We start from the raw sequence: 133234 nt of genomic DNA, 5'->3' as shown, positions 1-133234 counted from the left end.
CGTTACCGAATCAAGGAGAGCGGCCCAGCCTGTGAGAAGGCCTGCAGGTGGTTTGGGGTTCCCTAGCCTTGGGGGTCCCAGGCACACAGCCCACCTGGGGGAGGGGGCCCCAGCCCGGCGCAGGCCCAGGGCGGGGGCGGGAGGGAGGGCGGCTCACCAGGCCGACGTTCAGCGAGTTGTTGTCATCCTCGGGCATTGGCAGGTACACGGCCAGGGCCACGCAGTTGGCGAAGATGGTCAGTAAGATGATGGTCTCGAAGGGTCTGGGGCCGGGGTTAAGGAGAGCCCCCGAGGGAGGCGCGGGTGTGCAGGGCGAAGGGTCAGGGGGCGCCTGGGGTCAGCCTGGAGGAGGCTGTAAGGTCCCCCCGCAGGCGGAGGGAGGCCTGGTCCCCGCTCTCCCAGGAGCAGGGACCTCACTCGAAGCTCTGAGGCCGCGAGGTCCATTCTGGCGCAGGCGCCTCAGCTTTCAGGGAGTCTTAGGGCTCCTCTCTCAGCATCTGCCCCCCAGCCCCACCTGCCCGCTCCCCGGAGCCAAGAATTTCTGAGATTCTGGCCAGACCACGGGGACGGGGCTCCCTCCGAGAAATGGGGCGGATCGGGGACAGGCCAGGTGCCTGCAGAGCCCCACCGGGAAAGGGGGTGGTGGGCAGGCGACACCCGAACCTCGGAGCCTGAGGAAGGAGGGGCTGACCAGCCCCTGGACCAGCACCCCCAGATCCCCGCATCCCCCCAGACACGCGCCCCTGAACAACGGTCTCCCAGAGGCAGCCCAGGCGGGGCCAGGGCGGGGTTGCTGAGGGAAGAGAGCGAGGGAGGGCCCGCCGGCGTGGCTCCGTGGTTGAGCGTCGACCTGTGAACCAGGGGGTCACGGCTCCATTCCCATCAGGGCCCAGGCCCGGGTTGTGGGCTCCATCCCCAGTGTGGGGCGGGCAGGGGGCAGCCGATCCGTGATTCTCTCTCATTGGTGTTTCTATTTCTCTATTCCTCTCCCTTCCTCTTTCTCTAAAAAAAAATCAATTAAAACATATTTTTAAAAAGAGAAAGAGGGAGGGAGGGGGTGGGAGGCCCACTGTGGAGCCGCCTTGGGTGGCCACCCCGTTCCCCAGGCGCTGCAGGTGCAGAGCAGGGAGAGAGCCCCCCCACCCCCAGGAGGGAGGCCCCCGAGGAGGGAGGAGATCCTGCCCCCCCAGACCTGACCAGGCCCGAGAGGCAGGGCGGTCGGCCCGGGGGACTGGATGGGGTGTGCGCAGCTGTGGGGGCAGGGCTGGCTCTGACCCCGATTCCAACCTGGACCCACATTTTCTGTGTCTGTCTCTTCGCCCTTCCTCCCGGGGACAGCTGGCTGGAGCCCGCTCCCAGACCCTCTAGAAAAATCTAAACTATTCCCGACCCTCCCTGACAGTCCCCCGCCGGCCTCCTCCCTCCCTCCCTCCCTCCCTCCCTCCCTCCCTCCCGCCTCTCCCCTCCCCCCTCCCCCAAGTAACCCAGACACTCCTCGCTCTTCCTCCCAGAGCCCATGCCACACACAAGAGGGGCCTCCAGCCCCCCGGGTCCAGGTGGGGTGCGCCCTGGGCCTGGCCGCCCGGTCCCCGCACCTCCCCCACCCCCAACAGCGGCTCCTGCTCAGCTCCTCTCTCTCTCTCTCTCTCTCTCTCTCTCTCTCTCTCTCTCTCTCACCGTTCCCATCAAGGGGAAGGTTTCCTTGCAGCCCCCCCCCCTCCCCCATCCTCGCTCAGAAAGGAGCTGCTGCTTCAGAAACCTGAGGGGAGCCCCGGGACGCTGAAGCACCCCACCTCGCCACAGACGGCCAGGGGGCATCACCAGGCCCCCCCCCATCTTCCTCCCCCACCCCCACCCCCGCCGAGGCCTTCCTTCGCGGCGGCTCCTCCTGGGCAGCCACCCTGTCTCCAAGTCGCCAGCCCCCGCGTGTGGTCCGTGGCCACCCGCCCTCGCCCGCGTTGCACACGCGTGGCCGCCCTGCGCGCGCTCGGATACTTCCACTCGACGATGCTGATGCAGGCCTTCCGCAGCGGGTTCTCCAGCGTCAGGCACAGCAGGGCCCGGGGCGGCCGGGGCAGGATCTCGGGGGCCGGCTTCCTGGCCTGCTTCTTCCTCTGGCCCTCGTCCTGGGGGGAGGCCGGCGGCTCCATGTTCCCGGCGGCCTGGCTCTCCGGCTCCCCGCCCGGCAGCCCTCTCCTCCCTGCGTCCCCGGTGCCCTCGCCCTGCCGTGGGGACTGGCCGCAGTGTGCAGGGCCAGGCCTGCCCCGGGCCAGCAGGGTGGGGCCGGAGGATTACTCTCCGCTCCCGGGAGTAAAATTAGCCCCTGAAGCCAGGCAGCTGTCACTCCTCCCCAGCCCGCAGCCAGCCGCTCCCTAGCTCCCTAGGCTGCCCTGGGGCGGCTGGGGGTGGGGTGGCCGCCGGCAGGGCCCGGGGTGGGCAGTGGGGGACGGGATGGAGGGTCAAGGCTGGCGAGACCTCAGGAAGGACGGACCCCGACACAGACACACACACACACACACACACACACACACACACACCCCTTCCTGACAGACTGGCTCCCTTGTGCCAAGATGAGCCCTGCAGGCCCAAGCCCCATGACGCTGCCCAGCAAAGGTGAGGGGGGCCCTCAGCGCCAGGAACAGCCACCTCCCACCGCAGCCCCGCCCCCTCGGGGAAGGGAACCTCTGCAGGCAGGTGGAGGCCCCCTGGACACAGCCCCTGCCACACCCCGAGGTGCCGTCTGCTTTGTGCCCCCCCCCCCCCCCACTGTGCGAGGGTTGAGGGCTTTCTCTCAGGGACTCTGCCCGCACCCCCCAGCCCTGTCCCTGGGGGGGCATGTGCTCAACTTAAAGGGTGGTGGAGAGCACCTCACGCCCCACACCCCACAGCTAGTGCCACGACGGAGTGGGAAGGAGAGAGAGACACAGGGCACACGAGGGCAGACTGTGGTCCAGGCATCAGAACTCAACACGTATTTTATTTCATCCTTCGGTGCCAACGGTGCCGATCTGCCCATTCGGTGCCACGGTCAGAGGCCCAGCTGGGAGCGAAGGCAGGCGGAGGCCACGCTGCGGGTGGAGGACTGGACGGCGCCTTCCATCAGGGAGGCCAGGGAGCGCCACTTAGGGGTGCGTGCTGTGTGTGTGTGTGTGTCTGCGTGTGTCTGTATGCGCAGAGCAGCTCCCAGAAGGCGCGGTGTTTGAGGCCACCTTGTGGCGCGCGGGGCAGGCGCATCCGAACCTGAGCGCGACTCGCCTCCTGGGGCCTCGCGGACGCAGACTGTGACCCGGAGGGCGGGGCAGGGCCCCCGCGGCCCCGTGCACACCCCGGAGCTGGACCCAGGCGTTCCACGCGCGTGGCCGAAGCGGAGGCGGAGCCAGTCCCCGGGTGACGGTCCAGGGCGCCCTCCTCCGGGCTCTGGCCAGCGCGGCTGGCGGGCTTCCCAGGGGCCGGTCGCCCCTGCTCCTCAGTCCGCGTTGGCCCCTCGCACCCGCTCAGCCGGCGAGGAGAGGCGGGCGGTGGCGGGGACGGAGGGGTCCTAGGCGCGGAGAGCGCGCACCTCCGAGGGTCTGGGCACGGCGCGCCCCTGCGCACCGCAGTCACTGCCTGGATGCCTCGGGCTCCGGGCCCGGCGAGGCGGCGAGGCGGGCGCCCGCGGGCGGCGGGGCGTCGCGCGGGGGCTCGGGCCGCGGGGGGCCGTCGGGCGCGCGCAGCAGCTCCTGCAGGTGCCGGATGTAGCGGATGGCGGCGCGCAGCGTCTCCACTTTGCTCAGCCGCCGCTCGGCCAGCGCGCGCGGCAGGTGCCCGCGGAGGCGCGCGTAGCCCTCGTTCACGCAGCGCACGCGGTGCCGCTCGCGCTCGTTGCGCTTGTGGACGAAGGCGGGTTCGAAGGCGCCGTCGTAGGCGCCCAGGGCGCCGGGTCCGGGCGCGCAGGGGAACAGGCCGGCGTAGGCGGCGGCGGCGGGGCCCGGGAGCAGCAGGAAGGGCACGGCGCCCGGGGGTTCCGCGGGCAGGGGCGCGGGCCGGGGCGGGGGCGCGGGCCCCAGCTGCAGGCCGCCGCCGGGGGGCGCCGTCGGCCCCCGCTCCATCAGCGCCCGGCAGAAGTGACCGTTCAGGGTCTGCGGTCCACGGTTCATGGCGCCGCGGGGCGCTGCGCCCAGGGCCAGACCCTCCCCGAACCGCCCCCGCTCGGGGTCTGCGCGTCCCCACCGCGGGGGCGCGTCACATCGCCAGCAGCCGCTCGGGGGTTCCAGGACTGGTTAGGGGTTCTCCGCGCTCCGTGCGAGGGCTGCCGCGGTCCCCCTAAGGGGCGCCATCGCTGCGGACCAGGGGGGCGCCTCCGGGCAGCGGCTCAGCGCGCACAGGCTAGGACCCAGCCCGGGGCCAGGCCTCGGGCCTGCACCCTCCTCCGCGGGCCATGGGCACCCGCCTCGCCGGCAGCCCCGCGCGGGAGCCTCCCGCAGGCGCGAACCCTGCGGCTCTGCGCCGGGGCCACGGCGCTGGGGCCTGGTTTCTCGCTGGTTCCTCGCGGCGCGTTGGAGACCCCAGGCCGCTTGGGGTGTCGGGGACTGACCGCTGATGCTAGGCCTGCGCCCGAGGGTCCCGGAGAACCGTCCTAAAGGAGAGGAACGGACAGACACACGGACACTCGGGTTAGGCGAGGCCCGCGATGACGGCCGGGTCACCCCACCCTCGAATGGGGTGTCGCAGGCGTTGTCAGGGGGGCGGGGCGCCTGCTGAAGGCGAGACCTCAGAGCAGGGGTCCCGGCCTTGCGGTCGCCTCCTGTGGACGCCTCTCCGAGTGCCGCCCACCGACGGAGGGAAGTACCTCCCCCCCCCCACAGGAGGGGAGGGTCCCTGAGAATCGGAGGAGAAACAACATGCCTCACACCTGCCCGGGCCTGGCGTAGGGACAGCGCCAGACGTGCCATGTCCTTGGGGAGCGCGGAGGCGTCTTACCCCTGGCACCTTCCAGGGCCTCCCACCCCGGGGGCGCATGGGCCCCTTGTCGAGTTGCCACGGAAATTCAGTGCTGCCTGGCCGTATTGCTCAGTGGTTGGCGTCAACCTATGAGCCCAGAGGTCAGGGTTCAATTCCCGGTCAGGGCACGTGCCCGGGTTGTGGGCTCCATCCCCAGTAGGGGGCGTGCAGGAGGCAGCCGATCAGTAATTCTCATTGATGTTTCTCTCCCTCTCCCTTCCTCTCTGAAATCAATAAAAAAATATTTTTAAAAATAAATAAATCCTGATTCCTGTGGGTGGGGCATCCCTCACAGGTTTGGATGCCGATGCCCGCGCTGTAGGTGAGGGTCCGCTCTGGTCGGGGAGGTGCCGGGTGCCCTTGGGGTGTCCTTAGGAGGGTGACCGTGGGAATCAGACGGAGTCCAGCGCCAGGAGCGGCGCCCCTGGGAACCTGACGAGGAGCCCCCTTGCCTCAGCTCAGAAGTGGGACCCCCTCCGCCCCGCAAAGCCTGGCAGGACCTGGTCCGTCCTCGCAGACCAATGGACTGGGCAGAACGGGTGGCCAACAGCGCCACCGTGTGTCCGTGAGGAGCAATGGCAGCAGATGGGTGGAATTCGGGGTCCAGGCCTGGGGGGCGCGGGGAGGAGGGGGGGGGCGTGGAGGTTTGAACTCCGCGTTCTAACTGCCCGTGGGGTCCCCAGGTCTTCGGGGGACACTGAGGCGGCGCCTGGGGGGAGCGGAGTTTGCCAGCGAGGCGGGGCAGCCTGGGGAAGCGCTCCCAGGGGCGCTGAGACCCTGAGATGTGGCCACCAAAGGCCCCAGACGGCCGCGCCACCCCCGCGTTGCCAGGGCGCAGCGCTGACGCCCACGCCCAGGGCTGCCCACGGTCACGCCTGTCCTGGGCGAAGTCTACAGGGAAAATTCCACACCCACGGGCTTGGTTTCCTTTCCTCGGGCCTTTAAGGCACAGGGTAAGGGAAATGGTGGAATGGATTCAGGGCGGGTCCTACTCCCGTCCATGTCCGCGTTGTGGGCTCCATCCCCAGTGGGGGCCGTGCAGGAGGCAGCCCACCGATGGTTCTCTCTCATCACGGATGCTTCTATCTCTCTCCCTCTTCCTTCCTCTCTGGAATCAATAAAATACATTTAAAAACCAAAAATACCAGGAGATGCTTGCATAGTCCCAACTGTGTGCCGGACATGCTTCTACGCTCACGTGACTCCCAGGGCAGACCCAGGGGCAGACGCTAGCGCTGAGCCTGTAGCAGCGGATGGGATGGAGCCCCAGACCAGCAGAGGGCCTTGGCCACCCAGCCGCTCAGGGACGGAGCTGGGCCCTGACCCTGGCCGCCGGCCCTGGAGGCTGTGCCCCCACCCTGGACACTGCAGCCCTCAGCCGTCTCCCTCAGCCACACGCAGCCCAGCTGCTCCAGCCTCCACCCTCTGCATGTTCGTTCCTGTCCAGGGATCCCTGGCGGGCGTCCGCCTGGAAAAGCTGCTTTAGTCTCCGGGGCCATCGGACCCACCTGTGTCCGTGGGCATGTCCACGGCCTGTGCCTGCCACCGCCCGGCTCACCCCCTCCCCAGCCTGCGGGCCGGGCTGTTCCGCTCCCTCTGGGGCCAAGCCTCCCCGGTGACTGAGCCCCAGCAAATGCGTCCCGGCCTCGCGTCCCGGCTGCCGCCTGCAAGTGGTTACCTCCCGGGCCGGCCCCTCCAGCGCTCGGCCTGCGGACTCCGGGTGGGGACGGCGGGGTCTCCGTGCGTCCGGCTGGCCCGGCTCCTCCCAGCCTCTGCCCCGCGTCCCCCGCGTCCCAGGAGCCAGGTACACTCTACCTGCGGGAGCTTCAAACGCAACGCGACACACCCAGAAGGGGAGGGCGGAGGGCAGGGGGCTCCTCTGATCTGGGACCCGCCCCGAGGGGGAGAGAGGGCCGCCCCCGGCCTCCTGATTGGCCCCCTGAGCCCCTGCAGGGGCAGGTGGGGACGCGGTGCCCCAGGGTGCTGCCCGCGGAGTGCCCAGGAGGGATGGCCCCCGGGAGGGGAAGGGTGTGGGGTGGAGCCGAGGGGGTGCCCGTGAGTGTGCGGGGCAGGAAAACGGGGGTGTCTCGTGGGGGAAGCCCCAGGTGTGGGAGCCTCTCTGAGTGGCTCTGACGACGCCAGCGTGGGTGTCGGGGCCTGGGAGGTGACCCCTGGGTGCTCCCGGCTGGACAGGGACCAGGAGGCTGCAGTGTCGGGTCCCCTTGGCGTCTGGTCTGAGCCCCATGGCCCCATGGGGAGCCCGGGACGGAGGCAGCTGACAGAGGGGGTCTCGACAGGGACCCAACCAGCACACGGTGCAGGTCCTCCCGGAGTTCCTGCCCCAGCCAATGGCACTACGCGTTCGGCTAATATTTTCTTTGAAATTCTATATATTATTGATGTCAGAGAGGAAGGGAGAGGGAGAGATGGAAACATCAATGAGGAGAGCGCATCATGGACCGGCTGCCTCCTGCTCGCCCCCCACTGGGGACCGAGCCTGCAACCCAGGCAGGCACCTTGATGGGAATCGAACCGTGGCCTCCTGGCCCACAGGTCAACACTGAGCTATTGAGCCACGCTGGCCGGCCAGGCTAATATTTCCTGTACATACACTCGGCCCCCTTTACTCATCCTTCACATGACTATCCACCAGGCCTGTAGCGGATGTGCTAACGACCCTGGTTCTTCTAATGCTCATTGAGACAGGAGCACGACCATGAGAGTTACCAGTGCTGGTCCAGGCACCTCCCGCCGCCGCCTGCAGGTGTGAGCCCCGCTGCGTCTAACCTCCTCACTCTTGGTCGGGAGAAACTGAGGCACAGGGAGGGAACCCGCTGCTCCAGGTCACTCAGTGGGCCAGGCGGGACCAGGGCTCCTAGCTCGCAGCTAGAGCCCTACCCTCAATGTCCGCCCTGATCGAGGAGCCCAGCACCTTCGGGCTCAGCCTGCCTGCAGCCTTTGCTCCAGCTCAGCTCCGCGCCTGCGGACGCCAGGGGCCAAGACGCCCTGTATCGTCACCCCCCTCACTCTCCCCTCCCCCGCACAGCGCAGGAGGTCCGCCTGGGTGAGCACCTGTGCCCAGGGGTCCACCAACCCCCCTTCAGGGCCTTGCAGGGCCCCCCTTCCCTCCTGCCAATTGGTGCTGGAGCCACAGGTCAGAGGGGCAGGAGGTCAGGGCCTCGAAGAGGAACTTGAATCTGGGAAGGCGGGGAGCCACGGGCGGTTCTGTAGGGGGGAGGGGACGTGAGCTCCGGTGGCCCCCAGACCGGCAGTGGCCCCCGGGGAAGAGTGAGGACAGGGATGGGACCGTGGGGACAGGGCGGAGCAGACAGGACAGGACGCACTGCTCGGCCACCGGGAGGGAGAGCGCTGGGCCTGTGAGGGAGGACAGGGGGTGGCAGACGAGTGCCTGCGGGTTTCAGGGGAACAGCTTGGTGGGGGACGGTGCCCCCCCCCCCGTTCAGATAAACATAGAAGCCAGGCAGGGGCGAGTCGAGTCTTGGACATGCATTGTGATGGGCTCCGTGGCACCATGGGGGGCGGGGGGCGTCCAGCCGAGGGCAGGAGACCAGGTGACCAGGCCCGGAGCGCGGGTCGGGTCTGGGCGGAGGCAGAGATTCCGGCACCGACCCGGGAACCTCGGGGCCCCATCGACTCGGGGCCCGCGCGCTGTGTCCCTCGCCGGCTGGGGGTCACCCGTCTCTGCCCCCCTTGAGCGTGTGCTCTTGGCTCTGAACTTGTCAAATCTCTGCAACTGGGACCCCCGGGTCCCCCAGGGCCCCGCCCGGGGCTGCATGTGAGGGTCTCGGGCAGACGCCCTCGGACACGCGGGGGACAGTCCCGATGGCTGGTCCCTGCCCCGCGGCCTCTGCCTGGGCCCCGGACACCCCGCTCAGCCCTTCCTGGTGGGACGGAGGTGCCGGCGCTGGGGCCTCCGCCGGCTCTGGCCCAGGGAGCGGCTCCCTCCCGGCTCCCTCACTGCCGCCCCCCCACACACACACACACCTGGCGGTTTCCGTTTGGGTTCAGTGGGAGCATACGGACTGTGAGACACAGACTGTGAGACATGGACTGTGAGCCACGGACTGTGTGAGACATGGACTGTGTGAGACATGGACTGTGAGCCACAGCCTGTGTGAGCCACGGACTGTGAGAGCCACGGACTGTGTGAGCCACGGACTGTGTGTGACACGGACTGTGTGAGACACGGACTGTGTGACACGGGCTGTGTGTGACACGGACTGTGTGTGACACGGACTGTGTGAGACACGGACTGTGAGACACAGACTGTGAGACACGGACTGTGAGACACGGGCGTCGGGCGCCACTCAGAGCCCCGGGGAACTGCCCCTCCGCTCCTGGCCGAGGACGACCTGTGAGCAGCATCTGCCCGCAGTCCCGCCCAGTGGCCTAGCCGACCCCATGGCCCTGTCTCTGCCTGGAACTGCCAAGGGCAACGCCCAGGCCCTTTCTGACCCTGGACACACTTACCGGCCACACGTGAGACACTTAGTCACAACAGAGTGAGGGAGCGAGAGGTTTAATGGCGGCTTCCTGACTGACGGGCAGCGGGGACCATCCTCCCTGTGCCCTGGGACTGTGGGGCCCGGGACGGGGGCCAAGGACAGGGCTGGTGCCCAGAGCCTCTGGTGTCCCGTGCCCCCCCCCCCACGTGGGGCAGGTGAGCGGCCGCAGCCCCAAGGGCCCAGCCCCGCCCGCTACTGGGCGAGGGTCGTAGGGCAGAGGGAGACGGGCCTCCTGGGGCTCTGCAGGCACCAAGGGGCCAGGGACGTGGGCCGTCCCGTCAGAGCCCCTGGGCCCGGCCAGGCCTGCACCGAGGTGTCGGGGGCGGGAGGTCGGGAGGAAGGAGCGCGAGCTGACGCTGCCGGACTGGCCGTCCCCACACGGAGTGGCGGTGCCTGGCTCCGCCCCCCAGAGGGCGAGGACATGCCGACTTTGGGGGCTGGAAACGTGGCCCCCGAAACACCTCTCCCTCCTTCCCCACGGGCCTGAGTCCCCTCCCCTGGACCCGAGACCCGCGTGGACGGGCTGGAGGCCGGGACCCGCCCCGCTTCCCGGGTTAAATCAGCGGGAACACGGCCGCAGCGATGAGGACGCCCCAGGTGCTCCCACAGGGACGGCCCGGGAGGGGCCCCGCCTAGCTGAGCATCTTGTGCCGGTCGAACACCGTCTTCCTCTGCTCCTGCACCTGCAGCTTCCAGCGCTGCTGCGCGCCCTCCACGCGCTCCAGCACCGTGTTGGCGCGGGGCCCCCCCAGGGAGGCCACGGCGGCGGCCACGGAGCGGGCGTCCTGCAGGGGGAGGAAGAGAGAGGCGATGAGGGGTCCCCGAAGCAATCCCGAGGTCTGGGCCCCCAGGGCAGGCCCCCCCCGAGGCCGTGGTCCCCGCAGATCCTGGAGGGACGCCCCATGTGTCGAGTCTGCAGGACGACCCCTGCCCCCCCCCCCCGAGCCTGGGGAAGGGGTGCTCAGGAGGAGTACCTTCTGGGCACCCTTATTTAAAAAAAAATATTTTTATTAATTTCAGAGAGAAAGGGAAGGGAAGAGAGAGAGAGAGGAACATCCATGATGAGAGAGAATCACCCATCGGCAGCCTCCTGCACGCCCCCCACTGGGGATCGAGCCGCAACCTGGCACGTGCCCTTGACCAGAATTGAACCCAGGACCCTTCGGTCTGCAGGCCGACGCTCTATCCACTGAGCCTCACCGGTCAGGGCTGGCCCCCTTATGACCTGGGCCCCGCACAGGAGAGGGAGACGAGTGTGGCCCAGGAGGTCACAGGGGTGGCGTGAGGCTGTGGGTGGGAGGAGGGGCGCGGAGGAGTCCGTCCGGCTGGACCCCGTGGGAGCTGCTGCATGGATGCGATGTCACGCAGGGCACGGGGCAGCGGTGGGAACCGGAGCTGGACCCGGCCCCCGTCCAGAGCCCACACCGGCCCCCTCTCCCCGTCCAGAGCCCGGCCTGGCCCCCCTCTCCTCGGACAGAGGGTGCCGGCCCGGCGCCCCCCGCCCCGCCCCGATGGACCCCGGCCCCTCTGCTCCCCGGCCACCCTCGTCCTCCGAGGCGGCATCCGCCCTAATTACCACCTCGCTGCTCCGACGCCCCTGCATTTCCTGCGGGACCCGAACCTGATCTTTGGGGGAATTAGAGCCGAGGGCCGCCCCCCCGCGGGGATTTCCTCCGGGCCTCCCGGCCTCTCATCTCCTGCCACCGGCTCTCAGGGGATTAACGCGGCGCTCCCAGCCCAGAGCCGCCCAGTCAGTGCAGCTCTGCTGCTAGCGCCCGGCTGGCACGGCTTCTGTCGCCACGCAGCTGCCAGGCGGGGAGAGGGGGTGCCCAGGGGAGCGTGGGGGGGGCCCGGGGCACGGGCAGCGGCAGTGAGGGGCCTGGCAACGGGGGAGGCCGGGAGGTGCTCCCCGCCCCGCAGAGCTGGTCACGCGTCCCGTGAGCACTGCCCACGGTGCTGTAGAGACGGGCAGCGGCCCCGGGAGGCGTGTCCAGGGCCGAGGGACAGTCCCGTGTGGAGGGGGGGGGGCAGCCGCAGGGGCACCCAGAGAGCCCTCGGCAATACCGTGCACCCAGCTCGGGCGGCCCAGGCAGGGACGGGGCGAGGGCGCCGCCCCGGGAAGACTCCGTGGGCTGGCACACCCGTCGGCTCTGTCCTTCCTGGCTCGGCTCACGGTGGGCGCTTGCTCCACGGTGCCACGGACAGGCCTCAGCGTGGCCGTCTGGGCGAGGTGGGCGCCGAGGCCGGCCTGGGACGCTGCGGGCACCAGGCCCTCGCCACCCGGGTGTGGGGCCACAGGGCCTCTGTCCCGCCCCAGGCCCAACCTCGTCCCTTCTGGGGGCAGCGAGGAGCTGGGGGAGCCCCAAGAGGGTGGGGGGAAAAGGAGGAGGCAGCCAGGGGCCTGGCAGTGCATCGGGGAGCATGCCCCCCCCCCCGCCCGCACACCCCAGCTTCAGCCCTCACCCTCTCCCTTCCTCAGTGGGGGCTGCCACGAAGGCTCAGGGCTAATGGTCCGGTGAAAGGTATTAAAGGCTCCACGTCGTGTCTGAGACGCCCAGCCCGGGCCTTGCCCTCGCGAGCAGGACCAACGCCGTGCCAGCCCTCTCCCCTCCGGGGCCGTGTCTCTGGAGCCTGAGCTGGCGGACCTCGAACCCCTGGCCTCGCCTCCCCGCAGTCCTCGCGGCCGCCCGGTGACACGGCGCCGGCCCCTCTGCCCCTGCTGCCCTCCAACCACGATGCACGGGCCAGAACCGCCTGGGTCGGAACCGCCGCCGGGATTCCAGGCTCAGGGAGTGACGCTGGGTTCAGCACCGCGGACAGCGGCCGGCGGGGCAGGGACTGGGGAGCCACAGCCGGGCCGGACCAAGGCTGGGGGCCAGGGCTGGTCTGGAGGCGCCTGTGGACGCCACCCCTGCCTGTGTGTCCTCCCAGGGGACAAGGGGCGGTCCCTCTCGGCGGGTGCCTTCTCCACGTCTCCTCGCCAGCTCCCCGGACGAGGGGCCCCTGGGAGGAGGGTGCCGTTCTCGCGGCCCCGAGTCCTCGCCACCCCCAGGCCTTTGGGTCCCCAGGGGCGGTCCCCATCTGCCCTCGATTCCCGCTCACCCCACGCAAGGCCAGCGCTGCCCCGGCGCCCGGTGGGGGACGGGGGGCCACGCCGTGAGCAGCACACCCCCTGCGCCCCACGCCAGCCGGCTCTCCCTCTTCAAAGAGGACCAAACCCCTACATCTGAGCAGCCCCATTTCTGTCCCAGCAAACACGCTGGCTTCCTCCCCTCAAAGGGCGTCTGAGCCCGGGGATTAGGCCTAATGCCGCCGGAATCCCGGGAGGCAGCGCCCAGCGCCGGGCCTGCCAGGCTTTCAAAGGGACATGCTGGCTTTCATCTCCCGGCACAGAGCTCCTCGCTGCGGGGCCAGGGGATGGAGCCAGGACCCCCAAGCCTGGGGCGGGGGCGGCCGCCAGAGCTGACCTGGGGCGGGGGACGGGCTGGGGCGCAGGGGGCCTGGACAGCTCCCTCCTCATGGTCGCCAAGTCCTAGGGGCCGAGGTGAACCTCAAAGACCCGGCGAGGCCTGTCCGGATGCTCCTCCTCTCGGGGTGAAAGCTAAGACCCCCCCAGCCCAGCAGAGGCCCCTCCTTGTTTCCTTAAGGGAAACCCTCCAGGCCACGAACAAAGCCAGGGACACAGCCTCCGCCCAGCGGTCAGCTGAGTGGCTTTGGGACCTGCTGTTCTGCCTCAACCCCACACCCCCTGACACACCCCTGTCCCCAGGTGCCCTGAGCGGGGGAGGGCTGGCCGAGGGTCCTCACTATCCAGGACCAGAGAGGACCCCTGGGCTCTACTCAGCCCTGCGGCCCCCCAGCAGCTGAGCAGTCATTGTCCTCAGAGCTGGCTTCCTCTGCCAGGAAGCCCTCCTGGATTAACACAAAGGGAGAGTAAGTCCCTGGCTGACCCTGGTCTAGGAGAGCCCCCCCACCCCCCGACGGCCTCCTCCCTAACTGTCCGTCTCCTAAACCTGGAGCAACAAATGGGGGGCATCCTGGTTTGGGGCGCCGGCAGGAGCGCAGGCCCCTCACGCTGCCCGGAAGACACCCCTCCTCCCCCGTAACCACTGTGCAGAGCTGGGTGCCCCTCAGGTCCGGTCTCAGAGCCTGAACACACGCTTGATCACCTGCCTCTCCCAGGATCCGCTGCCTTGCCTCCCGGGCACCCCGACACTGGCCACCGAGCCCCTCACTGCGGGCCATCCTCCTTCCTACTCAGCCAAAACCAGCACCCCCCCCCCCCCGTGTCCACTCTATGATTTGATTCCGGTTCTGCTCCAGGAGCCAGGCTGACCCCATCTGACCCCTCCCCACCCCTGGCCCCCCACCCAGAGGCAACTGTGAGTTCGGACTCGATGTGGGGAGCGTCCCCAGGGCCAGGGTCCGGGCTCAGACCCCAGGGCGGGGCCGCCCCTCCTCAGGCTCCGCGCGGGAAGCCGGGAGCCGCGCATTCCCGGGAAGTCACGGGGCTGTAATCACCGCGCACCTCGCAATTACCCGGGCCAGGCTGCAATTACCGCCTCGCCCTAATCGCCGAGTGTTTATTAGCGGTGCCCCCCGCCCAGAGCTGCGATTACGGCGCATTAATAACCAGGTAGGCACGGGGCTTCCTCCCGCACACGGACCACCCAGCGCCAGCGCCACCTCGCCGGGCCCGGCTCGGGCTCTGCCCACCTCTGGCCAAACACGTGAGCCGGAGGCGGGGGCGGCGGGCAGCGGGCAGGCACGAGCCCAGACCCACGTCACCCCCAGCTGTGCACTCAGATCTGAGCCCCTCAACCCTCGTGCTGAGAGCCTGCCCCTCCCACCTCCATCCTGTGCCAGAAATGCTCTGAGCTGAACCCCGAAATTCCTGGGGATGGCTTCTCACCCCTGAGGCTGCCCAAGGCCAGACATCAGGAGAGATCCAGGCCCCTCTCCCCCTGCCTCATCGGGCGCACGGGGCAGTCCCCACGAGGCAAAAACAGGAGTCTGGCCTGGCCGGCGTGGCTCAGTGGTTAAGCATCGACCTAGGAACCAGGAGGTCACGGTTCGATTCCCGGTCAGGGCACATGCCCGGGTTGCGGGCTCGATCCCCAGTGTGGGGCGTGGGCAGCCGATCCGTGATTCTCTCTCATCACGGATGTTTCTCTCTCTCTCCCTCTCCCTTCCTCTCTGAGATCAATAGTCTGGGTGATGCAGGGCACACGGAGCAGGAGGGGGAGCAGGGGCCTGGGGGAGGACAGGACCCCCCCCCCCCCCCCCGTGCACGCAGGCGCCCTCACCTCGCTCTCCTCCTCGTGCAGCCGCTCGGTGTAGGCGTCGGGCTTGCGGATCAGCGGGTCCACCAGCATCAGGAAGGCCATGTACAGCAGCAGGGCGCCCACCACCGACAGGTAGATGACGATGATCACCTGGGGGATGGCCGCCCTGTGACCAGCCGGCCTCGGCCAGAGACGCAGGGCCCCACGGACACCATCCGTCCTCCCTCCCGCAGCCAGAGAGACAAGAAACGGCGAAACGAAACGTGTGGATCGGGGCGCCCTGGGATGCCCGGGGGGCGGTGGGGAGAGGGTCCGGCTCAGGGCGGAAAGCTGCGCACGCTACGCAGGGGGAGGGGCTGGACTCGGAGGCCGAGGAGGAGGATGGACCCGGGGCTCCCCCCACCCCCCACGGCTGGGAGCAGGACGGCTGAGAGGGAAGCTTCAGATCTGGGGACGCAGCGCGCAGTGCGGGGACGGGCACCCCGCAGGGAGCGCAGGAGAGCCGGGGTCAGGATGGTGACCGTGAATCTCCTGCTGTAGGGAGAGCCTCCCAGCTGGAGTGGGGTTTGTTCTACAGAAAAGCCAGCTTCTGCCTGGCCCGCGTGGCTCAGGGGTTGAGCGTGGACCTAGGAATCAGGAGTTCAGGGTTCGATTCCCGGTCAGGGCACGTGCCCGGGGTTGTGGGCTCCATCCCCAGTGTGGGGCGTGCAGGAGGCAGCCGGTCCATGATTCTCTCTCATCATGGATGTTCCTCTCTCTCCCTCTCCCTCGGAAATCAATAAAGATATTTATCAATCAATAAAGAAATCCATCGATAAAGAAACACTGGACCAGGAAATCGGTACGCAGGGCCTGGCTCGGGACAGTCGGCGCCGGACTAGGGGGCCACGGAGGCTCTGGGGCAGGAGTCCTGCTGGTGGCAGAGGAAGGGACAGGCCCTGGTCCCACTCCCTGTGGCGAGCCCACGCCCACACTCCAGTCCTGAGTCCACCCAGGGATGTAGCAGCACGAGGGTCAGGGGCGCCCCCAGGGGACCAGCCCGGCGTTCCCTCCATCAGACGGCGAGCTCTGACCTGCCCGTGAGCAGCACCCGGCAGGGCACAACCTCAGAGGCAGGGGAGGATGCCGACTGGTGGCTGGAAGGAGAGAGAGGAAGACAAGAACTGGGGGAAACCGGGCGTCCCCCGGGCTCTCACCCCCAGTGTCAGGGGAGCCCCAGGACAGAGGTCGCAGGACGGCTGGCTCCAAGGGGCGGGAAGTGGGTCCCTGTGCCTGGGACAGGCCTGCCCAGAAGCCAGGCCCACAGCCGCCTGGAACGTTCCGGAATGAAGCCCAAGCCTGCGGGTGGGCGGGGCGCGGCGCGAGCGGTCACCTTGATGGTGGTGGTGCTGCGCTCCTCGTACTGGCACTCGCACAGCAGGCAGTAGGCCTCCACGTCGTGCCCGGGCACCGGCATGGGCTCCACCACGTGCAGGCAGTTGCTGCAACAGACACGCACGGCCGTGAGCACGGGCGCCGCGGGACCCGGCCCCGGCCTCCGCCCGGTGTGGGCTGGCGTCCATCGGCTTCTTCCCCGGTGCCCTTTGAACTGTGACCACACCCGACGAGGTCCCGGGCCCCGCCCCCAGGACTGCACGTCTCAGGCCTTCGTGAACCAAACAAAAACCTTTGGGGGATCTGATGGACAGCATGGTGACTGCATTATCAAGTGGATTGTGCACTCGAAAGGTGCTGAGCCCGGCCGGCAGGGTGAGCGTCCACCTAGGAACCAGGAGGTCAGGGTTCGATTCCCGGTCGGGGCACAGGCCTGGGTTGCGGGCTCGATCCCCAGTGTGGGGCGTGCAGGAGGCGGCCGGTCCATGATTCTCTCTCATCATGGATGTTTCTATCTCTCTCTCCCTCTCCCTTCCTCTCTAAAATAAATAAAAATATTTATATATATTTTTTTAAAAGTTGCGAGAGATTTTAAATGTTCTCACCACACACGCACACACACACACACACACACACACACACACTTGGGGGCCTGGAGGTGCTCACTAGCCCTGCATGCACGTATCAGATCGCCGCTGTGCGTGCATCTCGAGCTCACCCAAGGCTGCATGTGGCTCACACCTCAATGAAGCCGGGGGAGCAAACGACAAAACCCCAAATGCTGGGGGGCAGGAGGTGCAGGGAGCCCCCTGACCGCCCCACTCCACACCCCAGGAGAGGCAACACTGATCCGGACCCCCGTGGGGTGTGAATCCCCCCTTCTGTGCTCGGCGTCCTCCGGGACTGGGCGAGGACGGGGCGCCCCAGTTCCCGAGAACCCCGCAGTAGAAACCCCGCTCCCTCCACCCACACGGACACCCCGGGCCCCCGACCCGACCTCAGCCCACCCCGAGCGTCACTGATCCCCCGGGGCGGCCGCGCACGCAGCCTTACCAGTCCTTCTGCGACACGTTCTGCTTGTAGATGTGCCCACTGATGTTTCTGTACGGGGGGCAGATGCATTTGCACCGGATGTCCTCGGAGCTCTGCCGGAGGAGGGGAGCGGGCGTCAGGGGGGCCCTGGGCCCAGGGTCTAGCAAGACTCCAACTCTCGGCTCCCTGCTCCCTCCAGGAGGCGGCCACCGCGGGGGATGGGGTGTTCACCAACCCCACGGACCCGGATCACATCACCCCCACCCCCAAGGTCAGCAGAGAGGGACTTCCGCAGGGACAGAGAGCTGGCTAGGGCTGCCCTCCCCAGGGAGGACGCTGAAGGATCGGGGCGTCGGTAACCTGTGCCCACACCTGTGTGTGCACCTCCGTCCAGTCACCCTGGCGGCTGGCCTCTGCGCCCCTTTAGCTCCAACATCCGGGGCGAAGGCCGGGGAGAGGATCGGGGTGAGCGGGACAGAGTGGGCGGCTTCCATGGGGTTACTCGAGTTGCCCCTCCGAAGTCATAAGGGACGAGGCCACGAGTATTCTCACCCCAGTTCGGGATCCCCCAGAGGCAGGAGAAGCAACCAGAGTGGCCCCAAACCCGGGTTAAATTCCTGACGTAATTGCCGTCCGGTCTTTCCCCAAAACATCTCAACCAACCCATCAGGGGCTATCAAAGCTGCCCTGATGGTCAGGACCTCAACCTGCACAGACCTGAGGTCGGGGTCATTTACACCGAAAGAGTGGAGGAGACCTCAGGAAGCCCAGCCCGCGGGTTGGGGGACCCTCCCCATGCAGGAACTTCCACCTGGGGCCCAGGCCGGTTTGGCTCAGTGGACAGAGCGGCGGCCCACAGACCAAAGGGTCCCGGGTTCGATTCTGGTCAAGGGCACATCTGCATCGCTCGGGGGCCCCTGTGGGAGGCAACCAATCGATGTCTCTCTCTCTCTCTCTCTCTCTCTCTCTCTGTAAACAATCGAAAAATATCCTGGGGGAAGATTAAAAAAACACACAAAAACCTCCACCTGGGAGCGCCTGACACCAGAGGGCGCTGCTACAGTTACTGGAACCACCAGGTGACCCAGGAGCAAAAGGAAGGTGTGGACAAGTCAAGGGGTGCCCCCGCCAGAACCCCAGGCTGGAGCACACCGTCCCCTCACCCCAAGGCCTGAGATCTGGCCTCCCAGGGACCCCCCTCCCCCCTCCCCCGCCAAAGCAGGGCCCCTGCAGAGTGAGGGCGGGCGCCCCGCGCACAGCCGGCCCCACAGGTGCTCCAGGCTCCGCCCTCACCTTGTTGGCCCGGGCGGGGGGCGCCAGCAGACAGCCGAGCGCGGCCACGACGCACAGGAGCTTCATGCTGCGCAGCCTGGGGGAGACCCGACACCTGTGGGGGGAAGCACGGGGGTCAGCGGGCTCGGGGGGACACGGGATCGGGGGGTCACGGGGTCGGGGCCCAGGCCGCACGCACCTGGGACGGGTGGGGGCTGGGCGCCGGGTCCCAGGGCCTCCTCGACCCGGCGCCGAGTGCAGCGATCCCTCCCCCCACCAGTCTCGGGGAGCCCGGAAGAAAGAGGAGGCGTCCCGTGGTTCCCCCAACCCCCAACCCCCGCCCGAACCCGCTGATCCCCGCCCCGCGCCCCCCCCCCCCCGCCCGCCCCGCGCCTACTCGGCCCGCTCAGAGCCCACGACACCTGCACGCAGAATCCGGGAGCCCCGACCCTACGGCCAGGCCGTCGCCCTTCACACCCGCGGTTTGGGGTCACGCGGGACCCCTCCCCAGGCCGCCCCGTTCGCGCTCCCCTCCCCCACGCCCGCCTGCTCACCAGCGAACCCGGGCGGCGGGCGCGCGCGCGAGACCCGGCCGGCCCCGCCCCTCCCGGCTTCCATTGGCTGCCGCAGCAGCCCGTCAGCCCGACCGCGCTGTCGTCGCCCCGGCAACAAGGCCCGCCTCCGCCTGGGTGCAGACGCTCTGCGCCAGGGACCGGGAGGCATATGTCCGCCCCGAGCGGACGCGAGCAGGGACCGTCGGCGGCTTTGCAAACGGGCAGCGCGAGGAGGGGCCCGGGAAGCAGCGCGGGGACCCCCGGGTTCTAAAACTGGGGGTTCAGGGAAGGGCTCAGAGGAAGCGCTTTATATTAGAACGAGCCACATACAACCACAGACCACAGCAAAAAAGACGGGCTCCGGGGCTTTGTCCGCAAAAACCTTGACACGCTCTTTAGGGACGTGAGGGATTGGAGCCCGCACAGACCCGCAAAACGTGACATATTCTAGTAACTGGCTGGCGCGTGCCGTGAGATGAAAGAAAAAAAAAAAAGGTTGAAAATCGCTGCTTGAAGGGTATTGAGCAGGTCGGAACCAGGCGAATGGGTCACATTTGGGTCAATGTCATTGTCACGAGCAGCCCGCACTGCCCCCTGGTGGCCCCGGGAGACATGGCTCCGTGCTGCGCGGCTCACCCCACGCCGAGGTCTTCTTCCCAGGCTTGCGGTTAGACCAGAATCAATGCTGCAGGAGTCAGGGTTTGGGGGTGCCTTCTCAGGAGAAGTCATTGTCCCGGCCCTGGCTGGTGTGGCTCAGTGGATAGAACGTCGGCCTGCGAACTGAAGGGTCCCGGGTTCGATTCCCAGCCGGGGCCCATGCCCGGGGTTGTGGGCTCGATCCCCAGTGTGGGGCGCGCAGGAGGCAGCCGATCCATGGTTCTCTCTCATCGTTGATGTTTCTCTCTCTCCCTCTCCCTCTCCCTTCCTCTCTGACATCGATAACAATATATTTTTTAAAAAGATCCAGAAGAGGGGTCAGTCCATGCACCGGACTCCTTTGCACACCTGCCCCCCTCGGCAAGAACGGTCAGGATGCCTGGATGGTCAGGCCACGGGCAGCCCCAAGGTGAGACGGGAGGGTCCTCGCCCACCTCCAGCCGCCCCTCTCGCGCCCAGGATGGCACCGCCGCGCTCAGGGCGCCATACGTGATGAGGAACCACCCTGGATTCCTTCTCATTTATCTCTAGAGGTGAGAATCGCACCCCGCCCCCCCCCGGGGCGCGTACACTTTGACTAGTAGCACCTTGGACACTTGTCTGAAGTGCATGGTGAACATTCCAACCGGGTTGAGAACACGACTCCCCTGGAAGCCGGACAGGCGGGCGGCCGTGTGAATCAACAAACAGGCGTCAGGTGTCTACGACGTGTCAAGTCCCCGCGCGGGGCCCGGGCTCATTAAGCCGCTGCAGAAATGGAAAGGTTAGCTGTTTGCCCCGTGTCCCCACGAAGGACGAGTGGGGTGCGCCGGGGGGCCGGCCGGGGAGGGGACCCCGCGGGCTCTGAGGTGGCTCCCCGGGACCCACTCCCGGGGAAACCTCGGCCTCCAGCTGTCAGTCTCTGCCCGGGCCACCCCTCTTCCCTGGTCTGGACCCTCTGGGGGAGGTGGCGCCCCCAGATTGAGGACATGCGTCTCCCGGGCCAGCAGCTGTCACCTGAGAAACAGGGAGATTACCCCACCAGGCGACAGGCTTGTTGTAGGGAAACAGGGGCAGCTCACATTCCCTCCCGCGGTGATTAACCCGGGGAGAAATGTGGCCCGATCCCAGCGCATCCACCCTCCGCCGCTGCCCACCCGGACGGGCTGAGCCCGGAAGGCCCTGGGGGAGGAACCTGCTGGGGTGTGTGTGTGTGTGTGTGTGGCCGCCGGGGGGTCTCCTCACCTTCCCGGGGTGCGGGGTGGGGGGCTGGAGAGGGACCTCACGGGGGCGTCCTGGGCTGCAGACCCTGGCCCCCTGCCCGGGCCTGGGCGAGAAGCAAAAGGCTGCAGAAAGTGAGCCGGGCCCCAGCGGCGGCGGTGTCCTGGCCACGGGCCCGGCGCCGGCAGAGCCCTGAGGTCACCGCCGGCGTCCTCGCCAGCCGCCCCGGCCCTGCTGATCCCAGGAGACCCGGCAGCACGGAGACACTAATCCCGTTTTTACACTCGCTCGCTTCGCACTTACGTACCTCGCATTGCACTCCCAGCTGGTGGTTCCAGAGGCTTTCCGCCTGGGCCCTTGAGGAACAGAGGCTTGGGGGGGGGGGGGCGGCGGGGAGGGTGACCAGGGAGCTGCCACGCACCTGGCATCCCAGCCTCTCTCTGGGCCTCAGTTTTCCCACCCGGGCAATGGGTTGAACAACACCCGACGCCCCTCACTGCCTTGGACGGATAAACGAGGGGCCCCGAGGGAGGGTTTGCAAAGTGGTCCAGGGAGACAGGCTCCTTCCGTCTGCATCTCACACCCGTCTTGTTCGCTTATCCAGGATGCAAAGGTCATTTTTATTTTCATTTATTTAAAAAATATATATATTTTTATTGATTTCAGAGAGGAAGGGAGAAGGAGAGAAAGAGAGAGAGAGAGGGAAACATCCATGATGAGAGAGAATCATGGATTGGCCGCCTCCTGCACACCCGACACTGGGGATGGAGCCCGCCACCCGGGCCTGTGCCCCGACCGGGAATCGAACCATGACCTCCTGGTTCATAAGTCGACGCTCAAACCACTGAGCCACGCCGGCCGGGCACAACTGGCCCTTCCCAGAGGTCACCAACCCCGGCAGCTGCCGTGGGCTCGGCCTGCGACTGTTTCCAATCGAACTTCTCGGACAAAACAAACTGCGCGAGACGAGGCCCGGGGGCCCGTTGGCGGAGTCTGCGGGGTGTGTTGCTCCTTTTCGCCCGGGGCCAGCTGTCCACCCACGGGCAGTGCCAGGCGGCCTGTGACGGGGAGTGGGGCTCGCGCTGGGTTTCAGGGTTTTGTCCTTGGAGGGGATCACCTCTGAGCTGGTCCTTGGGGGCCACGACAGGAGTCTGCCGGGCGGCTCGGCCAGGCCCTGGCTGCCACGAGGTCGTGTTGATGGGGCATTAAAAATAGATTGCAAACAAATACATCATTCTCTTTGGATTCCTGGCCCTTTGCCTCTGACCTCGCCTCCTGGGGGCCCTGGAGACAGGGCTTGATGTGCTCAGATTCCCTGGGGCTCTGGCCTCCCCACCTCCCCGCCTCCCCGCCTCCCCGCCTCCCCGCCTCCCCGCCACGGGTGACTGCCTGCCCCGTGTTCCAGCATCTCCTCTCCCTCCCGGGTGGGTGTCCCTGGCGGTCAGCAGCCTGGGTGGCTCCTCAGGCATGAGAGCTGAGAGGCACTAAATCTTCTCCGTCCGCCAGGGCGCCGCCCGCCCCAAAGCCCTTCCGCAGGGAAGCTCTGTCCCTCCTCGGACATCGGCCTGGGCGGGCGAGGGGCTCGACCCCAGCGCCCGCGGTCCCGAGACAGACGCCCTCTTGCCCTCCTGCCCGCCACATGCCATGCGTTTAGCGTGCTCGGGTCGCTGCCTGGGGGAGCCCATCTCCTGGCGGAACACCCAGGGGTGAGGGAGAGAGAGAGGAAGGGGTGGGTGCCGCGAGGACGCTCAGAGTGGGGGGAGGAGGAGAAGGCCCTGTCCCCCGCGAGCTGGCGGGGCTGTGTGAGTGGCAGGAGGGACAGGGGGACAGGACCAAGGCCCAAACCTTGGCCAGCGGCCTTGCGTCTGTGGCCACGACGGATGGGGGGAGGGCAAGCGGGCAGAAGGTCGAGAGGGCCTGCCACCAGCCGTGAGCAGTGGAGCTGGGCAGGGACACGATGGCGATTCGGGCACAGGAGGCGGCCGCAGGACCAGGCTCAGGGGCAGCAAAGGAGGCCTCGGGTTCGAGGGCTGAGAGCCCAGTCCTCTGGGCACGCGGGCTCGGACGAAAGCACCACCAGAGGGACTTGCTCTCTCTCGATCAGACCCAGGCCCGGCCGGCGGGGCTCAGGGGTTGAGCGTCGACCTATGAAGCTAGAACCAGGAGGTCACGGTTTGATTCCCGGTCGGGGCACAGGCCCGGGTTGCGGGCTCCATCCCCAGCGTGGGGCGTGCAGGAAGCAGCCGATCCGTGATTCTCTCTCATCGTGGATGTTTCTCTCTCTCTCCCTCTCCCTTCCTCTCTGAAATCAATAAAAAATATATATATATTTTTTAAAATTCTCACACTACGCACGAGGTCAGAGGTCAGTTTTCTCATCCCTGTGATTTTTGTAAATGAGCCCAGGAACCCCCGCCCCCACCTGAGGTCTGAGATCACGTCGGCCCCAGCCTCCACCAGGCTGGGAGGAGCCAGTGAGCCCTGCCTCAGGGCACAGAGGAGCCATTGTGGGGGACAGAGAGGGACGCCCACTGAGAAGGTGACCACGGGGGGGGGGGGACGGGGGGTCTCGGGGCAGCACCTCCAGCCCCAGCCCCTAGAAGGCCCGGCGAGAAGGCCCCCAGGGAACCTTCCCCGGCGAGGACGGGAGACCCCAGCCACCGTCTCGGCCACGGACACGAGACGGGACCATGGACGGCCCTCGGGGCCCCGGCTCCCTGCAGCCACCAGGCCGGAGGCCCTGTCAACAGGTCCCTAATCGGGTTCCTCGGGCACCACCGGTCACCAGGCAGCAAAGCCCTTTCCGCCTCGGCCTTAATGAGGCTCAGCCGCCCCTGTCAATCTCCCCGGAGCCGCGTCCGTCTAGACCGCGGCTGACAGGTGGCCCCTGGGACCAGAGGTCTCCGTGGAGCCCGGGCGCTGCCCGCCGGGGGCTCGTCCAGAGTGAACTGCAGGCCGGGGCGGGGGGAGGGGGGAACACGGAGGGTCCGGGGAAGGGAAGTGGGGGGCCCAGGGAGGCCGGCCCCTGGGTTCGAGGTCACTCGTGGAGGCCAGCGGGGCCTCTGGGAGGTGTCATTGAGCTCACACACGTGTCCTTGCACACCTGTCCTCGCACACCTGTCCTCATGAGGGCTGGGATACACTCCCTGGCACCCTCTCCCTCCTCCTTCCTTCCTTCCTTCCTTCCTTCCTTCCTTCCTTCCTTCCTTCCTTCCTTCCTTCCTTCCTTCCGTGTCGTCTTTATCGCCCTCTCCCCCTCCCTTCTTCCTCCCTCTTCCGTGTCTCTGGCCCTCAAGGAAGAAGCCCTTAGGGGACCCTGGCCAGGGCTGCAGCCAAGGGGACCAGCTCTCTCTCGTTCTACACGTGGGAGACGCCCCGTGATTGTCCGGGTAAAGGTCTCCGTGTCCACCTGACCACTCGGCCACTGGCCGGGCTCCGGCCACGGCCCACACTCCCGGAATGTGGAATTTAATCTTCGGAGAAGCAACGGACACTCATCCGGGGCCGCGTTGGGAAATCAAACGGGCGGGAACGGGTGGCAGGGAGAACGGAGGAGGAGGAGGAGGAGGTCAAAGACGCCGTGTTTATCTGGGACCAGAAGTCCCGGCGGCGGGCGTGGCGGCCCCGGCCCCCCCTGCACCCACCTCGCACACCAGCGAGCAGACGACGCCACAAGGCGAGAGCCCTCCTCTCCCTTCACTTCTTATTGATTTTAAATATATTTTTATTGATTTCAGAGAGGAAGGGAGAGGGAAAGAGAGAGAGAGAGAGAGAGAGAGAGAGAGAGAGAGAGAGAGAGACATTAACGATGAGAGCGAATCATGGATCGGCTGCCTCCTGCACGCCCCCCACTGGGGATCGAGCCCGCAACCTGGGCCTGTGCCCTTGACGGGAATCGAACCCGCGACCTCCTGGTTCCTAGGTCGAGCCACGCCGGCTTGGCCTGCCCTGGAGTTTCTTGAGTGGGAGGCTGACAGGCACCTCTCCTCCCTGGGACCTCAGTTGCCCGATGAGCCCTGCCCAGCTCCCTGCCCAGCTTGCGGCCCAGGCCCTGCTGGGTGCCCTCCTGGGTGCCCTCCTGGGTGCCCGGCTCTGGCGCGGGGCCCGGGGCCAGGCCGCTGGGCAGGGATGGGGTTTCAGCCTGAACTTTACGGCCAGCTGTGTGGCCGGGCTGCTGGGAATCTGAGAAGCCGGTGCCAGAGGGACGACACTGACCCGGACAAGGAGACGGACGCGCTGCCCTTAAACCCCAGGCCGGGACCGCAGCGTGGGGCGTCCTCCCCGGCCCCGGCTTGCTGGCCCCCGGGAGCGTCCGCCTCGGGCAGCGAAGGTGGGGACCTGCCGCGTTCCGGGGACGCCTCCCAGGAGGGGGCTAGGGTTACGCCCGCCGCGGGGAGAGGCGTGTGAAATGTCACCAGCCACACGGCTCTGGGCAGCGGGAGGACCGCTGAGAGCACCTGTCAGCGGCTCCCGTGGTGGCCGGAGACTTCCAGAAAAGGCCGGGCCAAGGCTCGGCAGCTCCTCCCGCCCCCTCCCGCCCATCCATCCGTCTGTCCCTCTGCCCGTCGCAGGGGCAACTTGGCATCTGACCCAGGACCCGGCACGCAGCGGACAGCGGGCACCCTCGTGCCCCGGGCGCTGCGTGTCCCCGAGGGTGGACAGAGGACAGAGGCTGGCAGGGACCCCTGGACCCGGCTCAGTTCTGGGAGCCCCGAAACTCATGTCTATCCGTCTATGGCAGCGAGGGGGACCCCAGCTCCGTGCAGGGCAGGAGGCACCCCCAGTGCGGCCGGCTGGTGGTGTCTGGGCTTCAGGGGAGAAGTAACGGCTCCTGGGGCTAATGGGGCCCCTTGTACGCAGAAGGGCTCCCCCTCCCCGTCCTGGGGCTCAGGAGGTCCCCCGGAGCCCCAGGCCTCCCTGTGAGGGAGACACTGAGGGGCGACGAGACTGCCCTCCTGGGGACACCCTGTTCCACCCCGTTTCTGCCCTGGGCCAGAGTGAGCTTTTAAAGATGCAAATTCGGCCCGGCGGGCGTGGCTCAGTGGTTGAGCATCGACCTATGAACCAGGAGGTCACAGCCTGACTCCTGGTCAGGGTACATGCCTGGGTTGCGGGCTCGATCCCCAGTGTGGGGCGTGCAGGAGGCAGCCGGCCCATGATTCTCTCTCATCACTGATGTGTCTCTCGCTCCCCCTCGCCCTTCCTCTCTGACATCAATAAAAATAAATAAATAAGAATAAAATGCAAATTGGGCCCAGCTGGTGTGGCTCAGTGAGCTTCGACCTACGAACCAGGAGGTCAGGGCTTGGTCCCCAGTGTAGGGCGTGCAGGGGGCGGCCGGTCCATGATTCTCATCCTTGATGTTTCTCTCTCTCTCTCCCTCTCCCTTCCTCTCTGACATCAATAAAAATATATTTTTTAAAAAAACCATTTAAAACTGTGAATTGCGTCCTGTCCTCCCTCCAGCCGAAAGGAGGAGACCGAGTCTTCAGGGATTCCCAAAGCCTCCCTGTGCAATCGCACCTCACCGCCCCCCGTCCCGGCACCCCCAGCCCCCCACTCTCGGCCGGACCCCGGGGCCTGAGGGGCCTGGTCTGCTCACCTGTGAATTCCGGGGCCGACATGGGACAGGTGCTCGGCGTGTATTTGCTGAATAAACAAGACGCCTGCCCCTGACCCACAGGATTGGAAACACGGGGTGCGGGGGGGGCACCCAAGTCCACGCGTCCACACACACACCCTTCCCCCCGCCCCGAGAGCACACGGGCTCTTTGCTCACCAGGACGGGGGACCCTCAGTGTCCCCTCGAAGGCAGCACGGACCCCGGTTTCCTTGACGTCCTTTGAAGTCTCTCTGGAGCCTGGCAACAGCCAGCCCTCCGTCCCCACCTGGAGAGCAGGTGGCTTTGTCCCCTCGTCCCCTCGTCTCCTGCCCTCCGCTCTCAGGAAGAGGACCTGGGACCAGCCCACCACCCCCAGTTCCCACCTTCCCTCCCCTCCCCTCCAACCCGCCATCTGCCCAGCTGGCCGGCCTCCCCTTCTGTCCTGAGAAAGCTCCCCTCCCCCAGGAAGGCCTCCTGGCTGCACGACTCCCAGGGCCTCCTTCCGTGGAGGGGAGTGGACCCTCCCCCTCGGGTGGTGGTGTCTGTGGGGTCCCGCCCTCTGGCCCGTCTGGGACTGGGACTCGCTCCCCACCTGTGGGGCCTGTGTGGGGGCGCGTTGGGCTGCGATCCCCAGGGGGACCGGCGGCTTTTATGTATGTGTGTGACTTAGCGGGATCCGGGGTCCCTGGGGACCGGCTTAGCTGTAAAGCCGGGGCCTCGGACAACGAGACGCCCCCGCGGAGGGGGGTCATCCAAGTGGCACAGCCCAAAGCAAACACCCCTAAGCCGGCCCGGTGGCCTGGTGACGCGCCGAGGGCTTTGCAAGGCCAGGCGTTGGAGGAACCAGATGTCCCGGGACCCTCCTTCCATCGCTGACCTCCGGGAGGGGGGGCCCTACGCCTGGGGGGCCTTGTCCTGCCAAGCCCGGCTGGAGGAGGAGGAGGAGGAGGAGGAGGGAGGCGGGGCCAGTGGGAGGGGCCGAGGAAGCCATCTGCCCCAGCCCTGCCTGTCCACCTCAGTCCCTGCAGAGCCCCAGGCCGGCGCGGCAGCTGGACGCAGAGGAGGACACGGAGGAGGAGGAGGCGGACCGGAGGCAGGAGGCCAGCTGTGCACAGGTGAGTGGGTCCTGCCCACCTGGCTGCCCACCTGGGTGGGGGCCGGCACCGAGGGGGACACCTGAGTGCTCTCTAGCTTGTCCCCTGGCAAAGGGGCGGGCAGAGGGCAGGAGGTTCGCCCGGGGACATCCCCTGGCGGCCAGTCACGCCCCGGGGTGCGTGGCCCCCCGTCCGGGCAGCGGTCCAGTCTGGGTGCTTCCCTCGGGGCTCCCTGTGGCTTAGGGCGCAAAACGGGGAGCAGGTTAAAGGTCGGGCGAGCTGTTCAGCATGAGGAACCGGGGTCGGACTCGGGACATCTCCACGTGGCCGAGAGAGCCCCCAGCTGAGGAAGCAGAGGCCGCGGGGACCTGGGTCCGAGGGCTGAAGCCGCCGGGCGGGCGAGGGCAGGGGGCGGAGGGAGGGCCGCGGGTCCCGGTCCCAGGGCAGAAGCCTCATTGGGGGGCTGGAATGTGGACACGAGGGTTCATCCCCCCCCCCAAACCGTCCAGCGGCTCCAACCAGCCAGCCACGCTCTCGCCCTGCGGCCTTGACCTTGCACCACGTCTGGCTTCTTCCTGAAGAGCAGGGGGCTCCCCAGGGTGACCCGGCTTCACGTGGGAACCCCCCCAATCCCATGCGTAGGGCTTGGCACCTCGCTCCTTGCTGGCTGCGCCCTAGAAGCGGGGAAGGAAGGGGGGGTGGCGCGCGGCTGGGGGGGGCAGCTGGGAGCCGGGGCTGGGTTAGCACCAGCTCTTCACGGTGACTAACGGCCGGGCGGGTGGCGATGATGACAGGTGAGGGAGGTGACAGCTAGGAGACCCGGGCTCCAGGGTGGGGTCCCGGCCGGGGGCCAGGTGGCCGTCGCAGGCATGGGTGGGACGGGGCCCGGCTGCCAGCTTGGCGGCCGCCCTCCGCCCTGGCGCTCCCTCGTGACTCCCCGCCTGCCCGCGGCTCACACGGTGGCGGTGGCCCTGTGACCTGGCCAGCTCGCCCTGGCGCACCGCGGCATTCCTGCGTGTCAGGGCCGGGGCTGGGGCCGGCGAGGCAGCGGGTGGGCAGCTGTGAAGGGGAATGGGCCGCGTGTGCAGGAATGTGCCGTGTCAGGCGGGCCCACCCCCAGGACAGGGCTCCCGGCAGGAAACGGCCTCTGGGGAACGGAACGCTGTGGCCACCGAGCAGGGGCAGCCCCGTCGGGGGCAGGACGGCTGGGGAACCCTTTCAAGACGGCCCCTCCCCTCCATTCAGGGGTCTCTCCCGGCCCGGAGCCTGTGCCCTCTCCCGGGGGGCACTTCCCCGCGGCCACGATGGACCGGACCGAGCGAGAGGAAACTGGGGGGACGGGTGGTGGGAAGAGGCTGGGGTCACCTGTCCGCCTGATGTGATGACTCGCCGGCCTCAGGGGGGACCGGTGGATTCACGGGGACCAGGGCCTGGGAGCAGCCAAGTGGGGGGCCTGGCCTGCGACGGCCTGAGCCCAGACGGGCTGAGGGTGGGAGGGAGGGGCTGCCGGGCCCCCTGGGAAGCCTGTGTCCTTGAGAAAGTCACGCCCAAGGTCAAGGCCGCCAGCCCGGCCCAGGTGGCTCAGTGGTTGAGCATCGACCTCGGACCCAAGAGGTCGAGGTTCAACTCCTGGTCAGGGCACATGCCCGGGTGCGGACTCGATCCCCAGGAGGCAGCCGGCCCATGATTCTCTCTCATCATGGATGTTTCTCTCTCTCTCTCTCTCTCCCCCTCTTCCCCCTCCACCCCCACACCCGCTCCCTCTCGGAAATCAATAAAAATATATTTTAAAAAAAGTCGAGGGAACCAGGCTGTTGGAGCGGGAAAACCCTGGAAGCCGGGGGTTTGGGCTCCTGAGGCTTGAGGAGGCGGCCTCGCCCTGGGCTGCCCCCCGGGAGCCAGGCCACTGCACGGGGTGAGAGCTCAGCCCACCTGTCCCCCGTGCCTGGGCCACTGGGCAGCATAGGAGCCCCCCAGCCTCCGGGAGACGGGTGTCGCCGGGGCCAGGGGACCTGCAGGAAACCCACGTTTGCTGGGGTTGGACAAGCTCCCGGGGGCGGCAGCAACTGGACCCGTGTCCCCCAGATACGGCCGGTGCCCAGATACGGCTGTGGGGGGAGGGCGGGGGTGAGACCCGCCGACCGCCCGCCCAGAACCAATTCCTCCTCCTGTTCCCAGGACCCATCGCCCGCCACCCTCAGGAGCCCAGGAGCCAGACCATGGCAGGTGAGGGGAGGGGCGGGGCAGGCGGGGCTCAGGCCCCTGGGAGCTCACCGGTGCCCACATTCCCTCGTTTCCACTTGGGGTTTTGAGTTGTTTTCCTGAATAAAGGGGTCCCCCTGGCCAGTGCGGCTCAGTGGTGGAGCATCGGGCCATGAACAGGAGGTCATGGTTGGATTCCCGGTCAGGGCACACGCCCGCGTTGCACGCGATCGCCAGTGGGGGGCGTGCAGGAGGCAGCCGATCCATGATTCTCTCATCATGGATGTTCCTCTCTCTCCCTCTCCCTTCCTCCCAGAAATCAATATAAATATATTCTTAAACGATAAAAAATTAAAGGGTTCAGAGTCCCCCCCCGCCCCCCCACCTCCCCATGCAGGCCCTGCTTCCCGGCCAGGTGCGCCTCCCCCTCTCCTTCTCCAGCTTCTCCCAGGGACACTCCCGGGGGCTCCCCAGGGGGCCCTGCCCGCGTCCCGGGGCCTCCAATCACTGCTGGTTCCCCTAGAAAAGTCACACGTGCCTCCCACAGGCTGGAGCTGCGCGTCTGTCCCGCCCAGCACGGGGCCAGGGAGCCTGTCCGCGGTCCGTTCTCCCCTGTGGGGAGGGCCCCTCACGAAGCGGGGGGGCAGGCCCATCTCCCTGTCTCCCGTGTCCACAGGGAGGTCGGTCAAGAAGCACGGGGTGACCACGCGGCAGCTGGTGGACGAGGTCCCCGAGGGGTGCAGCCTGCCCGACTTCGAGCAGAAGCCGGTCACCATGGCGCTGGCCGAGGGTGAGGCCCAGTGGGAGGGGGGCGCTGAGGGAACCCCGCTCCCGCCTCCAGCATGCACAGCCCCCGTCCCCAAGTCCTCACCAGCCAGGCCACATCTGCCTGCACTGAGGGGGGGCGGGGCCTGCCTGGGTCCCCAGAAGGCGATGTAAGGGTCTAGGGAATGGACACTGGGTGGGGGAGAGCAGAGGGGGCCTTGAGGGGGAGCTGCCCCCAGCTTGGGGTCTCCCTGAGGCCGGGGCCCCGTGTCTCAGGACCAGAGCCTCCGGGCACCCAAGAGCTACCCCTTCCTGTGGCTGTCACTCCCGCCCAGAGAGTGACACGGACCCACAAAAAGACCCCCCCCCCCAGACTTGGGAGAGTCCTTCAGGCCAAGAAAAGGTCCTTCCCTCCCGGGCCCTGTTCACTCACCGTGGCCTTCAAGGCCCCCCGGCCCTTGCCAGGCGGGGACCGGGCACCTGGACTGGGCACGGGGACTGGGCACTGGGAGCCTGCCTCCTGCCCTTGAGTCGGGGACGTTGGCCTGGCCCCCTTCCTGACACGGGGTGCGGGGGGGGGGGCGGGATGCCTGGAGCCTTGAGGGTAGCACCCAGCGGGCAGCTGGATAAAGCGATAAAGCGACCGTCCCGTCCCCCCTCCTCCCCGCCCCCTGCCCGCTGCTCTGCCACAGGGAGAAACGCCATCCTGCGGGCCGTGGTCTGCGGGGAGCCCGCGCCCCAGGTGCGCTGGCAGAGCAGCCAGGGGGACCTCAGCAACTCCAGCAAGTACCAGCTGCTCTCCGCCCCGGGCAGCAGGGAGCACGCGCTGCAGGTGAGAACCACCCCTCCCCCCAGGTCTCCTTCGGCCCCTCCAGGGGCTCCCCGGCCTCCCCCGCACCCCCAGTCCCCAGAGGAGGCTGCGTCCAGGAGGCCGGACTGGGCTCTGAGGCTCCAGGTGGCGGGAGGCAGGTGTGGGCCTGGCAGGCGCGCAGTACCTCCTCCGACCACCTGGGGGCGCTGTGACAGACGCGTAAGGAAAGCTATGGAGTCAGGCGGCCCGGTGACAAGCCCAGGGGCGCCCCCCCCCCCCCCCCCCCGTCTTTGATTGACAAGCTACTTTCTTTTTTCTTTTTTCTTTTTTCTTTTTCTAAATATATTTTTATTGATTTCAGAGAGGAAGGGAGAGGGAGAGAGAGAGAGACAGAAACATCAATGATGAGAGAATCATGGATCGGCTGCCTCCTGCACGCCCCACACTGGGGATCAAGCCCACAACCCGGGCGTGTGCCCCAACCGGGAATCGAACCCTGACCTCCTGGTTCCTAGGTGGACGCTCAACCCCTGAGCCACGCCGGCCGGGCAATTTGGATCTTTATAACATCGTTCGCGGCCGTACGCAATGATCCGCTTAACAACCAGCCTGCCCTGTGTGGTCAAATTCTTAACCAGCTCACGTCTAATGCCTTGGCGGGGCCAGACCCAATGATTTCTTGGGCCTCATACGGCCCTCGGGCCAGCGTTTCCCACCCCTGGGGGGGCCTAGCCCACAGCCAGGCCGAGTAACAGGGGAGGGGGAGTGCCAGCCCCCCACCCCCCATCCCCGTGCTTGGCACCCCCTGCAGATCAACAAGCTGACAGGCGAGGACACGGACAAGTACTACTGCGTCGCCGTGAACCCGTACGGAGAGGCCGTGTGCTCCGCACGGCTCACCGTCATCGAAGGTGGGGTCCCCCCCCGCACCCCGCCTGCCTCATCGGTGCTCAGGCCCCTGGGGTGCCCAAGAGGAGTCAGAGGCCTGGCTGTTGGGGGGAATTGGGAAAGGGGGGGCATAAGTGATGGAGACGGGGGTGGTGAATGGCTGCAGGTCCAGCCACACAGCTGGTTGGCAAAGTGGGGCCTCACCCTGACACGGCAGCTCTCAGGGGAGGAGAGAGCAGCTGCCCCTTAGATGGGGCTCAGCTGTGGCCCCGGGGGTCACTGGCCCCTGAGGGAGGGGTCCCCCTGAGGCTCTGGGGTATCCACATGTATGACGGGCAGGCCCTCCATCCCGCTCATCCCAGCTCCTGGGCTGTCCCCACGCCTCAGGGGATGGGGGGGGGGTTCGGGACCCTGGCCGGTGCTCAGCCGTCTTGGGGAGACCACCAGTGTGTCTGGCTTCTCCCCTCCCTGCCCACATGGACTTCCCCCTCCTCCCCGACGGTGCAGTTGGCTTTCGGAAGAAGCGGAAGAGGAACACGGAACCCCAGGAGGGTAGGTCGAAGGATTGTCCTTGGGGCTTTTGGGGGGCGGGCTACCCCTTGCCTGGCGCCCCCCACTTGGCTGGGCCCCCCCCACAGAGGCCCCAGGGGTCCAGTCCACAGGAGGGTGCCTTTGGTTCTTTCAAAAATATAGATTTTTTTTATTGATATCAGAGAGGAAGGGAGAGGGAGAGAGAGAGAGAAACATCAACGAAGAAAGAGAATCATGGATCGGCTGCCTCCAGCTCGCCCCCTCCTGGGGATCGGGCCGGCACCCCGGGCATGTGTCCTGACGGGGAATCAAACCATGACCTCCTGGTTCACTGGCCATCACTCAACCACTGAGCCACACGGCCGGGCCACGTGAGGGCCCCTTTCCACAGCTCCGTGTTGTTGGCCACGGACCACACGCCCTCCGCCCATCCCCTCCTCACCCGCCCGCTCCCTGGGGGCGGGGCCTCATTGGTTCCTTTTGCAGATCTCAGTAAGGAGCTGATGGACTTGCGGAGGACGCTGAGGAAGAGGTGGGTGTGGGGGTCCGTGGAGGGGGGGCCCAGCTGCCTCCATGAGCACTTGGGGCTCAGCCCTCGCTCCGCCCTGAGCAGGGGCAGGGGGGCTGGACCGCAGGTACGGTGGGAAGAGGGATGCTCAGTGGTGGGCACACGGGGTGCCCTTCTGCCACTTCTGAGCTCCCCTCTGGGGCCTGGTTGGCTCGTTGGGGCGACGGGGCGGTCCGCCAGGAGAGTGCGTTTAAAGCAATAGGACCATTGTCCCCAAAGGCATCTCGCGGGGTCCTCCCAGGAAGCTGGAGAGGTGGTCGGTCCCGGGCCCCAGCCTGTGCGTCCCTTTCCCGGGGTGCAGGGAGGGCAGCGCCCCAGGCCCCTGGGGGTGTCCGCTCCTGAGGCTCCCCTGGCCTCTGACCCGCCGGCCCTGCTCCCCAGCGCCCCGCCTCCCAAGAAGAAGATGGACCCCGAGCAGGTGTGGCAGCTGCTGATGTCGGCGGACCGGAAGGACTATGAGCGGCTGTGCATCCAGTACGGCATCGCGGACTTCCGCGGCATGCTGCGCAAGCTGGAGAAGATGCGCCGGGAGCGCGACGACCGGATGGCGCAGGTACCCTCGCGGGGCCCCCCGGAGCTGGGCCTGCAGCCGGGCCTCCCGCCCTCACCCAGCCCTCCCTGCGGCGTCTGGCCAGGGACCCAGGTTTCCGAGCCAACGTCCTGGCTGTGGACCTGCCCCGATACTAACTCTGGGCTTTGGAGAAGTGAGGGCCGCTGTGTCTTGGTTTCCTTGCTGGTAACAGGGGTGTTAGAGTCACAGGTACCTCACAGGGCTGTGGAGAGGGGGTGCGAGAGGGTGCGCTGGACACACCTGGCTGAGTGCCTGACACATAGCAAGGGTTTCCTGGGAGCCATCACCACCATCACCATCAAAATCATCATCACCACCACCACCAATATCACCACCATCACCATCACCATCACCATCACCATCACCATTATCACTATCATCACCATCATCACCATCATCACAACCATCATCACCATCATAACTACCACCATCATCACTGTCATCACCACCATCACCATCCCCATCACCACCACCATCATCATCACCACCATCACCATCACCATCATCATCACCACCACCATCATCATCATCACCATCACCATCACCATCATCATCACCATCACCATCATCACCATCACCATCACCATCACTATCACCATCATCACTATCATCACCATCACCACCACCACCACCATCACCATCACCACCACCATCATAACCACCCCATGTCCATCACCACCATCACCACCATCACCAACATCGCCATCACCATCACCACTGTCATCACCACCATCACCACCATCACCACCATCACCACCATCACCAACATCACCATCACCATCACCACTGTCATCACCACCATCATCACCATCACCACCATCACCAACATCACCATCACCATCACCACTGTCATCACCACCATCATCACCATCACCACCATCACCAGCATCGCCATCACCATCACCACTGTCATCACCACCATTATCACCACCATCACCATCACCAATATCACCATCATCACCACCATTATCACCACCATCACCATCATCACCATCACCACCATCACCATCATCACCACCATCACTGTCATCATCACCATCACCATTTTCCCTCACCATCACAGACCTTGGGGGCCTGTCTTATTCCCAAAGGCTTCCCGTGCAGGGAATTTTAGTTCCCATCGGCACGCTCATTCCAGCATTTACAACCTGTTCAGGAAGTTCTTTCCCGAGTCAAACCGACCTGGAGTCCAAACCTAATGTTTCCTCTGGAAACACAAAACACGTAGCTTTCGTCCTCCTGAAAATGGTCTTTGATCAGACCTCCCACCTGGGGCCTCAGCTCCCTTTCCTCCACGCTTTCTCACCTGCTTCAACACCGGACCCAGCACCGGGCTTTACCCCCAGGAGGTGCTCAACTCACTTCTATTAGATGGATCCACTGATGAACACCGAGCCCTTCTGTGTCCTCAGCGCCCCGGACACCTGGGTCCCTTCTTGCTCCCCTCCCCAACCTGCTGTCTCATCTCGGAGAACTCCCTGCTCCACGGGGCTCACGCCTCCCCCCTGCGAAGCGGGAAATGCTTGTTTGCCCGGGATTTGGGGGGCCCGGGGCCTGAGGGGTTGCAGTGCCCTGAAGAGAGCTCCCCGGTGGGTCTGTCTCCCCTAGTACGTCAACGCCGTCTCCAACACGAAACAGATGAAGGTCACCAAGGAGGGGGTGGCGTTCTTTGAACTGGACCTGGACCTCAAGGACCCCGAGAGCAATGTCTACCTGTACAAGGTGTGTCTGGGGGGCCGCTGGCAGGGGCGCTGCGGGTCCTGGGGGCAGGGACTGTGGGATTCCTGCCCCCCCGCCGGGAATAACTGAGCAAGTCAACGTTTATTTTTAAATTGCCAGCGCACGTCATGTGTGCCGGCCGGCCGGTCGGACGGACGGTCGGACGGTCGGACAGTCGGTCACTTAGCCTTTTATATAGGTAGATGGTGCCTAGCCTCCGTGTCCCCCACAGAACTTCAGCTCCCTGGGAGCAGGGACCCTGGTCTGTTTTATCCCCTGATGGTCCGTCCCAAGTCCCTAAGACAGTGCCCGGCCCCCTGTGGGCACCTAAGTGTTAGGTGATTCTCCGGCAGGTAATTTGCCCTGTGGCCCGAGTCACACACCTTCGTGGACGGTTTACTTCCCTCCCGGCCTGCTCTGCACCCCCTCATCCCCCCTCCACCCCCGGTCACCCCCTGCTCCAGCCCCTTTAAGTCCCGGGAATATGTCGTCCGGGCCAGTGCCTGGGCCCGTGGGAGACAAGTGCCGGCTGCTGCCAGGGTGGGGGCGGGACAGGAGGTCGTGGGGACCCGCGGAGGCCCTGAACCCCCTCTTCCTCTCCTGCCGCAGGACGGGGAGATGGTCCCCTACAGCTCCGAGAGCCACGCCAAGCGCAGCGTGCGGCGGCTGGGCAAACACTACCACTTCCAGATCCAGGACCTGTGGCCGGAGGACGCCGGCCTCTACCAGGTCAAGGTGGAGGACGCGGAGGTCTTCTCCACGGAGCTGGAGGCCAGCGGTGAGCGGGCCCGCGGGAGCCGGGGCAGGCGGGTCGGGGGGGCCATGTTGGTGCCACGGGCGGGGGAGCTGAACGGGACGATGACCGTGGGGCGGGGACCACACATCCAAGGTCGGTATTCTCTCTCTCTCTCTCTCTCTCTCTCTCTCTCTCTCTCTTTTAAAATAAATTTTTATTGATGTCAGAGAGGAAGGGAGAGGGAGAGAGAGAGAGAGAACCATCACTGATGAGAGAGAATCATTGACAAGCTGCCTCCTGCACGCCCTACACTGGGGATCGAGCCCGCGACCTGGGCCTGTGCCCTGCCCGGGAATCGAACCTGGGACCCTCCATGTGCGCAGGCCGATGCTCTAGCCACTGACCCACACTGGCCAGGGCCCGTCTTTCTGTTCACAGGCTAATGGGAACCCCTCTGACCCACACGGGGGTGCCAGGGGACCCTCTGAGGTGACGTGTGTGTGTGTGTGTGTGTGTGTGTGTGTGTGTGTGGCTGAGCGGGCCTGAGCCGCCTGGGTTTCCGAATGCCGGCCCCAACCGGGCAGGGCGGTCACACCTGCCATATGGCGGGCGGGCGGGCGGGCGGGCAGGCGGGCTGACAGCCCCATTCCCGCTCCCCCCAGCCATCCCGCCCCGTGTGCTGGTCCCGCTGTCCGAGGCCCGCTGCGAGGAGCGGGGCGACGCCGTCTTTGCGTGCACGCTGTCCAACCCCTGCCCCCAGGCCGCCTGGCACTTCAAGCACCAGCCGCTGCAGCCCAGCGACAAGTACGAGGCGTCCGTGTCCCCCGACGGGCTGACCCACCAGCTGGTGGTGAGGGGGGCCCGGCTCTCCGACATGGGCCCCTACTCCCTGGACACCGGGCTCCACGTTTCCAGCGCCTGGCTGGTGGTTGAAAGTGAGTGGACCCTCCCCCACCTCCATCGCGGGGGGTGGGGTGGGGGGACCTCAGGCCCAGGAGGGCACCGGGGGCGGGCGGGGATGGTGCCGCCGCCCACTGCGGTGTGGGCCCTTCCCCGCCAGCCAGCCCCTCTCAGCTGCCTGTGGGCCTTGGGGTGACCCAGTGGCCCTGGGGGCCCAGGTTCGGTGGACGAGGAGCCCTGGATGAGGCCATAGAACACCTGTGACCCGCCCCCTCCCAGGGTTTGGGTTCCAGGCGGTCCCAGGAGACGGTAAAATGGTTAAGGCCCCAGCAGGGCAAGTAGGTCTTTTATTTTTTTATTATCTCTGAAAACTGGTCAAATGCCATGAAACTCTTTTTTTATTGATTTCAGAGAGGAAGGGAGAGGGAGCGAGAGAGAGAAACGTCCATGATGAGAGAGAGAGTTGCTGATCGGCTGCCTCTCTCACGCCCCCTACTGGGGATCGAGCATGAGACCTTGACCGGGAATCGAACCCGGGACCCTTCGGTCCCCAGGCCGAGGCTCTATCCACTGAGCCACGCCGGCCAGGGCCACGTAGGTCTTTTAACAAACTACGCCGCGGCTCTGCCTCCTGACGGTTTGATAAGCAAGTGACTCCGGCTCCTGCATTTCCCCCCCAAATCCTCGGGGGCCACTCGGCAGGTGGGGGTGGGTGCAGGGCTGGGGAGCGGGGGTGGCGCGTCCCCATCACTGCCTGGCCCACCGGGCTCCCTGCTCCGACGGGCAGCCGGTCCCTCTGCCAGGACCTGGGGGTCAGGACAAGCAGGGGTGTGGGGACCGCTGACCGTCGGCCCCCGTTAACAGCCCTCTCTCTCTCTCTCTCTCTCTCTCTCTCTCTCTCTCTCTCTCTCTCTCTCTCTCGGTGGCGTCGACAGCTGGGCAGGATCAAGGCCCTCTGACCACCAGTGCTGACCACCAAGCTCAGGGGCAAGGAGCCCCGGCCTCAGACGCCGAAGAGTCCAGGCGGGCCAGCGGCCAGCGGGGGGGTCTCAGAGAGCAGGGGGGCGCCCCCGGGGGGGCCGGGCGGGATCCCGGGCGCCAGCTCCCAGCCGGCCTGGACGGAGGTGGCCTTGGTGGGCACAGCTACCCCTCGATGGGGGGCGAGGGGGCAGCCGGGGCCGCCTGGGGCCCGGGGCAGGCGGGGAAGGGCTTTCCGGAAGCGGACAGATTCGGGGCCACTGTTTCCGGGGACAACCAGCTCGACGGGGAGGGGGGCTGGGACACGAGCCTCCCGGGGGGGCCCCAGTCCCAGGGAGAAGGCGCGGGGTCAGGGCTGGGCCTCACGGGAGGGCTCGAGCTCGACGGTGGCAGAGACGGCGATGGGGACAGAGGCGGCGGGCCGGTGGGGGGCTGGGGGGCGGGAGGACTGGGGGGCCGTGGGGAAGGACAGGAGGACAGTGGGGACAGCAGGGGACAGCTCTGGGGTGCTCAGCTGGGACCCGGGACAGGCAAGGGGGCCCTGCAGGGGTCGTGGTCGGGCCCTGCGGGGTCGGGGGCAGGAGGGGAAGGCATGGAGAGCTTCCTGCAGGGGGAGAGCCTGGACGGGGGCAGGGGTGAGGATGCTCTGAGCCGGGAAAGGGGGAGCGGAGCGGCCTGGGGCGCCGGGGGCAGCGGGGCCGGCCTGGGGGGGTCTGGGGACGGCAGTGTGGCCGGAGGTCCTGGGGCCCTGGGGTCCCCCGGCTCCGAGGCAGGCAGCGGCCCTGGGTCCTGGGGCTCCGGGGGACGGGGTGATGAGGACTGTGCGGACGCCAGGGGTCTCGGGGGACCAGGGCTGTCTCCAGGACAGACGCCCGCAGGCCAGGGCTCCCAGGGCCCCGCGATACCTGGGGGCCGAGACGCCCTCTGGGGGCGCGGGGGTCCTGAGGGTTCGAGGCAGGAGGGAGGCCCAGGAGGTCCCGGGGGCTGGGGAGGAGAGGGCCAGGGGCCAGGGCCTTGGGGCGACATGGGGTCCAGCCTCAGCCAGGCCGGGGCCCACCCTGGACCTGGAGGAGGGAGAGGGGGTGTGGGTGGTACCCAGGCGCCCGGGCTGATGGGGTCTGGCCAGGGGGGCGATGGTAGCAGCCACGGGCTTATGGGGGCTCCAGGCCGGGGTGCTCAGGGGCCCTGGGGCACCCAGGGAGACCCAGGGGCCACGGGGTCTGGACCGGATTTCTGGAATGGGGCTCGGAGCTCCAGAGAAGGGGGGCCCAGAGGTGAGGGGGGTGCCGAGGCTGGCTTAGTGGGGTCCCGGTACGGCGACGGCTCGGGGTATTTCAGGGGAACAGGCCCTGGAAGTGGGGCTGGTTCCGGCGATGGCTCCCGGGCGCCGGGAGAGGCGGGCTCTGCGTGGGGTGTCGGGGCGCCTGGGGGGGCAGAGGCCGAGGAGGGGGGCGCTTATAGGAGCGGCTCGCGGGGACCTGGGGCAGTGAGGCCTGGGGACCAAGACGGTCAGGGCCCTGCAGGGAGGGGGCCCGGGACGCCTGCTGGTCTCAGGGGCGGCCCTGGGGGAGGGGGAGGGGAGGAGGCCGGGATGCGTCCCGAAACCTGGGGCGCCACATCCGGAGGCCCCGGGGAGGCCGGCCCTGGGGACAGGCGACGTCCCAGCGGTGGCCTTGGGACCTCCGCTACCATGGGGGGGGCCGGAGGGGAGGGGCATGTGGGAGCAGATCCAGGGGCAAAGGAGGCTCCTGGAGGAGGCTGGGCAGATGGCTTTGGGGGTCCCGGGGCCACGGAGCCAGGCTCTCTGAGGGCGGGGGGCGGAGGGGGCAGAGAGGGCGGTTGGGAGGGGACCCGGGGCCTTGGCTGGGACGAGTCCGGGCGCCCCAAGGCCCAGGGTCCTGGCAGCGGGCCGGGTTCTGACCGGGGTCACAGGGATGGACCAGGGATTCTGGGGCCTCAGCACCATGGAGGCGGGGGGTCAGGGGGGCCTGGGGGGATGGGGCCAGGAGGTGAGGCGGGCTTTAGAGACGGCTCAGGGGGGCTTGGTGGCATGGGGTCAGGGAGCGAGGCAGGTTATAGGGATGGGATTGGGGGTGTTGGGGGCATGGGGTCAGAGGCCCAGGCAGGTCATAGGGATGGGATTGGGGGTGTTGGGGGGATGGGGTCAGGGGCCCAGGCAGGTCATAGGGATGGGATTGGGGGTGTTGGAGGGATGGGGTCAGGGGCCCAGGCAGGTTCTAAGGATGGGATTGGGGGTGTTGGGGGGATGGGGTCAGGGGCCCAGGCAGGTTCTAAGGATGGGATTGGGGGTGTTGGAGGGATGGGGTCAGGGGCCCAGGCAGGTTATAAGGACGGGATTGGGGGTGTTGGAAGGATGGGGTCAGAGAGTGAGGCAGGCCACAGGGATGGGATTGGGGGTGTTGGGGAGATGGGGTCAGGGAGTGAGGCAGGTCATAGGGATGGTTTGGGGCCTCCTGGGGGAGTGGGATCAGGGGCCCAGGCAGGTCCTAAGGATGGTTTCGGGGGGCCCGGGGGAGTGGGGTCAGGGCTTGAGGCAGGTCACAGGGGAGGCCCCGGAGGGTCTGGGGAAACCGGGCTGGAGGGTGAGTGGGGCTCCGGGGGTGGCCCCGGGCGCCGTGGGGCAGCAGGCGCTCTGGCCTCAGCGGGACAGGAGGGGGGACCCAATGGCCGAGAAGCCGGGGGGCCTGGGGCGGGGTCCAGGGCAGGGTCCGGGGCAGGGTCCGGGGCGGCCTCACAGGGGTCTTACGGTGGCCCCAGCTCCGAGGGGGCCAGGGCACCGGGGCTGGTGAACGGGGCTGGCCCTGGGGTGGGCTCGGGGTTGCCCGGGGCGGTGGGCGCCGGCAGCTCTGCCTCCTCAGGGGCCCCAGGGGCTCCCGGGGACAGAGGGGCCCCCAGTGGGAAGGGCGGGTCTGCAGGTCAGGCCAGGGGCGTGGGGGCTCCTGGCTGCTTTGATGGTCCGGGAGCCGTGGAGGGCGAGGCCTGGGCAGGGGCAGGGGCACTGGGATCCAGGCGGGAAAAGGGCTCCGGGAATGCAGGGGCAGGGGCGGGGACAGCGGACAGGGGCGGAGCCGCTGCCCAGGGGGGACCAGGGCCTCAGGGCGCGGGGGACTCCCTGCTGGGAGGTGGGGGGGTGGCGACCGCCTCGGGGACAGGCACAGGCGAGGCCCAGGACGGCGGCCGGAGACCCGGGCAGAGGGGCAAGTCCGCGTCGGCATCTGCTGATGGGCTGGAGGTTAGCCGACCTCGCGCCCCGGACCAGGGAGACCAGGGTTTTGAAGGGGGCCGTGCAGGAGCCGGGAGCCAGCCCCCCGGCTCCGGGGTGGACGATGCCGCTTTCGGGGGGACCCAGGAATCGGGGGGACCCAAGGACCGGGCAGGGGCTGCCGGCCCAGGAGAGGCCGGTGGGAGGCAGGGCCCGGGGGTGCGGGACAGCAGAGGCTCAGGGGCCGGAAGCCGCCGGCCCGCTGGCCCCCGGGACGTGGACGGAGCCTGGAGCGGCCTGGATGGCCCCCTGGGCAGCAAAGACTCTGGAGACAGACCCACGGACGTCGGGGGCCCGGGGGCCCCGCCGGGCAGAGGACGGAGAGGAGGAAGGGGGCCCCCGGGGGCCGAGGATGACAAGGCCCCGACGGAGGACGAGGCCCCGCGGGGGAGCAGGTCCCGCACGCGGGCGGGGGCCGCGGTTGGAGGCGCGGAGAGGCGGGCGCAGGAGGAGGCCGGGGGCCGGGGGCCGCGGCCCGGAGCAGAGGACGGAGCAGAGGACACGGGGAGCCCCGGGGAGACCCCGCGTGAGGACGGGAGCCGAGCGGGCAGCAGGAGAGGTGGCGCGGAGGGCAGGCCGGGCGGCGGGGGCCACGGGCAGGACGCCCCCCGGAGCCCGCGAGGCAGACACAAGATCGGCACCGGCTGCTTCTGCGAAGAAGCCCGAGGTAGGTGCCCAGCCCGGCTGGCTCCCGCGGGGACCCTGACCGCCAGGCGCCCGCTCCTCCCAGGTCCGCCTCCAGCGCCAGGCATCTGTCCCTGCCGGTGCCCCCCAACTTGGGGGCATCTCCTCCCGGGCCAGGAAGCAGCCGCCTCCTCCTTGTGCAGGTGGGATCCGGGCCAAGGGGCTTCGGGGTCCCCCCACCCCGGGCATCCGTCCGGACACACGATGTCCAAAGCCCAGGGTGGTCCGACTCACGCTGGGGGTCCCCCAGGCTGTGGGCCGCCCGTCTCTGTGACTCGGGGGCCCTCCGTCCACCGTGCACCCCAGATGCCCTGCTGAGAAGAGCGGGGGGGGTGGGCAGAGGGCAGTTGGCAGGACCCGGGGGCCCCCAGGGGCCATGCAGGCCAGGGCCTAGGAGGCTGGGCCGTGGGGGTCCCTGGGTGACGGCCCAGCCTCTGTGTGTGTCTCTCCAGCCCCCCAGGGCCACTTCTCCCGGGAGCTGGCTGACACGGTAGCGCGGCTGGGGGAGGCCGCCACCCTCTCCTGTACCCTCAGCCGGGACCTGGGACCGGGCGCCTGGTTTAAGGATGGAGTCCAGGTACTGCCCACCCCCACCCCGCCACCCCCGCCTCCACCCCCAGCCGGGGGCAGGGCCAGAGGGAGAGCAGGGAGCAGGCCAGGCCCACGCCTCCTCCTTCGTCTTCTGAATGCACCTGGGAGCTTAGCCCACCGCCCAGTGTGTTCACAACACACAGGATTGTAGACCCACTGTGCGCCCCGACCCCTGCCGCCCACGCGCCCTGCTCTCAGCCGCCCCCAGTGCTGTTTCTGTCCCAACAACGCCTGCTGAACTCGGCGTGTCCTTTCGTTTAAAATAGTTTTTAAATTGATTTCGGAGAGGAAGGGAGAGGGAGAGAGGGAGAGAGAAACATCAATGATGAGAGAGAGTCATGGATCGGCTGCCTCCTGCACGCCCCCTCGTGGGGATCGAGCCTGCAACCCGGGCCTGTGCCCTTGTCCAGAATCGAACCCGGGACCCTTCCGTCCGCAGGCTGACGCTCTATCCACTGAGCCACACCGGCCAGGGCTCAACGTGTCCTTTAAGGCCGCGTACAAAAGCCACTTTGTCCGCCTCACCAGGCAAGACCCCTTGGCCCCGGGACAACCTCTGAGCTCTGCGGAGGGAGTGTGCCCTGTGGCTTCAGAGCTCGGGCCTCCGGCTTCATCTCTCACGTGGGCTAATGACGGGACCTCCTGCGTGAGGCTGTAGGCACCATTCAGGGAGGTGGCGGCTCACGGGGCGTGAGCACGTGGCTGGCCCGGGACCACGTTCGATGCTGGCCCGCCCGTCAGGGTGGCTCCTGCGATTGCATTGGTGACAGCCCCCGGGCGGGGGGGGGCGGGGGGAGGCAGAGGAGCCTGGGGGCGGGGGGAGGGGGAGGGGGCTGACCGGCTCAGCTGCTGGCCTCTTTGCAGCTCAGCGTCCAGGATGGACTCGTCTTCAAGCAGGAGGGCCTGGTGCGCAGGCTGCTCATTGCCCACGCGCAGGGCACCCACGCCGGGAGGTACAGCTTCGTGGCCGGCGACCAGAAGAGCGAGGCCACCCTGACCGTCCGAGGTGAGGCCCGGCCCGCCCCTGCCCGCCTGGCGGTCAGCGCCGGGCGATACGCAAGCGCCCGAGGGTGAGGCTGGTCTGCAGCCGGTGTCCAGCCCACCCTCCGTCTGAGAAAATGGTTTTATTTTATTTTATTTTATTTATTTATTAATTAACATATTTTTTTAAAAAATATATTTTATTGATTTTTTACAGAGAGGAAGGGAGAGAGATAGAGAGTTAGAAACATCGACCAGCTGCCTCCTGCACATCTCCCACTGGGGATGTGCCCGCAACCCAGGTACATGCCCTTGACTGGAATCGAACCTGGGACCTTTCAGTCCGTAGGCCGACGCTCTATCCACTGAGCCAAACCGGTTTCAGCTAATTAACATATTTTTAATTGATTTCAGAGAAAAGACAGGAAAGGGAGAGAGAGATAGAAACAGGAATGATGAGGGAGAATCGTGGATTGATTGGCTGCCTCCTGCACGCCCCCTACCGAGGGCCGAGCCCACCACCTACCTGGGCATGTGCCCTTGACCGGAATCGAACCCGGGACCCTTCTGCTGCAGACAACCCCCCTCACCCCCCCATTAGCCCTCAGGTTCCTCACTCTTAGCCCAGACTTCCGTCTCTGAGCCCTGCTATGCCCTCCCCCGGCGCCTGGGGCACCGGTCTCCTTGCCCCCCTTGCCCTGTGTCACCCCTAGATCCGCCCGTCATCGCTCCGGACGTGATGGAGAGGCTGCAGGAGCCGCTGGTGGTCAAGGCGGGGAAGCCGCTGAGCGTGAAGATCGCCTTCGAGAGCCGCCTCCCGGTGCAGGCGGCCTGGACCAAGGACGGGGCCGCGGTGGACGGCACGGGGGGCCGAGGGGCGCAGGTGGCCCTGGGCGACGGCTTCGCGCGGCTGTGCCTCCCCAGCGCCAGCAGGAGGGACAGCGGCCAGTACAGCGTGACGCTGCGCAGCCAGGGCGGCTCCGTGCAGGCCGGGCTCACCCTGCACGTCATAGGTGCCCGCCCAGCCTCCCCCAGGCCCGGGGCCCCGGCGCTGACCCCCCCCCTGCCCGCTGGCTGTTTAAGATCAAAGCAGCTGCCCCCCCTTCCTTCCGCAGCCTGGGGGGGGAGGGAGCCCTAGGCATGTGCGTTCATATGTGTGAGCGTGTGCATATATGTGCGTGCACGCATGTGCATACGCATATGGCGTGTGTGCACGTGTGAGTGTGCATATATGTGTGCGCGCAGATGTATGTGACATGTGTATGCAAACATAGGTGCACATATGTGCATATGGTGTGTGCATACTTGTGTATGTGTGTGTGACTACATGCACACATGTGTGGCTGTGTGTGTGTGTGTGGCTGTGTGTGTGTGTGTGTGTACATGTGTCTGTGTTGGGGTGGAGACCAGGGACACCTCTAGATCCTACCTGGGCTTCTCTGGGGGTTCCCCCACGGCAGGCTTATTTGCTGACCTGGGTGTGGGGGGTACAGGCTCCCCCCCAGCTCCCCTGACGCCCCTTCTCTTCCTGCTCCTCCCCCGGGTCCCAGACAAGGCCCAGCCGCCCCAGGGCCCCCTGGAGGTGCAGGACTGCCGGGGGGCTGGCGTCTGCCTCCGCTGGGGGCCCCCCCGGGACGACGGGGGCCGGGCCGTGGAGCACTACGTGGTGGAGCGGCGGCAGGCCGGCCGGAGCACGTGGCTGAAGGTGGGCGAGCCCCCCGCCGACGCCACCAGCTTCACGGACGGGCAGGTGGAGCAGGGCAGGAAGTACGCCTTCCGCGTGCGGGCGGTGACCTCGGAGGGGCCCGGCGAGGCCCTGGAGTCGGAGGAGGTGCTGGTGGCCCCCGAGGGTAAGAGGACGGACGGGGGGGGCGGGGGGGCTCAGGCCAGGCTGGGGCCGTCTCGGGCTCCCCACTGTGCCCGGGGGGAGGGACTGTGCAGGGTCGTGAGTCCTCGGCGGGCACCGTGGAGGCGCCCCCGCCCCGTGTCACTCAGGATCCGGAACAAGATGTGGGGTCTCCTCCCAGCCAGGGCTCTGCGGACGCAGGGGACCCTCACGCGAGCCCGGCTGGGGGGCCTCGTCCCCCCACAGACGCCCGTCTGGCTGGACCCCTCGGCCACAAGCTCCCCTGTCCCCCTCACTCCCCGGGCAGCCGGGACGTGTCCCTGAACAACGCTCCCCTGGGAGGGACAGTGTGGCCCCCCGAGACGCCCCACTGCCCCCCGATCCTCCCTGAGCCTCCGCTGACCCTCCTCCTCCGCCCCCAGCGCGCCCCGGGCCCCCCTCGGCCCCCGCCATCCTGTCCGCCTCCAGCCAGAGCATCACCCTGAGCTGGACGGCGCCCCGAGGCCCCGGCAGCGCCCACCTCCTGGGCTACCTGGTCGACAAGCGCAAGAAGGGAAGCAACACGTGGGCGGCCGTGACCGAGCAGCCGGTGCCTGGTGAGCGGCCCCCCCTCGGCCTCCACGGTCCCCCGGGCGCCCCCTGGCTCCGAGGTCCTGGGGTGACATCGGGCCAGATGGGCCCCGAGCCGCGGGTCTCCCCGGGGGCGTCTGTCCCTGGAGACGCTGGGAGAAGGTGGGGAGGGACGTCCAGGGTGAGGGGGGCAGAGACGCGGCTCAGCACCCACGGCACCAGGACGGCCCCCCCTGCCCGCACCCCCCCCAACAAGGAATCGTGTGGCTGCAGTGTCCACAGCTCGGAGGGGAGACCCGGGCTGGGGGGCATCTTGGGGTGGAAGCCATTAGCCTGTCCACCCCTGTCCACCCTTGACCTTGGATAGCTCACTCCCTGCCCAGGTCTTAGTGTCTCATCCACAGGGGAGAGGTTTAGCCCGGCCAGCGTGGCTCAGTGGTTGAGCATCAACCTATGAACCAGGAGGTCAGGGTTCGATTCCCCGTCAGGGCACAGGCCCGGGTTGCGGGCTCTGTCCCCAGTGTAGGGCGTGCAGGAGGCGGCCGATCCATGATTCTCTCTCTCCCTCTCCCTTCCTTTCTAAGATCAATAAAAATACTAGGTGTACCGGTTAGTAATGCGGATTGGCCCTTTACCGGTTAGTAATGCGGATTGGCCCTTTACCGGTTAGTAATGCGGATTGGCCCTTTACCGGTTAGTAATGCGGATTGGCCCTTTACCGGTTAGAAATGCGGATTGGCCCTTTACCGGTTAGTAATGCGGATTGGCCCTTTACCGGTTAGTAATGCGGATTGGCCCTGTACCGGTTAGTAATGCGGATTGGCCCTTTACCGGTTAGAAATGCGGATTTTGTCATCAAAGAAAACACGATAATTTCAAGAGAAACATCAGAAGTGCTTTGTTCAAAGTCATGTCCATCGCTGGCTACACATTCCCCCCGACTTTCAGGTCCTTTGTGGAGACCGTCCCAATAGAACTTTTCTTGTTTTGAGGCAGACCATTCAGAGACCCCATTTCCCATTTCTTCGCCCGTTTTGAAGGGCTGCTCAGAAAGCGCGTGAGCCGTCGATCGGAACGAGTGGTCTCTGAGGGAGCAATACAGCCACACAGCACACACATCAAATCACATACATATCCACACGTGTGTGACCCCCTCTATTGAGAAAAGCCTGCATCATTCGCCGGTGCACCTAGTATAGTAAAACAAACAAACAAAGATAACAGGTTAAGGCGCTTGCCCATGGCCACCTGGCAAGTCAGTGCCAAGGATCCAGGGCCTGATCCCTGAGCAGCGCCCGCTGCGCCTTGGCGAGGTCTGGGCCACCCCCGCGGGCTGGAGGGCAGGGCCGTGTGGGGCCCCGGGACCCCCAGGCACTGTCCATGTCCCATCGCCTGGTCCCGCCCCCCATGGCGCCAACGTGCGGTTTCTCGCAGAGCGGAGGTGGACCGTGTCGGACCTGCGGCCCGACTGCCAGTACGAGTTCCGGGTCACGGCCGTGGCTCCCTCCGGCCCCGGGCAGCCTGGGCCCCCCTCGGACCCCGTCTTCGCTCGGGACCCCATGAGTAAGTGAGACGGCAGCCCTCATGGGAGGAGGGGGGTGGAGGGGAGCCGGGGGCAGCTCTGAAGCCGGGGGACAGGACAGGAGGCTGCGGGTCAGGGACCGTCGGAAGGGAATGGCCAGGCCCGGCCAGTGTGGCTCAGTGGTTGAGCGTCGACCTGTGAACCAGGAGGTCAGGGTTCGATTCCCGGTCAGGGCACAGGCCCGGGTTGCAGGAGGCAGCCGATCCATGATTCTCTCTCCTCATGGACGTTTCTGTCTCCCTCTCCCTTCCTCTCTGAAATCAATACAAATATATTAAATTTAAAAAGAAAAGGCCTCGCTGAGAGGCCTGGGAAATGCAGATCTAGATGCTTCCATGAGAGGCAGTGGTGGCGAGCAGCTCAGAGCTCAGGACAAAGACATACAGGATTCTCGTCTCTGGGATCCTGGGGATGGAGAAGTCACCCACGGAAGTCCCAGGTGGCAGGAATCATGGGGATGGTGCGGGGCGGGGGGGGGGGGGCAGGTTGCTGAGTGAGTGGAGTAATCAGGGGAGGCTCCCTGGAGGAGGTGCCACACCTCACGCCCCCCCCGGTGCTCGGCCAGGACCCCCCGGGCCCGTGAGGGACCTGCAGGTCACGGACACGTCGCACACCAGCATCAGCCTGCGCTGGGCCCCGCCGGACACGCAGGACGCGGACGAGGCGCAGGGATACGTGGTGGAGCTGTGCCCCTCGGACAGCCTGGAGTGGGCCCCGTGCCACGCGGGCACCGTGCCCGGCACCTCCTACACGGCCAAGGGGCTGCGGCCGCGGGAGGGCTACTACGTGCGGGTCGTCGCCGTGAACGACGGGGGCCGCGGCCAGCCCGCCGCCCTGGACGTGGTGGTGCAGGCCACGCCCGCCCAAGGTGAGCGCCCCTCCCTCCGCGCCCCCCCACCCGCCGCTCCCCTGCCCGCCTGGCTGGTGACCGTGACCGGAGAGCAGAGGGGGTGACGGGCCGTCACGTGTGTTGCAGTCAGTCCCAGGTTCCTCGTGGACTCCGGCGCCACGGACACCCTGGTGGTCCGAGTGGGGGACACCATCCGTGTGCCCGTTCGCTTCGAGGTCAGTGCCTTTGCCGAACGGGGTGGGGAGGGGCCATTGCCAGCGACCGAGGGAGCCAGGCTCGGCGCTCGGTGCCCTTCTGACCGGGGCTGGCGCTGGGCCTCAGGCCACAGGGAGGGAGGGAGGCCTTAGCCAGTTTGGCTCAGTAGATAGAGCCTCGGCCTGCGGACCAAAGGGTCCCGGGTTCGATTCCAGTCAAGGGCACGGACCTCGGTGGCAGGCTCCTCCCCAGCGCGGGCCCTGGTCAGGGCGCGTGCAGGAGGCCACCCATCGATGTATTTCTCTCACATCGATGTTTCTCTCTGTCTCTCCCTCTCTCTTCCCCTCTCCCTAAAATTCCATGGAATAATATCCTCTGGGGAGGATGAACAAAACAACCAAAAAAAGGGAGTTAGGGGTCTCCTCGAGGGCCCTGCCCCGCCCACACCCCTCCCAGCACCCTCTCTGCCCCAGGTCCCCGCAGGCCCCACCCACAGCCCGTGGACACCCCGGAACGATCCCTTCCCACGCTCCCCTCTCGTCCCCCAGGCGGCCCCGCTGCCCGAGGTGACCTGGCTGAAGGACGGCCTGCCGCTGTCGCCACGGAGCGTGACGTCCACCAAGGACGGCCTCACCCAGCTCCTGGTGCCCGTGGCCGGCCTCTCGGACAGCGGCCTCTACTGCGTGGTGCTGAGGGGCCCACAGGGGCAGGAGGCCACCCACACCTTCGCCCTCCGGGTGGCAGGTGAGGCGCCCGGGCCCCAGGCCCCAGCTGTGCGCCCCCCCACATAACCCTGGCTGTGCAGGGACCGCACCCCAGCCCTCCCCACCGGCTCTTTCTTTATTTTTCTATGAAAACAGCGAGGCCGCAGGCGCCGGGGCCCGTCCACCTGCAGGAGAACGTGCCGGGGACGGTGACGGCCGAGTGGGAGCCGTCGCCGGACGAGGCCCGGGGCGTCCCGCTGCACTACGCGGTGCTGATGCGCTCCGCCGCCCACGGGCCCTGGCGCGAGGTGGCCGACCGCGTGCACACCACCCGCTTCACCTTCCTGGGCGTCGTCCCCGGCCACGAGTACCACTTCCGCGTGGTGGCCAAGAACGAGCTGGGCGCCAGCGAGCCCTCGGACGCCGGCCAGCCCTGGTGCCTCCCTCGGTTGCGAGGTGAGCCCTGTGAGCACGCGGCACCTCCGGGCACCTGGGCACCCGGGCAGCTGGGGGTGGGGTGCCGAGGCCGCGTCTCCATGTGTCGCCGGACCCGGAGTCCAGCGGGCGGCCTGGAGCTGTGGCCGCCCCTCTCCTGGCCGATCCCCCCTACCCCCCCCCGCCCCCCGGCACCGGGTCCTCTGAGTCCCTGGCTCGGGTGGGGGTCCCACCTCCGTGGGGAGAATGGAGGGGCTGTGGGTGCCTGGGAAGCCAGATGCCCTCGGGGGGCAGGCAGTGAGGTGAGCGGCTCTCGGAAAACCCAGCCAAACAGAGAAGACCTTCGACGCGGCCCCCTGGTGTCAAAAGCAGTGATGAAATCAGGCGGATTTTCTACAGTTGAGACATGCCTGGAAGGTTCCACCCCAAAAAGCGAGGCTATGCTGGCTTGCCACTCCTTCTCCTTCTGACTCTCTCTGTGTCCCCAGTGGACCCGTGTTAGCTCGTGGTTAAAAAAATAAAAAATCCCTCCCCCGCAGCCGGCGTGGCTCAGGGGTCGAGCGTCCACCTATGAGCCAGGAGGTCAGGGTTTGATTCCCGGTCGGGGCACAGGCCCGGGTTGCAGGCTCCATCCCCAGTGTGGGGCGTGCAGGAGGCAGCCGATCCATGATCCTCTCTCATCATTGATGTTTCTCTCTCTCCCTCTCCCTTCCTCCCTGAAATCAATTAAAATATTGGGGTTTTTTTAAAATTAAAAAAAAATAATAAAAGCGTGAGGCAAGCCTGGGGCCTGCTTTGCAGGAAGGACACGCCTGTCCCCCGCCGCCTGCCCCCCTCTGAGCCCCCCGTCTGTCCCCGCTGCTTCCCTTCCAGACAAGGTCCCGGCAAAGCCGGCCAGCTACCGGGAGCCGGACCGCAGCCAGAAGCCCTGGTTCCTGGTGGGCCTGCGCTCGCACCTGCTCCCCGCGGGCTGCGAGTGCTGCATGAGCTGCGCCGTGCGGGGCTGCCCGCCGCCCCGCGTCACCTGGTTCAGGAACGGCGAGAGCCTGGAGGGCCGCCGCGGCGCGTACAGCACCGACACGCTGGGCGTGTGCTCCCTGGTCATCCCGGGCGTGGGCCCTGAGGACAGCGGCCTGTACAAGGCGGTGGCCGAGAACGCGCTGGGCCAGGCCGTCAGCACGGCCACCCTCCTCGTCACAGGTACCCGCCGGCCTGGCCGAGGCCGGGTTCGGGGAGGGGAGGGAGGCCGGGGGGTGGCCAGCTGCCTGCAGGGGTGCCCAGGGGTGACTGGGCACCGTGGACTCGGCCTGGGACCCGGCCCTCGCTGGCCCTCCACGGCCCCCGGTCGGCGGGTCTGTAAGGTGGTATTTGGGCCGTGTCGTGGATGAGCGATGCTTGGCGTCGGCAGAGAGAGAGAGAGAGGCTTTGCATGGTGTGCGCCCCCCAAACGTGCCCACATTCGGCGTCGGTGCCCGAAGCCATGGCGGGTCTCTCGTTGGTAAACCTCTTCACGGTGACGCAGATCACCTAGGTTACAAAGAAAACATTTCTCGCCCCGGCCGGTGTGGCCCAGTGGGTAGAGCGTCGGCCCGCGGACTGGAGGGTCCCGGGTTCGATTCCGGTCAAGGGCACGGACCTGGGTGGCAGGTTCCCCGGCCCTGGTCTGGGCGCGTGCAGGAGGCAACCGATTGATGTCTCTCTCACATCGATGTTTCTCTCTGTCTCTCCCTCTCTCTTCCACTCTCTCTAAAAATCAACGGAAAAAATATCCTCGGGTGAGGGTTAACAAAACACACACACACACACACAATTTCTCCCCAATAATCTCGTAGTTTGAACATCTCATAGTTTGAACAGCCAAATCAATAACCCTAAACACTTCTAATTATTCAGAATTTTCCTTGGTACAAAAATGGTCCCTTCAGCTCCGGCCCAGGCACCCCCTCCCCCCTGCACCCTCTGTGCCAGGCACTCGGGGGGCCCCTCAGCAGCCCCACTGGCAGAGGTGCCTCCTGTCTGGGTGCTGAGGGCGGCCCGGGGCCCGGGAAGGCCTGGCCTGAGCTCAGAGAGCACCTTGTGGTTCTGGATTCGAACCCACGACCCCCGTGGCAGAGCCCAGGCCTAACCCCTTTGCTGTAGGAGCGTCCCACTTAGCAGGTGGGGGCGGGGGTGCTGCCCCTCGGGGACCAGCCGGATGCCCTGGTGTCCGTGTCTTGCAGATCCCAGCTCCTAGCCCGCCTCGCCCTCGATGGCCCTGCCCGGCCACCCAGCCACGGAGGAGGACAGAGGCCTGCCCGCCACGCCGGCCGGGGAGCCAGTCCTGAGGGTCGGACGGAGGAGGATGGCACCGGAGCCCAGGGGGGCTTCTGGGAGGCTCCCCCAGGAAAGAGGAGGAACGGGGACACCCAGCCTCCAGCCCCACCCACAGGCTGACCGACAGGCTGACCACGAACTCCCCCTTCCCCCTGCTGCTTCCTTCTCCCCCTGAGGGCACCCCAGGGGAGCCGCCTGCAGGGGGGAGGCCGGGCCCTGGGAGGGAAGAGCTGGGCCGCTGCGACCCCAGGGAGGGGACAGGAAGGAGGTCCCAGGTCCTGGGTGGGCACAGGGCCCGGAGGACACGTGGGGGGCTGGGGGGGCTGCTGTCTGTGCTTTAACTCATTAAAACATTGGGCGACCAGCTGCTGATGGCCTGGAGGTGTGTTTGGAGGGAGGCTCCCAGCAGAGCCTGGAGACGGAGCTACGGGGAGGGGGGAATGGGGGGGGTTCTGGGTTGTGGAAAGAAAGGGGTCACGAGGCCAGCACAGTCCAGGGGGGAGGGGGGCCCCCATCCCGACCGTGTCTCCTGTGGGTCAGTGTCTCCAGGGCACTCGGGCCGTGCTGGGCCGGGGTCCACCCACCTGCATGCGAGGACGCACCCCAGCTGTGAGCTCTCCTGTCCCAGCGAGACTCCTGTCCTCAGAGGGGCAGAGGGCCAGGGTCCAGGGGGCCCAGGGGGCCAGGGGGCCAGGGGTCCGGGGGCGGGGGGGGGGCGGCAGGGGACAGAGCCTTTGAGTCCCATCCCCCCCAGTCAACCAGCCTGCCATTCCAGACCTGACCACCAGGTGGCGCCGCAGGCCCTGCAGTGGCTGGGAAGGTGGCAGAGGTGAACTCTGGGCCCAGCCGGCCCCCCTGTCTCCCCTAGGTCTCTCGGGGGGACCTGTCTGCTGGGCAGAGGAGCCCTGGACGGGCCTGGAGGAGGGACCTGTGTGGCCGCCTCCCTCCCACCCTCGGGGGCCTCAGCCTGGCCAGACTGTCAGCCTGGGGGCTCCTGGAGGTGGGGCCTGGAGCTCGGGGTGTCACTGAGAGAGCCCTCGGGGGGTGAGGTCCGGAGGCAGGACCTTTGGGGCCTGGGGGGCCTGGACCGCCTTGGTGTTTGGGGCCTGGGTGGGGGCAGGGGGCGGGGCCACCAGGCCCTGACTGACAGGTCCGTCCTGCTGGACACGGAGGCCAGCCCCCCCTCCCCCAGCAGCTCTCCCCTCTCCTTCCTGAGACAAAGCTGGGGTCCCTGAGGTCAAGCAGTGGTGTGGGGGTGCAGCCGAAGTGACCCCCTCAAGGATGGCCCCGCGGTGGCCACGGAGGGGTGAACTGGCCGGTGCAAGAGACGCCGAGGCCGGACGGGGCCAGGGGCTCAGACCCGGCCGGGTGTCGCCGCTGGACAGCGGACGGGCCTCTCTCCCGCCCCCTCCTCCCCCCGTGCCCACCTCCCGGGCGCGGGCAGGCCGGCCGGGCGGGACGACCGACCGCAGGGCGCGGCCGGGCTGCTGACAGCCTGGGTGTCCCGGGACGCGGTGTCCTGGGTGAGGTGCTGGGATTGGGGCGCAGGCTGGGGAGGGTGGGGCCTCCAGGGGCCGGGGACAAGCTGACATTTGGCTGCTGCTGATGCAGGAGCAGGGATGGGTGCGCCCTGGGCCCTCCTGCCGGCCCCCCGCCTCCCCCCGAGGGTAGCCTGCCCCCCCAAACCCACAAAGCCCCTGCCTGCAGCCCACCCCGACCGTCCCCTGTGGAGCCCTCCTCCCTTGGGGTCGCCCTGGAACTCAGCCTGTCCCTCCGTCCCCGTCCCCTCCCCAACAGTTCCCATAACAGTTCCCACCCCCAGCGGCCTGTTCTCCAGGCTGGGGGTCTCCAGGGTGCCCTCCGGGGCCTTGAGGGGGAAGCACAGTGTCCCTAAGGCAGGACCCCACCCCACCCGCCTGCCTGGGGCTGTCCCTCCTCAGGGGACCCCCTGGGACCAGGGCCGAGGGAGGAGCAGGTCTGACGCCCTCAGGGCAGGGGACTGGGTGCCCCCTCCACCCTGCTGTCCCGTCCAGCTCGGCCACAGCCCCGGCCAGGACGGACCCTCCCGGCCCAAACGCTGGGGTGACGCGGGGGCTGGACCGGGTGCCGTGGGGGCAGCAGGCCTGGCCTTCGCTCCGGGAGGGGGAGCGGGGGGTGGGGGCAGCGAAGGGGGGGGAGGGGAGCCTGCAGGCTCAGGCGTGCCCTCCCTCAGCCTCGCCTCCGAGCCTCCTGGGGAGGGCAGGTCCCCGTTCTGCTGAGCTGCCAGTTTCGCTCTCCTGGGAGCCTGTGCATGTGCGTGTGCTCGCGTGCATGTGTATGTGTGTGCACGCGTGTGTACGTGCATGTGCATTGTGTGTGCGTATGTGTGTACATGTGCGCGTGCGTGTGTGTGCATGCATGTGTGTGCGTGTGCATTGTGTGTGTGTGTGTGTGTGTGCGCGTGTGTGTTGACGAGGCTGTTGGCATCACCTGCCCCTGAGGCTGAGCTGCCTGGGACCCCGCTTCCGCTCCGGTGGGGAGATGCGGGCCTCCCCCCGGGTCTGGGGGTGCTGGGCTCGTCCGTTCCTGGTTGGCGGCCCGTCGTCGGCCCATCCCGGCGGTTGCAGGGGGCTAGAAAGGGCAGGGAGGACTCAGGCCGGGGTGGGGGCCCCTCCTCTGGTGCAGGTGAGCCCGGTGTGGCTTTGCTGTCCCCCGGGGCCTCAGCTGGGGGACCCCCTCTGCCCGCCAGGCCTGTGCCTCCATTAGGGGCCAGGCCCCGGGTGGGGCGGGGGCTGCGGGGGCTGAGGCCTGAGGAGAGTGCTGGGTTCGTGCAGTGCTCACGGGGGCTTCCCCCACCCCAGGGCCTGGAAGCCGCGGGTTAGGGTGGCGGCTGGCCCAGCCTGGAGAGCCTGCTGTTGCCCTGGCAGCCGCGCCGCCCCCCCCCACTGCCCTCCCGCCCCCCGCCCCCCGCCTGCGTCAGGGGAGCTGTCCGCGCTTGCACTGGCTTCCCAAGCGATGAGGCAGCACCCCGCCCGCCCCACGCCGCCCGGGCTCACGCCCTGTCATCCGGCGGCCCAGCCCCTGCCGGGCTCCCGAGACCCCTCCTCAGGTCCCGTGGCCCCCCCCCATGTCCCCAGCAGGCAGTGCCCTCGGAGGAGGGGGCCGGGGGGCAGAGGGACTGGCCGGAGGGAAGTGGAGCTGCAGGTGGACGAACCCTCCGTGGGTCTGTGCTCAGCTCACGCCAGGCCCCGAGGGTGGGGCTGAGGACAGGGACCGGGAGGCAGCGAGCCTTGGGGGGTGGGGCGGGGGCTGGTGTGGCCTCTGACGGGCCGATTCTGGTAAAAATGTGCACACGGCGGGGGGGGGGGGGGGCGGCAGCCTGATCACTCCCCGGGCCGCTGCTGGGACAGGAGCCACCCCCGCCCGCCCCCCACACCTGTCCCTATGGCTGCCCGCTCTCCCAATTCCCGCCCTCCGCTCTCTCCCTGGTCGACGTGCGGCCACTGAGGCACGTTTTATTTCCATTTTTTAAAAATATATGTTTGTTGATTTCAGAGCGGCAGGGAGAAGGAGAGAGAGATGGGAACGTCAAAGATGAGAGTAGTGGATCGGCTGCCTCCTGCTGGGGGGGTGAGCCCGCCACCCGGGCACGTGCCCCGACCGGAATCGAACCCGGGACCCTTCAGTCCGCAGGCCCACGCTCTATCCACTGAGCCACACCGGCCAGGGCTGTTTGCCGCCCTCCAAGCCCCTCTTCCCTCCAGTCCCTCCCGCCTCTGTGTCTTTTCCTCGCGTCGGATGCGGCGGTTTCGAGGGTTCCTGCCATTCTATTTTTAGCCTCAGGTGTTGTTGTTTCTCAACGTTTTATTAGACGAAGCGACTGCATCTCATGCTCCCTTTGTTTCCCTGAGCCGCCTCCTCCCTCCGTCTCGTGCGGTTCTGTTATGATCCGGCCCGGACTCCCACGGCGGGAACTCGCTCTCGGAGACACGGGAGGCGGGCGAGGGGCCGGCTTCCGCATCCTCGCGCTTCGGTCTTCCTCCCGGCCGGGCCCTGCCCGCCTCCCGGCCCCGGGGCCCCGCGGGCGTCTTCCTAGCTGCTGCGCTGTTGCTTTTTCGTGTGACTGATGCCGACACCAGCAGCTCTGTCCGCGCCCTCTGTGCGCGCCGGTCCCAGGCCGGTGAGTCACCTGCTCGCCATTGTTCCCGGGATTGCCTCACGCATGGCGAGCCTGCCCTCCGCCCGGGGCGTCCCAGGGACAGGGCCCTGCTCATCCCCGGGCCCCTGTGCGCGGCTGGGCCCAGCCCTGCGTCCGTCCACCCTACAGCCCCCAAGCGGCCCCCAAGCGGCCGCCGAGGGTGGGGCTGGGCTTGGAAGAGGTTAGAAAGGGCAGGGTTAGAAGTGAGAGAAGGGACCGGGATGACCCAAAAGGGTTGAAATCGGGGCCCCAGCTGGTGCGGCTCAGTGGTTGAGCGTCGGCCTGCGGACTGCAGGGTCTCGGGTTCGATTCCCGGTCAGGGCACGTGCCTGGGTTGCGGGCTCACCCTCCAGCAGGGGGCGTGCAGGAGGCAGCCGATCCATGATTCTCTCTCATCATGGATGTTTCTCTCTCTCCCCCTCTCCCTTCCTCTCTGAAATCAATACAAATATATTTTTTTAAAAAGAATTGAAAACAGGGACTCGGACAGGGACCCCCATGTTGCCAGCAGGGTTGTTGACGGGAATCTAAAGGTGGGAGCCACCCGGGCGGCCCTCCATGGGTCAGGGGGCAGACACTGAGCTCTGTGCGAACAACAGCATGTCACCCAGCCATGGAGCGGAAGGTGCGTGGACACGGCCACGGTCCACGGGATCCTGGGAGGCACTGTGCTCCGTGGAATGGGCCAGCCCCCAAAGGACGCGTGTGGTTCCACGTATGGGACCCGGAACAGCCCAATTCCGAGGGACGGGGTGCGGGGGGGGGGGAGCCCGTGGTGGGGAGGACACCCCCTGGGGTCTGTAATGGGGTGGAGTGTCTGTCTGGGAAGATGCCAGCGTTCTGGGGATGATGATGGTGGCGATGGTTGCGCGACCGTGGGAAGGCGCTTAATGCCTTATTTTTCTTTTTTCGCTAATCCTCACCCGAGGATATTTTTCCATTGAATTTTTTTAGCGAGAGTGGAAGGGAGGGGGAGAGACAGAGAGAAAGAAACATCGACTGGGGTTGCCTCCCGCACGAGCACCCGGCCAGGGATGGAGCCTGCAACCCAGGTACGTGCCCTTGGCCGGAATCGAACCCAGGACCCTTCAGTCCGCAGGTTGATGCTCTATCCACGGAGCCACACCGGCCAGGGCTGCTTAATGCCTTGCAACTGGACACTTGAAAGTGGTGAAAATGGCCCATGTTTGCCCCGGCCTGGTGGCTCAGGTGGTTGGAGCGTCGTCCAGTGCAGCAGGAAAGTTTGGGGTTTGATTCCCGGTCAGGGCACATGCCTAGGTTTCAGGGGGCAACTGGTCAATGTTCCTCTCTCTCTCTCTCTCTCTCTCTCTCTCTCTTTCTCTCTCTCATCAATAAACATACCCACAGGTGAGGATTTTTTTAAAAAGACAAATGTTATGCCCTGGCCAGTTTGGCTCAGTGGATAGAGCGGCGGCCTGCAGACGGAAGGGTCCCGGGTTTGATTCCGGTCAGGGCCACACACCCGGGTTGCGGGCTCGATCCCCAGTGGGGGGCGTGCAGGAGGCAGCCGGTCCGTGCTTCTCTCTCATCATGGATGTTTCTGTCTCTCTCTCTCTCTCTCTCTCTCCCTCTCCTTTCCTCTCTGAAATCAATAAAAATATATTGTAAATGAAATAAAATAAAAACAAAGAGGCCCGTGGGTGTGTGTTTTATAAACATGACGCGTCCACCAAGCTAACCCTTCAGACCCGGAAACGCAGCCGGAGGCCGAGGCTTGGAGCAGGGAGGGGGCCCCGGTTCGGACGGGACGGGCTGGGCACCGGGGGTCCCTCAGGGCCCCTCTCGGGTGGCCCCGGCTCTGGGCGCCCCGGGCTGCTGTCGGGGGCCAGTCTGGGTGACTCAGGCCCCTCCCCCTGTTAGGCCGGTGATGACAGTGAACTTTGTACAAACAGCAATTAGGGTAATTGTTCTGTTTGGACGTGACCGGATTTCATGGCGCGGTGGGACCGGCCCCCGTGGTGGGGGGGACGCTCACCCTGCGAGGGGCCCGTGGTGGGGGAGAGGGCGGGGTGCTGGGGGCAGGGGCCACAGCGGGGGGACGTCCCCGTCCCGGAGGTCTGGGAGCTCCAAGTGTCCCCCACCCCGCACCAGGATCCAGCAGGCACCCTGCCTTCCACCACAGACCTCGTTGCCGTGGAGACAGACGGCTCCCGCCAAACCCAACCGACTTCCCAAGGGAAATGCAGCTCGGATCCCGGGATCCCAGCCCACGGGTCTCCCTCCTGCTGAGCCTGAGCTCAGGCGGGGAGCTCTCAGGCTCCCCAGGGCGCACTCTCTCGGGGCAGCTGCCCGTCCCGCCTCCGGGATGGCAGGAACGCGGGGGAGCTGAGCCGCCGACGTGCTGTGTGACTCTGGACAAGTCGCTTGCCCTCTCTGGGCCTCCGTTTCCCGCCTTGTAACACGAGGGGCTGGGGCCGGCGCTCGAAGCCAGTGCCTCTCACACCTTCATGTGGGTGCATCCCCCGGGCACCAGCCTGGGGCGGGGCGAGGCCCCATTTCTAAGAACCTGCTGCTTCCGGGGCTGCGGTCTGAGGGCCAGGCTCGGGGCCGCGTCTCAGGGCCGGTCGCCCACCCCGACCGTCAGCGGCCACCGGCTCCTCGTGCCCGCCCGCCCCGGGGGCGAACGCCAGGCCCTCCGTGTTTCGGAAGCATCGCCAGCCACGTGGAAGGCCTGCTATCTGGAGCCCAGGCCGTGGGCCCGGCCTCTCCCCAGCGCGGGGCGCGGGCATTTCTCTGAGCCTCTGACGTGGGGGTGACAGAGCCCCCCTCGGGCCCGTTGTGAGGATTCAACCCAATAAGGTCACAGAGTGGACACAGGGCCGCCCTCGCCCCTCCCGGCTGCTATCCCACTCGCAGGGCGGGACGGTGCGGGGTAGCGGCCACTTCCACCCTCACCTGCTTCCTCCTTCTCTTCCTGGGAGTCCGGCCGTCCAGGCCACCGTACAGAGGCCTCTCCCTCCCTTCCCAGGGGGCTCAGAGCCAATGGGGGAGCCAGGGGGGCCTCAGACCAATGAGGGAGCCAGGAGACTGATTGATAGGTTGACCGGCACCCGGTCCAGTCCTCCCCCTGGCCGGGGCCTCGGTTTACCCATCTCGGAGCAGAGTGCGGGGCCTCCCAAGCTCCCAGCGCCCCCCCCCCCCGCCCCACCCCGAGCTCCCAGGACAAAAGGCCCGCAGACGGACAATGTCCACTGTGTCTCCTGGCCGAGGGATGGCCGCCTGGCAGCACCTGCCGAGACCACGTTCATCGAGAAGGAATGACAATGAGAGTGACCCGTCGTCAGAGGCCTGGCCGACGTCCTGGCTTCGTAAATTCCTGCCTGGAGGGTGACGTCACTGTGGCCACTTCCTTTCCCACGGTCGCCAGCGGGCCCTGCCTGGTGCGTGTCTGAGGGGCTGTGTCATCCTGGCGTGCGCCCGGCAGCCCCAGTCCCGCCCCCTGAGCCACACGCCGGTGGGTTCGCTGAGAGTGGCCCCGGCTCCTGCGAGGCTCCTGGCGGTTTTGGGGCCGTGGTCCTGTTTCCTGGGCGACCCACAGCCTCAGCCCCGGGGGTTCCTGCCGGGCTCCGGGCAGGGGCCACGCTCCCCGGCGTCGGCGTCCTGGGCTCGGGCCCGTGGCCCGTCCCGCCTGGTCTCCCGCCCCGTGGCTCGCCCGCCTCAGGCCTCCCGCCTGCTGCGAGGACGCTCCCGTGGGATCGAGGGCAGCCCCGCACCCGCTGATCTCCACCTGAGCCCTCGGGGCTGCACGGACCTTCTCCCACATATGGTCACACACACAGGTCTGGGCTGGACCACGGACAGCTCCTGGGGGGGGGGGGGGCGGCCACCACGCAGCCCCCACGAGTCCTTCCCCGAGACCGTGCCCGCTAGCTGCTCCCTCCACCCAGAAACGTCAGGTGGTGTGTGTGTGGCATGTCATGTGAGGTGTGTGATGTATGTTGTGTGTGTGTGTGTGGTATGTAGTGTATGTGATCTATGGTGTGTGTGTGCTGTGTGTAGTATATGTCATATGTGTATGTGGTGTGTGTAGTATATGTCATGTGTGGTGTGTGTGGGGGGTGTGTGGTGTAGTGTATGTCGTGTGTGTGTGGTGTGTGTGTGATGTGTGTAGTATATGTCATGTGTGGGGTATGGTGTGTAGTATATGTCATGTGTGTGTATGTGGTATGTGGTGTGTGGGGTGCGGTGTCATAGACCCTCCCCCCCCCCGCACCCCCCCAGTTCCTCACGGCTCTTTGTCGAAATGGGCCCAGGCCCAGCCCAAAGCCCCGCCCACCGAGCGCAGCCCTGGAGGGCCCGGGCCACCCGGTGATGGGCGCTCCCCACAGGAGGGCACCGGGGCCGGGCTGCCATGGAGGCCCCGGCGGGCGATGGGGCAACGCAGACGGGGGGAGGCGCTGCCACTCAGCAGCTTCTTAGCCCGGCCCCGGCCTTGGGGCATCTTGGCTCCCCGTCCGTGCCCATCCACGGCCTGGCAGGCGGCCGGCGCAGCAGCTCGGAACAGAAACACCGTCCGGGGTGCCAGCTGCCCTGGGTGTGGCCGCCCCGTCTGCCGGCGCGGGCGGGTGACTCATCAAATTACCACCAGGCCATACAGGGCCGGGGCTGGGGTGGGCAGGTGACCGAGAGACGGAGAGGCCGAGAGCGCAGGAGCCTGCTCAGCTCTTTGGGGCGCACACTGCACGCTCCTGCCGGCTCTGCGGCCCCGCGGCCTTCCCCTGGGCCCCGCTCCACCTGCCAGGTGCTAGCCATCTCCCAGCACCCGGCAGCGGGAGCGACGCCTCCAGGAAGCCCTCGGGGATTTCTCTCCCGCCTGCCTTCCCCTCGAGCCTCAAGCTTGTCACTGGCTCTCCACCCTCATCCTCCCCCAAGGGAGAGGGGACCCATGCCCCCTCGAAAGGCCTTGTCCCTGTGCCTCTTGGTGCTCAGTTCATCTTCTGACAAATCGGGGGCCCAACCAGTGGTCTGTGAGCCCCCCGGCCGCGCCCCTGAGGTTCTGAAGTGCCCAAGGGCAGTCCTGCTGGTGGACGGCTGGGCTGGGCTGGGGCAGGAGGAGAGGCCGCTGGGGCACTGGTCCAGGGGGGCGGGCAGCGAGGAGACTCGGCGGTGCTGCTGGAGCGAGGGAGTGCTTTTGTTTTTTTGTTGTTTTTTAAAAATATATGTTTACTGATTTCAGAGAGGAAGGGCCAGGGGGACAGAGAGAGAAACATCAGTGATGAGAATCATGGATCCGCTGCCCCCTGCACGCCCCGCACTGGGGATGGAGCCCGCAACCCAGGCCTGTGCCCCGATCGGGAATCGAACCCTGACCTCCTGGTTCCTAGGTCAACGCTCACCCACTGAGCCACGCCGGCCGGGCTGGAGCGAGGACGTTCTGTCTGTTATAAGCTCCCACAGTGCACCCAGCACCAGGCTAGACACTTAACATATTTTTAAATATATATGTACGGCCGCAACGCCACAGCGAGGTGTTACGAAGCTAAGCTGACAAGTGAGGCACGCGGGCACAGAGAGGTTAAGAGGCTCGCTCCCGGCCACACAGCCAGCCGTGGGAGAGCTGGGCCCACGCCTGCTCTCGTTTTCCCGGCCACCGCCCTGGGAAGGCCCTGGCATCCGAGCCCAAGAGCCATCAGGTCCCACCGAGAGCTGGAGGCTCCCACCGGGGGGCGGGGACAGGCGGAAAGGCAGGTCCCAGGTATGCCCGCGTCCAGAGGGCAGAACTGGAATTTTGGGTTGGCGGAGGGGCGGGGCGCCGAGTGCTGAGGCAGCCGGTTGGGATGGGGCTGGGCCGCTGCCCTGCTATGCATCACTGTCCCTGGCCGCCCCACCCAGCCCGCCCAGCGAGACCAGAATGTCAGCTCGGGGAGAGTCCTGGCCTGTCGGAGGCCTGGTGCACTCCCTGGCCTCGCCCCATCGCCGGCCCAGCCCTGCCCAGCCCGGCCCGCCTTGGGCTCATCCAGGTCCCGGTGTCTGGGCCGGGCCCGACCTCTTTGCTCTCTCTCCGCCCGCTGCCAGCCTTGCCCATCGGCTCCCAGAGCAGAGCAGGCTGGTGCGAGTGGGCCCGGGCCCCTTGAATCCCAGCCCTCAGGCAGGGGGGGGCCACAAGGTCATGAGCCCTGAGCTGCCAACCCAGGTGCCTGCCCAGAGCTTGGGGCAGGGCCTCTGTAGGCCACCCCTCCATTTCCTGTTCCCCATCCAGGGCTGGGAGCTGCTCTGTGGCCCTCCGGACCCTCCAGGCACCGTGGCCCCAACCAGGGGGGCATAAGGTCCCAGCAGGCGTCAAGCTGGGAGTCTGGTCCATTCCTGCCCCGGTGCCTGGAGGGCAGCGAGGGTCAGAGGTCACCGTACATCCTTGGGAAGGTGACTTCCCGGATGGGCTCCCCCGAGGGGAGCAGGCCAGGGCAGGGGGCGAACGGATTCCGGCTTCCTGATGTGAATTCCCCGTGGGAAGTGAGCGGGCAGACTCCCCCTGCGCCCGGGGAGGCCCCGAGATGGGGGGGGGGAGGCGGGCCGTGCATTCCTGAGGGTGTCCCGCCAACAGGAGACGGGACACAGGTCATCGGGGACACTGGCCTGCAGAAAAGCAAAGGCGGGACCCGGACGCCCCACTCGTCCGAGTGACCTCGAGGAGCCAGCCCCACGCCCGGTCGTGGGGGCCCAGCACATGCGGGCCTTTGTCAATCTGTCGAAGGAACCTCAGTGTCCACGTGGAGCAGACACGTCTGCAGAAACCGAACTCCGGCCCGGCCGGCGGCTGGCTCAGCGGTTGAGCGTCGACCTCTGAACCAGGAGGTCACGGGTTCGATTCCCGGTCAGGGCACATGCTCAGGTTGTGGGCTCGATCCCCAGTGGGGGGCGTGCAGGGGGCAGAAGGCCCATGATCCTCTCTCATCATGGATGTTTCTCTCTCCTTCTCCTTCCTCTCTGACATCAATAAGAATGTATAACCGAGTGTCATACCTGGAAACAATTTTCAAGGAAACCCGCGTCAGCGTCCAGGGCCTACGTGTGGCCTTTATAGCCGCACGGGCCGGTCCAGGCACCTCCTCCAGGGCCCCTCTGTAGAGACGTCGTTACCATGCGCTGCGGCCGGCATGTCAGGTTTCAGGGAGGCCGGGGGCGTGACACCATGCCCCTGGATTCTCACGTGCTGGCCTGTGGACTTTATAGTTCTCTGGGGCCCTTACGTAACCGTGAGCACAGGGCACTTTAGTGCCCGTTTTATGGGCCGTTTATAAGGGAGGCGGGGGCGTGGAGAGGAAGACGGTGGCCCGGGAGTCCCCAGGGCTGATGAGGCGGCAGCCACGTGCCAGCTGGCGACCCCAGGCGGGCCACCTCCTCTCCCCCGTGGGGGGCCGGGCGGGTGGTGTCCGGGGCTCCGGGGGCCCTGGGGGTCCAAGGCCGGCAACCGCGCGCGTCTCACATGCTGAGGTGATGCCGGAGGCTCCCGGGCCTTGGCCTTCCGTGTCTGGGACGTCCCGTCGGTCACATCTCCGGTTTATTGGGCGCTGGGCTCTCGGCACCCGGCCCTCAATTAGGAAACTATTTCTATTGGACACTATAACCTGCTTTACGGTGCTCTGCCCAGCACGTGGCTGCCGGGAATGCCTCCTGGGGAGACGCAGGGCTCCCCGCACGGAACACCCACTTCCCGGGAGGCGAGCGCGTGACCGCACGTGGTCCCCGAGACGGCCCCTGGGGCGGCTCCCGCCTTCCTCTGCAGGTGACGAGGGGAACCTCAAAGGTCGGTGTGAGCCCGGCCTGTGTGGCTCAGTGGACAGAGCGTTGGCCTGCGGACCGAAGGGTCCGGGGTTCGATTCGCGGTCAGGGCACCTGCCCGGGTTGCAGGCTCCATCCCCAGTAGGGGGCGTGCAGGAGGCAGCCGATCCATGATTCTCTCTCCTCATTGATGTTTCTCTCTCTCTCTCTCCTTCTCCCTTCCTCTCTGACATCAATAAAAATATATTTAAAATCCTATATCATAAAGAGCTAATATGCTAATTACACCGAACAGCCGGGCGACCTTCGGACAAAGCTGGGGCTGCGAGGGCCGAGCCTTTGCACTAATTTCACGCCAGGGCCTCTCGTAAATAAACAAACGGCGAGTGTGAGAGCTGTGAGCAGTGGCCACCAATGACAGCATGAACCCGAAACCTCGGGAGCCGGCGGGCTGCACGATGCCACGGCTCGGACCGACGTCCGCAGGGAGAGTCCCGGGTCACCACGGAGTCCGGGCGACGCACTTGGGGTCCTACGTGTAAGGGGGCCAGGCCGGGCCTGAGGCCTTTTGCGAAAATCTCCATCGTCGTCTAGCTCCTGGCACCCACCCCGTCAGCTCGCGGGGCCCCTGGGCCTGCGGGTGATGGTCCGGGAAGGAGTCTCACCACACACGTGTCCCAGGCGTGAGCGCGGGAGAACCCACACCAGAGCCCTGGCTCCAGGGGCCCATCCTGGGGGCGTGTTAGGGGCGCGGCCGACTTCGAGGGCTCCAGTGGGGGTCCGGGTAGGGTTCACGCTGGACTGCACTTACCTTAGCCGTCGGCCACTCGGAAGTATTTTTTAAAAATATGTTTTTATTGATGTCAGAGAGGGAGGGAGAGGGAGAGAGACGTCAATGATGAGAGAGGATCATGGACCGGCTGCCTCCTGCACGCCCCACACTGGGGATCGAGCCCGCAACCCGGGCCTGTGCCCTGACCGGGAATCGAACCCTGACCTCCTGGTTCACAGGTAGACGCTCATCCACTGAGCCACGCCGGCTGGTCAAAAAGTATTTATTTTATTTTAGGTAATCCTCACCTGAGGATATTTTCCCACTGATTTTTAGGGAGAGAGTGGAAGAGAGAGGGAGAGACAGAGAGAAACATCGATGTGAGAGACACACATCGATGGGTTGCCTCCTGCACGTGCCCTCCACCAGGGCCCTGGCCGGGGACCAACCTGCAACCCAGGTCCGTGCCCTCGACCGGAATCGAACCCGGGACCCTTTGGTCTGCAGGCCGGCGCTCTATCCACTGATCCACACCGGCCAGGACCAAGCGTATTGTTTTAATCGAGCCCCTCCTGTGTGCCAGGCTCCACTTTTCGGGGCTGAGTCTGGCGCTTCAAAAGGATCCACATGTGCTTTGCGGGGGCGGGGAGGGGGGTCCCCACGCGAGACAGGTGCCCCAAGTCAGGCCTCGTGCCCCACCCCACTCTCGGCGGGGAACGGCGTGTCCCACACGAGCACTTGGGACCGGGCACGCGCTTCTGCCTCCAGCCGGGAGCCCTCGCCCACCACGGCCCCGCCCGGACCTGGGGCGGAGGCGGCTGGGCCGCGCGGCCACGTCCAGGAGCCGCCAGACCATCTCCTTCCCCAGGGCCCGAGCTGAGCACAGAGTTTCTCCCAGAGCCGGAGGAACGGGGCGGCTCCCGGGAACTCACCCGCGCGTGGAGGGGGGCGGGGGGAGAGGACGGGGCCCGGTCCCACACGCAGGAGCGCCCTGCCCCCCAGGAGCGCGGCTCCGACGGCACAGGCTCGGCGGGCGGAGTGGGAGGTGCAGGCGGGGGCGGTATATCTGGCGGAGGGCGGGCCCGGCCAGAGCCCGGAGCTGCACCAGCCGGGGCGGAGGCGCCAGGAGCAGTCGGAGGAGCCGCGCGCACGCACCCGCACCAAGTCTATGGGCACCCGGAGCCGCTGAGCGCCCTCAGCCCTCCGCCGCCCCGCGCGCCTCCCGCCGCCCGCACCTCGCGCCTCCCGCCGCCCGCACGCCCGGCCCGGCCCGCGCCCCCGCCGCCGCCACCATGAACCACTCGCCGCTCAAGACCGCGCTGGCCTACGAGTGCTTCCCCAACCAGGACCACTCGACGCTGGCGCTGCCCTCGGACCAGAAGATGAAGACGGGCACGTCGGGCAAGCAGCGCGTGCAGGAGCAGGTGATGATGACGGTCCGGCGGCAGAAGTCCAAGTCCTCGCAGTCGTCCACGCTGACCCACTCCAACCGAGGTACCGGCTCGTGCGCCCGCGCGCGCGCGCGCGGGGAAGGGGAGGGAGGGAGTGCGTGCGCCCCTGGCAGGAGGCCGCGACGGCGCGCACGGCCCCGGGGGCGCAGGGGGACCAGGGAGTGTGGCTGAGGCCGGGGCTAAGCCGGGTGCAAACCCAGTGCTCCCCCACCTGTCCCGACGACGGGGCGGTGGGGGGGAGGGGGAAGGGGAGCAGCGGCCCCCACCGTCGGTCGGACTCCAACGGCCCCCTCCTGCCGGGCCCCGACGGCTTTCTCCCCTCCTCCCCCCGTTTCCCACGATTCTCCCTACTGCCCTCAGCTCGGCTGGTGGTGAAGAGGGACCCAGGTTGGCAATTGGGGGTCCCCCTGGGCCCCTGGCTGAGCCCTCATGGGGGCGCATGTCTGCTCAATCTGGGTGCTGGTTTGACCAGGCAGCCCTCCCCATCCCCAAAGTGCCCAGACTGGGTGAGGGGGAGAGGGTAGGGGCCCCCGAAACTCAAGGAGGGAGATACAGTATCTGATGGGAAGGGAGATACAATGTATCTGACGGGAGGGAGATACAATGTATCTGAGGGAGCTTGTGGAGAAACTTCAGGCCAAATGCTTTCATACAAAGAATCACACACCAGTTCGTGAGCCTTTGGTCTTTTTAGTAAAAATTGAGACCAATGGGAATAAAGACGAAAGACTGCAAACCAGGATGTGAGGACGGGGTCCCGGCCTCACGGGAGAGAGGGTGCTGGTGAACAGGGGCCGGGGGAGGGAAGAGACTACAACCCCTTCCCCCAGGTCACTGCCCGCCGCTGGCTTCTGTCCTCTCTTACTGTCCTGTTGGAGGGAGAGAAGTGGCTGGCTGAGAGCCCCCCAGGACCCCAGATCCTCAGCCCTGGGCTGGGCCCCTGGCTCCTCTCCTGCGACCTCCGCCGACCTCCGCTCAAGGTCACGCGGCCCCCAGAGCCTCTGTCTCCTCCTTTAGTGGGTGCCCTCTAGCTGCTCACTCGAAGGTTTGGGGTAACAAAGGCCCCATTTCTGGCCTCGGTCCAGTCACAGCTGCGGCCAATCTACTCCGGTCCCTGCACCAGGCTCACCTGTCCCCCTTCCCCTTTGGCCTCAGCTCCGGGCTCGCAGCCCCTGAAAACCCTCAAGGCAGCCCTGGTGCCCAAACCCTCCTCTTCCCACCATCGTGGGTCCCCCAGAGGCCTTCGGCCAGGGAGGGCTGACCCTGGTGGCTCATGGGTACCTCTCCATACACAGGGCTCCCGGGCCTGCCCCTGCAGGTGTGTCCCGGGCCCCCACCTGCGGCCAGGTTCCCACAGGGGCCAGGCCCTGGCGGCATCGGCACTGGCATCGGCTTCGGGGCTGGGAGAGGCGGTGAGGTCAGCCGAGCTGGTGCGTCTGGTTGAGCGGCTTTGTTTCATCAGCTCCCTGTCCGCCCCGTCAGCTCCACCCCAGCCTCCCCTGCTCATCCCAGGCCGCTGGCTTCCCTCCCTCTTCCTCGAGCTCTTTTGTACCCCAGGCACCCGCTCTGGTGCCTGGGAGCGGGGCTTGGCGGCGGTGAAGGGCCACCCTCCCCCCAGGACACGTCCCACGTCCCTGGACAGACTGGGACCCTGATTCCGTGTCATCCACGAGATTCTCGGGCCCCCGGGGCCCATCAGGGATCTCCTCGTGAAGAATTCGGGGCTGGGGGGCTCTTCCCCTGAACTGGCCCAGAGTGTGGGGGACAGGGGATGTGGTGCCCACAGGGATCTCGGCCGGAGCCCTGGCCTGCAGGGGTGGGCTCTCCCTGCAGGGGTGCTGACCAGGGGCCGGTGGGGGGTTAAGGAGACATTTGTCCACACGGGGGTTCTTGGTGGCTTTTGAAGCTTCCCCAGATCCCATCTGACCCGACCCCAAGCCCCGCTGCTGCTCCCTGGGGAGACGGGGGGGGGGCCCTAACCCCGTAGCGCCGTTCGTCAGGCGCGTCTCCTGCTGCTGGGACAGCTGGGACTTTCACCTTCAGCCTCGGGCCTCCCTTCTCCCACCTCCGTTGGCAGACGCGTCCCTCTCCCTGGACAGATGGGGGTGGGGCCGCAGACTGGGGGTGCCGTCTCCCTGTCCCTCACAGGGCACAGGGACTTGAGGCCTCCTGGGGGCAGGCTCGGGCTAGGCCCCCACTCCCCCAGGCCCAGGGGGGCCCTCCCGGACCCCAGACCGTGCCCAGACATCCCGTGTGGGGTTGTGTTTTCGGGACCGAGGCTGGGGCGGGGGCTGGTAAGAGGCAGTTGTGCCTTAGCTTGCTCGGCGGCGAACCACTAATTAAACTTCAAATGAACCAATTTTGGCTTCTTTACCGCGAATCTTGGCTCGAAGTGGAGTTTGAACCAGAATTTCCGCCGGCCTGTCGCAACGCATGCAGCAGCGCGGGCATTCCAGGGGCTCACACGGCAACCGCCGCGGCCCTGGCTCAGCTCATTGGCGGAGAGTTTTTTAAACACACACACACACACACACACACACACACACAAACACACACACACACAAACACACACACACACACACACAATTCTCTCTGCACCCACAAAACTGTGAATCCCCACCCGCAGTCGTCCTAACTGTGCAACCTGGGACCCACTCCTGGGATGGGGCATGGCACCCAGAAGGTGTGTGATGGCCTATGTGGCCTTATCTGTAGGTACATCACACGCACATGCACACACACGCATGCACATACACACACGCATGCACACGCACACATGGCATGTACAGGAGCCACGCTCCAAGGAGCCCTGGAGCCGCTGGGCAGTGGGCAGTGGGCAGTGGGCAGTGGGCAGTGGGCAGGGACTCTGCCACGGGTTTTGCCGTGCCCAGAGCTGGGCGGGGTCACCTCGGGGAGGTGCAAAACGCGGGGAGAGCGCTGGGCTGGGAAGGAGGGAGACAGGGAGACGGCGCAGGTGGGGTGGGTGTGCCGCCTGGGGAGCTGGGGGTGAAGGATGAGTCACCTCGGCAGAAGCTCGCCTGTCCCCACGGGAGGACGAATCCATGTGCCCTAGCGAGGCAGGCAGCCGACGCTCCCTGCAAGCTTCTGCAGGTGAGAAGGCCTGGCGGCTCCCAGGGTGCAGGGCTGGGCCTCCCCGGGGCCGGTTTCCGATTGGCTGGGGCCAGGTGCAGGGTGTGGGCACAGCAGCTGATGCACTAGGGAGGCACCGCCCCCTGAGACCTGGGGATGGTGCACAGGTGGGGGCGGGGGGGCAGCCAGGTTCCCTGAGGAGCACTAACCTTTGCCAGGGGCATGTCCACCCATCTGGAGAGACAGTGGGATGAGGAGGGTCACCTGGAAGGGGGGGTGACTCCCTGGCCACTCTGGACCAGGAACCCCACCTCAAGAAGGCGACCTCGGCTCTAGAGCTGCGCTCAGCTGCTCTCTCTCTCTTCCTGGTTTCCCTGACCAGCCAGCAGGGGGCCTGGGGGCCTTCCCTGGGAGGGCTGGGCAGGGGCACCACCCTCACCATGCCCCGTACAGAGAAGACCATCGGCCCCGGGTGACGGGATCGGGGTGAGGTAGTCAAGGAGGGCTTCATGGAGGTGGTGAGCTCTAGAGAAGCTGGGGACCGGGTGGAGGGGTGAGAGCGGTCGCACCCGCCCCCTTAGTCTCATGGAGAAGCCGCATGTCCTGGCTATTGAACTAACTTCGAGGCTAATACTTACCAGCCAGACCCCCCAGTCCCCGCCCCGCCCCCCCAGGCTCAGGAAGGGGAAAAGTCGCTTTCTGTTGTGCGAGCAGCTCTCCTGCGAACAGAGCTCGCCTCCCGCCTGCGCCCTCTGACCCCAAGGCCCACCGCCAGGCGTGAGCCCAGGGGCGCACGGCTCTGGCCTCCTCCCTCCCTCACAGCCTTGGGCCAGCGTGATGGCCGCCCCGTTCCCGCAGGGAAGGCGAGCCAAGCATCTACGGCGGGAGTCAGGTGTCTCCCCCCAAATCCATTTTTTTTAAATATATTTTTATTGATTTCAGAGAGGAAGGGAGAGGGAGAGAGAAACACCAGTGATGAGAGAGAATCATGGATCGGCTGCCTCCTGCACGCCCCCTACTGGTTGGGGATGGGCATGTGCCCTGACCCTGAATCGAACCGTGACCTCTTGGTTCCTAGGTCGACCCTCAACGGCAGAGTCACGCCGGCTGGGCTGACCCCCAAATTCAGGAGCCTTAGGCCTTGGCCCGACCGGAAGTGAGAGTTACATGCCCACCCCTGTCACCCCTGGAGAGGGGGGCTGGCATTCCAGGGCTGGCCTCGTCCCCCCCACTCGCACCCCGGCCTCCACGGCAGAGAACGCCCACCAGCCGCAGGAGAACGCGAGAGGGAGGCGCAGGCGCCGCTGCGAGGGAGGGATGCTCTCCGATGACCGAGGGGTGGTGACCTCACCGCTGACAGGTCCGCCTGGAGACGGGCGGAGGCCGTGGGAGCCTGCGCTCCCCGCGGGAGGCCTCCTGGGGCCCCGGGACTGTCTGTCACCACCCGGAGTTTCCATCCGGGAGCCGCTGGCTGACCCACGCCTGCCCTTTGGCGAGAACTGCCTGTGCGTAGGCAACAGCCAGGTGCACGGGGCCTGCCAAGCCGGGCAGGGAGTCAGGTGCGCGGACGGAGGGAGGCGATGGGACGGGCCGTGCGCCTGGCCCCCTGGACGCCTGGACTCAGCCCCTCCCGGGCCCCTCCTGACAGAGGCCTCCTTTATAGCGGGGGGGAGGGGGCAGATTCTGGAGAAAGGGGGGCAGCAAGGAGCTCGCCGTGAGTCCGGGCCCCCAGGACGAGCCTGTGGAGTCGGGGACGGGCGGCCCGGGGAGACCGAGGCCGGCGGCCAGGAGGCTGTGGGTCGCGTAGGTGAGGGCGCCTCTTCCTTGTGCTGAACCCCGACCCTGGAGCGGGGAAGCCGGCGTCCCTGGAGGCCAGCGGGCACGTGCCACTGTAATCACCCCCTCGGGCCCCGGAGCCCTGTGGGCCTTGGGGTGCACAGAGGGCACCCCTTTTTATGGAGGAGGAAGCTGAGGCCCACGTGGCTCGTTGCCCAAAGGCCGGAGCCCAACCAATGTGAAGGCCTCCCGGCTCCCGGGCCGCGAATGGCCAGCGGATCGGCTGTGATCGGGGAACGGGGTCAGGGGTCAGTGTCCTGGCCTCTGAGGTCGGGGAGGGGGGGCAGGGGGGCAGGTGGCATTGCACAGAGGAGGTGGCACCAGGCAGGGACACCTGACACCTTTTTTTTTTTTAATTTTTTGTTTATTGATCTCAGAGAGGAAGGGAGGAGGAGAGAGAGAGAGAAGCATCCATGATGAGAGAGGATCACGGATCGGCTGCCTCCTGCAGGCCCCACACTGGGGATGGAGCCCACAACCTGGGCCTGTGCCCCGACCGGAATCAAACCCTGACCTCCTGGTTCATAGGTCGACGCTCAACCATTGAGCCACACTGGCCGGGCCACCTGCCACCCTCTAAGGCTGCTCCCCCTACTCTCGCTCATGGTGCAACGCCCCTCCCCCCTCCCCCCTCCCCAAGGCTTGGGAGTCTGAGTGGGGGTGGCAGGTGGGGTTGGGGCTCACGTACCAGGTGAGCCTCCAGCAAGCCCCACCCCCTAGACAGAGCCTCGAGGCTGCCGCCGGCCGACCCCTGAGGAAGACGGGGGGCCACCCCCCTAGGAGGCTCTCAGAGGCCCCTGAGACCCTCACTGGACTAGACGGGGGCCCAGTCTTGCTCTGGATGTCGGGGTCACGGGCGCCCCTCACACTGCAGCATTGGGAGCGGGACTCTGGGCGGGGTGTGACTTGGGCCCAGATGGCAGAGCGGGCAGAGGTGGCCGTGGCCGGTCAGGACAGGCCTCCTGGGGGAGGACGCCTTGAACTTGGGTCTGAACTGGTGAGGCCGATGGTGGAGGCCGATGGTGGAGGCCGAGGAGAAACAGCAGACAAGGCGCGGGAGCGGGGTCCCGGCCTGTCGCTGTGAGCCTGTCTCAAGGACCATAGGGGCTGTCCTTCAGGCCCCCTCGGCCCCTGCCATCTGGTGAAGGGGCGAGGAGAGAAGGGGACCCCCCAGGAACCCCAACCCCACGCTGCTGTGCGATGCAAAGCCATCTGCCGCTAATGACACCGTCGCCCCAGAAGCCTGTCATTGTGGGGCTCGGGGCTCCCAAAACAGTAATTAATCCTCACCCCCTTCTCCGGCCAGGGATGCAGGAAGGGGCGGGAGGTCCCCCGTGGGGCCGGGCGGAGGGCGGAGCCAGCATCCTGCCCCCAGGTCGACTCCAACCTGCAGAGGCTGCTCTGCGGCCCTGACCTTGCGCTCCGGCCGGCATGTCCCTCTCCCGCGGGTCCTCCCCGAGCCGGAGGCTCATCCTTGTGGGACGCGGGGTCCTGATCCCCTGGAATGGGACGGTGCTGCTCCAGGGCCCCCCGGGCCAGCTGTTGGCCTGTAGGTGTCAGCCGACGCCACCGGAGAGCTCCAGGGGCCCCAGGAGGGGGTCGCCCGAGACTCTCTGTCCCAGCTGCTGTCTGCAGGCCCTGGCAGGGGGAGGGGGAGGAGGAGGAGGGGGAGGAGGAGGAGGGGGACAGCACAGGCCCCTCTGGTCCCTGCCTCTCCCACGAGGTGCAGACCTGGCCCCCTCGGGGGGCGTCTGGCCCTGGATGGAGGCGATGCCTGACAAGGAGGGTGGGTGAGGAGCCTGGCCAGCCACACGGTCCTAACCCCTGCCTTCCCCTCAGGTTCCATGTATGATGGCCTGGCTGACAATTACAACTACGGCACCGCCAACCGGAGCTACTACTCCAAGCTGCAGGCGGGCAGCGGCTCGTGGGGCTACCCGGTAAGGAGCTCAGGGGCGCCGAGTGTCTGCGGCGGGGCGGGGGGGGGGGTCTAGGGTGCAGGAAACCGCACGGATGCAGAGGGGGGACCCCCAGCTCCGCATCTCCTGTCTGGGCTGAGGGGATGTTTCTGGGTGCAATTCTTCAAAAGCATCAAGAAAATATCTTTATCTTTGAAAATCCTCACCCACGGATATTTTTCCATTGGTTTTTGTCAGAGTGGAAGGGAAGGAGGGAGGGAGGGAGGGAGGGAGAGAAACATGGATGTGAGAGAGACACAGGGATGGGCTACCTCCTGCACAGACCCCCAACCGGGGCTGGGGATCGAACCTGCAACCCAGGTACATGCCCTTGACCGGGAATCGAACCCGTGACCCTTCGGTACAGGGGCCGGCGCTCTGACCACCGAGCCACACCAGCCACGGCCGCAGGGGGCTCTTCATCCCCCCCCTTGTCTGGGCTCCTTGGATATTTCTGAATGTCTCCAAGGAGACACCTTCTTTAAAAGCGTCCGCCAAAGGTCACTTTTTCGAGCCCGCTTGGCCGCGTCTGATCGGGTCGCACGGCGGATGTGAGCTCTCTGGGGTCCGTTTGTGGTTGGAGCGAGGTCTAAGGTTTTGTTGTTGCTCAGTTGACGCGGGTAGAGATGATCTTAGATCCTGTCCTCCCAGCCCAGGGGTCCTCGAACTACGGCCCGCGGGCCACATGCAAACACAAATGCTGTATTTGTTCCCGTTTTGTTTTTTTACTTCAAAATAAGATCTGTGCCGTGTGCATAGGGATCTGTTCATAGTTTTTTTTTTTTTTTAAACTGTAGTCCGGCCCTCCAGCGGTCTGAGGGACCGGGAACTGGCCCCCTGTTTAAAAAGTTTGAGGACCCCTGTCCCAGCCCCTTGCCGTCTTCCCAGGCGACTCCCAGGACGTCTCCCGGCCCCATTTCTATGGCTCCCGTGGATGTCGATTTCAGCAAGTCTGTACTGTTGTTGGAAAACTCCTTTTCGAGGCCCTCGAAGCATCGTGCGGGCGGGAGTGGAGGCTGATTGCCGTGGGGGGCTGGGCCCCGTCTGCGAGGGGCTCGTGGCTCAGTGACGTCACCCCCCGTTGCCGGGGTCCTGGGCAGGGGAGACGGCGGGGGTGGGGGTGTTTATGAGCCAGGAGTCCTCTTGTTGTTGTTGTCAGCGTGTTCCTTCCCCCTGAGCTTCTCGTTGGGGCTCATTTAGGAGGCCTGGTGTTTGGTGTTTGGTGTGTGTGTTTGTTTTTGCTGAGGGACTGGAGGGAACACGAACCAGGATCTGCTGCAAACCCAGGTCCCTCCGTGCCTTTTTTTCTGATTCTTAATGTCAGCTGATACCCTGGGTGCAGCGTGAGTCCAGGGGACAGACCCTGAGGGGGCGGCGGGTCAGGCCCAGGTGTGAATCCAGAGCTTTGACACAGAGCGGCCACCAGGCAGACAGGTGGGGTCGGCGAGAGGCAGGAGGGCGGGGCGCTGGGTGGGACCCGCAGGCAGGCGAGGGGAACAGTCTCGCTGATGCTGACGATGCAGGTGGTACCGGGAGGCTCGGCCCTGCCGGGAGACTCCAGGTAAACCGCCCAGCGCCTCTGGGTGCTGCCCTCCCATCTGGGAAACGGGGGCGGGGCCACCCGGGAGCCGACGTCACTCACAGGCTGATACATTGTTGCAGCAGCGCTGCGTGTAGCTGACTTGGTTACAAGCAAGAAACTTTGTAACCAGGCGCCGTGGACATCGCCCTTGGCCCACCGTGAGCATTGGCTCCAGCTCACCGGCTCCCAGTGCACCCCCCCCCCCCGTGTCCTGACCACCAGGGAAAATCCCTTCCCTTTCCCGCACCCCAAGGCCCACCCTCCTGCCCCTCCCTCCTGGCAGGGCCTCAGACATGACTCACGCCAGGGCACCTGCCGGGGCACGTCCTGTCTCCTCTCAGCTCTGCGGAGGCTCTGGGAACGGCAGGGAGCTGCGTGCACACGGGGCTTTGGCCAGGGAGGGCCGAGGAGGAGGAGGAAACGGAATCATGCCTATTGGAGCCAGGCCCGCCGGCAGATGAGCGAGGGCTGGGCAAGGGGGCGGGGGGGGGGGGAGCAGCAGGGAGAAGGAGAGCAGGGGGAAAGGTAACAGAGGTTGGGGCCCAGCGGGTCCCCTGCCTGGGGACCTCCCGGCCGAGATCGGACACACACAGGGGCCGTGGGACCCCCCCTCCCACCCCTCAGTGGGAGGGAGAGAGGCAGGCCTCCCCCCCTTCTCTTTGCAGAGAGCCAGTGTGGCCCCATCCAGCAACCACCTGACTTAGTACCAACCGCCCCCCCCAGGCTGACCTCCTCCCGGCTCACCCCCCTCAGCTCCGAACGCCTTTGCCAGATGTGCCAGTGGTTCCTCGGGCCACGCCTGCCGGGTCTGCCTGCTCCCGGGGCCCAGGGGAGGGAATTGAGGGGCCACAGCTCCCTTCTCCCCTACCACCCCCCACACACACAGGCCTGGCTCCGGCTCCCAGAGCGAGCGAGGGAACGATGGGTGTGTGTGCCAACTCCGTGTCCCCGTGCCAGCCGTGACTCACTGCCACCCGCCCGGGGAGATAGGAGGGTCCCAGGGGGGCCCCAGGCGCTCCCCCAACAAGAACAGACGGCATCGCACTTGCCGAGGGACAGGACATGCCTGAGAGCGAGGAGTCGGGAGCTGCAGGGACGGGCCGCGCCCAGGCCCCGCACCCACCCCACCCCACCCACCCCCACCCCCACCCCCACCCAGAAAGCACAGCCGGCTCCCAGCCCGTCCTCACAGACACCTGGCTGAGCCCGGGACACTCCCTGTATTTAAACTGTGGCAGAAGCCAGCGGCAGGCGCCTCTGTCTGGGGTGCCCCCCAGGGATGAGCCCCCTCCGTAAGCGCCTGCTGCCCAGGGCCCGGCTGCGTGGGCAGGGCTCCCGTTCGTGCTGATTTCCCAGCGTCTCAGAGGCCTGAGGTCCCTCCTCCAGGCCGAGGGGTGGGTGAGGCCTGGGCTCAGACCAGCTCCTGGCGGTCCTGACATCCCATAGCCTGTGCCCTTGCTCAGAGAAGTCGGAGAATACAGCCCCGGCCGGTGTGGCTCAGTGGGTAGAGCGTCGGCCTGCGGGCCGAAGGGTCCCGGGTTCGATTCCGGTCAAGGGCACGTACCTGGGTTGCAGGCTCCTCCTCCTCGCCTGCAGGAGGCAACCCATCGATGTGTTTCTCTCACATCGATGTTTCTATCTGTCTTTCCCTCTCTCTTCGGCTCTCTCTAAAAATCAGTGGAGAAATATCCCGGGGTGAGGATTCACAGATAACAAAATAGAAAATAAATGGTGGTGGGACCAGATGACCCCCGAGCCTTGCCCCGCCCCAGCCCAGCGCCAGGCCCACCCTGCTCCTTCCTGGCCACAGGGGAGTATGCCCAGGAGGAGACAGGGACCGGCCCCCCCACACCCCACCCCTCACCCCACCCCCAACGCCAAAGTCCCACCTTTGGTGACTCAGGCCGTGGCTCCCACGCTCCCTCCCTCTGCTGAGCCAGCAGGCTCCCTGCCCCCCTCCCCCCCCACCAGCGCCCAGCCCTGGGCCTGGAGTGCCCCCTCCCAGCAGCCTTTGCTGAGAAAGGGCCTGTGCTGTCCAGACCCCTGGCGAGGGTGGGGCAGAGCTGCCCGCCACCTGCCCGGTCCCCCTGCCACCGCTGACTGCCCAGCCCTGACCCCAATCCCAGGAGGGTCCATGAGGCGCTGAGGGGGTCAGCGGACAGTAGATCCCACCCCCGGGCGCTCCCAGGCCAGACCCCCTTCTCAAGAGAGCCCTCCCCGGGCCTGAGGGGCACGAGGCCGCCTGGCACTGCGTGGCACCGTGTGCAGGGCTCCCTGGGAAGGGTGATGGAGGTGGCCTGCCGGGCGCTGCTGGGTGTGCCGGCCGGGAGGAGCAGGGCGCGCCCCGGAGAGCCGGTCGGGCCGGCCTCACCTGGCTGGTTTCACACGGGCTCATGGCCGGGACCAAGGCCTTTTCATCCCGGCCGGCCCAGCATGTCCCTGGCTCCCAAGGGGCCTGGGCAGCTTTGGTCTGGTCAGCCACGGCCACCCAGCTGCTGCCGCCCGGGGAAGGGCACGGGAGGCTCATGGATCCCGGCAGCTGGCCCCATGCTGGGGCCCCCACCGCCTGGCTTGTCCCCAGAGAGAACACCCCTCCCCCCAGCAGCTCCTGGAGTGGCCCGAGGCCCCCTGGTGCCCACAGTGGCCCCGGGCACCCCGTGCCAACCTCCAGCCGAGTCTCCACCTGGCACAGATGCCCTCACATCGATGTTTCTCTCTGTCTTTCCCTCTCTCTCTAAATTCAATGGGAGAACATCCTCAGGAAGGAATGAAGAAATGCAGGCTGGGAGCGGAGGGCGGCAGGATGGGGGGCCGTCTGAGCAGAAGCGGGGCTTCTGGGCCGGGGGCTGGGAGGGGCGCGGCCAGGCGCGTGTGGTGTCCACAGCAGAGACATTGCGGGCTCCGGGGAGGACTCCGGCTAGCGACGCTTTGTCTGAGGGAGGTCAAGGTTGGCACCCCCCCCCCCCCCGGCAGGCGCCAGGCCTGCGGACAGGGCGGGCCTGCAGAGGCCCCGGATCTGGGCCTGGGCCGTGGAGACCCATGAGCCGGGCTCAGCCTGGGCACGGGAGTGGAAAGGGGGCGTCGGAAGATCCCCAGATGGGGGGACACGAGAAGCTGCCCCTTCCCTCCCGCCCGGTGGTCCCTGTCCCGGCCGATGGCCTCGGGTGCTGACTGGGGGCCTCAGACGGGAGGGCAGGGGGGCTGTGCTCAGCCCTGTGAGGCCCCTGGCTGACGCGAGCCCTGCTTGGCTTCAGTCTGGTCACCCCGTAGAACTGTCCCCTCGCCCACAAAACAGGGGGGGCCTCTGGGAACTTCCTGGCTCAAGAGGGAAAGGAAGCCAGGCCAGCCAGTGTTGCTCAGTGGCTGAGCATCAACCTATGAACCAGGAGGTCAGGGTTCAATTCCCGCTCAGGGCACATGCCGGGTTGCGGGCTCGATCCCCAGTGTGGGGCGTGCAGGAGGCAGCCGATCCATGATTCTCTCTCATCACTGACGTTTCTGTCTCTCTCTCTGCCTCTCCCTTCCTCTCTGACATCAATAACATTATATGTTTTTTAAAAAGAAAGAAAGAAGGAAAAGGAGGAGAGACGCGGGCTGGGGAGCGCCCGGGGGGGTAAGGGCGGGAGGAGGGCGGAAGCTGGGTGAGCCCCAGCGCCCCGTCATTAGCAGGAAGGAGGCAGCACAGAGCCTGTTGCGGGGAGAGACCCTGGGCGCCCCCTTGGAGGACAGGCAAGGTGTCGCCTCCCCAAGAGCCCCATGGTTCCCCGGGGGGAGGTACACCTCCCGGGCGCCCCCTGCTGCCCAGCCCAGTCCTCTCTGTGTTGGAGGGGTCGGCTCCACCCCCAGGAAGTCAGGCTCTTGCCTTTGGAATGTTCTATGACCATCGCAGCGGCTGGAGGTTCCCAGGGAGGCCGGAGAGACCCAGACAAGGGGGTGTGTATTCAGAGGAGGCTCGGCCAGCAGATCGCTATCTGTGTGTGTGGGGGGGGCGGGGGGAAGAGTGCCTGGGAGCCAGCTCTCCTATCTGCTGGGCCAGGTGTGCGTTCCGCAGATGGGAATGGAGGGGGCATCCTCGTCGTCGCGGTGACTGGGAGGCACTCCTGGCTTTCGGGGCCCCGGGGCTGCCAGGCTCCGGTCCCTGCACAGAAGAGGATTGTCCTCCCGGGATGCCAGCCGCGCCCACGCCGTTCCTCCGGGTGCCAGCTGGCTGGACCACGTGCCTCTGCTTTTATGCAACTGCGAGGCCTTACCTGTGGCCCCGGGGGGAGGCCCCCAGTGCGGACCCCTTGCCCGGGCTGTCCTGGCTTCCGGGTTCACCCCCCTCTTGTGCCCGCCTGGCAGCCCCTCGGGGGGGGGCGGGGCTTTGGCTGTCAAACCTTCAGCCGGGTCCTGGGGGCGGCCGGCCTGTCCCCACTGTGGGCGTCAGCGGGACACGGATGTGCACCGCCCTACGTGCTCCACGGACATTCGCTCGCTGGGTCCTCCGGGGGCACAGCGATTGTCCCACCAGATTTACAGACAGGGAAACGGAGGCCCCTGGTGTCAGTGACTGGCCGGGGGCTGCCCACGGGGCCAGGGGTGCAGGCGGACGTCAGCCCAGAAGTTCCGGCTCCAGAGCCTCCCCACTGCCCGTGTCTCAGCCCAGGGAGCCTGAGGGCTGTGCCTGGAGCCCGCGGTGCCCGCGCCATGTGACTCAGATAGAAAAGGGAGAAGGGCCCGGCTGGCGTGGCTCCGGAGGTCACGGTTCGATTCCCGGGTTTCGGGCTCCATCACCAGTAGGGGGCGGGCAGGAGGCAGTTGATTGATGTTTCTCTCCCTCTCTCCCCCTTCCTCTCTGAAATCATTAAAAGGATATGTTTTCAAGAGAGAGAGAGAGAGAGAGAGAGAGAGAGAGAGAGAGAGAGAGAGAGAGAAAGGAGAGCAGTCACAGGCGCTAGCTGGGACACAGGCCGTCTGTGCAGGGAGGGCTGGGCCACCCCAGACAGTACCGCCCACCTGCCCCAGGCACAGGGGAGCTGGGTGGGGTTCCCAGAAATGGGTGAGGCTGCTGGAATGTGGCTGGTGGGAGGCTGGGAGTGCAGTCCACAGGTGTCCCCCCTGCCCCCTCGGGACCCACCAGTACCCCGCCCCATGGCCCGGCCGCCCCTGCTCCTCCCCAGCCGGGAAAGCTGAGCCCCAGAGCCCCTCTGTGAGGGCCCCCCGCGGGGTCCCAGGGGCGCTGGGTCTGCACCAGGATGAGCGCCCGGGTCCTCCTCAGGTGACAGATGACGGCGGGCGTGTCCTGCGCGGAGAACAAGGCGCTCCTGTCCCTTTTCCATCTAAGGCTGCGGCTCGGGAGCCACTGGCTCTCCCCGGGAGAGTGGAGGCGAGGGGGCGGGGCCTAGCTGCATAGTTGGCGCGTTATCTGCAAGGTGTGCAGTCACCACGCTGCCCCCTCCCCTGCCCCCTGCCCGTCCCTGCTCACTTCCCTCCCAACCCCCACACCCCAGCTCCCCCAGGGCAGGAGGGTTGGACCCAGTGTGGGGAGAAGCCCGCCCCTGCCCGGGCGCACAGCTGGGTGCGTGGGTGGCGTTGGCGAGCGCCATGGCCCAGGCCCAGGTGGCGGTGGCACCGTGGGCTCCAGGCACAGCCCACAGGCTCCGGGGCTGAGACCTGGGCAGCGGGGGGGAGGGGGGGGCTGGGCCAGTGGGCAGCCAGGGGCACGTTACTCACCCCAGCGGGCCTTCACCCACCCTGGCTTCCTGCTCTAAGGATCTCCCACAGAGAGGGAGGGACAGGACCCCCGGCCTGGGTGACCTCCGCCCCCACCACACACACGTATACACACACACTCACATAGTCACACACACACACTCACACACACTCACACACACACTCACATAGTCACACATTCACACACACACACACACACACACACACACACACACACACACTTTTTAAAAAATATATTTTTATTGATCTCAGAGAGGAAGGGAGAGGGAGAGAGAGAGAAACATCCATGATGAGGGAGAATCATGGACCAGCTGCCTCCCGCACACCCCACACTGGGGATGGAGCCCACAACCCAGGCCTGTGCCCTGACGGGGAATCGAACCCTGACCTCCTGGTTCAGAGGTCGACGCTCAACCGCTGAGCCACCCTGGCCGGACTCGGGTCTGTTCTTTAAAATGATGGTCACCGCCTCTAAACTGGTTTCATCATCCATAATGGGCGGCAGCCTTGAGTTTGAGAAATGATATGTCGGACGCCGGGTCAGGCTCCTGGGCCTCACACCTTGTGGGGCTCCGTGAGCATCGCTTGGGGCCGGGGGACCCTGCCCTGAGCCGCCCCCTCTCTTGGCCAGCTCTACAATGGGACCCTCAAGCGGGAAGCCGACACCCGGCGCTTCAGCTCCTACAGCCAGATGGAGAACTGGGGCCGCCACTACCCGCGGGGCGCCTGCCACACGGGCGCGGGCAGTGACATCTGCTTCCTGCAGAAGATCAAGGCCAGCCGCAGCGAGCCCGACCTCTACTGCGACCCGCGGGGCACCCTGCGCAAGGGCACGCTGGGCGCCAAGGGCCACAAGACGGCCCAGAGCCGCTACAGCTTCTACAGCACCTGCAGCGGCCAGAAGCCCGCCAAGAAGTGCCCGGTGCGCCCGCCCTCCTGCGCCTCCAAGCAGGACCCGGTGTGCGTCCCGCCCATCTCCTGCAACAAGGACATGTCCTTCGGCCACTCGCGGGCCAGCTCCAAGTGAGTGCGGCTGGGCGGGGGCGGGGCCTGGGCTGGGGGCGGGGCCTGTGCCAGCGAGGGGGCGGGGCCTGTGCCAGAGAGGCAAGGGATGGAGATGGGGATGGGGCCTTGGCTGGGGGCGGGGCCTGTGCCAGAGAGGCGAGGGATGGAGATGGGGATGGGGCCTTGGCTGGGGGCGGGGCCTGCGCCAGAGAGGGGGCGGGGCCTGTGCCAGAGAGGGGGCGGGGCCTGTGCCAGAGAGGAGAGGGATGGAGATGGGGATGGGGCCTGGGATGGGGGCAGGGCCTGTGCCAGAGAGGAGAGATGGAGATGGGGATGGGGCCTGGGATGGGGGCGGGGCCTGTGCCAGAGAGGGGGCGGGGCCTGTGCCAGAGAGGAGAGGGATGGAGATGGGGATGGGGCCTGGGCTGGGGGCGGGGCCTGGGATGGGGGCGGGGCCTGTGCCAGAGAGGTGAGGGATGGAGATGGGGATGGGGCCTGGGCTGGGGGCGGGGCCTGGGCTGGGGGCGGGGCCTGTGCCAGAGAGGAGCAGATGGGGGGATAGGGTGGGGACTTGGCTGGGGGGCGGGGCCTTTGGCTGGGAGGGGCGTGGTCTGCGCTGGGAAGGGAAGGGGCCAGGGAGGGACAGGATGGTGGACATCCCCTGGCCCCTCAGGGATGCTCACGGAGCCTCCTCCAGGGTGAGCCTTTTCCCTCCCCTGGAGGAGCTGTTGCACAGAGGTGTCCCCAGGTGGGCCTGGTCCCCAGGTGGGCCTGGTCCCCAGGTGGGCTTGTCCCCAGCTGGGCCTTGCCCTGGCTCTCTCCAGGGCAGGTGTAGCTGTGCCAGCTTGGGTGTGCAAAGATGATGTCCCAACCCCTGCCCAGGGCCCCTGTGACCCACCCCCACGGCCACTCCCCACAGGATCTGCAGTGAGGACATCGAGTGCAGCGGGCTGACCATCCCCAAGGCCGTGCAGTACCTGTGCTCCCAGGATGAGAAGTACCAGGCCATCGGGGCCTACTACATCCAGCACACCTGCTTCCAGGATGAGTCGGCCAAGCAGCAGGTACCTGGGTGCTCACCATGCCCTCCCCCCGCCCCTGCTCCCACTCCCACCGTTGGTCTGGGCAGGGCCTGGCTGGCATCCGCCTGAGCCTGCATTTACAGATGGGGGGCGGGGGGCACGGTCAGCTCCCTCCCACCCTGCCCAGCTGCCTGGGCCCAGCAGTGTGCTTGGCATTGCCCAAGGTCAGAGCTTGGCCAACTTGACCTTCTGCGCAGAGCAAAGCCCTTCGGTTGCATGGACCTTTCCCATCTGGTCTTCACCACCGAACCCCAGGGGAGGAAATGGGGCTCAAGGCAGGAGGAGGCTCCCCTGAGTGTGTCTGCCAGGAAGTGGGGGAGTCATGGTCTGAGTCCCTGTCTTTTTTTTTTTTAATATATTTTTATTGACTTCAGAGAGGAAAGGAGAGAGGGAGAGAGAGTGAGAAACACCAATGACGAGAGAGAACCATGGATCGGCTGCCTCCCGCACGCCCCCCACTAAGGATCGAGACTGCAGCCGGGGCCTGTGCCCTGCCCGGGAATCGAACTGTGACCTCCTGGTTCCTAGGTCGATGCTCAGCCCCTGAGCCACGCCGGCCGGGCTCAGTCCCCGTCTTGGCTCCTGGTCTGGCCCGTTCCCATTGGGCCGCACCACGTGTGTACATGGGGGCTGGCGTGCAGGCCTCCGAAGGGCAAGTAGGGCCTGTGGTCTGAGCCGCCTCCCTGTCCCCCAGGTCTATCAGCTGAGCGGCATCAGCAAGCTGGTGGACCTCCTCCGCAGCCCCAACCAGAACGTGCAGCAGGCCGCGGCCGGGGCCCTGCGCAACCTGGTGTTCCGGAGCGCCACCAACAAGCTGGAGACCCGCCGGCAGGGCGGGATCCGGGAGGCCGTCAGCCTCCTGAGGACCACCCGGAGCACGGAGATCCAGAAACAGCTGACGGGTAGGCAGCCCGGCCACGGGGGTCGAGGGCAGGGCGGCTGGGCGGGTCGTCCCCCTGGGCAGGGCCACCCACAGGTGCAGGCTGCTGTCCTGGGCGCCCGCGGCGCCAGCTGTGGCCGGGCTCCTGGGGGCCAGATGGTGACGCTGGGCATGGTGCATGCTCGCGGGGGTCCAGGCCTTTGGAGGATCCTGGGCAAGAGGTGGAAGGCCACTGTCCAGGCGGGACCCCCCTCCAGCAGACCTGGGGGTTTCTAGGCGACAGGGGCAGGGGCCAGTAGGTCTCCAGCATCTCCCCCGTGTCCAAAAATACGTGCTGAACACGGAGGGCCGGGCCCAGAAACCCGTCACTACGCAGCCTCGATTGGACGGGGAATGTGAGGCCAGGACAGTGGGACAGGGATGCGTCTTCCTGGAATGACTCTCGGGTAGAAAACAGAGACCAGTGGGAGACTCTGAGTGTTACAATTCCGATTGAAAACCACCCATCAATGGTTTTTGTTGTTGTTTTAAACATTTTTATTGATTTCTGAGAGGAAGGGAGAGGGAGACAGCGAGAGAAATATCAATGATGAGAATCATTGATCGGCTGCCTCCTGCACACCCCCTACTGGGGACTGAGTCAGCAACTCGGCCATGTGCCCTGACGGGGAATCGAACCCTGAGCTCCCGGTTCATAGGTCGACGCTCAACCACGGAGCCACGCCGCCCAGGCCGACCCGTGGTTTCGGATCACCGTCCCTGTGCGTTAATTTTGAGCTTCACAGAAAGCTCGGGAAACGATGGGACCGGAGATCTGATTGACCAGGTCTAGCTGCATGGGACAGTGCAGTAGGCTTGTTGGCCAGAACAGGCTGAGGGGGCCCCCCTGAGCCGGCATGTGACGGGGCCACTGTCCCCCCCCCACCCCCAGGGCTGCTCTGGAACCTGTCCTCCACGGACGAGCTGAAGGAGGAGCTGATCTCGGACGCCCTGCCCGTGCTGGCCGACCGCGTCATCATCCCCTTCTCCGGCTGGGGCGACGGCAACAGCAACCTGTCCCGGGAGCTGGTGGACCCCGAGGTCTTCTTCAACGCCACCGGCTGCCTGAGGTGAGAGCAGAGGGCGTCCGCCCGCCCACCTGGGGCCCTGGGGCCCGGCCGCACACCCTGCACCCCTCCCTCCCCCGGGCAGCTCCAGCTCAGCCAAGACTGCCTGGGCCAGGGCACAGCCGCACCACCCCTGGCCGCGGGGGCCGGCTCCGGGGCTCGGCCACCTCCCCACTCTCCTCGCCTTCTCTGAGGGACCCCGGCCGACACGGGCAGGCATCTCAGGGCGGGAACACTGGGTCTGCCCATCCAAACGGGCCCTCCCTCCTCGGCCCCTGGAAAAATGCGCCTCTTGTCCCATCTTGAAGAGCCTTCTTTTAGACAAAAGTCTATCCCGGCTGCTCATGAGTCACCTCCGGGCTGCGGGCAAAAACCCTCCCCAACGTTCATCATTGGCATGATGTTGGCGCTTCCTGGCCTCCGTGGGGTGTGGCGAGGCCCCTCAGGGCGCTGGGGGGCGGGGCCTCACTTCCCCACATCTTTAGGAGCTGGGAGTGGGTGCCAGGCGGGGCGGGCGGGCGTGGCGGAGCGGATTCCTTAAGGGGGTCACACCTGCTCCCAGGGGGTTGTCTCCCCCAAGCCCTGGGGGCCCTCACAGGCTGGGGTGCCGTTGGCAAGGGGCTCTGGATCTCAGCTCCCCCCCACCCCCCAGCCAGCCGCCCGGGGAGCAGAGGCTGGAGATGAAAGACCAGGCCCAGGCTGCGGGGCGGGACCTCTGGCTCCCGTCCCAGATCAGCACCGTCCCAGATCAGCACCGGCCCCCCAGCGCCCCCAGAAAGAGATGGGCAGGCAGGCAGGCGGGGCTCCATCCAGCCCCTGGTCCACCGGTGCCCGGGGCCACAAGAGCCACGGACACGCGGGACCGTCGGGCTGGTGGACTCTGTGGGCGGACAGAGAGGTGGAAAGGGCCTCGCCGCCAGAGCCGGCCCCTCGGCTTCTCCTTCCCTCCTCCCTCCGCTCCCCTGTCCTCTCTGGGCGCCCCCGACCAAGCCTCCTGCAGGCGCCCACCACCCCCTCTCCGCCCCTCAGGAACCTCAGCTCGGCCGACGCCGGCCGGCAGACCATGCGCAACTACGCGGGGCTCATCGACGCCCTCATGGCCTACGTCCAGAACTGCGTGGCCGCCAGCCGCTGCGACGACAAGGTGAGGGCGCGGCCCTGGGGGCACCACCATCGGAAGGGACAGCAGGGCCTGCGGACAGGACCTGTGCCGGGCTGCTCAGCCTGGTCCCAGTGGGCATCTTGCTTTTTTATCTATCTATGTATCTATCTATCTATCATCTAACTATCTAAATACCTATCTATCTATATCTATACCTATCTGTCTACCTACCTATCTATCTATATTTTTTGTATTGATTTCAGAGAGGAAGGGAGAGGGAGAGAGAGAGAGAAACATCTATGATGACAGAGAATCACGGATCGGCTGCCTCCTGCACGCCCCCTACTGGCTGGGGATGGAGCCCACCACCCAGGCGTGTGCCCTGACCGGGAATCAAACCAGTGACCTCCTGGTTCATAGACGGACCGGGCTCGGTGGCTTTTGAACCTACAGATGCCAGGACAGCTCCCGTAGCCCTTCTGACCCCTGGCACGTTGGCCAGAGCAGTAGACACACGCCTCTGTCTGCTGCCCTACTAGGTGCTGGGCCCCTGGACAGGCACCTCCCACGTGCAACCTTCCCATCAGCCCAGAGCAGGTGACTTCAGCCCCATTGTACAGCCAGGAAGACTGAGGCTCCCAGAGCCAGTCTGAGCCGCCAGTAGGGGAGACAGGCAGCCGCCCCCTTGGGCCTCGAGCCCGGGCAGCACCCACCGCGGCTCAGGCCCACGCTCTCTCGCCCCCAGTCCGTGGAGAACTGCATGTGTGTCCTCCACAACCTCTCGTACCGCCTGGACGCCGAGGTGCCCACCCGCTACCGCCAGCTGGAGTACAACGCCCGCAACGCCTACACCGAGAAGTCCTCCACCGGCTGCTTCAGCAACAAGAGCGACAAGATGATGGTGAGGGGCCCGGGCCCCTCCCGCCACCCCACCCCCACCCCCACCCCCAGGCCCGGCCTCCCGCCCTCTCTGACCACGGGAGCCTGCCGCCCTCCGGGAGCTGGGCAGGGGGCATCCGACCCCTGCCGGTCTCACAGTGTCCCCATGGTCCCCCTTAGCGCTGAGATTCGGGGTGACCAGGGCGCTAACCCCTCTCTGGCCTGGTCCCCATGGCCTCAGAGTCTCTGGGTTCCCCAGAAGCAGAAGGTGCTGGGCCCTCTGGGGCAGGAAGCAGCGTGGCGTGAGCCCCCACAGCCGCCACCACGCGCTGCCAGGCTGGGCCAGAGGCTGGTCCCCTCCCGAGAGACGGGGCGCCGTCTCTCCTCGGACCTGACCCCGCGGCCCACGGCAGGGCCCTCACTGTTGTTACATTTCTTAGTTGATTTCAGAGAGGAAGGGAGAGGGAGAGGGAGAAGCATCCATGCTGAGAGAGCATCATGGATCGGCTGCCTCCTGCACGCCCCACGCTGGGGCTCGATCCCACAACCTGGGCGTGTGCCCTGACCGGGAATCGAACCCCGACCTCCTGGTTCCTAGGTCAACGCTCAACCACTGAGCCACACCGGCCGGGCCTCCCTCCCTCTTTCTCGTGGCCCCAGTGAGGGAAGGGCCCCTGGGTGGGCGCCAGGGCGGAACCAGGCCCTGAGGGGGGGGGCAGCTTGGGTTCCGTCCCTGCAGAGGCGCCTGCTGACCTGCCCTTGGTCCCCAGAACAACAACTACGACTGCCCCCTCCCTGAGGAGGAGACCAACCCCAAGGGCAGCAGCTGGCTGTACCACTCGGACGCCATCCGCACCTACCTGAACCTCATGGGCAAGAGCAAGAAGGACGCCACCCTGGAGGCCTGTGCGGGGGCCCTGCAGAACCTGACGGCCAGCAAGGGGCTGGTGAGGAGGCCCCCGCCCCCCGCTGCCCCCTGGCCTCAGCCCCCTGCAGGCTGCTCCCTGCCCCTCCCCCCCACCCCTCCATCCTGAGTCCCGTGCAGGAGAGGAAGGGCCAGGCCTCTCCTTGGGGTCCCCCACCCCCTCCTCCTCAGCCCTGGGGCCCCGGGGAGCTCAGGCCGGGCCTCACTGGGTCCTCTGTCCAGATGTCCAGCGGCATGAGCCAGCTGATCGGCCTCAAGGAGAAAGGGCTGCCGCAGATCGCGCGCCTGCTGCAGTCGGGCAACTCGGACGTGGTGCGCTCCGGCGCCTCCCTGCTGAGCAACATGTCGCGCCACCCGGCGCTGCACCGAGCCATGGGTGAGCACCGGGCCCAGGCCCCCCCCCACAGCCAGGCCCCCCCACAGCCAGGCCCCCCCAACAGCCAGGCCACCCCCCCCCGACAGCCAGGCCACCCCTCCGACAGCCAGCCCCCCCCCAGCCAGGCCCCCCCCCCCCCGACAGCCAAGCCGCCCCCCGCCCCCCACAGCCAGGCCGCCCCCCACAGCAAGACCACCCCCCCGACAGCCAGGCCGCCCCCCCCCCACAGCCAGGCCATTCCCCCCGACAGCCAGGCCGCCCCCCGTCCCCCACTCTCCGGGGCCACTGGAAGGTCACCTTCTACCCGCCTCCCGGGGCGAGCCTCCAGGAGGGACGCTTGGAGGTGGGAAGGAAGGGGCCGGTCACCTGAGGGGGACAGCAGGTGTGGGAGGCCCCACCCGGGTCCCCAGCCCCCCTCTCCCTTAGTCCCCTGACCCCCCCCCCGCCCGCCCCCCTTCTCTCCCAGGGAACCAAGTGTTCCCCGAGGTGACCCGGCTGCTCACCAGCCACACGGGCAACACCAGCAACTCGGAGGACATCCTGTCCTCGGCCTGCTACACCGTGCGCAACCTGATGGCCTCGCAGCCGCACGTGGCCAAGCAGTTCTTCTCCAGCAGCATGATCAACAACGTCATCAACCTGTGTCGCAGCAGGTGCGCCGGGGGCCCGCCCGCCCCACCCCCTGCCCTGCCCCGCCCCGCCCCAGCCCCGCCCCCACCCCCTCCCCTGCCCCGCCCCCCAGCCTTCCGGAGCTCAGGGTCCAGCAGCCAGGCCCCAGGGCAGCGCCTTCTCGGCCGGGGTCGCCCGGGGACACTGTCCTCAGAGGGTCAGGCCAGCAGGAGGCAGGGGCTGGGCGGGAGCCTTCTTTATTTATTTTTTCCAAATATATTTTTATTGATTTCCGAGAGGAATGAGAGAGAATCATGGATCGGCTGCCTCCTGCACGCCCCCGACTGGGGTCGAGCCCGCCACCCGGGCCTGTGCCCTGACCGGGAATGGAACCGTGACCTCCTGGTTCACAGGTGGACGCTCCACCTCCGAGCCACGCCGGCCGGGCTGTGCGGGAGCTTTAGTCTCTCTCCTCCCAGCACAAGGGCCGGGGTGGGGACCCGAATGGAGGCCCCGGGGAGAACCGTGGGGGCAGCTCCAGGGGGCAGGGGCGGGGGTGGAGTGACAGCCGATGCCGAGCGCAGCTCCTCTCTGGTGCTCCCCGGGGTGGGTCCCCCGTGTCTCCGAGACCCGGAGGTGAGGGTGGGAGGGAGGGGTCCTGACCGCGTGTCCCCCGGAGCCTCGCCCACAATGCACTTCCCGCCTGCGCAGCGCCTCCCCCAAGGCCGCCGAGGCCGCCCGGCTGCTCCTGTCTGACATGTGGTCCAGCAAGGACCTGCAGACCGTCCTCCGACAGGTAAGGCCGCCCCGCTGCGGGCCGGGCGCCCCGGAAGCCCTGGGTCCGATGGCCGATGTCCCCGTGGCCTCTGAGGTCACCCTGGCCAGGCTGGTGGGTGGGGAGGAAGTGGTGGCCGAGGGTGCACCTGCCGCCGCAGTTTGGCTCGGAAAGAAGGGAGACGGAGGGTGGTGGAATGACGCCTGGGTGACGACGGGGGTCCGGCATCTCTGCAGAGACCGAGGGAGGGGGCGGAGCAGGGCGGGGAGGGGGTGTGGGGGGGCGGTGAGACAGGAGGACGGGGTCTCAGAGGCCCAAGAGCCTCCGGATGGGGCGGGAGAGGAGGCGGGCGAGCAGGCCTGCGGGGCGCGGGCGCGGGACCCACACGTTGCTGTCCCCCCTCTGCAGCAAGGCTTCGACAGGAACATGCTGGGAGCCTTAGGGGGGGCCAACAGCCTCCGGAACTTCACCTCCCGGTTCTGAGAGGGGCTGCCCGAGCAGGCTCGGCTCGCAGGTGAGGCTCGGCCCGGCCCCCGGGTCAGGGGGGCCCCGGGACCCCTGCGGCCTTGGCCAGCCTCAGGGTGAGGGGCCGGCCCCGAGCTCCCTGAGCATCCTCACCGGGATGCCCCTGCCCTCATGGGGGTGCCCCTGCCCTCACCAGGGTGCCCCTGCCATCATGGGGTGCCCCTGCCCTCACCAGGGTGCCCCTGCCCTCACGGGGGTGCTCCTGCCCTCACCGGGGTGCCCCTGCCCTCACGAGGGTGCTCCTGCCCTCACCGGGATGCCTCTGCCCTCATGGGGGTGCCCCTGCCCTCATGGGGGTGCCCCTGCCCTCACCGCCTGCCACGACCTCCTCCCTTTGCAGAAACGACACGACCCCCCGGAGGAGACCTCGGCCTGGCCGGAGGGTTGTTCTGCCACCTGTGCAGTATTTGGAAAAGTTCAAGCAACCGAGAGCAAAACCTGAAAACTGTGGAAGACGGAGAGATTTTTAGATTCTTTTTTTCCCCTTGGCAATGGGGGCTGGGGAGGGGGGGGGGGCCTTTCTTGAGTTAAGAGCTTTTTCCCATGTCCATACTTCCTTTGCTGAGAAATGGTATATATATATATGTATAACGTAAGTGTGTGTGCACACGTGTGTGTGCATGGGTGCGTGTGTGCACGTGTGTGTGGGTGCGTGCACGTGTGTGTGTGTGTGTGTGTGTGTGTGTGTGTGTGTGTGTGAGCCTATGGGCTTGGCCGTGAACCACAGGTGCTAGGCAGCTGTTGATGCAGCTCAAAGGCGGAGGAGGCTCTCCTGTGTCTTACCCTGTGCTTTGTGGGTGCCCCCGGGCTCCCCCCCAGGGTCCTGCAGGGGGACCGTCCCCCAGGGGCAGCCCTCCCCCCTCTGGAGGCAGCTTGGCAGGAAGGAGGGGGGCTGGGTGTTGAGGCCTGTGGGTCTCATGGGTCAGTCTGGGTGCCTGACAAGGCCACCGGCCCGCAGAGCCACGGGGCTGGGCTGGGCGGGGGCGAGGCCTGGGCCGCGGAGAGGGCAGCCACACCTGGTTCGCCGTGTGGGGTCCCTCCTAGGGGAGTGGGGTGGGGCCCCGGGGAGGGGGGGTCCCGTGTCTGTGGGCTCCCCCTGTGAGTGTCATCCTAGTCTCCAGGGGCAGGCAAGGCACCTGCTGCCGGAGGAAGATGGGAACGCGGGGCTGGGAGCCACGGGCTGGCCAGGGAGTGACCGGCTGTTTGCCCTTCATCTGCCCTGTGGGGAGGGGCCAGACAGGGGCCATTTCAAACTCCCAGGAGGTGCCTGGGAGACTCAAATGAGGGCGGGTGTGGGGTTTGGGACACACGGAGGAACGGCGAAATAGACCAGCAACGGGATTGTCCCATCAGGCCGCCGGCAAGCCCACGCCTTGGCCAGAGCCGCCGCCCCCCGTCTCCTGGGCCCCAGCCGGCCTGACTCCACCCGAATGAGACAGAAGAGACCCGTCTGGGGCTCCGGCACCCCCAAGACCCCACCTCAGGTGCATTTCAGATGGGAAACCGCAGGGCCTCCTGGGAAGAGCTGGCTGGACACAGGCCTCCGTGTGCTGTGGCCGGAGCGGACCTCAGGGGCCAGGGGGCCAGGGGCCCCGGTGTTCCTGCCCCAGCCCCCGCCTTGCTGGCCCCCCGTGGGGCCTCAGGCAGGAAGTCCCTGTGGCCCATGTCCTTCTGGGCCCTAGCCCGCGGAGCCTGGCGCGGAGGTGGGACGGCTGGGGTGGCAGCAGCCAGGCTGTGGGAGGGGCCGGAGGTGCTGGGAGCTGTCTGGAGCCCCGTCCCCTGCTCCGTGTTGGTGTGAGAGCTCCGCGCTGGCCTGGCCGGGCCCCGTTCGCCTGTGTGATACGCTATGTATTTGCTTTTTTGAAATCAATAAATCGCTGGCATTTCTGTGACCTTTCCAAGCAGTGGATTATTGGGGGGGGGCCCCTCTTACTGACCCCGAGCCAGGCAAGGACCGAGAGTGCCCCTGTAGGGATGGGGATGCCACCCCCCACACACCTGCTCCGTGTCTGGGGTCCACAGGTCCCCCCGGGAGGCTGGTATCACCCCAAACTTCCAGACGACGGAGCGGGGCCCAGGGAGGGAGCAGCATGCCCGCGTCACCCAGCCAGTGGCAGCGCAGGGCGCCCGCGGGAAAACAAGCTTCCAGGGTAGCAGGCACCCCAGTTCCTAAACGAGGACACGGGGACCCAGAGGCAGGAAGTGATCTGTCCAGTCCTGGCCGGGGTGGCTCCGTGGATGGAGCCTGGGCCTGTGGACCGGACAGAACGGTCCCGGGTTCTATTCCCGGCCATGGCGCCTGCCCAGGTTTCCCGGCTGGATCCCCAGTAGGGGGCGTGCAGGAGGCAGCCGGTCAGGAGTCTCTCTCATCATGGATGTTTCTCTCTCTCCCTCTCCCTTGCTCTCTGAAATCAATAAAAATTAAAAATATGAAGTTCTGCACGAGGCCCCAGGTTCAATCCCCAGCACCTCCACCAAAAAATAAATAAATAAAATAAAATAATAAAGTTCTAATATCTTTAAAGAAAGAAAAAACGCCGGCCAGCTCCCACTTTCCTGCAGCGAGAATTCTCAGCGGTCGCCCCGCCCCCAGTCTGGCCCCGCCCCCGGTCTGGCCCCGCCCCCTCGCGGCCCCTCTCCTCCCCGGGTTCCCGCACACCCCGCGCCAACCAGGCTCGGCATGTCCCGGACGTCCCGGAGGCGTCGCGCCCGTGGAAGCCCGTGTCCTGCCCGGCCCCGCCCTGCCCGATCCCCGAGGCCGCTCGCCTGTGCCTCCTCCCCGGCCCGTGGAGGCCGAGACCCGCCTGAAGGTGGGGCTCCCACGGGCTGTGCTGCGCGCAGGGGACTCGGGTGCAGAATCCCGGGGTCCTAAGTGGATCGGACCTGGGATGCTCGCGGCGTTCCTCCCTCTCACCAACACGGTCCACTGACCCCGTGCAAGACCCGTCCCCCGCCAGGACCCGCCCCTGACCCCGTCCAAGACCCGCCCCCCACCCAAGACCCGCCCCCACCCCGTCCAAGACCCGCCCCCTGACCTCGTGCAGGACCCACCCACTGCGGGGGATGCCCTGCTGTCAGCGAGTGGGGGGAAGGGGACCGGGGTCTGTGGATGAACAGGCAGGGGGTCCCTCCCCAAGAAGCACCCGGTCTGGCCCGCGAGAAGGTGAGAAGGAGGCCTGTGTTCATTAGCAAGTTGTTTTATTTTTTATTTTTTAAAAAATATATTTTTATTGATATCAGAGAGGAAAGGAGAGGAAGAGAGAGAAACATCCATGATGAGAGATGATCATGGATGGACTGCCTCCTGCACGCCCCCTACTGGGGGATCGAGCCCACAACCTGGGGGCATGTGCCCTGATGGGGAATCGAACCCGGGACTCTGGAGGCCAAGGCTCTATCCACTGAGCCAAACCAGCGAGGGCTCAATGTCTTATAAGATGTGCTTTTCCTTGTTTCTATCAGATACCCATTTAACTTGGTAGAAAGTGTATCAAGCAAATTAAACAACAACAAACACGTAATCAGAACAATCAGGACCCTACACTATGACCTCAGAGGTCACCTCCCCTCTCTTAGCTTTGGTTTACTTCTGTGTGAAATGGGTTGTATCTGCAAGGCCCTGACTCTGCTGTGGTTAGAGGATGTGTGTAAGGTACTCGGCGCAGCGCCGGGCGCACAGTAGGGCAAGGGCACACAGTAGGGCTACTTGGTGGCAGATATGGGGCCGGAGGGGTCCCTGTGTCAAGTTCAGGGGGGAAGAACTCCTCTTGTCCTTTACCCCCAGCAGCAACCAAGTGACCTCCTGCCTCGTGCGTCCCCGCGGCCGGCTCCTCTGGGAAGTTGGCAGGGGAGGGCTGGGTGGGGACGGGACAGGGGTGAGGCCGCTTGTACTCAGCAGGTCTCTCTGATCCCCATCAGTCAGAACGGCGTCAGCACAATCTCATCCCGGAGCCGCCCTGGGGACCGCACCACCTCCCACCGCCCTCCATCCAGGTTCCTGAAAAGCAGTCATAGAGCTTCCCACCCCCCCCCCACCCCCCCCACCCCCCGCCTTCAGCTTTGCACTGCCCGGGCCTGATTTACCGGGGAAGCTGCTTTGGGATTAGGGTGTGGGGAAGGTGTGGCTGGTATGGCCAGGGCCTGAGCGCAGGGCCACGGGCAGGGTGCCCAGGGGTGCCCGCCCCCGTGTGGAGACAGTCCTCTCAGTGGCCTGCAGTTTGCACCCCCACAGCTGCTGGGCTGGGGGCCGGAACCCGGGACGAGCTAGTGGACGGGGACAGGAGGGAGGGCAGGCGGGCGGGGCACCCAGACCTGGTTTCTGGATGTGTTGCCCGCGGAAGCCATGGACACTCAGGGGGCCCCCCAAAGACTTCTTGGGAGATCCAGGACTCGAGCAGCCCTCGGGGCGGGAGAGGTAGGATTCCAGGGAGGGGAGGAGGGGCGTTCTGGGTTAGGGAACAGCAGGGACACGGACTCCGTGGGCTGCCCTGTCCTCCAGCCAACCCCCACCCACCCTGGGACAGGACACCCCACCCCCCGCCCAGGGAGGGACCTGCCCCACCCTCTCCAGAAACCGGCTATGGAGTCAGGGGTGGGGCCCGCCTGGGAGTGGATGCTGCCACCTCGGTCCTGCCCTGGCACCGACGGGGCAGCCACGGGCGGGGACTTGACTCTCTCCTCCTCACTCTCTGGACCCCTTTTCCTCTAGAGGCCTCGGTCGTGCCCCCCCCCCCCCCACAGCCGGCAGGTGAGACAGGGAAAGTGACAGACGCCCTAAGGCCTAGCCGGTTTGGTTCAGTGGACAGAGCGTCTGCCTGTGGATTCGAGAGCACGTGATAGAGGCAACCAATCGATGTGTCTCTCTCACATCGATGTTTCTCTCTCTTCCATTCTCTCTACAACATCAATGGGAAAAAATCCTCAGGTGAGGACTCACAAAAAAACACACGAATAAAATAAAAAAATGAAAGAAAGAGACAGCAATGCCAGTGGGCGGGCGGTGGCTTTATTCCTGGCGTGGTGTGGGCATCTGGGTTGCAGCCGTGTGTGGCGGTGGCCAGCTGGGCCCTCCCGGTGTCCAGACAGAACCTGCTCCCGACCCGGCCCCGTGCCAGGAGGGCCCAGGAGCTGGGGGCCTGCAGGGCGGGCAGGACACGGCCAGGAGCGGGTCTGGGCCTCACTTCCAGCGCCCCGTGACCTTGGCCTTCCCCCGGGTCTTGGACCTGAGGGAGAAGCAGGGCCCAGTCGGAGGGGACACAGGCCGGGCAGGAGGCCTCCCCAGGGTGGGTGCTGAGGGTGGGAGGGGCAGCCTGGGTGGGCAGTGGCCAAGGGGGAGGGGACAGGGAGGCCCTGGAGGCCAGAGGAGGAGGCCTGGGCGCTGGAGGAGGCCACCAGGCCGAAGACCAGAGGGAGGAGGCGGGGCCAGGGGAGGCCCCACCCAGAGACTCACACTTTCTGGTTGTCATTGATTCTGTTTCGGAGCACGTTGATCTGTAGGAGGCGTGGGAAAGGCCGAGTCACGTGGGAGCTCACGTGGCTCACGTCCCAGGTGGCTGGGGTGTGGGGGGAGAGGCGGGGGGGGGGAGGGGGAGGGGAGAAGGGGTCCCAGCCCAGCAGCAGGGTGGACCCGCTCCAACCAGGGGGGCCGGCCTGGGGAGGGGCGCGGCGGGCAGGGGCTCACTTCGTATTTCTGCTGCTTGAACTTCTCCTGCAGGTCGAACTTCTCAGCCTCCAGGTTGTAGATGCATTGCCACAGTTCCTTGGCCTTCTCCCTGCAGAGGAGGGGGTGGGGGCCAGAGTGGGGGTTGGGGGGCTGAGGACAACAAGGACGGGCCCCTCATCTGCCTTCACCTCATCCTGACCCCGTCCCCAGGGTCTCAGACTGGCTTCCCACCTGCCCACCTGCCCACCCGCCCACCGCCCACCTGCCCATCTGCTCACCTGCCCACCCGCCCACCTGCTCACCTGCCCACCCGTCCACCCGCCTACCTGCTCACCTGCCCACCTGCCCACCTGCCCACCTGCCCACCCGTCCACCCGCCCACCTGCTCGCCTGCCCACCTGCCCACCTGCCCACCAGCCCACCGGGCTCAGCCCGGGCCCAGAGAGCAGGTACCCAGTGCTCAGGTCTGCGGCTGCCAAGACCAGGTCCTGAGGACACGGGGGGAAGGGAGAAGCCCTCTCTCCTTGTGGAGCATCTAGTTCGACCCCCTCCCCACCCCCTGAGCGCAGAGGGCAAGGTGCGCCCCGACAGGTGAGCCGCTGTTCCGCCCACAAAGCCCGGCGAGGAGTCCCTGCACCTGCTGCCGCCAGTCCCACCCAACGCGCCCGGGGAGAATGTGTGGGGCGGCAGCGACCCCTGGTGGCAGCGGCGAGCACGCGCCCTTGCCGGCGCCCTCGCGGTGCGCATGCGCACGGCCCCAGCACCCGCCCCGGGCCCCGCCCACCTGAGCTGATCTTCATTCAGGTGGTCGATGGCCAGCACCTTCCTCCTCTCGGCCAGAATCTTCTTCTTCTTTTCCCGCTCCGTCTGCCTCTTCCCGCTTTTCCGCTCCGTCTGGAGCGGGTGGCAAGCAGGGGACGGGGCGTTCGCTAGAGAGCACCCCCTCCCTCCTTTTCCCCAGCCCTCCTCCCCCAACCCCAACCCCAAACCCAGGGGGGGACCACTTGTTCATCCTCTTCCCACAACACCCGGCCCATCGCTGATCCCCCGGGGAAACTGAGGCCCGTCTTCCTTGGCCGCCCACCCAGTCCCATCGCCATGACCCTCCCTCCAGGGAGCCCCCAAAACTAAGAGGAGGTTTGGTACCCACCTGCGCCTGCTAAACCAGGGAACCATGACAGACAGACCCAGAGAGAAAGGCGGAGAAGATGGGACAGAGACAGAGAGAGGGCAGGCAGGAGGCGGAGGACGGACGGAGGACCAGGCAGAGAGAGAGACGGGGACAAGGAGAAGGTGACTCAGACGCGGCCCCTGGGGGCGACCTCGCTCACCAGGACAGAGGCGGGGGCGGGCGGGAGGGGGGAGGGGGGCGGGGCTGTTTGGCCGGGTGGTCACTGCAGGGCCGAGCGGGGAGGCTGGCCTGGTTCTGAGCTGGGGACCGAGACAGTCCTGTTGGCCATTGCCCTCCTCCCATGAGGACGGGCATGGGGCATGGAGGTCAGGCATCGAGGGCGAGCTTCCAGGAATAAGCTACCTCCCCAGCGTGGACCCCCTTGACCTCCAAGCAGCGGGCAGACCACGTTAAGCCCATTTTACAGACGAGGGAACTGAGGCCCCACACAGCTGTCTCCAACCAGAGCCTGCAACTGGAGCTCTGAGTCTGGGCACAGGGCTCTGCCCGCTGTGTCCAGCCCGCGTGGTCTGGGGTGGGGGGGGTGGGGGAGGAGAGAAGGCTCCTGGGAGGGGATGAGGGGGACAGAGAGGGGCAGCCAGCTATCCCAGTCTGGTCCACAGCTCCGATCCCAGCAGGCCCCTCCCAGGGAAGCCACCACCTGAGGGGGCTGGAGGGCTGGAGGCTGCAGTCTCATCCACAGCAGCTGGGAAGTTCCCCCTGGACCCCTGGTCCCTCAGATCCCTCAGCCCCCAGGACCACCGCTGCCCCGCCCACCGCCGTGCTGCCACGCCCATCTTCTGGATGTGCTGTCCTGCCCACCTTTTGGGCACATTGCCCCGCCCACTCTGGCCGTGCTGCCCCGCCCACCTCCTGGATGCCCCGCCCACCCTCTGGATGACCCGCCCAACTTAGTGCTGCCCCGCCCACCTCCTGGATGCCCCGCCTGCCTCCCGGATGCCCCGCCCACCTCCCGGATGCCCTGGATGCCCCGCCCACCTCCCGGATGCCCTGGATGCCCCGCCCACCTCCTGGATGCCCCGCCCACCTTCTGGATGTAGCCCCCGAAGTGCATCATGTTGGAAAGCGCCTTCTTCTTACGGGCCTCGTCCTCCGCGCGCCTGCGGTTCTCCTCCTCCTCCCGCCGGGCTCGCTCCTCCTGGTGCAGGGGGTGGGGGGGCAGCCGTTAGGGGCGGGGCTGGACCTGGCCCGCGGCGGGTGGGAGAGCTTGGGTGGGTGGGTGGGTGGGTGAGTGAGTGAATGAATGAATGAGACCGACTCCTGCGCGGAGGCCCCATCGCTGGTGGGGGGCGGGGGGGCGGGGCGGGGTGCCTCCCGGGCCGGGTCGCTCACCGCCAGGCGGTTCTGCCGCTCCTTCTCCCGCTCGCTCCGGATGCGCTGCTGCTCCGCCCGCTCCGCCCTGCGCTTCTCCTGGGGAGAGAGGCCCAGCCCGCCCCGTGTGCGCATGCGCGTGGGGAGGAGGGGGAGGGGAGGCAGCACAGGAACCCCCGGGACGTCGCCCTGAGCCTGGGTCCGACCGGCCCAGGGACACCTGGCCAGGTGGGCAGCGCTCAGCCCAGTCCTGCCTCCATGCGGCCGGGCCCGCCCCCCACGTGCAGGTGACCCCGCCGAGGGGCACCCAGCGCGGACCGGCCTGGATGATCTGAAACAGGACAGGTAGGGCTCTGTCTCCCCTGAGTGAGACCCCTCCCCGCCCTGGCCAGGCTCTGTGCTCGGATGGGCGGCCAGGCCCCCGCTCCCAGCCACAGCAGCTGGTCGGTGCCTAGAAAAAACAACCAGCCGGCCCGTGTGGCTCAGTGGTTGAGCCTCGGCCTAGGAACCAGGAGGAAGGGTTCAATTCCCGGTCGGGGGCACATGCCCGGGTTGCGGGCTCCATCCCCAGTGTGGGGCATGCAGGAGGCAGCCGATCCGTGATTCTCTCATCATGGATGCTTCTCTCTCTCTCTCTCTTCCTCTCCTTTCCTCTCAGAAATCAATAATAAAAAATTAATAAAAAATTTCAAATACCCCCACTCCACAGCAATGTAATGGCAGGGGATCCCTGGGTCACCACACCTTCCCTCCCCTGGACAACATGCACTGACCAGTCCCCCCAAAGCCGGGCCCCTGGCTGCTCTTGGCTCCAGCCCCCAAGGAGTGACTGTCCAGGCTGCTGGGGGGCAAGACGGGGCCCCAGGAAGCCAGGGTGCGGGTTTCCTAAGGAAGAGTCCTCTCCCAGCAGGTGAGGGGCTTCCCGGAGGACTGCCTGGAGGAGGTGAGGCCTAGTGGGAGGGGTGCACACAGGGAGGGGCCTCGGGAGCCCGGGTGGGAGGCGGGCACCTACGATCCTGTCTTTGAGCGAGACGAGCTCCTCCTCCTCCTTCTTCCTGTTCTCGAAGTGAGCCTCGATCAGCGTCTGCAGCTCGTTCAGGTCCTTCTCGATGCGCTTCCGGTGGATGTCCTGCCAGACAGGGCTCCAGGGTGGGCGGGCGGGCACACCGAGGCCACTGGCAGGGCCTGGGGCTTGGGCCCGCGCCCAGGGCAATGCCAGCCTGGCCCAGCTGGACCCCAACCCGTGCCATCTTCTCTCAGCCCACAGGAGTCAGGGGGTCTCCCTCTCTCCTGAGGGCCACGCCCACCACCCCAACTCAGGCCTACCCTCCCCGCTGCCCCACTCACGTCGAAGTCCACCCTCTCTCCATCAGGGATCTTGGGCGGCACCAGGTTGGGCATGAAGGGCCTGTCGGGGAGGAGGATCTGTGAGCGCCAAGCGCCCCCATGGGAGGGGCTGGGTCCTGGGGCAGGCCAGCCCCGGCCCCTGCAGAGCGTGGCCACCTCTGGGTCACAGCGGGCTTGGCACCCGGAGCACCCACGGCTCTCACAGGTCATTTCTCTCCATCCCCACTGTCCGGCGAATCCCAGGTGGGAGCCCTGTAGCTCTGAGAGGCAGTGACCGGCTCAGAGCCAGGCTCCAGGAAGTGGAGAAGAGGCGACGGGCTTACCTGACTCCAGGTCACTGTGGGGGACCCCACAGACTCGCCCAGGAGCTCAGGAGGCCTGCGGTTTGGCCCCTGTGTCACACACACACACACACACACACACACACACACACACACACACACACGCTGTGATGAAAAGGCCCCGGGGGCCCTGGCCAGGTTGGCTCAGTGGATAGAGCGTCGACCTGTGGACTGAAGGGTCCGGGTTCGATTCCGGTCAAGGGCACATACCTTGGTTGCAGGTTCCCCGGCCCTGGTCGGGGTGCGTGCAGGAGGCAACCCATCGATGTGTCTCTCTCACATCCATGTTTCTCTCTCTCTCACTCTCCCTCTCTCTCTGAAAATCAGTGGGGAAAGGTCCTTGGGTGAGGACTAACCAAAAAGGCCTGAGGGTCTAGTCCTCATTCTCCCCGTCACCCACAGGTCTGCGTGGGGCTGTGGACACGCAGGTGGCCGGGGAGGGAATGTGCTGGACGCAGGACGGAGCTGGGGAGTCGGAGCCGGGCCGGTCAGTCTGTCCCCCTGAGCCGGGAGGTGTCCCCTGTGAGCGTGCCTGCCACCCCCGGGCCATGCCCACCGCGCCCCCCACCCCCCGCTGGCCCTCTGCTCCCAGGGCCTCCCACAGGCACGTCCTGCTCACCTGGGCTTGGGTTTGGACTCCCCGACGGGGCCATCTGCAGAGAGACGGGCACAGCCAGGGGTCAGGGGGCCCCAGATCTGGGCCCAGCTCTGTCCCGAGGGGGTGGGGACCCAGGGCCTCCGTTTCCCCGTCCCCTCCACCCGGGACTCCCAGTCCCAGGAGCATTGGGGAGAATGAAGGCCCGGTGGGCTGCAGACCCCACATGCCCTCTGGAGCCCCCCTGGGGGCGGGATTCTGAGTCACCGCTGGCTGCCCCTCCCCCAGGGGCATGGCTGCAACCACAGCAGTGACCACCACGTGGACGGCAAGGTCTTGGGGTTTCGCCCACGGACCCCGCACCCTGTGAGTGATTAGCCTGAGCTCCAGCACCTCGTGTGTGGCCGTGACAGCGGGGAGCCCTGCGCACCGTGGGGACAGGATACTGGTCTCCCCCGTCCACCCCCCGCCCCCTCCCCAGGCAGTGTCTCTGGATTGAGGGGCAGAGGGTGGAGCCCAGCAGCCCAAACCCGCATCGGCACCAAGTCCGTCCAGTCCCCGTGGGCCCTGCCCCCTCCCCCCTCCCCCCCCCTCCCCCCTCCCTGGGATCCGCCTCCCTCAACGGGCAGCGTCCCCCCACCACCCCAAACCTCTCGCCTATGCCCAACCGCCCTCACCTTCAGCCTCTTTCACTCCCTCCTCTTGTCTGTCGTCTAAACAGAAGGAGAAACGTCAACCAAGTCCCGGTTCTAAGCTCAGGGGCCCCTGCCGAGAGCCCCCCACAGACAGGACATGACCCAGTGCGCCTGCTGAGTTCCGGGGTCACAGAGCTGTCTGTTCACACACATGTGCACACACACAGTCATGCATACTCACACATGCACACATATATGCACACACAGCTATATGTGCACAGCCACACACATGTACACAGCCTCCGCACGTACACACATGCACTCACACATGCACACAACCACACACATATGCACATACATCTGAGCACATGTGCACAGCCACATACACACCCCACACACTTTCACATACATGTGTGCACATGCGCACACACATGCACACAGAAAGACATGTGCCCTGGGCCTGGCCTCCGCCCGACACAGAATGCACTCGTGGTCCCGGCTCCTCAGTGGACAACTGACCGCTGAGCCCCAGCCCAGATGGAGGCGCAGCCACAAGGGCTGGACAGCATGTCTGGTGGGTCTTTCCGGCCACAGGAGTGGCTGCGGGCTCTGCCCCCACCCTGCGCCCTCCCCAGAGCCCCACCGTCTGCGTCCGCGTTGGTCTCGGCCTCCGCCTCGCCCTCCGCCTCGCCCTCAGCCTTCTCCTCCGCTGCCGCCTCCTCCGCTGCCTCCTCTTCCGCGACCTCTTCCTGCTCTGAAGCGACAGGCAGGCGACGGGCACGGTGAGCGCCAGGCCCCGCCTGCTTCTGCAGCCCCGGACCCTAGGGGTGGGTGTGGGGGACCAGGAACCAGGAGCTGCAAGCTCGGACCCCGGTGTTTCCTTCAATAGCGCAGCCACTCATCAGGCCACGACCCTGCTGAAGCCGAGTGGATGGCCCACAACCTGCAAAAGTCCCTCCCGCCTGTGCGCCGGGCAGAGGGCGGCCAAGGTCAGGGCGGCCAAGGTCAGGGCCGACCCTGGGTAGGGGCCAGGGCTGTGGGAAGGGCTTTGCTCAGCTGAGAGGGGGGGACAGGGACAGGGACAAGGACAGGCTGCCAAGGAAATCTCGGCTCCTGGGGTTCCCCCTGCCCCCCTCCATCAGCCCAAGCACCATACCTTCCACGGCTTCCTCTGCTCGGACAAGGTCACGGCCGCAAGAAAGGGGACAAGAGGCGGGTCAGTTTCAAACCAGGCGGCCTCCATCCGCCCGAATGAGGGTGCAGGCGTGCGCTTACCTTCCTGCTCCCTGCAGGGTGGAGGGACACGGTCAGGCATGTGTGCACGCACACACACTCTCACACTCACACACGCCCATCCTCCTGCTCCCAGGGCGGCTCCAGGGATAGGTGGAAGGGGCAGCACAGGGACAGGTGGGAGAGGGTAGGTGGGACAGGGACAGGGCGAGGGGACAGGCTCTGGCACTCACCCCTCGTACTCCTCCACCTCTTCTGCGTCAGACATGGCCTCTCCCTCCCTCCGAAAGAGAAAGATGTCAGTGTGGGCCAAGAGGACCCGGCTTCCTCAGCTCAGCCCCCTCCTCGGTCCGGGGACCCGCCTGGCGGCCGTCACAGTGTCCACATCCTAAGGGTGACTTGCAGCATTGCTGCCCAGGTGTTACCACCGGGGACCCTGCAAAGCCACCCTGCAGCGGCCTCGTTTCTCACAAATGCTTGTCCGCGGGATGACTGACTGTCGGAGAGGAGTCCCCAGGTCCGGGGAGGAGCCTGTGGCCCACAGCACTGCCCGGACCCAGGGGAGCAGCCGGACCGGTGGCTTAGAGCGGGGGAGGCTGCTGGGCGGAGTTGGTCCCCTCAGAGAGGGGGTTGTGCACGGCCAGCCTGGAGCACGGGATCTCAGCTCCTCTCTCCTCTCCTGCCCCACCTCCCACCTGCTCTGAGCCACTGGCCCTAGGGTGCAGAGGAGGAGGGAGCCCTCCCCGCTCCTGGGAGCCCCACCCGGCTCCCCAAAATAGCATGCCAGCCCCCGGAAGGTGGGGGAGGGCTCTCAGACCAGGCCCGTTGCCCCCAGGCCAGACTGAAGAAGAGGTTGGGGCAGGCTGAGCTGGGGGCTCCAGCTTGGGAGGCAATCAAAACCCTGCCCCCCCCCCGCCCCCAGCAGGTGTGATAATGTCCCGAAACAGCTTCTCCTCCCACCTGCCCCATCTCCCCACCTGCCCCACCTGCCCCCACAGCCCAGAGATCAGGGTCCACTGGCCGTGAGGTCCAAATGCGGGTTTTGAAAACCGGGTTTTTGCTGTGTGACCTTAGTGCAGCCCCTTAACCTCTCTGGGCCTCCGTCGACCCGTCTGTGAAACGGGTGAGCTTCCAGTTCTAATCCCGCAGAACGGCTGAGCTTCTGAGGAATGTAGCCCTTGTCCCCAGCAGCTGGGACATCCCTCCCTGCAGCTGTCAGCCCCCAGGGGAGCCAGGGGACAGGGCATGGGTGGGGGAGCTGGGGGTGGAAGGGAGGGGCAGGGGGCAACTTGATCCCTGCAAATGCCCCTTCTCCCCAGAGGATGCGTCAGAGGAGGGACTCCCTGGGCCTGGAATGTGGTTGAAATTCCTGACCCTCCAGGCAGCCCTTCCCCCAAATATTTTCTCCGCCGGCCGGAGCAGGAGGAGCTGAAAAATCAAGGGGATATTTCTCTGTGGGCGCGTTGGGGGGACGAGGGGAGCGAGACTCGGGGGTGACCCTCTAACCACGAGCTGGGCTCACACCCCGTGAAATGACCTCCCAGCCGGGCTCTCCGGAGCCTGGCCCCTCGTGGAGGGAACACGGAGCTCCGTCCACTCCTACGGTCCCCAGAGCAGACGCAGGCAGAGCTGGACGGAGCAGCCAGGACGTGGGCCCGTGCCCTCCACACTTCCCCCACCTCAGCACCTCCCCCCCCCCCCCCCCGCCGTCTTACCTCTGCACAGGAGCTGAATGAGGTGCCTACTCAGCCAGGCAGGGACTGGGCGAGGGCAGGGCGGGCAGGGCTTTAAGCAGCGGGGGTGTGGGGGGGCTGGGCCTCCAGAGCCAAGCCTCAGGGCGAGGAATGTGCAGGGAGGGGGGCCGGGGGTGCTGGGGGCTCTGCTGGCAGGTGCTGGGACAGGCTGACGGCCGTGTGCTCAGCACCATATAAGCCCATGTGATGGTCCAGCTGCAGATACGCTATTTAAAACCAGGACAGAGCTGCAGGGGACAGAAGCCAGCTGTCCCTCCTGACAACCTGATAGAGCTGGTGCCAGAGGCCGGGCCGGGGCCGGGGGCCGGTGGGGGCAGGGCTGGGGCAGGAGGCCACCCCCACCACACTCCTGAGTGCCCCAGGGCCACGGCGACCTCGAGGCCACTGGCTGGCTGCTCCTCAAGGCCGAGCGGCCCACGCGAGACACGGGCTGCGGCCCCGTGCGGACATGTCTGCAAAGCGGGTCTCCATGGCCCCAAGCCCCCGGGCAGGGACCCACAGGAGGTCAGACGGGGAGAACGGACTTGCAGGAGCGGGTGATGGCTCCGGGACAGGCGGCTGGCTGCGTGGGGACCGCTGCTCACCCTTTAGGGCAGTGGTTCTCAACCTGTGGGTCGCGACCCCTTTGGCGGTAGAACGACCCTTTCACAGGGGTCGCCTAAGACCATCCTGCACATCAGATATTTCCATGACGATTCATCACAGTAGCAACATGACAGCAATGAAGTCGTCACGAAAATAATTGTATGGTTGGGTCACCACGTGAGGAACTGTATTGAAAGGGCCAGAAGGTTGAGAACCAGCGCTCTAGAGCAGTGATGGCGCACCTATGACACACGTGTCAGAGGTGACACGCGAACTCATTTTTTTGGTTGATTTTTCTTTGTTAAATGGCATTTAAATATATAAAATATCAAGAATATAAATCTTGTTTTACTACGGTTGCAAAGATCAAAAAATTTCTGTATGTCACACGGCACCAGAGTGAAGTTAGGGTTTTTCAAAACGCTGACACGCCGAGCTCAGAAGGTTCGCCATCACTGCTCCAGGGGTTTAAAATGAAGCTGCCAGCCGTGTAGCTCAAGAGGTCAGGGTTCGATTCACAGTCAGGACACAGGCCCAGGTTGTGGGCTCGATCCCCAGGGTGGGTGGGGCGTGCAGGAGGCAGCCGGTCCATGACACGCTCTCATCATGGATGTCTCTCCCTCTCCCTTCCTCCCTGGAATCAGTAAACACCTATTTTAAAATAATAAATAAAATGAAGCTGTGATCTGCTGAACCTGCTGGACGCTGAGACCCAGGGCCTCTGCCGTCTGCTGGTGGCGTCTGTCGCAGCCCAAGCACGGTGCCCGGGGGGCAGGGGGGGGGGAGGGTCCCATGCGCCACCAGAATGAGCGGGTGGAGGAAACGTCTCCCGGCAGCCGAGCCGGCTCTCCCCTGGGCCTCGGACTCCTGCAGGCCCCGTCCCAACTCCGAAGCAGGGCCCTCGTCCGGACCAGGCTCCTCCTCCCGGTGCCCCGAGCCCTGACCCCTCGGCCTCCAGATCTTTTTTAAAAATATGTTTATTGAATAAACTAGTAGGTTGGTTTGGCCGAGGTTCCCAGATGGCTCGGTACCTCTCCAAGCTTCCAGGGGCCGCAATGCTGGGGGATTGGAAGTTGGGAGAGTGTGTTTGAGGGGGCGGGCCGTTCCGCCCCCCGGAATCACGAGACGTAGGACAACAGGATGTAACCCACCTTCGTGTGAGGAAAAGAGGGGGTGCTAGGAAAACGATGATGGACCCCCCCAGCCAATATAATCCACACACACCCTCCTCCCGCACACACACACCACATACACACACACCCTCCGCACACACACGCACCCCCCCACACACACACACGCACCCCATGCAGACGCCGCCGTAAGAAAGCAGAGCCCCCAGGGCGGTTCGATGGCTGGAAGGCGCTCAGTCACTGACCCTGAGAGTGAACGAGTTTATCAATCTTTCCTGAGAACAAGGGGGCGGGGGGGGCACAGAGAGGCCTGAGCTCTGCAGGGGTGAGGGCGGGCGAGGCGGCAGGAGAGCGAGGAAGGCCAGCAGCTGGGACTCAGCCAAGAGGGGGTGCCCAGGGGAGGTGGGGAGACCCCTGCCGGGGCGGACGGGACAGGTGGCCCTGGCAGGAGCTGGAGACGGACACGCCGCGTGGACGGGACCCAGACCAGGGCACCGGCGAGAGCCCGCGGTGCCAGGCTGACTTGGGCCCGGGCGCTGCTGTGCCCGCAGGGGGACGAGACGGAGCCTGGGCACACCCGCCCCGGGGCTGCCCGGGAAGGAGCTGCCGGAGCCCCCGGACATGCCACCTGCCGGGCCCAGGTCCAGAGGCAGAAAAGGGTGGGCGACGGGGGAGGGGAGGGCGCGGCTGGGGAGGCAGGGCCTGGCGTGAGGGAGGCGGGACTTGCAGCTGCCTGGCGGCCTCACACCTGCGGGACAGAGAGCTGTCAGACCAGCCCCACAGACGAGGGGAGGGTCCTGGGCTGGGCGGGGGGTGAGGGGGGGTCTGCACAGGAAGGCAGCCCTCTGCCCAAGCCCCTCCCCCCCTCCCCCCATCCCCGCACCCACACCCACCTCCCCCACCCCCCCAGCCCAGCCCCCTAGTCTGTGGGGCTGAAGGGGCGCAGCTCGCAGGGCTAAGGGGGTGCAGCCAGCTGTGCCTGGACCAGGGCTCGAGGTTGGGGCACCCCAGCCTGACAGCAGGACCAGGGCATTCTGGGTACTCAGACTGGGCGACTGCAGGCCAGTTCGTGTGTGCGGGCACGGGGCGGACACGGGGCGGGCGTGGGGCGGACATGGGACAGACATGGGGCAGGTGTGGGGCGCCCCCCTCCGTTGCCCTCACCTCGGCATCCAGGGTGGAGCCCGCTCTCTTTGCCCACTGGGTCCGCTTGGTGGCTGCCGCCTCTTTCTTCGCCTCCTGGTTGGGGGCATCGGGGAGGGGACCAGGGACTAAGGGGCCTGCGGGGGGCTGGGGGCCTCAGCCCTTCCCTCTTCCAGCCCCGCCCCTTCTCTCTGCTGCCCCCCGACCCACAGGCCTCTGCCCAGCCCTCCCCAGCCCCACCGTCCACTCCTAGGAAACCCCCTTCATGCCCGGGGCCCCCCTGACCCCCCTCTTTCCACCACCCAAGGGCCCATGGTCAGGGGCCAGGCAGGGCCCGGTACCTGGGGGTCCTGCTCCCCCGACTCCTGGGTCCTGCTGATCCACAGGTTGAGCCTCGAGGTCACCACCCCCGAGAGTGTCAGATTCTCCTGAAAGAGGGGCTCCGTCAGGGCGGGGGGCACAGGACAGAGCCCCCCACGTCCCCTGCAGCGCCCCGTAGACCTGAGGGCCCCTGCCCCACCCCCACCCCCACCCACCGGGAGCCGCGGGGACCTGGGCTCAGGACCCAAAGGGTGACTCAGGTCAACGGCAGCTTCGGCCAAAATGGACACATGCAGCCCGGCCCGTGGCTCAGTGGTGAGCGTCGACCTAGGAGCCAGGAGGTCAGGGTTCGATTCCCGGTCGGGGCCCAGGCCCGGGTTGTGGGCTCGATCCCCAGTGTGGGGCGTGCAGGAGGCGGCCGATCCCTGATCCTCTCTCATCATGGATGCTTCTCTCTCTCTCTCCCTCTCCCTTCGTCTCTGACATCAATAGAAACATTTGTTTAAATGGACATTTGGAAACACGGCGTTTGGACCAGTGCCTGGCCCAAGGCCGTGGGTGTGGGGACCTCAGGCCTCCGGGCCCGCGCCCCTCACCTTGCGGCTGGAGGCGGGCTCTGGTCGGCTGGGGCCCTGGCCCGCCAGCTCCTTCTCGAAGAGGTGACGCCTGCTGGCCACGCCCACGGGTGCCACGAAGACCTCGGTGCGGGAGGAGCCGGGGGTCTTGACGGACACTGACCTCTGGGGAGAGAAAGCACAGGCTGACCCAGGAGGCGGCGGGAGGCCAGGGGCACCCCACACCCTCACCCTCACCCGCGGGGTCCCCCACCCCTCCCCGCCCCACCCACCTTGATGGCCGTGTGGTATCTCTCCAGCTTCTCGCCTAACTTGACCGGGAGCCTCACGCTGGCACTGCCGGGCAGAAGGACGGGATGAGACCGGCCAGTGAGGCCCTGCCCCCCGAGACCAGGTGTGCACCCCTCCGTCCAATGGTCCCCCGTCCCCTCTGCACCCCCCGCCCGGTCCTGTCACTTCTGCCCAAACACGTCCGTCCCGGACCCTCCTCGCCATCTGCCCCACCCCTGCGGTCCCCTCCACATGCCCCCCCCAGCTGACCCCTGACCCCACATTCTCCCCGCACACAAATCCCACCCTGTCCTTCCACTGCAACCCTCAGGCCCCAGGACCGAGACCAAACTGCGGGCCTGGTCCCTGTCCCCCCCACCGGACCAGTGCCCCGAAACCCCCCTCTTCACCTGCTTGTGTACCCCGAACCAGACGTGGTAGGCTCCTCACACTCAGCCTTCCCACAGGCTCCCCCCGCCCCCCAGTTAAGAGGCACCCCCCCCACTTCCTGTCTGGAAATCTTCAGCTGCTGCCCTCGGCGCATTCCCCGGCCCCCGCAGGCCGACACCTCCCGCTGGGCGAGGCTCCCGGGTTTAACTGCCTGATGTGAGTCACTTGAGGGCGGCACCTGCCTCATGTCCATCTCCGTACCCCAGGCCCCCCGACCCCGAGGGCCTAGGGTGGCAGGTCTCAGCGAGGGTCCCGTGTGTGAGCTGTGAGCCCCTGAAGTCCCTACCGCTCCAGCCACCTGCTTTTCAGATCTGATTTCCGGGGGGTTTTCAACACGTAGTCCTCACACTGTTCCCACCGACATTTGGGGGCACGGGGTGCTCATTAAACACCCGGCCGGGGCAGCTCAGCTGTTGAACATCAACCCGGGAACCAAGAGGTCACCGGTTCGATTCCTGTTCGGGCACATGCCCGGGTTGTGGAATTGACCCCCTGTGGGGGGCCTGCAGGAGGCAGCCGATCGGGGATATTTTGCTCTCATTGATGTTTCTATCTCTCTATCCCTCTCCCTTCCTCTCCCTCTAAACCAAGCATGTCAAACTCAAGGCTTGCCGGGCCACATGCAGCCCACAACAAATATTGTTGTGGCCCAGCCAATATGACGGTACATAAGCAACGTTTTAATAAAAATTTCGTAACTTCATTTTTACAATCTCCTGTTATACATCATTATTCATAACGAACTACAACGTTCGCTAATGACTGATGGCTGTCATCGTGTTGCATTCATTTCCCTTACGCGCAGGCGCACCATTTCTCTCCACGAATACCAGCAGCGAGTATTTTAGCAGCCGTTGGCCACACCATTAGTCTTGGACTGCCTTGTGTGGTGTGCGCAACAGGAAATAGTTCGCTCTCGGAGAACGAGAAAAATAGGTTTATTTGCGTGACGCTCATTCGTTCGTGCAGTTACTCAGTGTCCGGTAAGTTAATGTTCAAGAAAAAAATACTAATTTTTACTAAAATGTTCTATTACTTTATGTTAGCGATGACTCACTTATTTCAGCCCTTTGTACTCAGCACGTCTCTATCGAAACAAACCCACGTTTCTATGAAAACGGGAGCTTTTGGTTTTTTGTGGCCCACGGACACTTACACCTGGTTTATGTGGCCCGCGTTAGCCTTTGCGTTTGACATGCTTGCTCTAAACACTCAAAAAAAAAAAAAAAAAAACAGATATCACACACACACACAAAATAAAAAGAAACGTGCAGCTCAGCCCCTACTTCAAGCTAAACCCTCCTCTGACTTCGCAGCCCACCCACGCCCGCCTCCTCTGGGAAGCCCTCCCTGATCCGCCCCTCAGGCTGCATCTCCCTGGCCTCAGTCTCTCCTGTGAACCCTGCCTCCCAGCCACTCTGGGGCCCTGGCTGAGACTGCGCACCCCCCCCCCGCCCCGCCCCTCCCCATGTGCCCTGCGGCTCAGCAAACAGGCTGACCAGGACCCGACAGGACAGCCAGGCCCTCCGGCCCCTGACCTGCGGGTGAGGGTGGTTTCCGAGTTGGTCGTCTGGGGGCTCATCTGGAAGGAGAGAGAAAGGCACTGATGAGCGTGGGTGGCAGGGGGTCCCGGGGAGGCCGCGGCCCCCCTCAAGGAAGGGGCCCCACTCTCAGACGCTTCCTCCTCGCACCTCCCACCTTCCACTGCTCAGCTCCCAGCCAAACCTCCATGACGGTCCCCCGTCTTGTCCAGGAGACACCTGCCCCCCCACACCTGCCAGTCTGAGGGAAAGCCTCTCCTTGGGCCCCTGTAGGTGTTTTGGGGGGCACCTGCCACCACCTGCTGCTGTCCTGTCCGCCCCCCACCTGCCCATGGGCCCTGTGGGGGCCTCCAGCTTTCTTCCTGCAGTTCCGGATGGCACCACCAGGTGGGGCCGCTCCTGCGTGTCCATATCCACCGTCCAACGCCCCAACCCGCCCTCATGTAACTCCACCCACCAGGGGCACCCAGAGGCCCGCTCTGCCCTCCTGGTGTCGGACCCACGACCTCTGCACTGTGACGGAGGCTGGTGCCCTGGGCTGGGCCTGCACGGACAGGCCGGACGTGCCCGGGGGTGGCTCACCCGGAAGGAGATCGTCCTGGGGCTGGACCTGCGGAGGGAGCTGCTGAAGGTGGTCCCAGTGGGCGAGAAGGCATCCTCTTCCTCCTCCTCCTTGCTGGGAATTTTCACCTGGATGGAGGGGGCGTGTCACCCGGCTGCCACGGGGACCCCAGGTGGCCCAGCCCAGCCCAGAAGCCGCGGGAGGAAGTGGGGGGCCATGGGGGAGGGGGTCCTGGGCCTGCCTCTGCTGTGGGGATGGGAGACACTGTTCCCTGGAGCCCGGCCGCCGGGCACAGCTGCTGGGGGGACTCCCGGGGGGACCCCGAAGGCCAGGGCCTGGGCGGGGATTCGCTCCTGTGACCCAGCTGATGCCCCTGCCGTGGTGTCCCCTGTTCTGATGGTGACGGGGAGCAGGGAGAGAGAGAGGACACGGCCCGAGCCAGCCTGAAGATGGGGGACGGGAGACGGCAAAGGGAGCCACCGGCACCTGGTAGGACTGGGGGCGGGGGCACTGCCCACCTGGAGTGTGATGGCCCGGAGGCGGGAGGCCACGGTCGGAGGGGTGCACCCCCCTGGCTCTGCCGAGGGCAGGCGGCAGTGGGCCCTCGCTCTCTGGCTTCCCCCCGCCACGGGCTGCTCCTGGGCCTGGGGCTGCTCCTGAGCCCCGGGCTTCTCCTTGGGCTGAGGCTGCTCCTCGGGCTGAGGCTTCTCCTTGGGCTGATCCTGATCCTGGGGCTGAGGCTTCTCCTTGGGCTGAGGCTGCTCCTGGGACTGAGGCTTCTCCTTGGGCTGAGGCTGCTCCTGGGGGTGAGGCTTCTCCTTGGGCCGAGGCTGCTCCTGGGACTGAGGCTTCTCCTTGGGCTGAGGCTGCTCCTGGGGGTGAGGCTTCTCCTTGGGCCGAGGCTGCTCCTCGGGCCGAGGCTTCTCCCCGGCCTGGGGCTGCTCCGGGGCCACAGCCCTCTTTGGGACCAGCTTTGCGCCTGAGGCCTGCGGCTTCTCAAAGATCGACGCTTTCTCAGACACCCGTCCCCTCTCCAAGCCTGCCGCCTTCGCTGAGAGGGGCTGCTTCTCGGAGACGCCGGCTCTCGCCGGACTCGGTCTTTTCTCCCACAAGTCCAGCACCGACTTCCTCTCGGGGATGGGCGATAACTCGGAGCTCGGCCTCTTCTCCCGGCCGGAGGGCTTCTTCTCGGAGCCAGGGTGCTTCTCCGGGACGCCCCTCGGCCGGCCCCCTGGCTCTCGGGCGGCCACGCTCTCCTCCGCCCGGACCCAGGGTGCCTGCTTCTCCTGGCTCAGTCTGCGGCGGGGCGGGGCGGCCGCCTCCTTCGTGGGTGTGAGGGGCGGCCGGACGGCCTGCCCAGGGCCCAGGCTGTCCCCGCCCTCCTCGGCCTCCACCCCCTGCCGCCGCTGCCGCCGCTCCCTCCGCGTCCAGAGGATGGCCTGCACCTCCTCGCCCTCATCTTGGGGGGATGCGGGCGGTGCTCTGGGCACCTGGGCTTCCTCCACGCTGGGCAGCCTGGGCCAGAAGATGGGAGGGAGGGTCAGAGGGTGTGGTGTCTGAGGTGGGAGAGACCCCTGGCCACCCCACAGCCCACCATTACTCAGGTAAGGATCACACCTAGGGCGCCCGAGGTGTCATTTCTACAAGGCACCCTGTCTGGCCGGTGTGGCTCAGGGGTTGAGGGTCAGCCTATGGACCAGGAGGTCAGGGTTCGATTCCCGGTCAGGGCACAGGCCCGGGTTGCAGGCCCGATCCCCAGTGGGTGGGCGTGCAGGAGGCAGCCGATCCATGATTCCCTCTCATCATTGATATTTCTCTCTCTCTCTCCCTCTCTGAAATCAATAAAAATATTTTTTTTTTAAAAAAAAAGGGAGACATTCGGTTCACCCTGGGCCCTTCTCTTCCTGGCCCTCAAAGCGAGGTGGCCAGACCAGCCTCCCCTTAGAAGGGGATTTGAGGGTCCGGGTTTGGGGGCACAGGCTGGGTTCGTGGGGACAGTACGGCCACAGAGCCTGACAGAGCGGACAGACGTCCTGGCCCTGCCCCCTCCCCTCCAGGTGGGTCACCATCCCCTGTGGACACTTGGACTCAGTGTGTCTCCCTGTGAATGGGTTCCGGGGGCCTGTCCGGGGGAGACTGTAAGCACCGAGGGAGTCATGTCCATCCAGGACCCAGCAAAGCCCGGCTCACAGATCGAATCGAGGAATCGTAGCGCCTGGAGCCGTGAAGGGGGCGGAGCCGTGAAGGGGCGGAGCCGTGAAGGGGGCGGGGTCCAGCAGGGGCTGGGGGCGGGGTCCAGCAGGGGCTGGGGGCGGAGGGGCACTTGACCTCCCCGAGCCGCAGGCCCTGGGCCGGCCTCAGGCTGCCCTGAGACGTGGACCCGCGAAGGATGCGCCACCCGGCCCCACGCTGACCGCGCACCTGTCCGGGGCGGGCCGCCCTCCGTTCTGGTTCTGGCCGAACCGGGCCGACCTGTCGTCGTCCTCAGACGTGGAGATGAGGTTCCGGTGGCGGCGCCGGCGCTCGCGCTGCTGCTCCTCCTCATCCTCCAGGCTCCACTGCTGGGCCAGGCTGGGGGGGGGGGGGCGGGGGGAGGAAAGTGGGGGGCGGGGTCAGCGAGGCCCAGGGGACCCAGACCCTGGACGGCAGCCAGTGGGCCAGGGGGAGACCTCGGCCTCTCGGTGGCGCCCTCTACAGGTGGCTACGGGCGCTGCACCCACATGCGGTCAGTGCAGATACGCACCGTGCGTGGAAAGTGACGGGAAAGATAGAACCTAAGTCCGGCCGGCCTGGCTCAGTGGCTGAGCATCGACCTGTGAACCAGGAGGTCAGGGTTCGATCCCCGGCCAGGGCACAGGCCCGGGTTGCGGGCTCCATCCCCAGTGTGGGGCGTGCAGGAGGCAGCCGGTCAGTGATCCTCTCTCAGCATGGCTGTTTCTCTCTCTCTCCCTCTCTGAAATCAATTAAAATACTAAAAAAAAAAAAGGGAACCGAGACTCTATCCCAGGACAGAACCTCAAAGCCAGACGCCAGAAACCGATGCTGGGCCGGCCCTCCCCCGCCCCTCCCCGCCCTCCCTCAGCGGGAGACACCGCCTCCCTGGAGCCCACAGCTGGGAAGAGGAAGGAGGGAGCCTGGGGGCCACCGAGAGCGTGGGGCTCCCCGCCCAGGAGCAGCCGGGAGAGCAGGTTTGGGGAAACCCCGTGGCCAGCCCACTGACCTCTGGGGCTCCAGGCCAGGCCCAGGGAGGGGCCCGCGGTTCCCCCATCCGGGCGGCCCAGCCACGCTCACCGGCGGACGGCCACCCCCTCCCTGCGACACCCTCCCTTGCCCCACCTTCATTTGGGGACAGGCACCCCCCCTTTGCCGCCCCATAGAGCTGCGATCCCCGGCTGCTCTGGGTAAAGGAGGGGTAGGCGAGCCCGGCCGGCGTGGCTCAGTGGTTGAGCGTCGACCTATGACCCAGGAGGTCAGGGTTCGATTCCTGATCAGGGCACACAACCCAGTGGGGGGCGTGCAGGAGGCAGCCGGTCCATGATTCTCTCTCATCATGGATGTCTCTCTCTCTCTCCCTCTCCCTTCCTCTCTGACATCAATAACAACATTTTTTAAAGGAGGGGCAGGCGTGAAGGCTCCCCAGGGCTCCGTGTGAGGGAGAACACGCAGGCACTGGCCGTGTGACCTTGGGCCAGTCCTCAGCCTCCGAGGGTTGCACACCATGAGGGTCCCCCTTGGGGGTCACCGAGCCCCTCCTGGCCCTGGTGGTCTGGGGACAGGTGTCTGGGGAGCCCAAGGGCGGCTCCAGGAGCGGGGGAGCTGCTGGGGGCCGGGTGGGAAAATGATTAACCACACGCTGCTGGGCCGGGAGTTCTCAAATCCACCTTCACCCCCCGCAGCCCGGCCCAGCCCAGCCTCGCCCACGACGGGCCGGCCAGGGAGGAAAGGACGAGCTGCTGGCCAGGCACCCGCCAGCGGCTCACCGCGGCCCCCGCACCGGAGCGTCTGAATTCCACCCGGTGCCGGGGGGCTGCAGAACGGCCCTCAGCTCCCCCAGCTCCCCCAGTTCCCCCAGCTCCCCGCCGGGGCCACAGGCCTCACAGCCTCCTCACGGCTCCCAGCGATGGCTGAGTGACTCAGCGCCCCCCGCCCAGGCTTGTTCCCAGGAGCCGGGCAGGAGCCGCGTCAGGATGGCAGCTGGCGGCAGCTGCCCACGGGCTCTCCCAGGGCCGGGCTGGCGGGGGGCGGGGGAGTGGGGGGCAGAGGGCCCCGTCCAGGGTGCCTCCGCAGGGCTGCCTGGACACCGTGTGCCCAGCAGGACGGGCTCCCTCTGAGCAGGGACAAGCTCAGGCCCCACCCCATGCCCAGCTGGGAAGTCGCGGCGCCAACCGCACATACACCCCCCCGGGCAGGCGCTCACAGCCACGCCCGTCCCGGCGCCCGGGAAGCGGGTCTGGTTGGTCTTTTTAACCCGACGCTCGGTCCACGCTGCGGTCTTCATCGACACCCAGACGGAACCGGCTCGGACCCCGTCCCAGGCTCAGCAACGGGGGAACCTGCCGCCCACACAGACACCTGCTCACTGCACAGGCCACAGGCACGCCTGCACACACATGTGAGCACGCACCTACTGGCACAGACACGCCCACTCCACAGACCACAGACAGGCCTGCACACACATGTGAGCACGCACCTACAGGCACAGACATGCCCACTCCACAGGCCACAGACATGCCTGCACACACATGTGAGCACGCACCTACAGGCACAGACACGCCCACTCCACAGGCCACAGACACACCTGCACACACATGTGAGCACGCACCTACAGGCACAGACACGCCCTCTCCACAGGCCACAGACACGCCTGCACACATGTGTGAGCACCATGCAGGCACAGGTGTGCCCACTCCACGGGCTACAGACACGCCTGCACACATGTGTGAGCACCCATACAGAGGCACAGGTATGCCCACTGGGAGAGCAGGACACACCCACATGCAGCCCAGGCCCAGCGACCCACAGGCAGAGTCCAAGGCCACGGGCGGCCCCACCCGCAGCACATACCTCCCCTGGGGTGTGTCCCACCTCTGACAGCCCGGCTCCTCCCAGACTCTGGGCTCCCTCATTCTTGGGGCCTCGCTGCCCCTGCAGACCCAGGGTCCCTCCACACGGGCTACCATGTAACTGTGCTCCCCGCCCCACCCCTCGGGAGTGAGTGGCTGGGGGACGCCAAGCCTGAGACCCCGAGAAGCTCTGTACCCCCACCTCCCGGAGGAGGGGGAAAGGGAGGGGGAGGGGGTCCCGGGGCACCTTAGTGGGGAAGGCCCGGGAGACACACCTGTAATACTCCAGTGCCCACCTGGGAGGGGTCCAGCTGCCACCTCCTACCTGGCTAGAGCCTCAGGTCCCAGGAGGAGGGGCCTGGGCCTGAATTACTTGGGCCTCAGTTTCCTGGGGGGTAAGGAGGTGAAGGGGCTCATGGGGGCACTTGTGGGGTGGGCAGGGCAGCTCCGAGAGGGGTCTCCAGGAGGGGTGCCGCCTCGGGGACCAGCCCCCCCTTCTCTGACCCTCTGAGGGCTCCACTCCCAAAGAAAGCCAGCACAGAGAGGGACTGCGTCTACCCTGAGGCTGCCCAGCCCAGACTGCACCCAGAATGCCATTCTCAGACTCGGACCCTCAACAGCCCCAGGGGATCCTATGCGCCCCCCCTCCTCCCCCTGCCAGGAGAGAGGATACCATCCGCCCAAACCCAGCGTGAGGAGGACTCCACTCCGGACCGAGGCTGGGGCACACCGGGCACCTCCCAGGCCCCAGAGCTGGGATGTGCGACCGGGGGCTCCCCAAGGGACCAGCCCTCCCCAGGCGCCCCCCCCCCCATGAGCCCCTCCCAAAGGGAGGACAGGAGGCCGTGGGAGAGCAGGAACCCCACCCTGTCCCGAGGGCTCCCCAGTTTGGCCCCAATTCTGACCCCTAAGGAGCAGCGCGGCCAGTCCGGCCTCGGGGTCAGGCCCGCACCGGGCTCACCTGGACAGCGCCGACCAGTCCTTCCTGCCGGACATGCTGCCGCCGCCGCCGGGACCACGCGCTCACTCGGCCGCCGCCTCACCTGCGCGCCCCTCCCCCGCCGCCGCGCAGGGAGGTCACCTGGGCGCCCCGCCGCCCGCGCCGCGCGCTGATTCGCCGCCGGGAGCGCCCCCGGGTGTGGGCGCCCCGGTCGCCGCCCCGGTCCCCGCCCCGGCCTCCGCGCGCCGGACGCACGGCCGCTCGGACCCGGACCGCCCGGCAGGCGCGGGGCTGGTGTGCGGGCGGCCCGGCAGGGCGAGGGCGCCGCTTCCTGCTCAGAACCAGTCGGACCAGCTCCGCGCTGGGCGGCTCCGCGCGCAGGTGCCGCGGCCGGGGCGCCGGGCGGGGGGCGGGACCGCGGGTCGGGGTCAGGCGGAGCGCACGGCGCCCGGGGCCGACTCCCCCGAACGAACGAAGGGACCCTGGGCGGGAGGCCGGGCGGGAACGGGGCGCGCCCGGCCCGTGACCCCGGGGGCAGAGCGCGCGGCGACCCCGGGGACCCCGGGCGCGCGCTCCTCACTGGCCGGCCGGGCCCTCCCACCGCGCGATCCGCGGCTCCGGTTCTGCGAACCCGGGCGCGACCCGGGCGCGGGGACCGGAAGGCGCGGGGGCTCTGTCCTCCTTGCTGGTGCTGGACTTGGGGCGGAGGCGGTGAAGGCCCCGGAGGCTCCGGCTTCCCCCGGGTCACTAACGGGGCCTGGATGGGGGGCAGCTGGAGGCCGCTCAGCGCCCCCGGCGCCACCTGGCTCCCTCGCCTGCAGCTGCTTCCCACCCGGGCTGGGCGCGCGGAAGAGCATCTTCCAGGTGGACCAGAGTTGCCAGGAGGCCCTGGGGCCCGGCCCTCCCCGGACACTCCACGAGGCCAGGGGGCAGTCCGCATCCAACAGTCCAGAGGCTGCCCTGGCCGGCGGCTCCGCTGGTTAGAGCCTCGGCCGGATAGGCCAAGGCCGCCGGTTCGATGCCTGGTCAGGGCGCATGAAACACTAATCCGTGACTCGATTTGCATCCATGAGAGGAACAACAAATCCATGTTTCTCTCCTTCTCCTTCCCCTCCTTCTCTCTCAAATGAATCAAGTACAAAATTTTTAAAAAATAAAAGTCTAAAATCCAACGCTCTCCCTGCGGCTATAAAAACTCACAGACAGCCCGGCCGGCCGGCGTGGCTCAGTGGTTGAGCGTCGACCTAGGAACCAGGAGGTCAGGGTTCGATTCCCGGTCAGGGCACAGGCCCGGGTTGTGGGCTCGATCCCCAGGGTGGGGCGTGCAGGAGGCAGCCGGCCCATGACTCTCTCTCCTCAGTGATGTTTCTCTCTCTCTCCCTTCCTCTCGGAAATCAATCAAAACAAAACAAACAAACAAAAAACACAAATAAGTAAACAAATGGGAAGGAGACACAAACTCTCGGGCATGTCCTCCTTCGAGGGAGGGCGATGGGGAGAGGGGCCCACGGGGCCTCCTCAGTGTGCGCCCCCCTGTTCTTCCGACGGGAGATGTTCCTGTGAAATGCTTTCCGTGGTCCGTGTGTTAACCACACCAGGTTCACTTCCCCCGGGGCGTCCGCGAAGACGCCCCGTCACACGGAAGTCCCCGGTCGGGGACAGGGGTTCCCGAGACTTCCCAGCCCGCAGCCCGGAGGGGTCACCTGCTGCTGCCAGGCCGGACGTCAGGCCCTGGAATTTCCCACCCTCATAGGGCAGCTGCTCCTTCCCCAAGGCGGCCCCCGTGGGGGGAGGGGGGCAAGGGGATCCCCGGCCCCCAGCCAGCTGGGGTGGGAGTCACACCTGACAGCCACAAGTCCCCCCACACACACTCACACACACACACACACTCCTCCCAGGGCTCCCCGGCTCAGAACACCTGCCCCGGCTCCCAGGTGAGGCCCTACTTCTCTCCTGAACCCCGAGCACAGGGTGGGGTCAGGGCTGGGCCAGGACCGGCTCAGGCCCCGGGCCTCGGCCTCTGGCTGGGACCAAGCTCTGCCCACACCCAGGGTTCTCAGGGGGCCTGTGTTTTCATCCTGGTTTAGGTCTGTGATCTTTTTAAAATATTTGTATTGATGTCAGAGAGGGACGGAGAGGGAGAGAGAGAGAGAGAGAGAGAAACATCCATGATGAGAGAGAATCATGGACCGGCTGCCTCCTGCACGCCCCACGCTGGGGATCGAGCCCACAACCCGGGCATGTGTCCTGACCGGGAATCGAACCCTGACCTCCTGGGTCATAGGTTGGCACTCAACCACGGAGCCATGCCAGCCGGGCTGGGTCTGTGACCTCGAGGAAGTCGCTGTCCCTCTCTGGGCCTCCTGACCTTGACTGCAGCGCTGAACCGGGGCTTATAGAGTTCATGCTGCTCAGCCCAGGCTCAGGGGACCCCCAGGCCAGCTCGGGAGGGGGGTGGGGGGGGTGTTGTGGGAGCGAGAGCCTCGCCCTCACGTCACGTCACAAGTTGTGGGGCTTTCGGGGAGAGCCTGGCTGGGCCAGGAGAGGAGGCTGCCGTCTGTCCACACGGGCCCCGGCCGCCTGTCCTGGGCTGGGTAGCGGCTCACCCACCCGGAACGAAGCTGCCCCTCTGGCTGTCCAGCCGCAGTCTGCGGGGAGTCTGACCGGCTTCGCAGGGGGCCATTGGGGCTAATGTTTAACCGGCTCCCTCCTCGTCAGGGCACTTTAGCCCCGGCAGTCCTGGGGGTGGGAGGGGCGGCGGGCGCTGCGAGGCAGATGCCCGACAGACAGTGCCCACGCCCCACTCCCACCCCCCAGGAAGGGACAGCGTGGGGGGGGGCTGCAGCCCGCAGGCAGGGGCGTGGCGGGTGGCACCAGGCCCATCGCCAGCTGCAGGCGGGCGCTCCCAGCTGCCGTGTGCGGCTTTGCCATGGACACCCGGCTGGTCCACGCAGGGGCCGCAGGAGGCGGGCTCGGCCAGCCCTGTGTGGAAGCAGGAGGACCCGGGGCCCTGGGCATGTGCAGCCGGCCCCACCTCCTCCGCCCACGGGCTCTGCACCCAGCTGTTTGTTTTGAGTCAGGCCGGGGCTGGTCTCCCGTTTTTGTAGGGCAGGGCGGGGAACCCCAATCTGCCGGGGCCCCAGGTTATGGGTCGACCGTAGCGCTGAGATTGGGCTTTGGGACGCGGGGCCCGGCTCTGCCCGAGGGCCGAGCGGAGGCAGAGAAAGCAGGGAGACCGGGCCGGGGACCCTGCCAGCGGGGAGGAGCCCCGGGAGGCAGGGAAGGGGGGTTGCTGGGGCTGCCTGGGCACGGAGCCCCACCCAATTCCTCTGTGGCGTGGAGGGAACGCCCATGGGGGTGCGTGGGTGGGTGGGTGTCACGGGGCGTGCCTGAGGCGTCTGGGTGAGGTGAGAATTGTGCCTGCGTTCGTGCCCACTGAGCTGTTTGTGTGTTTGTGTTTTTGGGTCCTCAGCTGGGGGTAGTTCCCATTGATAGAAGGAAGGGGGAGGAACGAGAGAGGGAAACATCGATGTGAGAGAAACGCAGGGATTGGTTGCCTCCCCTATGCGCCCCGACGGGGGCTGGGGATCGAGCCTGCAACTGAGGTGCGTGCCCTTGACCGGAATTGAACCCAGGACCCTTCCGTCCGCAGGCCGACGCTCTATCCACTGAGCCAAGCCGGCCAGGGCCCCACTGAGCTGTGGTGAGGAACCCGGGCACATCATTCCTCCCCTCCCCGCCCCCCCCCCCCCGCCCCGTCCCCCACACCCACGGCCGGCCCTCTCTGCTGGCGGCTGCCTGGCCCGGGGTGCCAGACCCTGCCCCCGGGAAGAGCTGGCACTGCCCTTTGCACCCGCTTCTGGCATTTATGGCAGACAATACGCCCGGGGCAGAGGGCAGGACGGGGCCCGGGGCAGAGGGCAGGACGGGGACAGGCAGGGGTGTCGAAGGGGGCCCCTCCTCTCCTGGGGCAGAAAGCCAGGGGCCCCGGGGACAGGGACAAGACACCTAGTGGGGACTGGGGCGGCTGGCACCCTACCTGGGCTTTGGGTCCAGATGTGGGCGGGGGGCGGGGGAGAGGAGGAAGGTTCTGACCCAGAGGACAGACCACTGCTGCCCCCCTGATACCAGGGAGAGAAGGGTGGATGCAGATGGAGCCCAGGAGGGAGATGGGAAGGCGCCACCTGGTGGCCAGGTGCGGAACTGCCCTGTGCCTGCAGGACCAGGAAAAGCGACGCCCCCCGCCCCCCCAAGCTCCCTGCCCTCCCAGCCCAGAACAGGCAGGAACCCCAGCAGCACAGGGAGGGGGGGCCAGGTGTGCAGAGGAAGGGGCTGTGGCTCAGGCCGAGGGGTTCGGAATGCAGAGGCGCCTCTGATGGCTGGAGTCTGGGGGGCGGGGTGAGCTGTGCCTTGGGAGGTGTTGGGGTGCTGTGTGAGGGCACTGGGCCTGAGCAGAGGGGTCCCGGGGAGAGGGGGTGTCTCAGCAGGCGCTGCGATTCCTTGGCCCTCGTTCTGACGGAGCTGAAGACGGGAGCCACCCACCACCCCCGCCCTCTGTTCACAGAGCCCCCCAGACGCTGGTGACATGGATTTTATTGGGGTGTGGGGGGGCCACTGGGTGTCATAGCAGCAGCGAGGGAGTGGCGGGCGAGGGCAGGGGCCCCCCAGGCTGGGGGAGGTCTTCAGACTGGCGTCTCCTCTGTGTCTGCTGATCCCAGTCCCGTGGACGAGACACTCAGGGCGGAGGGGGAGGGAGGGTAGGGGGGATGAGGGGGGTCCAGGGACAGGCAGAGGAGGGGCCGTGCAGGCGCCCAGAGCCAGCGCAGCGAGCGGCCTGTGGGGACAGAGAGGCGGCGGCCGTCAGTCCAGTGACCTGGGTGCATGTCCCCCTGACTCACCCGGAGCACACGCATCCCCGAGACCTCACCCCAGCGCCCCCTGGGCCGCACCATCGCCCACGGGGGCTCCCACAAAGCGTCCGCTCCAGGTCCTCCCCGCCCCGTCACTGCTCTTCCAGGGGGACCCCTCCACCCCTGGCCTTGCTGTCCCTCCTGCCTGGCTCACTCACCCCCCTGCCGTGCTGGGACCGGCACCTTCCAACACCTGCCCGTCACTCCCCAGGAACCCGCCCCTCCGGAACCCAGGCTCTGACAGGTCCCGGACCCCGCCCCCTGGCACATCCCCCTCCCAGAGGGCCTCATGGGGCTAATTCAGCGGCTTTGCTGGAGCCCACGGGCCCTCAGGGGTCCCGGAATCCAGGGGTCCTCAAACTCCTGGGTCAGGAACACCTGGAGGGCCGGCCCCACCCGACTTCCCATTCAGTGGGCCTGGGGTGGGGGGGGCGGTCATTGGCACCCCACGTGACGCCCACACGCTGGTCCCAGAACCACTGATCCGATACAAGCTCCCCTTATGGGCGAGGGGACATCTGTGGGTGACGTGCCTGAGGTCTTGGGGTGCTGGGCCAGGTGGACCCCACCTGCACCACCCCGACCTTGTCCCGGGTCCCCAGCACCCTGAGACCCAGGTGGGCCCCAGAGGGGGGGCAGGCGGCCCGCAGGTACCTCTACTGCGAGGTGGGAGACTTGGCGGCGTCGAACATCTTCTTCCGGCCCTCCATCCCCGACATGGCCTCCACGTTCTTCCTCCAGTCGCCCACCTCCACCGGCCGCTCCTGCGGGCGGGCGGGCCAGCCCCGGTCAGCCTCACCTGCCCTGGCCAGGCCGAGGCTCCCCCGACAGGTGACTGTGGGGTCACAGGCCCGGTCCCACCCAAGGCCCGGAGCCAACCCCCTGGTCCCGCTCAGCGGCCCTCGGTCCACCCGCCAGCCTGCCGCCTGCTCCACCTCAGTCACTCCGGGGCCACAGACCACGTCTTCCCTCCACGTTTCTGGCCACGGAGGCCGTGACCTCGGCCAAGTTTGCGTGACTTGCTCAGTGAGAGGCCTAACCCAGCCCCTAACCCCTGTTCTCCGTGTGCGGGGACCGTGACCGCCTGCTATCTCTGCCGCGTCCCCTGTCACCCTGACCGCCACGCCCTCTGGGTGTTTGGTTCCTGTTTTGTTTTGTTTTTAATGTTTTTAATGATTTTGTAGAGAGAGAGGAAGGGAGAGGGATGGAGAGGTAGACACATCGATGAGAGAGAAACATCATCGATCGGCTGCCTCCTGCACGCCCCACACTGGGGCTCGAGCCCACAGCCCGGGCGTGTGCCCTGCCCGGGAATCGAACCCGGGACCTCTAGGTTCCTGGGCCGCTGCTCAGCCGCTTGAACCACACGGGCCGGCTGGGCATTTTATTCCTCGGTCTGGCTTTTCTGGGTCCCCGTGTCCCCCTCAGACGGGGAGCAGTCAGGGCAGACACCACGCCTCCTCTCTCGCAAAACAGAGTAAGACGTCATCCCTGGCCTCCCAGGAGGTTCTAGAACGTTCCACCCTGAGCTGGTGGGCTGGCCTGGGGTGGTGAGGGGCGTCCGGAGAGGGCTGGGGGGCCCCGGGACCTCACCTTCTCGGTGTCCTCCTTCTTCACCGACTTCAGGTTGGCCCGCAGGTCCATGGACACCTTGTGCTTGGAGCCCAGCAGGGCCCGCAGCATGGCGTCGGCCGAGACGCGCACCCGGCGCAGGGGCGGCCGCTTGAACTTCCCGCGGAGGTCCAGCACCTTCAGCTTCAGGTCCTTGATCTGCGGGTGGGAAGGCGCGAGGGCTCGCTGGGGGGTGGGGGGTGGGGGGGGCGGGCACCGCAGCCCCCTTCCCGGGGATCCCAGCCAGAGCTGCTGCGCCCAGACTCTCCGGACCCGGCGGGACACACAGACCCACCCCTCTCTTTGCAAATGGCCTCGTGTGTTTGTCCATAAATGAAGGACCAGTAAATGCACAGATAAAGCCCCCCCAACCCCACCCCTCCACCCCCGTCTCCCTGCCTCTATGGCCGCGAATGGCACCTAGCTCGCCCCTCCCCACTGAGCCCCCCAGGCAGCCCGTGGAGGGCACAGCCTAGGTCCCAGGGGCTGGATGAACCCCAGGTCCTGACCCCTGAGGACATCGCTTGGGTGTGATCTCTGGGGACCTCCCTGCACCTCCTCCACTTGAACCAGCGCCAGAGGCAGCAGGAGCCCTGCCCTCCCATGCCCTGAGCAGGGGGTGGCTGGCCGGTCAGGGAGCGCTAAGCCCTGGAGTGTGTGACCGGGGCCACTCTGAACCTCAGAGTCTTCCTCTGTGCGGTGCAGACAGTAGCACCGACTTCCTCCCCAGGCGGTGGGGAGGGTCGGAGGCCCGTGAAGCCGCTCACAGAGGCAGGGGGCTGCTCCCGGGCACGGGAGTCTGTGTGGCGTCCTCCCTCTCCAGCCTGCGGGGCCAGAGCGGGGACGGGGGGGGGGGGCAGAGCATCCCTCTGAGTGGCCACCTCCAGCCCCTGCAGAAGGAGGGGGCCTGGCCCATCGGCGCCCCGCCTCCCCCACCCGAGTCCGGCCCGGCTCACCTCCCTGGTGTTGTGGAGGCATTTGGCCTCGATATCGTATCTCTCCTCGTCCACCACCTCCACCTTGGCGTGCAGGTCCCGGCACAGGTCCTGGGGGAGCAGGGACGAGAGGGTGGGAGGGGGCCTCCCTCGCCTGCCCCCCAGCCCCGGGCCCCCTCCCAGCCCCTTCGCTGAGACACTTGGCTTCCTGGACCTGTGACACGGGGTCTGACCCCAGCCCCGCACGGGGCCCTGAAGATGGAACGGGGAGCGAGCTGCTCGTCAGCCACAGAGCGGGGAGCCCTGTGAGAGCAGACCCGGGCCACCCGGTCCGTGGTGTCCCCCCTCGGGTGGCCCCCAGCCCCACCCCCAACCCCCCACCCCCCAGGCCGGGCTCACCTGCAGGGCGCTGAGGGACAGGCCGCGCGTCTGCAGCGTGGGGATGCGCTCGGCCAGGTAGCGGGACTTCTCAGCCTCGCGCTCCTCCAGCTCCTGGTCCCAGCACTCCTTGGCCTTGGCCAGCATCAGGCTCTGGACGGATGGACGGACGGACGGACGGAGCCCCGTGAGCAGGGGGCACAGGGGGGAGGCCCGGACCCTCCAGCTCCCACTGGCACTGGGCCTGAGGGAAGGGGGGCGCCGGGCCCGGCCGGCTCTGGCCTCGGCTGGCGCTTTGGGCTCCGTGTCCTCACGCTCAGGGAGCACGGGACCAGGACAGTGGCCGAGTGTGGGTGGGCGTGTGTGCGCTGGCCGTCCCCCCCCCCCCCCCCCGGCAGGTAGCCACACCCCCTCGCGGTCCCTGAGCTGTCCTTCCCACCCAGGCCCCTTCGACTCCCTTCCCGCTGTTTTGCCCCCGAAGCTCCAAAGAGAGAGACTCGTATCAAAATAAAGCACGTCCCGCCCACCCGGCGTGGCTCAGGGGCTGAGCTTCGACCTAGGAACCAGGAGGTCAGGGTTGGATTCCCGGTCGGGGCACAGGCCCAGGTTGTGGGCTCCATCCCCAGTGTGGGGCGTGCGGGAGGCAGCCGATCAATCATTGATGTTTCTATCTCCCTCTCCCTCTCCCTTCCTCTCTGAAATAAAAAAATATATTTAAAAAATAAAAATAGAAAATAAAGCCAGCCCCTGGCTCCCCCCCTGCTGGCCGCCGGCCCCTCTCAGCTGCCAGGCCCCCAGTCCCGCACCCCCACCCCACCCCACCCCGGGCCCAGCTCACCTTCAGCATGAGCTTGCGGGAGGCGGTGATCTTGGATTTTCTCTGGGGGTGAGAAGAGGGGAGACAGGGTGAGGCGGGGGCTGCAGAATGGAGAACCCATCCCGGCCAGGGTCACGGTCGGCCCCCTGAATCCTCTGGGGGCCCCTTCTCAGCTCCTCGCAGGGATTTGCCCGAATTCTCAGATCCAGAGAGGGCGGCAGGGAGCCCCCCTTCCTGCTCTGGCTCTGCTGCGGCCGGGACCCCGGGAGACACGGGGGCCATGTGGTCCCTGTGGGCCCCCCTCCTCACCTGCTGAGACACCCCCCCCCCCCCGACCCAGTCCAGGGTTATCACAGACAAAACAGGATGGCGGCCCGGCCGGCGTGGCTCAGGGGCTGAGCATCGACCTAGGAACCAGGAGGTCAGGGTTCGATTCCCCGTCAGGGCACAGGCCCGGGTTGCGGGCTCGATCCCCAGTGTGGGGCGTGCAGGAGGCAGCTGGTCCATGATCCTCTCTCATCATGGATGTTTCTCTCTCTCTCTCTCTCCCTCTCCTTCCTCTCTGAAATCAATAAAAATAGTTTTAAAAAAGACTGAACCAGCACAGAGACCCCAAACCTCACTTACCTCGCTGCAGGCACCCGTCACAGGAGGGACCAGGGAGAAGGCGGAAGAGGGAGAATGGGAACGAGATGTTATTCACTTATTCACGCAGCCACAGGACCAGGGGGGCAGGTGTGGGCCGGGAGGGGTGGTGACCACAGGGAACCGGCAAAAAGCCAGGCCTCAGGCCGGGGTCCCGGTCAGGGTCCCAGCAGAATAGAATACGATCCCGGGGCTGCTGAAGGCTTTTGTGGGGCGGTACCCTGGTTGGGGGGGGGGGGACAGGGGGAGGGGGACATGGGGTCCTGCTGGGAAAAGCTCCCTTCTCTGGGTTCGAGGTAAATCCCCAAACCTCCGTGCATCTCTGGGGCGGCGTTAAGCCAGGGCCTGGCACACGCGAGTCGCGGGATCCGTGCAGACACACGGACTCCGGAACAGGCCGGGAAAGTCACCGGGGGATGTGGGTTCTGCTCCAAGACCCGGAGGATGTCTGGGGACATGGGGGCCCCGGCACCCAGGACCGTTCCTGTTTGAGGATCCAGCTTCGGAGGAGCTGCTTGTGGTGGGGGAACCCCACTCTAGGGCTGGGTTCTGCCCCAGAGGAACCTGTCCCCCCCACCTCCCCGCACACAGGGTCCGGGGGCTACTCACACTTCCGGCATGGCTGCAGAGGGGGCGGGCAGCACCTGGGGGCAGAGGACACGAGTGAGGGAGGTCACAGCTCCTGTCCCCCAGCCCACGGGTTGCGGGGGGCGGGGGGCAGACAGCGGGAAGGAGAAACCAGGCAGAGTGGGGTCCCCATGGGTCCAGATGGGACCGTCTGGCCGGCGTGGCTCAGGGCTCCGTGGCTGAGCATCAACCTATGAACCACGAGGTCACGGGTGGATTCCCAGTCGGGTCAGGTGCCGGGTTGCAGGCTCGATCCCCACACCATGCCCGGGCCGGGGCCCCTCTGGCTCCAGCTCTGCCTCTGCTTTGTGGGGGGGCTGGAGGGGGGTGCAGCCTGGGGGAGCGGGGGGTGACCCCAGAGTCTCAGCTGTCACCCTGGGCACGGAGGGGGAGGTGGGCGCCCATCGGGCCTACGTTCCCGAGATGCTTGGCTGAAATTGGAGCTGTCACCAGCTGTTGGTTCTGAGGGCCCCCCCCCGCCCCCCGCCCCCCGAGAGACTGGGAAAGTCCAGAACGAAACACGAGCTGGGAAGGCTCGCCCCGTCCGTGGGTCCAGCATCCCTGCCCCCCCACCCCCACCCCCCAATGCCTGTGCCCAGGTCCCAGGCCTCAGCCCAGCATCTTGTGTCTCATCCGGGGTGCGGCTCCCCCCACCCCGAGGCAGGCATGTGGCTGCGCTCTCCCCGGCCTCCGAGAGCCCCCTGTCAGCGCCTGGGGCCCCCTGCCCGCCGGTCCAGGCCTCCTGCCAAGCGCCAGGGCCTGCCCCGCTGACAAACACCAGGCCCGGGGTCCCGGCCTGGGCTGCCATTCCCAGCGGACAGGACCCCTTGACAGACAGGGGCCTGATAAGGAGGCAGGAGGCAGAGAGCAAATGGGAGGCGGGGGCAGCATTCCTTGTCTCCCCTCCCCCTCCCCCCCCAAGTGGGCAGCTAGGAGATACCAGGCAACCCGCAGGGAGGGAGGAGCAGAGAGTGAGGCCCCGTGGGGAGGAGAGTGTGGGACCAAGTGTGTGAGTGTGAGTGCGAGTGAGTGTGAGTGAGTGTGCAGGGCGAGGACCTGGGCTCTCTCCCTGCTACCTGGTGACCAGGGACGCACTTCTCACCTCAGGCCCCTGCTCTTCCTCCTGCTCCCCACCCCTGACCTCGGCCCCAGTTCAAGGGCGTCTGGTCCTCCCTGCCTTGCCGTGAGCCAGGGTTGTCCCCCAAGCCCGTGCCTGTGGGCCCACACCCCAGCTCTGAGCGGGGGAGCCCCATCTCGGAACCGGCCCGGCCGGCGTGGCCCAGTGGCTGAGCGTCGACCTAGGAACCAGGAGGTCGGGGTTCGATTCCCGGTCGGGGCACGTGCCCGGGTTGCGGGCTTGACCCCCAGTGTGGGGCGTGCGGGAGGCAGCGGGTCCATGGTTCTCTCTCATCATGGATGTTCCTCTCTCTCTCTCTCTCTTCCTTCCTCTCTGAAACCAATAAAATATATTTTTAAAAAGAACTATCTTGCCCTGACCGGTTTGGCTCAGTGGATAGAACGTCGGCCTGTGGACTGAAGGGTCCCAGGTTTGATTCCGGTCAGGGGCATGTGCCTGGGTTGCGGGCACATCCCCAGTGGGAGATGTGCAGGAGGCAGCTGATCGATGTTTCTCTCTCATCGATGTTTCTAACTCTCTGTCCCTCTCCCTTCCTCTCTGTAAAAAATCAATAAAATATATTAAAAAAAAAAAAGAACTATCTTTAAACCATGGCTGGAGGTGCTGCCTTGAGCCCCCGCGGCAGACAGAGCCCCGCCCCACCACGGGGACCCCAGGGACGGTGCCCTGAGCACAGACTCTCAGGCTGCAGCCCCAAATGCAGGCACCACCTGTCCCCCCCCTCAGGGGCAGGAGCCTTGCCCAGGGCCTGGCAGTCCGCCCTCGTCGGCTCTCGTCCTGCCGTCCAACGGGCACAGGGGGGGGGGGGGGGGCGGCGAGGCCTGTCCCTCTGAGACAAAGAAAAAGAGGCCAGAGGTTCCCTGGCTCAGGGGCCCCGCGGTCCAGTCTTCCAGGCTCCCCGAGTCCCGCTCACCCCACCACTTCTCCGTCCGCTGCAGGGACCGCTCACGTTCGCTGCCCACCCAGCTCTTCCCCCTGCAGCCTGAGCCCCCCTCCTGCCCCTGATCCCCCATGCCGCCCCCTCCCCAAGGCGTCCCCTCCCTCCTGGCGCTGCTGGGGGTCCCCATGTGCAGACAGAGTCTCTGGGCCATGCCCTGGGCTCCTGGCGGCACCTGGTAGAAAGCTTCAATGGGCAGGAGAGGTGCCACAGACGCTGCGGGGGACCCGGGCTGCTCCCCGACAACTGTCCCAGCCAGAATCCCCTCCTTCCATCTCGGAGCCCCTTGTCCTCCGGCCGCCCCGCCCTCCCCCGGGTCTGGGTCTGGGCTCCACTGGATCTGGCTGCAGACACTCACCTGGGTCAGCGTCCGTCTGTCCGTCCGAGAGCTGGGCTGGCCGGTCCCGAAGTCGAAGGCAGACTGTGGGGGCAGCGGGGAGGGAGGCTATGAACTCCAGGGCCCTCAGCAACTGGCCGGTAAAAATAGAACGGGCCCGCCGCCCCTCCCCCGCCCACCGCCCCCTCCCCCCAACACCTCCCACAGGAGACACACACACGCACACACACACACACACACATACACGCACACGCACACACACACACACACACTCGCATGCTGCACACAGCAGGCCCTGGGCTTGCAGATGTGTGGGGGGGGGGGGGAAGGGGTTTGGGGGTTCGGAAGACACATTCTGTGCACACAGCAGGCCCTGGGCTTGCAGATGTGTGTGGGGGGGGAGGGGGAAGGGGTTTGGGGGTTCGGAAGACACTCACATTCTGTGCACACAGAGGCCCCCAACCCAGGAACCCCAGCATCACCCAGGGAGCCGGAGTCAGAGGGGAGAGAACGGACAGGCTGACCGACAGGGGAGGGGGGGCAGGGAGGGGACACCTGGGGCCCTGGGAGTCCTGGGGGCGCAGGGCTGGGGGCAGGACTGTCTCAAGGGCCCTCCACATTCTTTTCTTTTCATTGATGTCAGGGAGGAAGGGAGAGGGAGAGAGAGAGAGAAGCATCCATGATGAGAGAGAATCATCGATCTGCTGCCTCCCGCACGCCCCACACCGGGGATCGAGCCCTGACCGGGAATCGAACCATGACCTCCTGGTTCATAGGTCGACACTGAACCACTGAGCCACACCGGTCAGGCGCCCCTCCATCTCCTACAAGGAAAAGGAAAAGTGGGCGTCAGGCCCGAGCCCACATCTTTTGGGGGCTCCTGTGCTGTGTGAGGCGCTGCAGGCTGGCTCCGGCGAGTGTCCGGGCGGAGCTGGCTTGGCCGCAGCGGCCCATGGGAGCCTGAGGGTCTGCAGCTGCCCAGCGCCTCCTCCAGGTGGGCCCCCAGGAATGGATGTTCCCCAGGCCTGGACCACCCCCCCCCCCGCTCCCCTTTTGTCCCCGGCCCCACGCCCTCAGGTCTGCACCTGTCTGCGGGGTATTTTTAGGATGAGCCCATGGTACCCAGCGATAGTCAGAGAAAGACAATGCCCGCTATGTTAATCCCAAGCTATTATTGTCGGCCGGCCCGCAGGGCAGAGCCGGGCACGGCCAGGACAGCGGGGTGCTGACCCCCTCGGAGGCTAGGGAGAGGCCTGGCAAGCAGGAGGTGGGGGCACCCGGCCGGGTCCCCTGTTTGGTGGGGGAGAGAGCTCAGGACGGGTGCCCTAAGGAGACGCACCCCCAGTGCCCGGGGGTGACGGTCCGCTCTCTGGACACTCATCCTGGGACCCAGCGGAGGTGACCTTGTGGTTCCGGGTGGCTGCCAGGGAGGAAGGCCAGGGTCTGGGACGTCATGGGGGGCAGAGGGGGGAGCTGGGCGCAGGCTGCCCGGTGGAGGCACAGGGATGGAACATGAAGGCACCCGGCGGGGAGCAGCTGGGGTCAGAGAAGGGATGGGGGGCGGGGACTGCCCCCTGCACCCCCCACACTGGGGATCGTGCCCCAAATGGGAATCGAACCGTGACCTCCTGGTTCATAGGTCAATGCTTAACCCCTGAGCCACGCCGGCCGAGCTGACCTGCTCTTTGAGAAGGAAAGATGGAGAGAGCAGATTGACCAGAACAAGAGCAAAGGGTGGTCAGAGGCACCCACAACATGGGGTGAATGTGTGCCGCCCACCGGGCCCCCCTCTGCACAGGGAACCTCGGGGAGTCACAGACTCTGAGGGTCTCGGGTGCGACTCCTCCCAGGCTCCGTGGGGCCGAGTGGGGCCGGAGCCCCTGTCCCTGGTCCCAGAGGCCCCTCCCAGGAGGTGGGGGACCAGGGGGCGGGGGAGGGAGTGCCTGGCCGGGGGAGCTAAGCCCTGTGAGGCCCTGGGTGTGGACTGAGGGCCTGGTCCCTCCGCACCTGTCGGCCCAGCTGCCAGGCATTGTCTGGGGAGCGAGGAGCCCAAATTAGCCGGTGACCAGGCCCCAGAGCATCTGCCTTCCGGGCGCCCCTCCCGCCGCCCGCCCCGGCTGCTCGGGCTGCGGCCTCGGTGACAGCCAGCCACAGCCCCCGCCCGCCGCCTCCATCACCCCCACCTGCAGCCCCCACACCCCCCTAGCTCCAGGGCCAGGTTTCCTGGGGCTGATGGCTGAGCCCCGGCCAGGCTGGGGGCTCAGGAGTGAGAGCAGAGGAAACAAAGGCCCCAAACGTCGCCACCCCTCAGTTCTCGGCCACAAAAGGGCTCAGCACGAAGCCAGAGGCATCAGAGACACAGCGCCCAGCCGGGGAGTTTCAGGGGCCCCCCACCCACCAGGAACCCCAGCCCCGGGAGCTTTCCCAGCCTCACGTGTGGAGCCTCCATTTCTCCCTGTGAACCCAGGTGGCGGTCCCGGCTGAGCAGCTGCTGTGAGCTGAGCTGAGCTGAGCTGAGGCCGGTGTGGCTCAGTGGGTGAGCATCGACCTAGGAACCAGGAGGTCACGGTTTGATTCCCTGGTTGCCGGCTCGATCCCCAGTGTGGGGCATGCAGGAGGCAGCCAACCCATGAGTCTCTCTCATCATGGATGTTTCTCTCTCTCTCTCCCTCTCCCTTCCTCTCTGAAATCAATAAAAAAAATATATATATATTTTTTAAAACGGTAAGTGATGCTCCGAATTGCTGATTCTCTGCATAGCTCAGTTTTATGTGGTTTGGCTGCATTAACAGGTGGTACTAGTGCTAGCACCTGGAGGGGGAGGCCTGGGCGGGGCCAGAGGAGGCCTGGGCGGAGTCAGGAGGAGGCCTGGGCGGGGCCAGGAGGAGGCCTGGGCGGGGCCAGAGGAGGTTTGGGCGGGGTCAGAGGAGGCCTGGGCGGGGCCAGAGGAGGCCTGGGCGGAGTCAGGAGGAGGCCTGGGCGGGGCCAGGAGGAGGTCTGGGCGGGGCCAGAGGAGGCCTGGGCGGGCCCAGGAGGAGGTCTGGGCGGGGCCAAGGTTGGGTGAGTGGCAGCTCGCAGGGCCAGCTGGAGAGGGAGAGGCCAGGGGAGGGCAGACAGGCTCTGGTCAGGCTCCCGGCTGGGGCGGCCCTGGCCTTCAGCTGGTGCGGTTCTCACACCCTCGCCTACAGAGCCACCCCCACCCCACCCTCTGGCTTCCTCCCACACCCACTGCCGCTGCCCAAACCTGTTGCCTCCCTCTACCTGGAGCTGCGGGCCCTTCAGCTCCACCCTCCCATCCAGAGCCCTTCTCCCCGCAGTCCTGGGCTGGGGTGTAGGAGGGGGGGAGGGAAGGCCACTCCCTGACCCCCAGGTCCCCCTGCACTGCCAGCTGAGCCCTCACACCTGAGGGCCTGGGGCCAGGTCCCGGCAGGTCCCTGCAGACCAGGCTGCTGCTCCAGAAATCCCATAATAAGCAGGTGGGGTTTGGGGCCGGATCCTGCAGGGCTGGGGGGGTGAGGGGGGGGCTGAGGTGGAGAGGGAGCTAGCAAACGGGGTGGACCCCACCCTAGAAGCACAGCACGTGAGCAGGCAGCGGGGCTGGGACTGGGAACCCGGCTGATTCTCTCCCAATCCCGCCTCCCCGGCCCCTCCCCCACCCCACCCAGGTCTCTCCTGCCAGCTCCCAGCTTGCCCGAACCTCCACCCTGCACCCGCCTGGCTGCCGCCTCCCAGCCCATCCGGGGCTCCGCGTCCGCACCCTGGAGCTTGCAGGTCTCCACAGCGGGAGGGTTTCTCCCTCCATCCTACCCAGCCCCCTGGGCGCTGCTGGAAGCCACCTCCTCCGAGAAGCCTTCCCAGACTCTGTCCGCTTGTGTCTCCTGCCACAGGACATTCTGTCTGTGCCGCCCCCTGGTTCTAGGCCTCCTGTCCCCTCTCCTCAGGTGGAAACCGGTCTGGGGGAAGGCGACAGGGCTTCTGTCCTCTGTCGGCCCCTCAGGACTCAACCCGGTGTGGGCAGGGCAGGCCTCTGCTGGCCCAGTGGGTTTCAGCCTGTTGGATGCGTCAGAACCCCCACAGGGCTGGGGCAACACTCACGCGGGGCCCCACCCCAGGGTGTCTGGTTCGGCAGGTCCAGGAGGGAGCCCAGAAAGTTGCATTTCTCACAAGTTCCCACGTGGCTCTCCCGCAACTTAGGGATGTGCCCTGACCAGGAATCAAACCCGCAACCTTTCCGGTGCCTGGGACGATGCTCCAGCCTACTGAGCCACGCCGGCCAGGGCCTGAATTAGTGAAGACATGTTTTTCATTTTAGTTTACTGTCGAATACGGTTACTGTTGATCGCTGCGGCCAGCAACCAAAGGTCTAGTCCCTGTTTTCAGTAGATGAC

At 66.6% G+C, this 133234-nt stretch overlaps 8 protein-coding genes across 19 annotated transcripts in view; 2 read left to right on the top strand and 6 right to left on the bottom strand.

Moving 5' to 3' along the window:
- The window catches only part of CACNA1S (calcium voltage-gated channel subunit alpha1 S), a 35000-nt gene extending 32727 nt beyond the window's left edge, over positions 1–2273 (bottom strand). For 2 of the 3 annotated variants that reach the window (XR_009450263.1, XM_059677715.1), the window contains exons 1-2: positions 1996–2273; positions 158–263 (exon numbers count right to left, since the gene is read on the bottom strand). Coding sequence is in view for 2 of the 3 variants with exons in the window: in XM_059677715.1 (XP_059533698.1) it covers positions 158–263; positions 1996–2150 (261 nt within the window). In the remaining variant the exon portion in view is untranslated. The remainder of the gene's footprint in view (positions 1–157; positions 264–1995) is intronic. The other variant, XM_059677716.1, reaches the window with a different exon arrangement.
- Positions 2274–3599: 1326 nt separating this feature from the next.
- ASCL5 (achaete-scute family bHLH transcription factor 5) lies at positions 3600–4682 on the bottom strand. Its single transcript, XM_059677832.1, has one exon. It carries the CDS (start codon positions 4134–4136, stop codon positions 3600–3602), a length of 537 nt encoding a protein of 178 aa, XP_059533815.1. The 5' UTR covers positions 4137–4682.
- Positions 4683–9504: 4822 nt separating this feature from the next.
- TMEM9 (transmembrane protein 9) lies at positions 9505–19083 on the bottom strand. 5 transcript variants are annotated; one of them, XM_059677894.1, is made up of 6 exons: positions 19024–19083; positions 18491–18584; positions 17219–17310; positions 16164–16272; positions 14813–14941; positions 9505–10291 (listed from the first exon to the last, which is right to left on the bottom strand). In XM_059677894.1, exons 2-6 carry the CDS (start codon positions 18554–18556, stop codon positions 10139–10141), a joined length of 549 nt encoding a protein of 182 aa, XP_059533877.1. In that variant the 5' UTR covers positions 18557–18584; positions 19024–19083; the 3' UTR covers positions 9505–10138. The 5 variants fall into 5 exon arrangements, with proteins under 5 accessions (XP_059533877.1, XP_059533876.1, XP_059533880.1 ...); XM_059677893.1 differs by having other exon boundaries at positions 18892–19028; XM_059677897.1 differs by having other exon boundaries at positions 18919–19024.
- An 8429-nt stretch (positions 19084–27512) lies between these two features.
- IGFN1 (immunoglobulin like and fibronectin type III domain containing 1) lies at positions 27513–52626 on the top strand. Its single transcript, XM_059677901.1, has 25 exons — positions 27513–27597; positions 29755–29802; positions 30455–30568; positions 31236–31375; positions 32166–32265; positions 32750–32794; positions 33260–33305; positions 33723–33894; positions 35521–35634; positions 36241–36409; positions 37030–37302; positions 38203–38254; positions 42080–42195; positions 42665–42789; positions 43668–43809; positions 44498–44797; positions 45335–45634; positions 46053–46226; positions 47635–47763; positions 48348–48650; positions 48759–48847; positions 49376–49571; positions 49688–49987; positions 50840–51166; positions 52186–52626. Exons 2-25 carry the CDS (start codon positions 29796–29798, stop codon positions 52197–52199), a joined length of 3747 nt encoding a protein of 1248 aa, XP_059533884.1. The 5' UTR covers positions 27513–27597; positions 29755–29795; the 3' UTR covers positions 52200–52626.
- Positions 52627–66039: 13413 nt separating this feature from the next.
- PKP1 (plakophilin 1) lies at positions 66040–91753 on the top strand. 2 transcript variants are annotated; one of them, XM_059677878.1, is made up of 14 exons: positions 66040–66462; positions 73185–73285; positions 81229–81620; positions 82522–82666; positions 83379–83586; positions 84496–84673; positions 85700–85814; positions 86518–86673; positions 87422–87598; positions 87799–87952; positions 88419–88605; positions 89273–89357; positions 89745–89850; positions 90202–91753. In XM_059677878.1, the coding sequence occupies exons 1-13, from the start codon at positions 66261–66263 to the stop codon at positions 89817–89819; spliced, it is 2175 nt and encodes a 724-aa protein (XP_059533861.1). In that variant the 5' UTR covers positions 66040–66260; the 3' UTR covers positions 89820–89850; positions 90202–91753. The 2 variants fall into 2 exon arrangements, with proteins under 2 accessions (XP_059533861.1, XP_059533860.1); XM_059677877.1 differs by having other exon boundaries at positions 66041–66462; positions 89745–89856; positions 90211–91753.
- Positions 91754–94844: 3091 nt separating this feature from the next.
- Positions 94845–103909, bottom strand: TNNT2 (troponin T2, cardiac type). Of its 5 annotated transcripts, none has more exons than XM_059677256.1 (13): positions 103893–103909; positions 102395–102458; positions 101595–101693; positions 100987–101023; positions 100334–100367; positions 99374–99434; positions 99039–99155; positions 98048–98125; positions 97743–97853; positions 96308–96417; positions 95542–95632; positions 95311–95351; positions 94845–95083 (listed from the first exon to the last, which is right to left on the bottom strand). In XM_059677256.1, the coding sequence occupies exons 6-13, from the start codon at positions 99425–99427 to the stop codon at positions 95038–95040; spliced, it is 648 nt and encodes a 215-aa protein (XP_059533239.1). In that variant the 5' UTR covers positions 99428–99434; positions 100334–100367; positions 100987–101023; positions 101595–101693; positions 102395–102458; positions 103893–103909; the 3' UTR covers positions 94845–95037. The 5 variants fall into 5 exon arrangements, with proteins under 5 accessions (XP_059533239.1, XP_059533236.1, XP_059533235.1 ...); XM_059677253.1 differs by lacking the exon at positions 103893–103909 and adding an exon at positions 102101–102230 and having other exon boundaries at positions 100987–101022; positions 101588–101698; positions 102411–103056; XM_059677252.1 differs by lacking the exon at positions 103893–103909 and adding an exon at positions 102101–102230 and having other exon boundaries at positions 101595–101698; positions 102411–103056.
- Positions 103910–105923: 2014 nt separating this feature from the next.
- LAD1 (ladinin 1) lies at positions 105924–116803 on the bottom strand. Its single transcript, XM_059677751.1, has 10 exons — positions 116533–116803; positions 112930–113079; positions 111027–112023; positions 110529–110636; positions 109944–109987; positions 107958–108021; positions 107707–107850; positions 107131–107217; positions 106811–106885; positions 105924–106394 (listed from the first exon to the last, which is right to left on the bottom strand). Exons 1-10 carry the CDS (start codon positions 116565–116567, stop codon positions 106389–106391), a joined length of 1710 nt encoding a protein of 569 aa, XP_059533734.1. The 5' UTR covers positions 116568–116803; the 3' UTR covers positions 105924–106388.
- Positions 116804–121084: 4281 nt separating this feature from the next.
- TNNI1 (troponin I1, slow skeletal type) lies at positions 121085–133019 on the bottom strand. Its single transcript, XM_059677899.1, has 9 exons — positions 132683–133019; positions 128868–128930; positions 126413–126451; positions 125184–125225; positions 124367–124498; positions 123989–124078; positions 123015–123191; positions 122076–122185; positions 121085–121345 (listed from the first exon to the last, which is right to left on the bottom strand). The coding sequence occupies exons 4-8, from the start codon at positions 125190–125192 to the stop codon at positions 122078–122080; spliced, it is 516 nt and encodes a 171-aa protein (XP_059533882.1). The 5' UTR covers positions 125193–125225; positions 126413–126451; positions 128868–128930; positions 132683–133019; the 3' UTR covers positions 121085–121345; positions 122076–122077.
- Positions 133020–133234: the final 215 nt, after the last annotated feature.

This window comes from Myotis daubentonii, chromosome 20 (assembly GCF_963259705.1).
Source record: "Myotis daubentonii chromosome 20, mMyoDau2.1, whole genome shotgun sequence".
Taxonomy (NCBI): domain Eukaryota; kingdom Metazoa; phylum Chordata; class Mammalia; order Chiroptera; family Vespertilionidae; genus Myotis; species Myotis daubentonii.
This window is presented reverse-complemented; position numbering and strand designations above follow the sequence as displayed.

What these genes read in the sequence shown, in the direction of transcription:
- LAD1 (XM_059677751.1), bottom strand. Translation starts at nt 116,567, where the DNA reads ATGTCCGGCAGGAAGGACTGGTCGGCGCTGTCCAG. An exon ending in GAAACCACCCTCACCCGCAG is followed by an intron (nt 108,022 to 109,943) that starts GTCAGGGGCCGG and finishes TCTGCCCGGCAG; the next exon opens with TGCCAGCGTGAGGCTCCCGG. An exon ending in GATACCACACGGCCATCAAG is followed by an intron (nt 107,851 to 107,957) that starts GTGGGTGGGGCG and finishes TTCTCTCCCCAG; the next exon opens with AGGTCAGTGTCCGTCAAGAC.
- ASCL5 (XM_059677832.1), bottom strand. Translation starts at nt 4,136, where the DNA reads ATGAACCGTGGACCGCAGACCCTGAACGGTCACTTCTGCCGGGCGCTG.
- TMEM9 (XM_059677894.1), bottom strand. Translation starts at nt 18,556, where the DNA reads ATGAAGCTCCTGTGCGTCGTGGCCGCGCTCGGCTGTCTGCTGGCGCCC. An exon ending in CCCCCGCCCGGGCCAACAAG is followed by an intron (nt 17,311 to 18,490) that starts GTGAGGGCGGAG and finishes CTCCTCCGGCAG; the next exon opens with AGCTCCGAGGACATCCGGTG. An exon ending in TGCACGAGGAGGAGAGCGAG is followed by an intron (nt 10,292 to 14,812) that starts GTGAGGGCGCCT and finishes CTCCCCCTGCAG; the next exon opens with GACGCCCGCTCCGTGGCCGC.
- IGFN1 (XM_059677901.1), top strand. An exon ending in CACGGAGCTGGAGGCCAGCG is followed by an intron (nt 36,410 to 37,029) that starts GTGAGCGGGCCC and finishes CGCTCCCCCCAG; the next exon opens with CCATCCCGCCCCGTGTGCTG. An exon ending in GGCCACCCTGACCGTCCGAG is followed by an intron (nt 43,810 to 44,497) that starts GTGAGGCCCGGC and finishes TGTCACCCCTAG; the next exon opens with ATCCGCCCGTCATCGCTCCG.
- TNNI1 (XM_059677899.1), bottom strand. An exon ending in GCCTCCACAACACCAGGGAG is followed by an intron (nt 123,192 to 123,988) that starts GTGAGCCGGGCC and finishes TCCCACCCGCAG; the next exon opens with ATCAAGGACCTGAAGCTGAA. An exon ending in AGAAGGAGGACACCGAGAAG is followed by an intron (nt 122,186 to 123,014) that starts GTGAGGTCCCGG and finishes GCCCGCCCGCAG; the next exon opens with GAGCGGCCGGTGGAGGTGGG.
- TNNT2 (XM_059677256.1), bottom strand. Translation starts at nt 99,427, where the DNA reads ATGCCCAACCTGGTGCCGCCCAAGATCCCTGATGGAGAGAGGGTGGAC. An exon ending in CTGAATGAAGATCAGCTCAG is followed by an intron (nt 95,633 to 96,307) that starts GTGGGCGGGGCC and finishes CCTCCTCTGCAG; the next exon opens with GGAGAAGGCCAAGGAACTGT. An exon ending in TCAAGCAGCAGAAATACGAA is followed by an intron (nt 95,352 to 95,541) that starts GTGAGCCCCTGC and finishes CGCCTCCTACAG; the next exon opens with ATCAACGTGCTCCGAAACAG.
- PKP1 (XM_059677878.1), top strand. Translation starts at nt 66,261, where the DNA reads ATGAACCACTCGCCGCTCAAGACCGCGCTGGCCTACGAGTGCTTCCCC. An exon ending in GGCGCTGCACCGAGCCATGG is followed by an intron (nt 87,953 to 88,418) that starts GTGAGCACCGGG and finishes CTTCTCTCCCAG; the next exon opens with GGAACCAAGTGTTCCCCGAG. An exon ending in TGCAGACCGTCCTCCGACAG is followed by an intron (nt 89,358 to 89,744) that starts GTAAGGCCGCCC and finishes CCCCCTCTGCAG; the next exon opens with CAAGGCTTCGACAGGAACAT.